At 40.7% G+C, this 144179-nt stretch overlaps 2 protein-coding genes and 1 long non-coding RNA gene across 13 annotated transcripts; 1 reads left to right on the forward strand and 2 right to left on the reverse strand.

Annotated features, from left to right (window-relative positions):
- Positions 1-22395: 22395 nt before the first annotated feature.
- HACD1 (3-hydroxyacyl-CoA dehydratase 1) lies at positions 22396-50240 on the reverse strand. Of its 3 annotated transcripts, XM_013980233.3 has the most exons (7): positions 49918-50240; positions 39359-39476; positions 39155-39173; positions 38990-39078; positions 34837-34958; positions 28340-28518; positions 22396-24223 (listed from the first exon to the last, which is right to left on the reverse strand). In XM_013980233.3, the coding sequence occupies exons 1-7, from the start codon at positions 50172-50174 to the stop codon at positions 24141-24143; spliced, it is 867 nt and encodes a 288-aa protein (XP_013835687.2). In that variant the 5' UTR covers positions 50175-50240; the 3' UTR covers positions 22396-24140. The 3 variants fall into 3 exon arrangements, 2 of the variants coding, with proteins under 2 accessions (XP_013835687.2, XP_084836320.1); XR_014817867.1 differs by lacking the exon at positions 34837-34958; XM_084980194.1 differs by lacking the exons at positions 34837-34958; positions 38990-39078; positions 39155-39173; positions 39359-39476.
- Positions 50241-67440: 17200 nt separating this feature from the next.
- STAM (signal transducing adaptor molecule) lies at positions 67441-136909 on the forward strand. Of its 9 annotated transcripts, none has more exons than XM_084980202.1 (15): positions 67441-67674; positions 68848-68909; positions 87863-87947; positions 105412-105487; positions 105569-105664; positions 107638-107784; positions 112966-113056; positions 115397-115589; positions 117305-117399; positions 121364-121452; positions 123909-123996; positions 125184-125238; positions 125792-125945; positions 128400-128575; positions 135582-136909. In XM_084980202.1, the coding sequence occupies exons 3-15, from the start codon at positions 87880-87882 to the stop codon at positions 135814-135816; spliced, it is 1563 nt and encodes a 520-aa protein (XP_084836328.1). In that variant the 5' UTR covers positions 67441-67674; positions 68848-68909; positions 87863-87879; the 3' UTR covers positions 135817-136909. The 9 variants fall into 9 exon arrangements, 7 of the variants coding, with proteins under 7 accessions (XP_084836328.1, XP_020920472.2, XP_084836326.1 ...); XR_014817868.1 differs by lacking the exons at positions 67441-67674; positions 68848-68909 and adding exons at positions 67875-68078; positions 132838-133058 and having other exon boundaries at positions 128400-128675; XM_084980200.1 differs by lacking the exon at positions 67441-67674 and adding an exon at positions 68024-68206 and having other exon boundaries at positions 68834-68909.
- Positions 102486-110603, reverse strand: LOC146399500 (uncharacterized). Its single transcript, XR_014817870.1, has 2 exons — positions 106928-110603; positions 102486-106246 (listed from the first exon to the last, which is right to left on the reverse strand). It is a non-coding gene; the product is annotated as an uncharacterized LOC146399500 (long non-coding RNA).
- Positions 136910-144179: the final 7270 nt, after the last annotated feature.

The following is a 144179-nucleotide window of genomic DNA, read 5'->3' on the forward strand; positions in this document are numbered from 1 at the left end:
ATCTTCCGAATCCAATCCTCTGTCGATGGAGATTTGGATTGTTTCCATGTCCTGGCTATTGTGAATAGTGCTGCAATGAACATGCGGGTGCATGTGTCTCTTTTAAGTAGAGCTTTGTCCGGATAGATGCCCAAGAGTGGGATTGCAGGGTCATATGGAAGGTCTATGTATAGATTTCTAAGGTATCTCCAAACTGTTCTCCATAGTGGCTGTACCAGTTTACATTCCCACCAACAGTGCAGGAGGGTTCCCTTTTCTCCACAGCCCCTCCAGCACCCCGAGTCATTCTTTGGCGTGAGCGGCACACCATCCCATTTTGACATTATGGTAAGCTGCTGAGACATGTGGATACACTAGTTAGAATAGCAAGTTTTACTCTATCACTCCCAGACTTTTAAATTGAAGATTTCTACTTCACTTTAGCAATCAAGTAGCAGGAAATAAGCTGGAGCTTTGTCACGCAAAAATTCCAAGTCAGAACTCTAGCTCCCACGCACCTAACACTCGCTGACTCTATTCTCCCTCTTTCCATAAGGATGTAAACTAACCTTATTGTGGTGATCATTTTGCAAGAGACTTGATGCAGAATCGTTGTTACACACCTGAAACTAATATAATGTTGTGATGTCAATTATATTTCAATTTTTTTAAAAACTGTTCCTGTTTCTTATATACTATGCCCCTTTTTATTTAGAATTTATTTTTTCATCTAAGCAAAAACTCACAGTTTTGGTATCAAATTATATCAATTAGCCTTTGAAAATACCCTACCGGATCTCATAGGGGAAGCAAGTGGGGAGCGTTATTGGTTGACTACTCAGCCCAGTCACACCAGGTGGGTGATTGGCTAGGTAACCTGTCTAGGTTAAAGTCAAGAGCAAGGAAGAGGACGTCTGAGAGCTTATGGCTTCAAAATGCACTCAGGTGTCAAACTTTAGTCCCCGTGTTTCTCACAGTTCAGCATTTTAAAAGTCAGTCAAAAAATTTCCAGGGTTCCAAGACCTTGGGGAGAAGGCTAAAAAGAGTGGTCTGATTCCCTGTCACTACCAGCAGGTTGAATTGTCAAGGGTATATTTTCCTCAGCAGGGATGGCGATGCTTAAAGACACACTCCAGTGTGGGTGATCTCCTGCCTGTGCTGACATGGCTAATGATCTTAGCACGATTCTGAGTCCTCGGCACAGCACCCCAGCAGCCGCTCACCATCCATCATTTGGTAGAACATGAGAAATTGCTGCCCCTGCTCCAAAGGCTGGGAATTTTCTCTAAAAATCTTGCAGTTGCAGTTCAAGGCTGCTTACCCTCAGACACTGTGGGAGCCTTCTGGAGCTGGCAAATGATTTAAGTGCCTTGAAACAGGAGTAAAGAATCAGAAAGAGGAGCTCTTGAAGAGATGAAAAGGAAAGCTTTAAAATCACAAAGGGTGCCATTAACTTTATCTGATATAAACAGAAGTGAGTAACTTTTTGCCTATAATGAACGTATTAATGAGATTAATCAAAATGTTTCAGAAATAAAGTATTATTCTGTAGGGTTTTTTTTTCTTCTTTTTAGGGCCACACCTGCAGCATATGGAAGTTCCCAGGGTAAAATCGGAGCTGCAGCTGCCAGCAACATGATCTGAGCTGCATCTGGGACCTACCCTACAGCTCAGGGACTGAATCCGCATCCTCATGGATACTAGTCAGGATCCTAACCCACTGAGCCACAACAGGAACACCCCAAAGTATTATTCATTCTTACACTTACCTTAACATACTTGAGAGCTTTTTTTTTTTTAGAAAAACTATTACATAACACTGGGGAGTTCCCTGGTAGCTAAGGGGGTTAAGGATCTGGCAGTGTCACTGCTGTGGCTCACTCAGGTCACCACTATGGTGTAGGTTTGATCCATGGCCCAGAACTTCCAAATGCCATGGCCTAGGCTAATAATAATAATAATAATAACCCTGGAAGTAAATGGAAACTGTAATATGGCAGCATGTGTGCATTGTCTGATCCTCTCCTCCCTACAAGTCTCCTTTCTACCATGATGTGACCTGATCAGAATGAGCATCAGACATTTGTTTGTATCTCCCTCTATTTTGTAATCTAGGCTCTGCCTATACCTTTATCCTCATGTTCATCACTTCCCAAAGATACCTGTGTACCAGCCACACAGAACTGCTTGGAGTTTCCCAAACTCCTCCAGAACTTCGTGCCTCTGCCCAATACACCCTCATCTTTTCCACTTACATGGAAGCTGCACAGAACCCTCCAAGTCTCAGCTCCAGCCTGGCCCATACTGCAGACTCTTTTCTGGGTTAGCCCCCCCCCCACTTCTGTGCACCCCCCACCCCATCACAGCATCCTCACGAAGCACTTGGCATGCATTTTTTTTTGGTCATGTTTCGCTTTTTTTAGGGCCGTACCCACAGCATATTGAAGTTCCCAGGCTAGGGATTAAATCAGAACTGCAGCTGCCAGCCTTTGCCACAGCCACAGCAATGAGGAATCCAAACTATGTCTGTGACCTACACCACAGCTCACAGCAAGGCTGGATTCTTAACCCATTGAGGAAGGCCAGAGATTGAACCCAAATCCTTATGGATACTAGTCAATTTTTTAACCCACTGAGTCATGATGGGAACTCCCAGCACACACATTTGTAGTTGCAGGCTGACTTGACTTTTTGTTGCTGTTGTTGTTTAACAGACTGTAAGTCCCTCGAGGGCAGGAGCAACCTTTCATCTTTGCATGCACAGAGCAGGTGTTGGCATATTGATAGTTGCTTAGTGAATTGGTTATACAACTGGTTGAGAGAATTCTGCACCATTTTGAAAGATGATGTCAAGATCACCTGTTAACCTAACCCCACACCTGAAAGCTTTTTAATTTTCTAGAACTCAGTGAAGCAACATGGTTACTAAGATGATGTAGAGATTAAGTTTGCTGAGACTAGGCTTGTTTTCTTTTTGCCATTCCAATTTATAAGTAGTTTACCAGAAATTCTTAACAAGGTGCTTCTCTTTTACATGTCAGATGCTATGTTATAGGCAAGTGTTAACAATAGAAGCATCTAACCCTTATGTTCACATCACCACAGTAGCCAAGACATAGAAGCAACCTACACATTCACCAACAGAAGAATGGATAAAGAAGACATGGTACAGGAGTTCCCGTCGTGGTGCAGTGGTTAACGAATCCAACTAGGAACCATGAGGTTGCGGGTTCGGTCCCTGCCCTTGCTCAGTGGGTTAACGATCCGGCGTTGCCGTGAGCTGTGGTGTAGGTTGCAGACGCGGCTTGGATCCCGGTTGCTGTGGCTCTGGCGTAGGCCGGTGGCTACAGCTCCGATTCAACCCCTAGCCTGGGAACCTCCATATGCCGCGGGAGCGGCCCAAGAAATAGCAACAACAACAACAAAAAAAAAAAAAAAAAAAAAGACAAAAAAAAAAAAAGAAGACATGGTACAGAAGTTCCCATTGCGGCACAGCAGAAAGGAATCCAACTAGTATCCATGAGGATGCATGCAGGTTCGATCCCTGATCTTGATCAGTGGGTCAGGGATCCAGCATTGCCCTGAGCTTTGGTGTAGATCACAGACGTGGCTCAGATCCCATGCCACCATGGCTGTGGTGTAGGCCGGGAGCTGTAGCTCCAATTCAGCCCCCAGCCTGGGAACTTCCATATGCCCCAGGTGTGGCCCCAAAAAGAAAAAGAAAAAAAAGATGTGGAAAAGATGTTGTACACATATACAATGGAATACTACTCAGCCACAAAGAAGAATGAAATAATGCCATTTGCAGCAACATGGATGGACCTGGAGATTCTCATTTTCAGTGAAGTAAGTCAGAGGAAGACAAATACCATATGATATCACTTATTTGTGGAATCTAAAATATGACACAAATGAACCTATCTATAAAACAGAAACAGATTCACAGACATAGAGAACAGACTTGTGGTTCCCAAGGGGGAGGAGGATGGTTGGAGGAAGGATTGGGAGTTTGGGATCGGCAGCTGCAAACTATTAAATATAGAATGGATAAACAAGGTCCTACCTATAGCACAGGGAACTATAGTCCATATCCAATGATAAACCATAATGAAAAAATATGAAAAGGGATATATATTTGCATACATAATCACCTTGCTGTACACCAGAATTTAACACATTATAAATCAATAACATACATTAAAAAAAGAAAGAAAGATTTAGGGGGAGTATCTAGTATGCACATAGAATTCAGCCTTCTGTTGAATGAATCCATTCATTCAAGAAATTTGCAATGCCTGCTGTATGTCAAGCTGTTGTAAGTGTTGAAAATGCAGTAACGAAAGAAAAGAAAAAGACTAATAATGCCCTAATTGAGTTTACATTCCATATTAGGGATAGATACAAACCTCATAGATATGTGTTTTGTCAAGAACTATGAAAAAAAAAAAAAAAACCCTAAGTATCGTGGATAAAGAATGCAGTAGAGAAAAGAGGATTGCTATGCCATAGAGGAGTCAAGGACAGCTTCTCTGATAGTGACATTTTTCCAGTTGAGCCTGCAGCATGAGGAAGTTCCCAGGCCAAGGACTGAACCCTCACCACAGCAGTGACCCAAAGCCACAGCAGTGACAATGGCAGATCCTTAACTAGCGTTTAGGGAACTTCTAAAGTGCCATTTGGAGCAAAAACTTAAAGGGAAGGGTAACAGCAAGTACAATGACCCTGAGAAAGGAGCCTGGGTGGCATTGGGCAGACACAGCAAGGTGTCACATGTGGCTGCGGCAAAGGAGTAAAGGAAGATGAGGCAGGGCTGGTGGTGGCAGTGGAGCCAAGGTGCCAGGTTACAGAGGGTTGGCAGGCTATTGTAGTTAGAACCTTGGCTTTTACTCCAAGCAAAGTGGAGAATCACTGGAAGATTTTGAGAAGAGAGACCACATGCTCTTTTGTTTTCAAGATAACTGGCTGCTGTGTTAAGACCAGAGTACAAGGAGCCAGGGATGAGTCAGGCAAAGTGGTTGGGAGACCATGATGATGACAGAGGCAAATGGTGGCCAAACCCCAGATGGTATCAGCGGTGGAGATATAAAACGCTGGTATTCTGGATATACTTTGAAAGTCAGAGCCACAAGCTGTGAGTTACGAGAGAAAAACATTATGCTAATGATGACTGCAAGGTGAGAGGAAAAGATTTTGCCATTCACGGATATGTGGGATCCCATTAATGAGTATCTTTGGGGGAAATACAATGTTTTCCATATTTTTCTGTTACATAAGAATGTATTTATAACTTATATGCTTAAAACTTGGAGGACTATTTGAGGATATACTTTTTCCTTTTCCGTATCTCCCCATTCACGAAATGCTGGAGTTTTCATTTGTTTTTAGGGCTTTTTTTGTTTTGTTTTTTGGTGGTTTGTTTGTTGTTGTTTTTGGCCAACCCCACGGCATGCAGAACATCCCAGGCCAGGGATTGAACCCATGCCATAGCCATGACGCCAGATGCTTAACTTGCTGCACCACCAGGGAATGCCCAGGAGCTTCTTTCTTGACGTCTCAAATGTCTCAGCCAACTTTGCTTTCTCTCTCATGTTCCCTCAGTCAAGACTCTCTGCATGTCTTGCTTCAATAGTGCAGCAGCCTCCCAACTGGTCCCCAGCCTTCCATCTTTAATGCCTCCAGTTCCTCCCTGGAGGAACCACCACATTCAAAAATCTCTGATGGCCTTTGCTGAATTGCAGCTGTGCCTCCCCATGGGGAAAAATCCACACAATGAGCGAGCCCTGGGTCCCACTACATAGCTCACCATGTGCCTGCTGATTCTGTTGTATATGCTTCTGGCCCCTTAGTTTTTTTTTTTTTTTTTTTTTTTTTGGTCTTTTTAGGGCCGCACCCACGGCATATGGAGGTTCCCAGGCTAGGGGTCGAATCAGAGCTGTAGCCCCTGGCCTACACCACAGCCACAGAGCAATGCAGGATCGGAGCTGCATCTGCGACCTACACCACAACTCACAGCAACACCGGAACCTCAGCCCACTGAGCGAGGCTAGGGGTCGAACCCACAACCTCATGGTTCCTAGTCAGATTCGTTAACCACTGAGCCATGATGGGAACTCCCTGGCCCCTTAGTTTTATTGCTTTGCACTAACCCCCCCTTTCCAAGCCTGCTCCAGCCCCAAACTCACTTCTAACTGTACATGTGGCTATGTCTCCAGTCCTTAATGTTCATCATACCAATGAAGCCCTTAAGCTTCGCCCAGTATGATTCATCTTTTCCCTGGTATGCAGAAGTGCGGGTAAAGGTTTGCTCTTAGATCCTGAGATGCGGACCCACGAGCTTTCTTCCAGACTGGCGGGCAGCTGGAAGATGGGACCATGCACTCTTTCCTTGCCGTATCTCCAAAACAAGCAAGCAAAGAAGTAGATTCTGATGTTCCCGACACAGCTCAGCGGTAACGAACCCAACTAGCATCCATGAGGACACAGGTTTGATGCCTGACCTTGCTTAGAGGGTAAAAGATCCGGCATTGTCATGAGCTGCAGGGTAGGTCGCAGACGTGGCTCAGATCTTGTGTTGCCTCAGCTGTGGTGTAGACTGGCAGCTGCAGCTCTGCTTTAACCCCTAGCCTGGGAACGTCCATATGCCACGGGTATGGCCCTAAAAAGATTTTTAAAAAGAAGAAGTTGGAGTTCCCATCATGGCACAGTTATTAACGAATCCGACTAGGAACCATGAGGTTGTGGGTTTGATCCCTGGCCTTGCTCAGTGGGTTAAGGATGTGGCATTGCTGTGAGCTGTGGTGTAGGTTGCAGACAGGGCTCGGGTCCTGCATTGCTGTGGCTCTGGCGTAGGCTGGTGGCTACAGCTCCGATTTGACCCCAAGCCTGGGAACCTCCATATGCCGCGGGAGCGGCTCAAGAAAAGGCAAAAAGACAAAAAAAAAAAAAAAAAAAAAAAAAAGAAAGAAAGAAAGAAAAGAAGAAGAAGAAGAAGTAGATTCCATGGTCTCTTCTTCATGGACCAAAATAGCTACAACAGATGGTCACAGCCCTAATTCCCACGGCGATAACTTTAAGGTTGGGCATGTACTCTGAGGGCACATACTTTCCTGAAAGAACAGGCTGAGCTACCTAGGGGAGAAAAGGTCTGGCCTAAGGCACTTCTGGTTTTCCTTTATCATCCAAAAGAAAAGATCTCCACCAGTCATCTCTCTTCTTCTAGAAGAGGATCAGCAAACTACAGCCAAGAGCCAAATTCTACCCTCTGTTTCTGTAAATAAAAATATTGAATACAAAAATAAAAGGGAGGCGTTCCCTGGTGGCTCCGTGGGTTAAGGATCTGGCATTGTCACTGCAGTGGCTCTAGTTACGGCTGTGGCGTGGGCTCCATCCTTGCCCTGGGCAAAAAAAGATATCATTTCTCTCCCCTCTACACACTCACACCTCTTTGGGCCTCTACTTAGCAGTCTGTACTAGCTACTTAAATATATATGTATTTCTGTATTTCCTTTCGGACAGTGGCTTACTGTATGCAAATACAGAATTTTATTAACCACATCTTGACAGTGCCCAGCAGAGCACTGCTCAGAATAGACCCTCAATAAATACTCATGATAGGCTTAAATAGCAAATTGCAGGGAGAAGAGGCTTAATATTGAGGAAGGATCTGCAGGATTTTCGGCTGGTCCCCACCCACACGCCACCAGCACACACAACACTATTTTTTTAAATGCATTTTCTTTTATTGGATCTTATTATCATCATAGTCTGTTGAGAACAAAACCACCAAAACAATGTGTTTTAAAGGTCATATTCAGACACTCTCCATAAATCTAAGCCTCTCTGGAGTCATATTTAGAAAACATTGTAAAGTAAATTAGATGTTTGGTTCCTTTGAGGCCAAGTATGTTTTCATTTCTGTGTGCAAATAAAAAAATATTGATTTTTCTCTTTCTTTTACAAAGAAAAAGTTTTTAAAATACATGTGGCCACCTGCTTGCGTGCCGCAGAAAACCAGATGTCAAAGGGCCGTGAAATAGAAAAATTAGTACTGGGTCTCATAACTTCAGGATACCCGAAGGGAAAACTGATGAATGTTATGAGTTGGAGACTTAAGGCTAGCTAGTTATATTCTGCTTAATATCAGGAAAGCCTCCAGCACCCACTTCACTGCTCTATATTCGTATTATTGGCATAAATGTCTTTTCCTACTAGATTGCTGCCCCGAGAGCCCGACTTCATTCCTACATATCAAAATTATTGGTCCATTTTTCTTCACTAGATTATCAATTCCTTGAGGGTTATATTCCCTAAAGCTATTGGAACTGATAAATGTGATTCTCCTCGCTAGACTTCAAGTTCCTGGAGGGCAGGAACTGGCCTTTGTTTATATTCCACCAGCTCTTACCATAAATCTTTGCACCAAGGGTTCACTCCACAAATGTGAAATTGACCTTGGGCTTGGCTGCTACTCTGTTTGACTTCCAGGCTTTGCTAAAGGACACTGCAACTTATCAGTGATATACAATCTTCTGTTAATTGCAATGGAGGCTCAGAAGCCACAGCAGAGACCCAAAGTGACAGTCGTTTAAATAGTCCAGGTGCCAGCTTTCCAAGACTTAGTCCTCCTGGGTAGCCTCCTTGGGCAGGTGACTCTGGGATACTGGGCATGTTGGGTAGGTTGTTAATTATTTAATTAATTATTTTTTGGCTGCCACACACCGTATGGAGTTCTTGGGGCCAGGGGTTAGATCCGAGCCACAGGTGTGACCTAAACCGCAGCTGGTGGCAATGCCAGATCCTTAAGTGACTGTGCCAGGCCAGGGATCGAACCTGCGTCCCAGCCCTCCCAAAAGGCCGCCAATCCCATTGCACCACAGCGGGAACTCTGCTAGAATGTTAATTTTTCCTGATGCCTGCTGCACCACTCAATGGGGTCTCATTCACATTGTGGGCTCTGGGAAGGATGCCCCCTATGCTAGTCTCATGTCCAACGGCACAGCTGTATCCAGTGGTGGCTCCAGGATGGGAGAGATCCATGCTCCTTTTTCATATTGCTCCCCTACCTCCTATGCAGTTCCCAGACCCATCCCACTTCAAGAGAGACTGCTGCCACCACATCCACACCCCAGGAAGAGCAGGCTAACTGGAAGCTGCACGTGTCACTTCTCACATGCCATCATCTAGAACTTAGTCATACAGGCACGCCCAGCTCCAAGGGACACTGGAAGACATCCTTCTTCTGAGTGGCAAGTTGTAACACAAGGGTTCCAAGACTATAAAAGAGAACATATTCGAGGGACGACTACAAGTCTCATTTACAAACCAGAAGTCACCTTTCATTGTGTCACTTACATTTCTGGTTCTGCAATCTTTTTGTTTGTTTGTTTTGGTCTTTTTAGGGCTGCCCCTGTGGCATATGGAAGTTCCCAGGCTAGGAGTCAAATCGGAACTGTAGCCGCAGACCCACACCACAGCCACAGCCACACAAGATCTGAGCTGTGTCTGCGAGCTACATCACTGCTCACGGCAACGGCGGATCCTTAACCTGTTGATCGTGGCCAGGAATAGAACCTGCGTCCTCATAGATGCTAGTCAGATTCATTTCTGCTGAGCCACGACGGGAACTCCTGGTTCTGCAATCTTGATTCCAGCTACCCCTCTCCTCTATTCCTGGTAACCAGGAATATCTCATGTGTTGCCTGAACTTCTGCAGGATCCTCTGTGGAAAATGACAGTTTTGTTTCTTTCTTTCTCAGTCTTTTACCTTTTCTCCCCTTACTTCACTAACCAGGACCTCCAGAACAAAGCTGATTTGAAAATGTCATAGCATAGAGAAATGCAGATCAAAACTACCATGAGGTATCACCTCACACAAGTCTGAATCGACATCACCAAAGTCTACAAACAACAAATGCTGGAGAGGGTGAGGAGAGAAGGGAACGCTCCTACACTGCTGGCGGGAATGTAAATTGGTACAACCACCACTATGGAAAACAGTGTGGAGGTTCCTCAATACTAAAAATAGAACTACTATCAGCAATCCCACTCCTGGGCATCGATCCAGAAAAAACCATAATTCGAAAACACACGTGCACCCCAATGTTCACTGCAGTACCGTTTACAATAATCAAGACATCGAAGCACTTTTTTTTTGTCTTCTTACGGCCCCACCTGAGGCCTATAGAGGTTCCCGGGCTAGGGGTCGAATCGGAGCTAAAGCCGCTGGCCTATGATGCCACAGCCACAGCCACACCCGACTGGAGCCGCACCTGTGAATTATACCACAGCCCAGGACAACACCAGCTCCTTAACCCACTGATCGAGGTCAGGGATCAAACCCGCATCCTCATGGATACTAGGCAGATTCGTTTCCACTGTGCCTCAAGGGAACTCCCTTTTAATTCTCAATTTAAGGAACTTGGTGGCTTTAACCAAGAGTTTTTGGGAGATGAAGAACCTCTGGGATCTCCAGAAGCATCCCCTCTCTAATTTCTCTGAGATTTCGTTGGTTGCTTAGAGACTCAAGGGTCTCCTGCCCCAGCTTCTCTATTAAACAAATTCTGGCTTTCAGTCATTAGGGTATAAATTTAACATGTTTCATCTCTATCAGCATAACAGTGATTTTGTCATTTTTGTTTTATGTATTCATGTACTATTTTTCAAAAGCTTTCAGAAGATTAATAAAGACCATACATTAAACTGGAAATATAGAAATAGATGGCAATTAACCTCATGGAACATTACAGCTAGTAGAGAAAATCATCACTAAGGTATAGTTAACATATAAATTAATGCAGGTCATAGGCCACAGTATTATCAAAATTGACCTGTTAAGGTTTTTTTCCTTTCTTTTTTTTTTTTTGGTCTTTTTAGGGCCACGCCTGCGGCATATGGAGGTTCCCAGGCTAGAGGTCCAGTCGGAGCTACAGCTGCCAGCCTACACCAGAGCCACAGCAACGCCAGATCCTTAACCCACTGAGTGAGGCCAGGGATCGAACCCACAAGCTCATGGTTCCTAGTCGGATTCCTTTCTGCTGTGCCATGACAGGAACCTCCGACCTGTAAGTTTTTCTGATGTTCTTTATAATTCAGCTTTGGTATTGACTATGCCAAACAACCATATCAGTTCTTCACAGAAAATAAAGATTTCCCAGCACTAGACTTTGGGGGGAAAAAACCTTTAATGCTCTTCACGTAGGTAATGTAGAGCATGTGATTTAAACTCTGAAGGAAATGCAGAAGCAGATTGCCTGGGATGGTTTATTGTTTCTCTCAAGGTAAGCAGAGGGCAGAATTCCAGAGTGAAACTCACTAAACATAATTTTTCAAGCTATCCGAACGTTTTGGGCTAAGTAGCGTGTTAGGCTCCTCCTTGGTCCACAGGAGTAGGGCATTCGCATTTGTTTGGAGTTACGATCTTAAAACTTTAGGAGTTCCCTTGTGGTGAAGCGGGCTAATGATTCGGCATTGTCACTGCAGCGGCTTGAGTCACTGCTCTGGCGTGGGTTCAATTCCTGGCCCGGGAATGACCACACATTGCAGTCATGGCCCCCCCAAAAACCCCACTTTCTTTAAATAGGTCTGTAATTTCCCAGCTAGATTATCTTTTAGTATGAGCTGTGCAGTGGGCATTTTAGTTTTAATTAATTTCTGGCAAAGGCTTACTTCCTGTGACTGAGCAAAGATGGACAGAAATGATTCATCACTCTCCCCATGAGAAAGGGGATTTATGCCCTCTATTCATGACTTTGGGCTGGCTCCATATCTGCCTGAATAGAGTGGGCTGCAAGTGAGGCTGGACCACTTATGAGTCTCCTCTTTATGAGGACCGAGTCCCCTCCTTCTTCTGGGGACGCAGCCCCTCAGAACCCCAGCTACCTGGGAGAAGCCAAGGCCAGACAGAAAGTCCCTGTGGAGGAAAGAGCTGAGTGAGGGCCCTGGCTCTGCTCCCAGGTGCCAACCAAGTGTGTGGCCCATCATGGATGCTATAACTCAATTGAGTCCCCCACTGGCTGCAGCCTCAGCTGACATCACATGGAGCAATGAAACTGCCCAGCTCAGCCCAGTCAATGCAGAAGCCAGTGGGAAAGTACAATGACTGCTTTTTTAAATTTTTTATTATACTTGATTTACAATGTTCTGTCAATTTCTACTGTACGGCAAAGTGACTTAGTGATACATGTACATACACATTCTCTTTCTCACATTATCCTCCATCATATTCCATCACAAATGACTAGATACAGTTCCTTGTGCTGTACGGCAGGACCTCATTGCTTATTCACTCCAAATGCAATAGTTTGCATCTATTAACCCCAGATTCCCAGTCCATCCCACTCCCTCCCCCTCCCCCTTGGCAACAAGTCTGTTCTCCAAGTCCATGAGTTTGTTTCTTTTCTCTAGATAGGTTCATTTGTACCATCCACTAAGTTTTGGTGTGGTTTCTTTTTTTCTGTCTTTTCTAGGGCTACACCTGCGGCATATGGAGGTTCCCAGGCTACGGGTCTAATCGGAGCGGTAACCGCCGGCCTACGCCAGAGCCACAGCAACTCGGGATCCGAGTCGCATCTGTGACCTACACCACAGCTCATGGCAATGCTGGATCCTTAACCCACTGAGCGAGGCCAGGGATTGAACCCAACCTCATGGTTCCTAGTTGGATTTGTTAACCACTGAGCCATGACAGGAATTCCTGGTGTGGTTTGTTAACTCAGTAATATAGAATAAAAAGAACTTCTCATCCACATTTCCATTCACTGCATGCAGTCTTGCTTCAGCCACTAACACTCCCATGAATCTGTACTGGTCCAGTTCGTACTTTAACAAATCATTGGGAAACACAGGGGACATTCCCCACTCTCGCCCTGCTGCCTTGGATTACTGACCACTCCTCGGTTTAAAAAATACCTGAGTTAATATTTTCATGTGGTTCAGAAACCAGAAAGTTTTTTTTAGCCTTTTATTTAATTTTAATTTAATTTTATTTTATTTTATTTTATTTTATTTTTATGGCTGCATCTACAACATAAAGTCTCTGGGCTGATGGTCAAAGTGGAGCGGCAGCTGAGGCCTACACCACAGCCACAGCAACGCTAGATCCCAGTGGCATCTGCAACCCATGTTCCAGCTTACAGCAACGCCGGATCCTTAACCCACGGAGGGAGGCCAGGGATCAAACCTGCATGCTTGTGGACACTATGTTGGACTCCTAGCCCACTGAGCCACAATGGGAACTCCCAGAAACTAGAAAGTTTAAAATCTTCACCAGGAACAAGTCCCCTGTTTTCTTGCCACACCCGGCCAGTTCTATGCCCATACTGGGTAAAAACAATGTATTTCATATCTTTCTAGAGTTTATGTCTACCTCAGTGGGTAAAAACTATATATATCTTTCTAGAGTTTCTGTGTATACATACAAGTGTGTGTGTGTGTAAAATGTTTCTCCTCTTCTCACTTTTTAAACAAGACATGCTTTTAAAAAAAAAATTTTTTTTTAATTTTATGGCTGCACCCACAGCATATGGAAGATTCTGGGCCAGGGATGGAATCTAAGCCACTGAGGCAACACTGGTTCCTTTAACCCACTGCACCAGGCCAGGGATTGAACCCACATCTCCGCAGGACCTCAGCCACTGCAGTCAGATTCTTAATCCACTGTGCCACAGCAGGAACTCCAAAACCTGCATATCATACGCACTAGTCCACCCTCTTGCTTCTCTCCCCACCCCCACCCCCACCCCCACACTGTATAACTGAATCATTTTGCTGTAAACCTAACATAATATCATAGATCATTTTGCTGTAAACCTAACATAGTATCATAAATCAACTGTATTTCAAAAAAAATTTTTTTAATATTATGTGTACCTCATTTGGTTGTTATACTTAAATGAAATGAATAAACACATGGCCCAGAACACAATAATTTCAATACATCTTATAACTTGATATTACTATTATCATCATTACCTTGCTATTTTTGTGTACCAAAAATAACTGTAAATTGTAAACAAAAATGTCCATCAATGGACAAATACATATTAAGAAACACCATGCACATATATTTATGTACACACATGAATCTCCAAGACATGTGAGCCAAATCATATAAAATATATTTAGATTCTTTCCATTTATGTAATGATTTGTGTGTGTGTGTGTAAAGAGGAACAGAAAAAATAAATGTGTCTAAAAAGATAACAAGCTGTTATTGATGCCTAAAAGTACGTGAACGCAGAGGAAAGGTGAAGAGAAACTTACACTTTTTTTTTACCCTGGGTCATTCTGCATTGTTTGAATTTTGATCTTTCTGAACAGCCAATAGAAGCTGCAACGGTCCCCCTGAAATCCTGACTCATCTGAAACCACAACAGCTGGACCATATGACATCAGTCATCTCTAAGCATCTCTCAGATCAGAAATGAGAGAAGATCATGTATAATCTCGAGTTTGCTCACCATTTAGGATGTCAGAGATATATACTTAATTTTTTTTTTTTTTTGATGGGGACTTAGGTTGAGCTTCAGGTTTTTGGAAAATCATCTTAACTTTAACAATGGCAGATTAATGAGGTATTTCTGAGCAAAATGATTTCACCATATTCTGATGAAGGGACTCTTCATTCAAGAAACCTATAGCACTTTTATACTCTCTGATTAATACCATACACACAAATTATTAATAATATGCTGACACAATAGAACTCTTTGAAAAGATCTTCTGTTGTAAGGATAATGGTCACCCAGCCTCTCAGCCCTGGGACTCGTATCAGTGAATCAAAGATGCTCTTCCTGCCTCCCTGTGGGCACTGCCAGGGGGCCAGGCTGGCTGGGAAATATCTCCGGACAGCTGCTGCCTCATATTAACTATGCACTAGCAAAAGACTCTCCCATCAGGGTACCACACATATCCTAAGAGACCAGGAGTTCCCATCGTGGCTCAGCGGTTAAGGAATCTGACTAGTATCCACGAGGCCGCAGGTTCAATCCCTGACCTCACTCAGTGGGTTAAGGATCTGGCATTGCCATGAGCAGTGGTGTAGGTCACAGATACGGCTTGGATCCTGCGTTGCTGTGGCTCTGGTGTAGGCCGGCAGCTACAGCTCCAATTGGACCCCTAGCCTGGGAACCTCCATATGCTGTGGGTACAGCCCTAAAAAGCACCAAAAAAAAAAAAAAAAAGAGAGAGACCAGTGCCCACGCAGTTTCTTTCCACTATGCTACTACTAAATGAAACTAAAGCTTTCTGCTTCTAATTCAAGATCAGAAAACAGTGAACCTTTCCACAAAGAGGGTGCCGAAGGCAAAGAAGGAAGCCCCCACCCCTCCTGAAGTCCAAGCCAAAGCAAAGGCTTTGAAAGCCAAGAAAGCAGTGTTGAGAGGCATCCACAGCCACACTCACAGCCACACACACACACACACACACACACACACACACACACACGCACAGATCTGATCTGGATGTCACCCACCTTCCTATGGCCCCAAACACTGCGGCTCTGGAGGCAACCCAAATATCCTTGGAAGAGCGCCCCTAGAAGAAACAAGCTTGCCCACTGTGCCATCATCAAATTCCCCCTCACTCGGTCAGCCTTGAAGAAGACAGAAGACAACACACCTGTGTTCACCATGGATGTCAAGGCCAACAAGCACCAGATTAAACAGGCTGTGAAGAAGCTCTATGACATTGACTTGGCTAAGGTGAACCCTCTGATCAGCCTGATGGAGAGAAGAGGCATATGTTCGACTGGCTCCTGACTATGATGCTTTGGATGCTGCTAACAAAATTGGGATCATCTAAACCAAGTCCAGCTGGTTATTTCCAAATATAAAAGTCTTCACTAAAAGAAAAAAAAAAAGTTAAATAGAAGCCATCACTCAAATTGATAAAAATGGGGGGGGGGGGAGAAACCTTTTTTTTTTCTTCCTGGCCATGCCCACAGCATGTGGAAGTTCCTGGGCCAGTTGTGACTTACACCTGCTGCACCACACGGGAGCTTCCGGGAAAAGAAATTCTTACCAAAATGATTCTCTGGAAGTGATATTAAATTCTACCCCAGAAATATGTGGGTTTGACAGGACTTCAGAAATGTCACCTGGCACAATATAAGGCGAATTGTCATTAATTCCAACTAACACGGATTGGGCACTTATATTTGCCAAGCTTTGTGCTACATAGTTAATAGATGTTATCTCATTTGCACTAACAATTTCTCACCCCATTTTATGGATGAGGACTCAGAAGCTTAAGAAAATTAAGCACTTTGCCACAAATCTAGCACAGGGCTCACTCCAAGGCCCCCAGTCTTAACCATTACATGCATCACGTTCCACCACGGAAGGTGCTCATGAGAAAATTTAAAAATACCTGTCATCAGAATCTAATAATAACATCTTAATCTACTGTTTATTATTTTGTTAGTAACTGTCAAGAAATAAATCTATGTAGTCTTTATCCCTCAAGAAATATTGAGAGCTTTAAATTAATTCATTTCATCCAGTATAAGACTATAATTAATACTAAAACAACTCAGCCTTAATTCTACAAAAGTTTAAAATAAATGTGGAAATGGTTTCTTCTTTTACTGTTTACCCAACAAATCACATACTCCACCACTATATACTAAATAATTAACCAACGAGGACCTACTGTATGGCATAGGGAACCATACTCAATATTTTGTAATCATCTATTGGGGAAAGAATTTGAAAAAGGATATATATATATATATATATATATATATATATACACACATATATATACACATATATTGTGAATTTGAAAAAGGATATATATTAAAAAGGATATATACACATAAGTATATATATATACTTGTATATGCACATACATATAAATATATATATACTTTATGTATATAAAGTATATATAAAAGTATGCATATATACATAAGTGTATGTGTATATTTGTGTGTATAAGTATGTACATATATAAAACTGAATCACTGTGCTGTACACCTGAAACTAACACAACAGTGTAAATCAACTATACTTCAATTAAAAAATTAAAAATAAAATACAAAATATTTTTAAATTAAAAAATAAATAAATAAAATAGGGGAGTTCCCGTCATGGCTCAGCAGAAACGAATCCGACTAGTATCCATGAGGATGCAGGTTTGATCCCTGGCCTCGCTCAGTGGGTTAAGGATCCAGTGTTGCCGAGAGCTATGGTGTAGGTCACAGACACAGCTTGGATCCCCACAGCTTGGTGTGGCTGTGGTATAAGCCAGCAGCTGCGGCTCCAATTCAACTCCTCGCCTGGGAACCTCCATATGCCGTGGGTACAGCCCTAAAAAGCAAAAGAAAAAAAAAAGAAAATGAAATAATAAATAAATTAATTAATTAAATGAACCAACTCAAGGACTATTTACAAGGCATACATGTATCTAAAGTTAATTCACAGGGAGTTCCTGTTATGGCTCATCGGGTTAAGAACCCCCATAATGTCCATGAGGATGAGTGAGGATTTGATCTCTGGCCTGGCTCAGTGGGTTAAGGATCCAGTGTTGCCACAAGCTATGGTGTAGGGCACAGATGTGGCTTGGATCTCGAGTTGCTGTGGCTGTGGTGTAGGACTGTACCTTCAGCTCCAATTCAACCCCTAGTCCAGGAACTTCATATGCCACAGATGCATCCATAAAAAGAAACAAAATAATAATAAGGTTAATTCACAGAAACTCTTTTTAAATAATTCATCAAAAACTATCTGAATTCTTTTACATAAAGCAGATAATTCCGTAAGTATAATGAGGAATTTTTCAGGGCCAAAAATGCTTCAAAACTATGAGCGTGTACAACCTGTAAAATAACTTCTCACGCAGCTGGTTTTAGAGGCCTTTTCTGCTGGCTATGCTCATACCTAATTTTTTCCACCTATCACACATTGTTTGTTCATTCCAGCTGCTACAGATAACATCAATTATTCTGCAAAAAAAAAAAAAAATCCTGAAGCTTTGAACTTGATGAAATTTTAATTTCATTTTTTAAAATATAATACATTTCTAATGCTACAAAATCAATTTCTACATATATATGTTGATTTTGGAAATGAAACAAAAAAGTAATAGCAGATTTTAGGCCAAATGCTTATGCATACAAGTCACAAGTAAAGCTGTAGCTTTAAAAAGAAATATATGATGCCCAAAAACTGATATTCTCCCAGCAGAAAACTGTTGAATTTTTTTCTTGAGTACATTAATGTAAATTAATCTTTCCATTTCCTCAGTTCTTAAGATTAATTTCTGTTGTAAGAGTTTAATAAAGTTCAGTTAAAAGACATTCAGTAAAACTACCTTCTGAACATACTAATTTAACCACAAAGCTATTTTAGTCAACTGATGATTAAATTGTAAATCACTCAGGCAAATTATAATTACTTTCTGTTGTGCACATTTCTCAAAAACAAAAGCATACATGTTTTTCACAATCTTGTACATATTCCTTTCTAAAATATGTGTGTGTTTGGTTTATTTACAAAAAAACAAAAAACAAAAAAAAACAAACTAGAGGTTCTGCTCAATTAACAATATCACCAGGAGTTCCCACTGTGGTGCAGTGGGTTAATGATCTGGCTTGTCTCTATAGTGTTGCTGGTTTGATCCCTGGCCGGGCAGTGGGTTAAGGATCCAGCATTGCTGCAGCTGTGGCACAGGTTGCAGATGTGGTTCAGATTTGACCCCGGCCCAGGAACTTCCATATGCCATGGATATTGCCAAAAACGGAAAAAACAAAACAAACAGAAAACCCACAATACCACTAAACTAAAATCTTTTAACATAGTTTCTAACAGGAATGATGTCGGTTTATTTTACACCATTAAATTCGGTACAACAAAAAAACCCTGATTATTACTTTGGATTTTACTACTGTTCTGTCTTATGTGCTACACTAAACTGAAGGGACAGATCAATTTGTATGACTATAAAATAATACATGCTTTAAAAACATATACAGGAGTTCCCATTGTAGCTCAGCGGGTTAAGAACCCAACATACTGTCTGCGAGGGTGTGGGTTCGATCCCTGGCCTCGGAGGATCTGGTTTAAGGATCCGGTGCTGCTGTAAGCTCAGTGGATTTAACAATAACTTAAATTTTCAAACTGAACAAATTGCATTTAAAAATACAGGGATAAGGGTAGTTCCCATTGTGCCTCAGCAGATTATGAACCTGACTAGTATCCATGAGGATGTGGGTTTGATCCCGGGCCTTGCTCAGCAGGTTAAGGATTCAGTGTTGCCACGAGCTGTGGTGTAGGTCACAGACGCGGCTCTGATTCAACCCCTAGCCTGGGAATTTATGCTGTGGGTGTGGCCCTAAAAAGCAAAAACAAAACAGGGGTAAGGCACTATCATATGTAAATCAAGAAATACAATGTATTTTTAAAGCCCTCTCAATCTTGCATTATATATCATTTTAATAAAGCAGAATAGCATGGTGAGCATATATAATAATGCAGAACAGAATACCATAGCTAAGAATTTTAAAGCAAAACCAATTAATTAATCATGGAGTTTTGCGGTCTAAGAGTATAGAAGTCAACATAAAGGTTGAGTTAATACTATGCCTGAAAATTGAATGTGTAAAAATCATTTAGGATTTTTTTTCAGCCCTTAAAAAGACAAAGATCTTTATATATCAGAACAAAGCATAGTAATTAGGTTAAAAAAAAAAATGCCCACGTCTCATTTCAAAGCCAAACTCCAATGAATTGGACCCAAAGGCTTTTAAGTCATGCTACAACTAAAATACTTTTTTTAAAAAAAACCATGAAACATCAAAGTTAATATCACCAGTCAATGGAACAAATCAATATTCCTGCGGAGGAGTGCATATATTAAATCTAATCAAGAAGAAACATCAAACAAACCCAAATGGAGAGGCTTACTCCAAAATAACTGCCCCGTAGCGTTGAAAATGTTAAAACCCTGAAGCAAGAAAAACCAAGGAATCACTTCAGACTGAAAGATATGACAGCAAAATAAGTGCCTGAACCTAGATGAGGGCTGGACCCAGAACATACGTGTTCAGACTACACATGTTGATGAGATGTGAACAAGGTCTGGGAGTTTAGACATCCTGCCGATGTTAGTTTCCTGACTTGGGTCATTGCACTGTGGCTAAGTAAGAGAATGTCCTTGTTCTTGGAAATAGATACTGAAGAAATGCCTCAGAAATAGAATGGATGGGAGTTCCCGTTGTGGCGCAGTGGTTAATGAATCCAACTAGGAACCATGAGGTTGTGGGTTCGGTCCCCGCCCTTGCTCAGTGGGTTGACAATCCAGCGTTGCCATGAGCTGTGGTGTAGGTCGCAGACTCGGCTCGGATCCTGCATTGCTGTGGCTCTGGCGCAGGCCGGCGGCTACAGCTCCGATTAGACCTCTAGCCTGGGAACCTCCATATGCCGCAGGAGCGGCCCAAGAAATAGCAAAAAGACAAAAAAAAAAAGGAAATAGAATGGAGAATGCTACAGCAGGGAGTTCCCTGGTAGTCTAGTGGTTAGGACTCAGCACTTTTACTGTTGCAGCCTGGGTTCAACTCCTGGTCTGGAAACTGAGATCCCACATCAAGCAGGGCAGTGCAAAATAATAATAATTTAAAAAAAAATACTATAGCAAATGGGCAAAATGTTAACAAATAAGGAATCCAAGTGAAGACTTTCTAGTATTCTTGCAACTTTCTCATAAGGTTGAAATTCTTTCAAAACCAAAAGTGATCAATGTATTTTTAAAAACTGGAACAGGAAGGAACACCACGGGAAAAAAAAAAAAATCAAACATTTTTAGAATACACTTTTAGGCTTCGAGTCTAGAGGAATGACTAATGTCTACTGAAGATGTTTTGTCAATTTAGACTAAACTGAATTTTCAATTCCATTTCATGCCCTCATACTAGAAATGATGAAACCGTGTTGCTCTTTATTTTTAATTCTATCAATTATAGGTATATTCCAGATCGATGTATGTATTAAGGGACAATCTCTTTACATTTTACGCATTCATTTAAATGTTGCTTCTTATAGCTATTTTCCCTTCAGTGTTGTGCCTTAATGATTGATCAGTTTCATATCTAGAACTGACTTTGTTTGAAAGTAATTTTTTTTCTGCCCACACTCACAGCATGCAGAAGTTCCCAGACCAGGGATCGAACCTATGCCACAGCAGTGAACTGAGCCACAGCAGTGACAACACTGGCTCCTTAAGGGCTAGTCTACCAGGGAGCTCCCGAAAGTAACTTCAAATCATAACGTTAACCCTTGCAGTGGTGCTCTGATACACACACACACCTGCACATATACACAACAGGTACAAATACTCTGTGGGAGGGGGGAGGAGATTACTGCACAGTTTCAGATCCCTTTTGCAATATGTCATGGTCACCATAGGAGAGTGGCATAATAATTAGATGATTAAAAATCTGAAGAGAAAATAATGCTTCTGAGAATCTACAGACATCAAGAAACAAGGGCCTTTGGTGAAAGACGACTTTTTTAATATTTATTTTGGCCTTTTTTTTCATTAAGTTATAACTATCACAGATGTTGCTGCATGAATATCAAATTAAGACCATGAAAAGTTAAAAAAAAAAAAAACCATGAAAAGTAAAAAAAGAGGCATATGGTACCTAACGAATGATAGATCAAGTTAGAAGGCTATGAAAAATTTAAAACGAGAATTGTAAGGAATGTCAAATCCAATTGGAAGTTGCTGGTATCAAGAATTTTCTTGGTATATGTTTTTCAAATCCACAATCTTCAGGACTGAACTCAATGGTCTATTAGATTCAAGCTTGACTCACCCACTAAAAGCAATGTTATGGTGACCTTGGGGGATGTTCCAAAGAAGATGTGGTCACAGGAGACAAGTGCAAAGGATTTTCACTTTCTCTTTTTATTTTTAATAATTTTTTTTCTTTTCATGGCTGCATCTGCAGCATATGGAAGTTCCCAGACTAGGGGTCAAAGTGGAGCTGCAGCTGTGGCCCACACCACAGCCAATGCAACACCAGATCCTTAACCCACTGAGCAAAGCCAAGGATTGAACCCCCATCCTCACAGAGACGGCATCAGGTTCCTAACCCACTGAGCCACAACAGGAACTCTCACTTTCTCTTTTTAATATTAAACTACCATTTAAGCACTTTATTTTCTACACAGAAGACAAGCTTAGAATTCGTTGAAATAAAAGATAACTGAAGATACACTAAATCTAAAGTGCAGGTGTACTCTGAGTGCCTTTTTATTTCTTTGGTTGTGTCCAACCCATGTGGAAATTCCCAGGCTAGGGACTGAACCTGTGCCACAGCTGCAGCCTGTGCCTCGACTATGGCAATACTGGACCTTCAACCTCCTACACAACCAGGGGACTTGCTACCTCGAGTCTATTAATATAGTCACCGAATAGTTTGATGCATCTTCATTTTTATTAAAATTGATCACAATTCCTACTTCCAGATATTCCACAACTTAAGGGGAAAGAGTATTACAGCTGCTGGCAGGGAGTACAAGTTGAATTAACATAGTTTTAGGAAGAGGATTAAACCTATCTTTTGTAAGACAGGCATCTCACAAGATAAATATGTGACCGGCTTATGCTATGTTACCAAAGGGAAAAATTCCCTGAAAGCTTCTTCTGTATAAAAATTCAAGATGAAAACGGATCAAGCCATGTTAGGAACAGAATGAACATCAGCATTTTTGAGACTTGGTAACCTAATGCACATTGCTTGTTAAAATATTCAGCTGCAGGAGGAAAGATTAAAATGTAATGTAATAAAAGAAATAGCACCTTTTAAAATCAAGTTATCTAAAATGTAAGTTTGCCATATCCTGAACTACAAATCTCCGCATAAGACAGTTTGAAGAGGAGGTGGTAACACAAAACAAGCAATTTTGAAAAGTGTAATGGTACATGTTGACTGTGAATGCAAACAATACAGAACACTTAAAGCCAAAATTACACCTATATATCTACAGCAGGCGAAAAGTTCCTTTTCTTTTAAAGTCACATATTTAAGATTCTCTCTGAAACAGGTCAGGAAAGCAGCCTACCTTAATATAATGGGGGGGGGGAGGAATTTTTCAAAGATATACTTAATAATAAGCATTGTGAGAATATCTTCAGTGTTCCTTTCTATTAAACACATAGAAGATTTATTATAAGACTTTTTGCTATTTAATGGAATTCGGAATAAAATGAGTCTATTTCAGAGCATACCCTAAAGCTTTTTGTTACCTAAGTACCATAAAGGGATTATCATAAGATGGTTTTTATTAAATGATGCCTCGGTATAGAGCAGCCTTTTAAAGCCAGAGTTCTGAATGTAACAGACCCAACGTGACCATCAAACCCAATGTAGTGTCTTTTTTTTTTTTTTACAAATCAGGCCAAGTATATACTTACATCCTTTCTAACCCATTAATATCCCTGTAGTTGAGAAGGCTGACCTCGAGTAGTTAATTCAAATCAAAACGCAATCGTTTAGCAGTATAAGTAATTTCTACGGCCTAAACATATTTCTAAAATATATTTTCCAATTGTGACACCTACCTGAATATTTTTGTATATAGCTACCTTATCTATATCAAAGGATTTACCATAGCAAATTAAGGCCATGTTTCCAAAAACTGTTATTAATCAAAAATATGACTTTATAACCAAAAAACTGTTATTAATCAAAAATATGAGACATAGATCTTGAGTTCAAGAAATACCAATACATTATTAATAACTGATTATAATTCTGTGTTGAGTTCCATTGATAAATATCACATAAATATCACTGGCAGGCACCATAATGTTAAATCATTAAACTAATTTCGAAGTATTGATTTAAAAAGCTTTGAACGTACATTGCAAAAAATTGAGTAATTTTTTTTTGAAGTTTTCTTCTTCTAGGTAATACATCCAATTATTTTTTTTAATGATCATCACCTACCTAAGAGTTGATAATAAAGACTTGCATCGTTCTTGTAGAAAATGGACCTAGTCACAACAAGGAGAAAGATACAAGCCAATACCACGTGTTCCAAGGAAGAGTTTAGTAAATAATACAATCCGCAATATTTCATGAAGCTGTTTATTCTTGTTATTAAAACTTGGACTCAATCCTGGTTATTCCAGAAAAAGCACCTTGTTGTAGGGATCATTTAATCATCCTTTTCAACAATCACTTCTCCGTGAAGCACCTTTCTCCTCTGACGTAACATATGGAAGTAGAGTTGTGGAAACACTTGATTGAAAAAAAAGAAAACAAGGAACATAAGCTCCTGCTGGAGATTTTTTACACTGGAGACACTTAAGTATGGTAAGCTTTCAGGGCCAACACTCAATATACTATGGCTCCTCCTCAAATATTTATAGGACTCAGAACAAGAGAACAAATGGGAAGTCTATGTATTACAGGACTAATCTTTTTTTTTTTTTTTTTTTTTTTTTTTTGGGCCATACCCACGGCATATGGAGGTTCCCAGGCTAGGGGATGAATCAGAGCTACAGCTGCCGGCCTACACCACAGCCCACGGCAACACCGGATCCTTAACCCACTCAGTGAGGCCAGGGATTGAACGCACAACCTCGTGGTTCCTAGTTGGATTCATTTCCACTGCGCCGTGACAGGAACTCCCAGAACTACACATTTTAATGCTATTAACTGTCATGGTTTTTTTGTGGGGGGGTTTTTTTTTTTGGTTTTGCTTTTTTGTTTTTTAATTTTACAACTGCACCTGAGGCACGTGGAAAGTCCTGCAGCTGTAGCAACACGGGTCCTTTAACCCACTGTGCACCGAGTGGGAATTCCTGTCAGGGGTGGGGGTTTTTTTTTTTGCAAACAAACATTTTGATAACTATACGTTCATAATGACCTAGAAGGCCATGTCTGAATTTAGAATTCCATTAACTCTTGGGAACACTGTGCCAGAATGTTCCAGCACCAGATGAGCTGCTCCACCTGGCCCCCTTCCCTCTGTTTTATTGGCTGTCCTGGACCACGAGGGGTCTCATGGACATCTGTGCAGATATCTGAGCTCACATGGCCCAGTGTCATCCATCCCCTCCACAAACAGCTGCCCCCTGGCCACCCCTCGATCTCAGGAATGAGTACACTGGTGACACAGCTGATCGGGGCAGAGAGCTATGTAGTCCCCAGCTGTACCCTCAGTGCCAGCTAGGTAGCAAATGTCACAGTCCCAGGTTTCCAGATTTGAAGGCAGGGGGTGGCCCTGTGTGGAGGGGTGGTCAGTGGCAAGACAGAACAGGGCTCTAAAACAAGGCCCAGAGCAGAGTTCCATGGTGGCTCAGCGGCAACAAACCCAACTAGTATCCATTAAGGATGCCGGTTTGATCCCTGGCCTCGCTCAGTGGGTTAAGGATGTGGTGTTGCTGCAAAGCTGTGGTGTGGGTCTCAGATAGGGCTTGGATCCTACGGGGCTGTGGCGTAGGCTGGCAGCTGTAGCTCTGCCTGGGAACTTCCAAATGCTGCACATGCGGCTCTAAAAGGCAAAAAAATTAAAATAATAAAAAATAAATAAAACAAGGCCTACAGCAAAAGTCTTTATGGCTGGGCATAAGGGTAGTCTGTTGTACATGAACACAAATGAATATGTATTAGGTCAGTTTGACAAATGCTCATCTGCCAAGTCAAATTATCTTGAGCCAATTTGAACTAGTATTTTTCTTTTTTGGCCACCTCAGTGGCATATGAAGTTCCTGGGCCAAGGATCGAATCCAAGCTGGAGCTGCGACCTATTCCACAACCTATGAGCCATGCCTGATCATTAATCCACTGCACCACAGCAGGAACTCCTGAATCAGTATTTTAAATTATAGGGTTGGAGCTCTCGTTGTGACTCAGCAGTAACGTACCTGACTAGTATCCATAATGACTTGAGTTCAATCCCTGGCCTCACTCAGTGGGTTAAGGATCCAGTGTTACCGTGAGCTGTGGTGTAGGTCACAGACACGGCTCTGATCCTTCACAGGCCAGCAGCTGCAGCTCCGATTCGACCCCTAGCCTGGGAACCTCCATATACCGAGGGTGCAGCCCTAAAAAGACACACACAAAAAAATTATAGGGTAAATGCTGGTGGATGAACAAATTAACATCAGCTAGAAACAATTTAAGGGTAAAAGTATCTCTGAAAATGATGACCAGAAGAACCAAAACCCAAAGAACTTAAGGAAAAAACAAGCTTTGAATATTTTTGCCTAGGCAACTGTGGATAACTGTTTTTAGAACAGAGCTCAAATGGGGCCAAAATGCATACAGGCTTTTATTTTTTAAGTAGGTACTGTTCATCTTGATAAATGGAACCATCATATTACACCTAAAGGCCTAACTATTTTCAGGCCACAAGTACCTAAAGCTGACTGATGATTTTTCGCAACTATCTCTATGACATACTGAGTAGTTTAGCAGAAGTATGGACTTGACTTCAAACCGTGACCTTATTTACTAGCAGAGTGACTTTTAAGCAATTCACTTAACCTCTCTAATCCGTCATGTGCCCATTAATAAATGAGAACAAAGAGCACTTCTTCTGAGTAAGAAAATAAGTGCTCAACCCACACCTTTATACTTGTAATTAGCAAAGGATTTAATAAGCAAACTAAAATGAGCTGCTATTTCTATAATACTAATAATCAGTTGGAAAACATCCCATTAGCTGACTGATCCTCCAGCAAGTGGGGCCTGATAAACGGAGACGCTGCCACTGGCAAAGGCTGGTCTCCATCTCCCAGGACTCCTGAAAACACACAGTCACAAGTTACTGGTTTGATGGTTTCAAGCCATGATCTGGGGCCCTGGCTTTCCACAGGGATGCCTCAGGGGTTGCGAGGAAGCAGGAGACCCAATACCCAAACGTGTAACAGTGATGTGCCAGACAGTGGAGCAAGGCCTGGCTCTGCTCAAGGTGGGGCTGCCATTCACTAGATGTTGGGAGAAGGAGGAAGAAAATCTAGTGCTCTGGGTACCCCGTCCCCGAGCCCTCCTGAACCAGCCGTGCTGGATGGCAGGATGAGAGACAGGCGAGATGGGGGAAGATGAGGGGAATAAAAACACTATATGACCATCACGTCAAGTTTGACTTTTGGAAAAGATGGAAAGGAGGAGGTCTCAGGAGTTGCCTTGTGGTGCAGGAGACTAAGGCTCTGGCTTTGCCACTGCTGTGTATCGAGTTGCTGCTGTGGCATGGGTTCAATCCCTGGCCTCAAAACTTCTGCATGCCATAGGCATGGCCAGAAAAAAACAAAGGGCGAGGTCCCAATGAATGGCCAAATTTTATACTTATCCTCTTTCGATGAAATATTTTACATTCTGTCAATGTTGATTTTAGATTCTATTTTCTTTAACAGATTTGATTTTCTTTAATAGACTTTAGGTTCTATTTTCTTTTCCATTTTCTTTAATCCCCCATTGAACTCAGAGTCTCTAATTTTATCGAGAAGGCCAAATGACAGCCGTATTTTGTCTTCATGTGCCCTGCTAATGATTATCTACATTTGACCTAAGAATATACCAATGTGGGTATATAAATAGAGTGAAGACAGCCTCACCAATTCATTTCAACTACTGCAAGGTGATGAGAAATTACTGAAGAGGCTGAGTTATTCAAAATATTTTAAGAAAAACAGCTTATTTATTATTTTCTAGTACATAAGATAACACAGATAAGACTGAAGAGTCCTCCTAGGTGATTTTTCCAAGGATGAGCTTAATGAATAGACAGAAATGACCTCAGATTTTCTTGGATAACATGTTTATATTCAGATACATGATTTTAAATGCTTTTAAAGAATTCACTGACACATACTCTATCTTTTCCTTTTTTTTTTTTTTTTTTTTCCGCCCCTTTTATGGCTGTGCCTATGACTTAGGAAAGTTCCCAGGCGAGGGGTGGAATCAGAGTTGGGACTGCAGGCCTATGCCACAGCCACGGCAACACCAAATCCAAGCTGCATCTGCGACCTACACCCCAGCTTGCAGCAATGCCGGATCCTTAATCCACTGAGTGAGGCCAGGGATCGAACCCGCATCCTCATGGAGACAACTTCAGGTTCTTAACCGCTGAGCCACAACTGCAACTCTCTCTTTTCTTTAAAAACATAAATCATACTAAGCTTATTTGTAAATGAATCAAGAAGGTGATCATTTGTGTACTCGTTTACTTACCTATTTTCTCACAACTCGCCCTTCAATTATTTCAAATTATAAATATATGTGGGACTGAACAGCGGTTTGGACGTATTTGTAAGACATTTTTCGTTTATGATTTGAGCGTTGTATGACATCTTTCAAAAAACTTTCACAGTGCGTGCTAAATGGAAGTACTAACAGATACATACTTACATGGTATATAGGAGACCATGGTTATCAGAAGAAAGTAATAGTAGTCAAAAGAGACATTGTATTTATTAGGAAGTCTTATTGAGAACATTCCCGTTTTCTTCACATATGGTAAGGCAGCGTATATCGTTAGAAGTTCACCAGCAACTCCAACAGGATATAAGATGATAAAAAAATTATATCTGGAGAAAGAAAATAAATAATGGATTTTATATCATTGTTCTTTTGCTACCACTGTATTTAAGTTTAAACATTCTCCTTCCTATACATATTTAGAGTAACCTCACATTAAGAAGGTTTTTTCCTTTAATCATTCACTTACTAATTTAATTATCATCATTTTTTTTTCCTCATAGCAGTTTCCAATTTAAATGCAAGATTTTAATAAAGGAGGAAGTAAAAGTGCTTTCCAGGACTGAAACAGCTATACATTTTTAAAATGTATGTGCGGTTTTTTAAGTATGATGAAGGGTACAAGTACTGTAAATATTCTGTTGTATTGTAAATGTAAGTATTATAAGCTACTGTAAAGGTAACTTCTTTGACACCTGGAATCACACTGGCTGATTTTTTTTTTTCCCCTGCCACTAGTCAAATGTTGATCAAATGGTGTGTTTTTAAAGGGGCAGTTAAGGGAGTTCCCATCGTGGCTCAGCGGTTAATGAATCCAACTAGCATCCATGAGAATGCAGGTTCAATCCCTGGCCTTGCTTAGTGGGTTAAGGATCCGGAGTTGCCATGAGCTGTGGTGTAGGTCACAGACATAGCTCGGATCCCGCACTGCTGTGGCTGTGGTGTAGGCGGCTGCAGCTCCGATTCAACCCCTAGCCTGCGAACCTCCATATATGCCATGAGTGAGGCCTTAAAGACAAAACGACAAAAATATGATATAAAAATAAATAAAAGGGCAGTTAAAATCCTAATTGTACAGTTAAATCTTGAGATTGCCAAAGTGGTTCTTTTGAGGCATTTGGAAAACCCTCTGTGATGACTAATTAAAGGAATGCCTATTTTATTTTACTTTTTTATTTTTAGGGCCACACCTGTGGCACATGGAAGTTCCCAGGCTACGGGTCAAATCAGAGCTGCAGCTGCTGGCCTCCACCACAACATGCAGCAACGCCAGACCCTTAACCCACTGAGCGAGGCCAGGGATAGAACCTGCATCCTCAAGGATATTAGCTGAGTTCTTAACCCATTGAACCACAATGGGAATGCCAAAGAATGACTATTTCAAGAAAACTGATAAATCACCTGGAGCATCACTTACTACTAATGAACAAACCATCGAAATCTGCTTTCATGACAAAACAAAGAGGAGTCGTTTCCTGAACCTGCACACAAAAGGAATCTTAGTTTGCTTCAAAGAGAGCTGAGAGAGTTGTCTTTCAAATCCAGATCACGGTCGGTTTGTTCGTGTGGACTGTGGATGGTTCTCTGGCACAGACTGGGCCAGGCACCACTTCCACCTACAGTGAGAGGAATGCTGTGCAAGTGTCCACTGATGTCCAGCAGGACGGCCTTGCCTCAAGCGCCCAAGGCAAAAACATTTCTACATCAAAGAAAAACAGTTTTCTCCAAGTCAGCCCCTATATAACAATTGCCACAGAAAAATAAGGTCAAAATTTTGGTGGAAAAAGAAAGAAATCAGAAGTTCCCACTAAGGCTCTGCGGGTTAAGAACCTGACATAGTGTCCATGAGGATGTGGGTTCGATCCCTGGCCTTGCTCAGTGGGTTAAGGATCCAGCATTGCCATAAGCTGCAGCATAGGTCACAGATACGGCTCAGATGCAGGGTTGTTGTGGCTGTGGTGCAGACCACAACTGCAGCTCCAATTCAGCCCCTGGCCTGGGAACTTCCATATTCCACAGGTATGGCTGTAAAAAGAAAAAAAAGAAAGAAAGAAATCAAATTGAGCTGTATTTTATTTAATCATTTTGTTAGGATGAAGACATAAAGAAAAGCCATATGTGTCAGTGTGGCAGAAATTTGGAGACAACTTAAAAACCACCTTATTCGGGAGTTCCCATTGTGACTCAGCAGTAACAAGCCCAACTAGTATCCATGAGGATGTGGGTTGGATCCTTGGCCTCGCTTAGTGGGTTAAGGATTCAGCATTGCTGTGAGCTGTGGTGTAGGTCGCAGATGCAGCCTGGAGCCCACGTTGCTGTGGCTGTGATGTAGGCCAGCAGCTACAGCTCTGATTTGACACCTAGCCTAGGTAGGAACTTCTATATGCTGCAGGTATGGCCCTCAAAAAAAAAAAAAAAGACCAAAAAAAACCCCACCTTATTTCTAAGTGCCAAGGATAATGCAAGGATAAGAGCCGACAGAGGGGGACAGAATTATTTGCCAAAACAGATTAACTAGTAGAGAAAGAAGAATGATCTTTTTCCTCTTCCTCTGTACCCTTTCCTGCCTTGAGTGTGTTACCTGCTTTCTTACCAGCCTTGGGTAGGTATGTGTACGTCATTTAAGGCAATCTTTCCCAATTTTGATTTCTGACCTCAACTTAAAATCACATAACTGAACACTTTATATTCCCTTGTCAAGTAAAACAACTTATTAAGTGTTTTTTAACCTGATGTAATTCTCAGATGATTTTTTTTTTCTTGGTAGAATGGTTTTTTAACCAAAAAAAAAAAAAAAAAAAAATTGCCCTTAGAATAAACTAAGTTAAAGTCTTTTTTTTTTTTTTTTTTTTTGGTCTTTTTGCTATTTCTGGGCCGCCCCTGCAGCATATGGAGGTTCCCAGGCTAGGGGTCGAATCGGAGCCATAGCCACCAGCCTACGCCAGAGCCACAGCAACTCGGGATCCGAGCCGCATCTGCAACCTACACCACAGCTCACGGCAACGCCGGATCGTTAACCCACTGAGCAAGGGCAGGGACCGAAACCGCAACCTCATGGTTCCTAGTCGGATTCGTTAACCACTGCGCCATGACGGGAACTCCGAAACTAAGTTAAAGTCTTAAAGACAGTGATTATTTTTAATGAAGTGGAAAAAGATTATATAATTTGACTTTATTTGCATTTTAAAAAGGCTATATGTCACCATTTCTCAATGTTCTGATGACAGCATTAAAGAGTCACTACCTATTCTGGAAAAGATACGAATCCTCACAGATTCCTAATGATAAATAACAAAAAAAAAAAAAAAAATGTTTTGGCTTCACCTATAACATGTGGAAGTTCCTGGGCCAGGGATCGAACCCATGCCACAGAAGTGACCTTAGCCACAGCAGTGACAACACTGGATCCTTAACTGCTAGGCCACCAAGGAACTCTCAAAGTTTTTTGAAGGGGGTGCATTTTTTAAATTAAAAGGGAAATCAATATGAAAACATAACAGTTACAATTATCTATTTAGTTGGCTTTTCTAAGAACACTTTTGGCATGTAAATAGAATCAAAGTATATTCAAACCATCACAGTAGGGCAACTATTTATAAATACAGAACCATTTTTTTTTTTTTTTTTATAAATCACAGCTGAAGCTTTATTTATTTTTTTTTCTTTTTTTTTTTTTGTCTTTTGTCTTTTGTTGTTGCTGTTGCTATTTCTTGGGCCGCTCCCGCGGCATATGGAGGTTCCCAGGCTAGGGGTCGAATCAGAGCCATAGCCACCAGCCTACGCCAGAGCCACAGCAACGTGGGATCCGAGCCGCGTCTGCAACCTACACCACAGCTCACAGCAACGCCGGATTGTTAACCCACTGAGCAAGGGCAGGGACCGAACCCGCAACCTCATGGTTCCTAGTCGGATTCGTTAACCACTGCACCACGACGGGAACTCCTACAGAACCATTTTTAAAGAGAATTTTTATTTGAAAATAGCTTCAACATTTGAACATAAACACAAATGTTATTTTAGGTCATTGAATAGGGTTGGTAAATATAAAATGATTGAGATTTTTAAGATTTTTGACATTAAATATAATTATTCATAATTGTGATTAATGATTACAGACATGACGTGATGGGTTATGTTAATCTATGCATTTCAAAGTTGAAACATCTTATAGTAACCTGTTTAACATGAAGGCCATTGACAAAGGATTTCTAACAGCAAATCTAAACATGCAGTGGTAGGGTTGTGAGTTTTCCAGAAATTCAAAACATGCAAATGCATTCTAAAAGGCATTTAGAAAGTATTAAAGACCATTATCCTCCGCAAACAGATTTTATAAATACAGCAAATAAAAAGAGACTATGTCATGAATTAGTATTTTCAAAGGTGCTAGAGGTTAGAAAGACGGAGGTCTTGCAAAATGGCCTTGAGAGGCATTCTAGAATCAGAATCCAGCTACAGTCTAAACACCTGGTCTTGCCAAACACCCAACTGCTAAGAGTGATTAAGTTTCCAAGAAAATTAAAACTAACTACATACTTATAAATGGTAGTGCAACCTTCTTGTGACAGACAGTATATTTAAGCTCAAATTATTATTATTATTATTTTTTTTTTGTCTTTTTGTCATTTCTTGGGCCACTCCCACGGCATATTGGAGGTTCCCAGGCTAGGGGTCGAATCAGAGCCGTAGCCGCCAGCCTACGCCAGAGCCACAGCCACAAGGGATCCGAGCCACGTCTGCGACCTACACCACAGCTCACGGCAACGCCGGATCCTTAACCCACTGAGCAAGGCCAGGGATTGAACCCGCAACCTCATGGTTCCTAGCTGGATTTGTTAACCACTGAGCCACGACGGGAACTCCCTAAGCTCAAATTATTTTAAAGCGTCTTGTTATATACAAAATGGTAAACTGCACATGTCTAAAAAGTAGCTAGAGAATATTTAAAAGTTTAAAAGGATACATAATTAGCATCATTTGCTAATCTAGACAATTTAAAAGGTTTCTTTCTTTTTTTAATTTTCTGGCCACGCCCATGGTGTATGGAAGTTCCCAGGCCAGGGGCCAAACCCGTGCCTCCACAGTGACCTGAGCAACTGCAGATGGATTCTTAACCCACTGTGCCACAGTGGGAACTCCCAAAGGTTTCTTTTTCTTTTTGGTTTTACTTACATATAGAAATTTATTATATTTGCACATGTATAATATAGGAGTTACTAAAAAAGGAGTAGTCACTTAAGAAAAAGTCTTAGGCTTTATTAATTCATGGGGATCAAAACCACCAGTTATGAATTACCTTTACAGGTTAGCTATGTATTCATATAAATATCAGAGTTTTAACAAATAACAGAAATACGGCTCTAGCATTGTTTTTAATATCACAAAGCAGTATATTTATGACATTAGAAAATGTTTGCAAAGAATCTAAAATAAACTAGCAATAGAGAACTTGCTCAATCATACTACAGACTATGAGTTAGCTAGATTTAAAATACCTGAACTGTTTAAAAAAAAAAAAAAAAACTCCAATATGTGAACAAAAATCAAGTATCATGTCATCTTATTTATACCTATAAAAACTCACATCTGTGTATGCACATTGCTGTTAATAAGAAAAAGTCTGGGAGTTCCTGCTGTGGCTCAGCAGGTTAAGAACCCAATATAGTCTCTGTGAGGACGAGGCTTTGATCCCTGCTCTTGCTCAGTGGGTTAAGGATCCGGTGTTGCTGTAAGCTGTGATACAGGTCGCAGATGCGGCTCAATCTGGTATTGCTATTGCTGTGGGCCACATCTTAGGCCAGCAGCTGCAGCTCTGATTCGAACCCTTGCCCAGGAACTTCCATATGCTTCAGGTGTGGCCATAAAAAGAAAGAAAGGAAAAAAATATCTGGATGGGTAAACTCTCAACTTTTCTCTCCAGGGGAAGGGAGCGGGGGGATCAGGTAGGAGCACTGCTACATTCTTCTGTCTTGTATGAGGTTTTTTTCACCATGATAACATATTTCGGTAGCTTAACAAAAAATTTAAAGAATGGAGTTCTTGTTGTGGCTCAGCAGGTTATGAACCCAACTAGTATCTATGAGGAAGCAGGTTCGATCCCTGGCCTCGCTCAGTGTGTTAAGCATCCAGTGTTGCCATGAGCTGTGGTGTAGGCTGCAGATGAGGCTTGGATCCCACATTGCTGTGGCTGTGGTGTGGGCCTGCAGCTGCAGCTCTGATTCAACCCCTAGCCCAGGAGCTTTCATATGCCGTGGGTGCAGCGCTTAAAAGAAAAAAAAAAACTTTGGAAAGAAAATAATTGAGGTCCATCAGACAAAACGCCTTATTTGAGGCCCAGAATTTATTTAATATAATTCCACAAATGTATATCGTTCTTTCGAAGAAACATGAATCACCAATCCAGAGGTTATTTAAGGACACGAATATAAATGATCTGGCATCGATTTCACTTGAGATATATACTAATATGACTCCCCTCTGGTTACTAAATTAAGCCTTTAGAATGCAAGTTATATAACTGCAAGTATCCCACACAGCAGCCTCCTGACAACACGGGGCTAAGACAAAGCCGACTTCTCTGTGTTAGCTCAGCACACAGAACATGCACACGCAGGACCGTGAGCAACTGAACTGCAAGGCATCGCCACCTGGCCCATTTAATGAAGTACGGCAAGTGGTCGAGAAGACTGAATGTGTAGAAGGAATAGCGAGTGATCTCTGTCACCGTCCACGCGACCAGAAAGAGCACCACACTCTCCTCATTCTGGATCTGCAGAATTACAGAGAAAGCCACAGCGTCCTTTAACCTTGAGCTTCTTTCCACGAAGATACTTCCTTTTCATTATTTACCATGTGCCGTGCATGTATGAAGGAGCGTTAGGGCTGGACAGATCCCTGCAGGGCACAGAGAACTCTACCCAATAGTCTGAGATAACCTATGTGGGAGAAGCATCTGAAAGAGAATGGAGGTGTGTCCATGCAGAACTGAATCACTGTGCTGTACAGCAGAATGATCACAACCTTGCAAATCAACTATGCTTCCCTAACGCTTTTGAAAATGAAAAACAAACAAAAAAAACCCATAATGCGGTCATTATGACATACATCTTTATAAACAGGCAATTTAAACACATCCTATGCACAGGAATGGTCAAATTTTTACTGGTTTCTCTCTCTCACCCTTCACTCCAGCCAATAACTCAACCATCTCAGGACAGCATCAGCCCCTCAAAAGCAGCAGGGAAATAGTCTGACCCTTAGACTTTTCTAGCAGTTGTCAAATCACACCCATCCGACTGTGGCACTTACCCCTGACCCACCCCCTCCCCTCCGCTCTGCTACCCCTAAGTGCAGTCAGGATCCTATCATCTCTCATGCAGACTCTTGTCACAGCTCCTACAAGCTCTCCAGCCTTTAGTCTCTCCAGAGATAGAAGTTTTCTCTTAAAAGCAAAACAAAGGAAGCAGGAGTTACCACTGTGGTTTACTGGGTTAAGGACCTGATGTTGTCTCTGAGGATGCAGGTTCAATCCCTGGCCTCACTCAGTGGGTTAAGGATCCATTGTTGCCACAAGCTGTGGTGTAGGTCACAGATGCGGCTTGGATCCAGTATTGCCGTGAAAACAAAACAAAAAGCAAACAAAGAGGAGTTTCTGTTGTGGCTCAGTGGCTTCAGAATCCAACTAGTGTCCGTGAGGATGTCGGTTTGATCCCTGGCTCGGATCTCGAGTTGCCATGGCTGGGGCGGAGACCGCAGCTGCAATTCGACCCCTAATCGGAGAACATCCATATGCTGCAGGTGTGGACCTAAAAAGGAACAAAAGGAAAAAGCAAACAAACAAAAACACAATCAGAAACTGTCAATCCCAGGATTTAAAAGCTCCATTGCGTATCCAGAGAAAGAGGCAAAGCCCTCCCATCTGAGCATCCTCCAGGATCTCTAGAATTTGAGCTCAGAAATCTTCTCGTGCAATGACTCATCCTGACGCTCACCCACCACTTCCTTCTGGTGACACTCAACTTTGTATTATTTCCCAAATATGCTCTGAATGTCTGTGTCTTCACACATGCTGTTCCCTCTCATTTTTTTGTTTGTTTGTTTTTATTTTGTGGGGTCTCTCCCACAGCACGCAGAAGTTCCTGGGCCAGGGATAAAACCCACACCACAGTTGTGACCTGAGCCACAGCAGTGACAACACCAGATCCTTAACCCACTGAGCCACCAGGGAACTCTATTCCCTCAAATTAGAATGCTACTCTCAATACTCCCCACAGAAAACCTGTCCCATCTTCAAAGATCCCACTAAAACATCACACCCTCTGGAAAACTTGTTCCAAATGCCTCCTCTCACTCTAAGTAGTTACTAGCTCACCTTTCTTGTTCTCACAGTACCGTGTTTATATCTGTATTATAACACTAGCTGATTTCTCTTTTTCTCAATTGAAGAATAGTTGATTTACAGCACTTGCCAATTTCTATTACATTGTGTCTGCCTAACTCCTGCCTATCTGCCAGGGCTCATCGAATACATTCCTTCCTTGGGGAAGCCTTCCTTTGCTCCCCAAGTCAGGCCACGGCCCCTGCTTGCTTACTGCAATCCACATGGGTCTCTTGTGGCAAAGCACTAACACTAATGTAATCAAACAATTATTTCTGCAACAACTTATTCAGCAGCTCTCCAGAGTACAGGCTCCACAGGTGGGACCCATATTTATATTACGAACAGCCAGGTTCCCAGCACCGTGTCATGCACAGAATAGGTGCATGATTTGTATGTGTTAAATGATTCAATATCCATACAGAGGCACTCAACAGTCAGTGTCTGTAACAGCTAAGACTGCCTCACTCCTTTCTGTAAACCCTGAAGGCAGGACAGTGCCAGGTGTATGGGATGCACTCAATAAACACTGGCTGGATTAATTAAAAAGGGTGGAAAGGTGCCACTGAGACACCATTGTTGGATTAAACAGTAATATTAAGGCAGAGATCTCCCGCAGCATCAAAAAGAGCAGAAGGACCTTTTTTTTCATGGGGACTAGTCACCCATTAGCTTCCCTTTAAATTTTTTCTTTTTTTCTCTTTTTCTTTTCTGGGCCACACCCACAACATGTGGAAGTTTCCAAGCGAGGAATCTAATCAGAGCTGCAGCTGCAGGCCCACACCATAGTCATAGCAACCTGGGATCTGAGCCATATCTGCAACCTAGGCCGTAGTCTACAGCAACACCAGATCCTTAACCCACTGAGCAAGGCCAGGAATTGAACCCACATCCTCACAGTTCTTAACACGCTGAGCCACAAGGGGAACTCCCCTTTAAGTTCTTTAAACCAGTTAATGTTGTGTATGCTGTCCTATCTTTCTTCTTGCTCGGTCTTCAGACTCTTTGTGGTCCTAGCCTGCCTATTATTCTCATTCACTCTCTGGAACAATGTCCCTCTTGCTCCTTTTTATTCTGGCCCCACCCAGAGCATGTGGGAATTCTTGAGCCAGGGCACCAGAGCAGTGACCATGCTGGCTTCTTAACCCACGAGGCCACCAGGGAACTCCTGGGACTGTGTCTCTTTTATTGTATGTATCTGTTCATGTTGGATTCCTGCTTCTCAACAACCGAGCAGGCTGAATAAAGAGCCTGGCTCTCCGTAGGCCATGTGCTCACTGCTGTTTGTGTGGCATCACTGGTTAGGGACCAGGTGGGTGGAGTAAGGTGAATGAAAGATACTAGTCGGGAGGACTAAACTGTGGAGGAGTAAGAGGGCAGAAGGTCGGCCATCTGTCCCCACACAGACAGGAGGCCCGTGGGTCCAGCAGGCAATGGAAGGGAGATGAGGTATTATCCCAAGCAGAGAGGATAAAAAAGGCATCTGAAAAAATGGGAAGGAGGCCAGAGAGCTGTCCTCAAGTAGACAGGAGACTCCAGAGGCTGTCAAGAAGGTCAGAAGGGCCACGTGGGACATGTTTCTGTCATGAGTTTCCAAGGCCCAATGACTTGACAGAGGAAGCATGGTGTTTGTCTGCCTAAAAGGGTTTAAGCCATTAATTAGACCCAGGTCTGGCTCCTGTCATGCCTCAATAAGTACCAAGCTTATTTTTCTCCAAGTTCCTTAACCCTTCTCACTTTTCGTGTAGCTTTTTCCGTTTGTTCAGATCTGCAGAACCTCCTTAACTTTGTAGGTTTGTGGCTAAAACACTCGATACTAAATGAGGAAAAACTAAACTGTTTATACTGACAACTTCAACTGCATAACCAGAGAGAATACACATAACTTCAACAGAAAAAAAAAGTGTTCGAAGTTTCCCTTGTGGCTCAGCGGGTTAAGAACCTGACTCGTATCCATGACGATGCAGGTTTGATCCCTGGCCTCGCTCAGTCGGTTAAGGATCTGGTGTTGCCTTGAGCTGTGGCATTGGTCGCAGACGCAGCTTGGATCCAGCTGCAGCTCTGATTTGACCCCTAGCCCAGGAATTTCCACATGCCACAAGTACAGCCCTTAAAAAAGAAAAAAAGAAAAGAAAGTGTTTGGTTCACCATCTGATGGAATAGGAACACTGATTTTCAAAACTGGGAAACCCCAGAGGAGAAGATATTATGGCTAGAAAATGCCAATTTTTAGTTCCGCTTGTGTTTCAAAGCCATTCACTACCAATGCACTAAATCAATGGACCACTGCACTGAAATCCAAAGCCCATCCTTCTTTATCCAAGGATTCTGCTCCCTGAAGAGCAGCAAGGTAGTATTTTGGACTCCTGCTGATAAGAAAGCTTTCCTGCAGGCTCAAGGAGAGAAAGGGTCATGTCACTTACTGGTTTTATACTGTGAGTAACGAGCCACACCATAAAGATCCTTGAACTCACTTGGACCCCAACCACAAGCACAGAAGTAGGTACAATTCCTTAAAGAGAAAAACAAGTCAACGGCTGCCCTAGGTGCAATCTATGCCAAAAACAGAAAATGAATCAAAAACTTACCAATAAGACAGTGGACTATCTGTAAGCAAATAAAAAATAAAATCATATGTCAATAGCATGCAATTTAAAATAAACCCCTGTCATCACTGGTTTTAATGAATCCAAGGGGGTAACTAATCAGCAAAATAAGATTAATTTTGCTCAACACATATACTTTCAAATAACTATGACAGTGATAGAAAAACAGCATTAGTGAAAACTTACCTCAAGCAAGGCAAACGTCTGGAAAAATTTAAGTGTCTTCTGAATGCTTTTATATAAACCTACGTGTGTTCCTTTTTCCATATAGAAACGTACCATGGCAATAGCTAGTACCAACCACCTAGGAAAAATAAAAGTATTTTATAAAGTTCTATCCAAATGAAATTCTTTGGATCTTCCTGAAAAGAAATACCTTAATTGTAATAACGCTTTTTTTTTTTTTCTGTCTTTTTGTCTTTTAGGACTGTACCTGCAGCATATGGAGGTTCCCAGGCTAGGGATCTAATCTGAGCTGCAGTTGCCAGCCTGCACCACAGCCACACCCACTCAGGATCCAAGCCACATCTTCGACCTACACCACAACTCACAGCAATGCCGGATCCTTAACCCACTGAGCGAGGCCAGGGATCAAACCCGAAACCCCATGGTTCCTAGTCAGATTCGTTTCCACCGCGCCACAATGGGAACTCCAAAAACATGTACGTCTTATTATGCTCTCAGTTCATTATTCTATTTTAAAAATCCATAGGAAGAAATGAAAAATAATTTTTACATTGACTCTTTCAGGGAATAAACAGAACATATTCAAGACCAAGTGCATATAAATGTCAAACAATGTCCATTGTATTTTTGGTTTCAGCAGATAATCCGACAGACTGAAGAAATAAGTTTCTGTACCAAAGATGAAGTTATGATAAAGCATTTAATTATTACATAAAGATTTCAGGTAAAAAGCTGTGTGTATAAATATGTATTTTATACAAACACATACTATATAATAATACGTAACTATAAGTAAAAAATTACATGTAATTATAAGTAAAAATGTGTATAAATATATATTTTATACAAATACATAGTATGTAATTATATGTCATATAAGTAAAATATCAATTATAATTAATTATTAATTAAAATTTTTATAAATTTTCACTAAATAAAAACAATTGCAGTGCCACAGAAGGGACACATATGGAAAGTCAGACATAAGCCTACTTTTTTTTGTTTGTTTGTTTTGGTTTTTTGGTTTTTTTAGGGCCACAACTGAAGCACATGGCAGTTCCCAGGCTAGGGGTCAAATCGGAGCCACAGCTGCCGGCCTACACCACAGCCACAGCAACACCAAATCTGAGACACATCTGCGGCTTACACCAAGGCTCACGGCAATGCCAGATCCTTAACCCAATGAGCGAGGCCAGGGAGTGAACCTGCGTCCTCATGGGTACCAGTGAGATTTGTCTTCCATGACGGGAACTCTCAAGCCTGCTTTTAGAGTTTGTTTCTTCTGGGGAGAGTTAACGGTATTATCGCCATATTCAGTCTCCCTCCAGGCTCCAGCCTGAGCTGTTTCCTTTGCGGGGTCTGGCCTCCCACCCTGTCAAGGGGCATCCTTCCCTCTTCCACTTTACCTCCTTCATATGGTGGACTCCTTTCCCCTGTTCAGAAAAGGGGGGTCAAGCGGAGTGAGAGACTAGCCTTAGTCCCTAAGCCTCCAGAAAGCCCTCCCAACCCTACCCTTTTACCTGAAAAAATGAGTATCAGCCCCTATGTGCATAAACGGAAAGGCGTGTGCTGCCACCTAAATGTCATTCCCCAGAGAGGGGACAGAACACCACCTTTTGGCAACATCTCATCTCTTAACTTTTGCTATGACATCCCCCCGCCCCTTGGTTTTGTCCTATTCTACACTTTTATTCTGTGTTGAACTTGCTGCTTTTTTTTTTTTTTCCAGAAAAGATGACATTGCCCCAAGAGCCAAAAATAAATCGGAAATGACAGACTCACAGACGTAGAGAACAGACTTGTGGCTGCCAAGGGGGAGGGAGGAGGGAGTGGGATGGAAGGGGAGTTTGGGGCTGGTAGATGCAAACTATGCCATTCAGAATGATAAGCAGTGAGGTCCTACTGTAGAGCCCGGGCAACGATGTCAAGTCTTGCGAGAAGGACTGTGATGGAGAATTGAAAAAAAAGGAATGAATATATGCCTATGACTGAGTCACACTACTGTACAGCAGAAATTGGCACAACACTGTAAATCAACTATACACTGATAAAAAAATTTTTAAATAAAAGTTTGTTTTAAAACTAGTTGCAGCAGGGGAAAAGCAAGCAGGATATAGGATACAGCACAGGGATATACAGCCATTGTTTTGTAATAACTTTAAATGGAGTATATTCTATAAAAATACTGAATCACTTATATTGTACACCTGAAACCAATATAATATTGTAAATCAACTATAGTTTAAGTTTTTTTTTTAAAAAAAAAAAGAGGGAGTTCCCGTCGTGGCGCAGTGGTTAACGAATCCGACTAGGAACCATGAGGTTGCGGGTTCGGTCCCTGCCCTTGCTCAGTGGGTTAACGATCCGGCGTTGCCGTGAGCTGTGGTGTAGGTTGCAGACGCGGCTCGGATCCTGCGTTGCAGTGGCTCTGGCGTAGGCCGGTGGCTACAGCTCCGATTCAACCCCTAGCCTGGGAACCTCCATATGCCGCCGGAGCGGCCCAGGAAATAGCAACAACAACAACAACAAAAGACAAAAAGACAAAAAAAAAAAAAAAAAAAAAGAGTTCATTTTAAGAAAAAGTACACATGCCCTCCCATTTCAACTTAAACTTGTACATTAAATGCAGATGCTGTTCTGTGAATTAATGGTGCTTAAAACACAAGCTACACCTGTGGAGACCAGCCTTCTTACCCTAGTAGTGGATCTCTAAAAGTCTGATGAGAGATAATTTTTTTTCTGGTCTCCACTGCAATTACAAAAGCACTCTGAAGTTCAAAAAAGTTGTATCACCTGTAACTTTTAAATATCTTGAATAATACACCCATGAAATTGAATAGCTACCGCAGGCTTTTAGAATCAGTGGTCTCCAAAGTATCTAGGTTAAGTGGATTTCTGAATTCTACAATTATTATACAGTTTTAACTTTTTAATTAAAGAGCACTCATAAAATAGACCCATGACTTAAAGGTGCCCACAAAGAAACAACTGGTGAAGGGTGAGGAAGATGCAAACTCGATAGAAAAGTAAGAAAATGACAGAATGGCACTTCAACCCTGGAAACCTCTTCCTTAGCACATAAGGAGGTAAAACAACAATGACTTTCTAGCAAGATAGGAAAAGAAATTAGGTAAATGTCTTAAACTATCACAAAGAGCTTTGAAACGCAGAAGTTTTTTGTTTTGGGTTTGGTGGGGTTTTTTTTGTGTGTGTGTGTGTGTCTTTTTAGGGCTGCACCCACGGCATATAGAAGTTCCCAGGCTAGGGGTCGAATCAGATCTGCAGTTGCCGGCGTATGCCACAGCCACAGCAACAGCAACACCAGATCTGAGCTGCCTCTGCAGCCTACACCACAGCTCGCAGAAATGCCAGATCCTTAATCCAATGAGTGAGGCCAGGATCGAAGCCATATCCTCATAGATCCTAGTCAGGTTCCTTACCACTGAACCACAACGGGAACTCCAAAATGCAGAAATCTTAAACGATAATAACAACAATGATAACAAGTAGATTTCCCGACTGCTTTCAATGTTCTGGATACTGTTCCATATGTATATTAAGCATATTAATATTTCATTTTCATAATAACCCAATAAGATGTTGTAATTCACATTTTCCATACACTTGTCTTTTCTTTGAGGCAAATCCAAATCAGATTCTTACAAAAGATCAATTTGAGAGGTGATTATTAACCTACCAAAGAATTCATCAAAATATTCATGTAGATGGCAAGGTTTCTACATTTTTTCAAAAGCATGATATAAAAATCCATGGATTATAACAGTATAACAAATTACAGTGTTGTTCCATAGGTGGCAGTATTGTACCAACTAGTACTGTATTAGGCTAATATCACTACTAACCTGTTGGAAATAAAAGAAATTAACACTCTGGGGTTAGAAAGGACCATGGAGGAGTTCCCCTCATAGCTCAGTGGATATGAATTCAACTAGCATCCATGAAGGCAAAAGTTCGATCCCTGGCCTCGCTCAGTGGGTTAAGGATCAGGTGTTGCTGTGACCTGCAGTATAGATCACACATGTGGCTCAGATCCCACGTTGCTGTGACTGTGGCATAGGCCGGAGGCTACAGCTCCAATTGGACCCCTAGCCTGCAAACCTCCATAAGCCACAGGAGCGGCCCTAAAAAGACAAAAGACAGAAAAAAAGAAAGAAAAAGAAAGGACCATGGAACCATCTATGCTAACCTTTCATGGGCTTTTCAGTAGATACAGACTGTAGCTAATCTGAACTCATCAATGCTCCCTTCATCCTAAACCCTCTAACACAAAGGGTCAAAATTAAAGTCTCTCTTGAGGGCTCTGCATTTGGCTAACTTTGAACTTCCTACATCCATAAGTTTAGAAATTATAATTTTAAAAATTTCCAAAAGCAACTGGAGCTTCTATAATTAGGAATTCTTTTCTGGAAAGTTTTTTTTTTTTTTTTTAATTTTAAACATGCCCGCACTGTTGATTACCCAAATCTGAACCCACATAGACAATTTCAGTCCTTGAGAAAATACTCTCTTTGGAGGAGTTCCAGCTGTGGCATAGCAGAAACAAACCCCACTAGTAGCCATGAGGATGCAGGTTTGATCCCTGGCCTCGCTTAGTGGTTCAGAGATCCAGCACTGCCATGAGCTGTGGTGTAGTTCACACGCCTGGCTCAGATCCTATGTTGTGTTGCTGTGGCTGTGGTGCAGGCCAGCAGCTACAGCTCAGATTGGACCCCTAACCTGGGAACCTCCATATGCCACAGGTAAGGCCCTAAAAAGACCAAAAAAAACCTTTTTTTTATAAACAACTTCCTTTAGGTTTTGTTTTTTGTCTTTTTAGAGCCACACCTGCAGCATACAGAAGTTTCCAGCCTAGGGGTCCAATGGGAGCTGTAGCCGCCGACCTACACCACAGCCACAGCAATGCAGGATCTGAGCCACATCTGTGACCTACACCACAGCACTCGGCAATGCAGGATCCTTAACCCTCTGAGCTAGGCCAGGGATCAAACCCACACCCTCATGGACACTAGCCGGGTTCGTTACCAATGAGCCACAACGGGAACTCTGATGCTCAGTGTTCTTAATCTCTAGAGAAACACAAGTTACAATCACAATGCGAGAACACAGACACCTCTTAGAAAGTATAACATTAGGATGAGTGACCTCACCAATGGTTGGTGAAGCTGTGTGGCAACCGGAAAGCTCATTCACCTCCCGTGGGGATGGGGAATGGTACCAGCACTTTGGAAAACAGTTTGGCAGTTGCATAAGAAATCAAGAACGTAAGAGCTCCCATCGTGACTCAGGGGTTAACGAACTCGACTAGGATCATGAGGATGTAGGTTCAATCCCCGACCTCACTCAGTGGTTAAAGGATCTGGCATTGCCATGAGCTGAGGTATAGGTCGAAGACGAGGCTCAGCTGTAGCATTGCGGTGGCTGTGGTGTAGGCTGGCAGCTGTAGCTCCGATTCGACCCTGAGCCTGGGAACTTCCATACACAGCAGGTATGGCCCTAAAAAGCAAAACAAACAAACAAAGACTGTGACTATTGTATGATCCAGCCTTTCTACTCATAGGTCTTTACACAAGGAAAATGGAAGTACACGTCCATATGAGACTTGCACACGAATGCTCACAGCTTTGTCAGAGCCCCAAACTGCAAAGAACCCAAAGAACCCAAACGTCCCATCAGTAGATGTAGATAAGTGGATAAACAAGCTGTTCTAGATCCATCCATACGTGGATCTCTCCTCCTTGGGAATAAAATACAAGTCTATTGCTTGACATTGAGAAATGTATGTACCTGAACCTTGGGTATGGTGCTCTGATAATTGACACCCTGTATACTATGAGAATATTAGCTTCTCTCTGCAAGAAGCACATCATTAAATTAACCACTAGGAAGAGGAGTTATTTTTAACATGTACTGTATGTCAGGCACCCTGCTGACTACTTCCTATCCACTAATTTTTTTTCTTTTTTTTTTATGTCCACATCTGTGGCATATGGAAGTTCCCAGGCTGGAGATCAAATCAGAGCTGCAGCCGCTGGCCTACCCCACAGCCACAGCGCTACCAGATCCGAGCTGCCAAACGCACACCCTCATAGACACTATGTTGGCTTCTTAATCCACTGAGCTGCAACAGGAACTCCCGTGTCTTTATTCCTTGTAATAATCTAGCAAAGTAGCTGTTTTGTTCCAGTGTAACAGATGAGAAAAGCCAGGGTCAGAGAGGTAATGGAACTTACCTGAGGTTACCTGGCTGAAAAGCAGTGAAACATGACCTTCCATCAATACCTTCCCCGAATGTTTGCAGGTTAGCACCCAAACATGTGAGCAAGCAAGCCAAGCCTTTGCCATACACCAGGTAATTCATCTGTCTGCCTTCCCCACCTTACACTTCAGGCCCGTTTGTTCTCACCCAACAGCATGTCAAGCAGTGTCACATCTCTGGGGCCCCAACTCATGGTTTCCTCATGCCTGCCTCGTAAATCCTACTCATCCTTCAAAGCCCAGCTGGAACCTGATGGTCTCCCCCACGAAGCTTTCTCCCCACCTGTCTGACCTGACATCGCTGCGAAATCCTTATTCCAGTCTGTCTTTTTTGGCAATCTATAAGTGCCCCGGGGAAGGCTCTGCCAAGGACAGCGCCTGAAAGATTTATCTTCTGTCTCTCACTTGCCCTAGGACAAGGTACTTAGCACATGCGGGCTTCAAATGTGTTTGTTGCCTACAAAACAGAAACAGACTGGCAGCCTCAGAGAACAGACTAGTGGTTGCCAAGGGGGAGGGAGGAGGGAGTGGGATGGACGGGGAGTTTGGGGTTAGCAGGTGCAAACTATTCCATTTAGAATGCATAAGCAATGAGGTCCTGCTGTACAGCCCAGGGAACTACAGCCAATCTCTTGGGATAGACCATGATGAAAAATAATATGAGAAAGGGAATACACATGACTGGGTCGCTTTGCTCTACAGCAGAAATTGGCCCAACATTGTAAATCAACTATACTTGAATAAAAAAATTTGCCTTCGTTGAGAAACAAGAGAGAGAAATGCTCCCTTTCCTAGTCAAGCATCTCCTATGAACAAGCACCATAAAAGCCTCACATCCTTGAAATTACATTATTACTTAATTAAATTAATTACATGCTGTAGCTCTACTGTGGGAATTCACTCTAAACAACTAATTCCAGAGAAACAAATACAAGCAAAATGTCAATAGAGGCAGGAGTCATGCCATTACTGCACCTTCACCCTAAATAGTCTTATGTAACCATGAAAGAGTGTAATTATTATATCTGTGCAGAAATATTTGGTGGAATAGGGAGTGAAAACAGAATATGCAATAGAGAAGATACTCTAACGACAATATGAAACAATGTACTATAATGTGCATTCACTCACCCAAGAAATATTTGAGTGCTTCATGGAGCTGACACCGTAAATGGGGACGCAGATGACAAGCAACAAGATGAATTAGTCAAATCCATTGTATGGTTACACAGGAATCAGCGCGATGGAGAAAATAAAGCAAGCGAGGGGGATAAAGAGTGTGTGGGTGCAGTTGCTACTGGAATGAAGATAGGCACGGAAGATCGGAGATATGAGTAAAAATCTGAAGGAAGTTTTACTCACATGAACAAGGTAAATCCAGGAAAAATGAAAGATCATGCTAAGCTTACAGAATGAAAGGTCATGCCAAGCTTACATGCTAAGCAAGATCTTTTTTACACTTAGGTCAAAATGTTTTTTGGGGGTTTTTTTGGGGGTTTTTTTGTTTTTGTTTTTGTTTTTGGTTTTTTTTGCTTTTTAGGGCCGAAGGGGCAGCACATGGAAGTTCCCAGGCTAGGGGTCCAATCAGAGCCACAGCCGCTGGCCTACGCCACAGCCACGGCAATGCGGAATCCAAGCCATGTCTTCGACCCAGACCATAGCTCACGGCCACCCAGTGAGGCCAGGGATCGAACCTACATCCTCATGGTTACTAGTCAGGTTCGTGTCCGCTGAACCACAACAGGAACTCCCAAAGTATTATTTCTTAAATATCATCTTATGGTTTTCAAAACGATCACAAAAAAAATCAATAAACCCTCCAAAGTTCTGCCAAAAGAGAAAAATGAAGCAAGCAAGTCAAATGGACAGAAAGAACCTCTGCTCCCCAAACCAAACATATGCTAAATGCACATGGCGTGGTGGCTGTGTCCCACTCTCAACGCCGCAACTTCGCCAGCCTCATCTGCCACCGCTCCCCAGCCCTCTGATTAAATTGGGAGGCTTTCTTGCATCTCATGCCTACCATCAGAATTCGTCTCACTTGAAATGTCTACCCTCTACATCGGCAAATCCTATTCCTTCTTCCAATCTCAAGGCCTTGAGAAAGCCTCCCAAGAGGCTCAGTTATATGGCTTATTCCATTTCCCTTACCTTTGCCTTTAAACAGAGATGAAAATGGCATGGGACCTTCTCGACACAAGAGGGAGACAAGTTTCGCGGGAGCAGTGGTTTGTGAGCCAGGGAGGGAAGGTTAGGGATGAAGTGAGGGAACATTTAAGTCCATTCCAGGTGGGGTAAGAGACCCAGAAAACTTCAAAGAGGTGGCTTGGTTAGAAGTCACCAGAGGACGACAGGGAATATTACCCAGAATGATTATCAGCCTGAGCAAAGATGGAGAGAGCCACGAAAACAAAATTGCATGGTGTTTTGAGGGCAGGGTGAGATATTGGAGATTTCAAAAGCAATAAAACTGGAAAGGGGAATCGGGGAGATAATGCAAAGAGCCTTGAAGGACAGACAGCCAAAAATCCCTTCCATTACAGCGGAGGTTAATGGGGTGTCACCCAAAGCTTTAAACCAGAGTTATGCATCGAGTCTCATTTTTTCAAAGGTAACCTGGCCTTCAAAAGGGAGAGTGTTCTGGAAAGGAAAGGGACAGCAGACCATTAATAAATGGCAGGTGTCCCCAAGTGTTTATTAATTGGATGAGATTAGCAGAGAGGAGAGGGAATTTTTCAGCCTCCAGGTTATCGAAAGGCTGCAGCACACAGTGTGTCTTCAACGGTTCTCCAGTAGCTCTGAATATATTAGTTTTCTCTTTCAAGATCTGTTGTACAGCACAGGGCTCTCTAATCAATATTCTGTGATAATCTTTATTGGAAAAGAATCTGAAAGAGAATGGATATAATACAACTGAATCCCTTTGCTCTACAGCAGTAATTAACACATTATAAATCAACTATACTTCAATAAAACTTCTTAAAAATCGCGAAATTTAATAGTGTAAAAAAGTAGTAGTATGGCTCCAGAGTCAGTCTGTCTGCGCTGAAATCCAAGTCTCACTCTTGCGGTTGTGTGAACTTGAGCAAGCTACTTAGCGTGTTTGTGCCTCAGTTTCCCATTCTACTAACTGTAATATCCTGCAGCCCTCAGAGGTTTGGAGAGGGTCAAAAATGTCCCTTACGTTTCAAGTAACAGACCCTGTGCCTGGCACACAGAATTTCCAATAAATGTTAATATTTTTAACCAACTATAATTAATATGAAGCACAAAATAGGTATTCAGTGCTGTGTCAAATCATTTACTAAATCTTTGTCAATCACCTTTTTCTACAAGCCCTAGAGAAGTTTAACTTCCCCCACATTTATACAAGTTAATAATAATTTCATGAGACAACAGGAAAATAACTTTTTTAAACGGCAATGCCATTTAGACACCGGAAAGCATTTTCCCAAGCAGGTTTTGAAAAGCGGTGGACCCAAGCCACTGTGAGAGCTCTTTGCAGTGATAGTCATTGTGTAACCTTAACTTGTAAGTCACACTCAAAGCCAGAAATAAAAGTACAGCCTATCTGTCATGGAGCCCTCAAGATGCTGGACACAAGTGCCATGCTCCGATAAGGTAGGGTTTTTGAAAATCGACCCAAGTAAGAAGCTGTCGGGCTCACTATTACTTAAAAAAAAAAAAAATGCGATGATATGAACCTTTAGGAACACTCTGCCCAGAGATCGGGAGCACAAGGAAATGCACTCCAGAGGCCAGGGGCCGAGGAAGCGGGTTTGGGCCACCGGCCGGGCAGCTTTGGGCTCCGGGGTGGCGGGACCCGGCGTTTGTGCACCAGGAGCTGCAGCAGCGGCGGCGCCCGGTGTGGCCGGGCCCGAGCCGCCTCCCCCGCGAGTCGGCCCCGCATTCCTGCCCGGGTCTATACTTAACCTCCGGCCCGCGCCCCGCGGCCGCCGCGCCACACCGTGCACCGTATTAGGCAATGCCCGGGAAGCAGGGCCCCGGCCCCCCCCGCCGCCCCCCCGCGCGCCCCGCTCCGCTCCATTCAAGCCCGGCGACGGTGGCGGCGTAGGCGACAGCGCCCCTCCCCCACGGCCGCCACCCGCTCCCCGTTCCTACACCGCGACCACCCGGCCGCCCTGGACGCACGCGCACAGGCGCCCCCGGCCCGCTAGGCGACCCCTCCAGGGAGCCCAGCGCCCCACGCCGCCCCGCCGGCGGCCGGAGCGCGGAATGTCGGGGGGCAGCGGCGCGGGGAGGGCCCTTCGGGGCGCACGTACCCCGCGGTCATAGCGATGTTGTAGAAGGTGAGCCAGGTGGTGGCCAACAAGCCCAGGCGCCTCCTCTTGCCCGCGGCCTCCCTCTCCTCGCCGGCCTCGGAGGAGCCGCCGTTGGCGCCGTCCTCCTCGCTGGACGCCATGGTGGCCGCGCACCCGGGGGAGGTGGACGACAGGGGCAGGGGAGTGGGAGGGGGCCCGGCCGAGCGCGCCTCTGAAGCGCCGCCGCCCGCTGCCGCCGCCTCTGTCAGGCGCCCCATGTGCCGCGCGCAGGGGGCTCAGTGCCGCCAGCCCGGCCGCCCGCAGTGGGAGGGGCGGGCGCCCCCCGGCCACCGCCCCGCCCCTCCCGACCCCCCCGTCCCGGGTCCTGCCCACTCCGCCCCCGGTCCTGCCCACGGCCTGCGGGAGCGCGCGTCGCGTGGGGACCGGGCCGCCGGGCCTGGGCGCGGGGGCGCGAGCCCTTAGGTATGATCTGGAGGCTGCAGTGCCGTTTCCGCTTTCGGGAAAACCTCCGCCTTGCTAGCCTGCGGAACCCACTGTTAGACACATCGGGGCTTCTCGACACTGGCGACGGGGGCCCTGCTAGTGCATTTAGTGGAAATACACCTGGACTTGACCGGGCCCCGCCCAGGCTTTGCAGAGATTGTTTGTGGAGAGGGACGGTGGTAGCTTCCCGCCAAAGACTCTTTCTTAAGAGGTTCTGGGGAAGAAGCGCCCACTTCACCATTTTCCCTGCCTGTAGGGCATGTATGGGGACGAGGGGCCCGCAATCAAATTGTCCCACCTGCGTGGATTGCACTGGAGCCAGTGTTCTAAGGGCATTGAGTGCTAGGCAGCGCGGGATTGGGGGGGTGGGCGGATAAGAGGGAAGCTGGAGGAAACAGGACATGACGAGACACCGAAGGAGGAAAGTTTGAACAGGTAAAGACAATCGACAGATATAAGGCTAAGAAGACGCTTTCTTGCAGGAAACGTGATATCCCACTGTTATCCATTCTCTCGCTCTCTCTCTTTTTTTTTTTTTTTCCTACAATCTTCCTCCAAACATACATGCCTTTTCCTAAGAGCTCTTTTCTCTTTCCCCTTAAAGCACACAGTTAAGAAGGCAGGCTCTGGAGTCAGATTACTGAAATTCAAACCCTAAATTCCAAGCTCCACCAGTCTTAGTAGCTGCCTGAGCTCGGGCAACTAAATCGCTCTTATGCCTCAATTTCCTCTACCGGGATCATTTAAAAACCGGCCTCATGGGGTTGTGAGATTTAAGCACTTCCAGGCCTGGAACCGTTTGAGTCACCTGCAAATCAGTGTGTTAGCACGATTGTGGCAACTCGGATCTCCGTTGATTCAGTGAAGGAAAGTCTGCACCAGGCCAGGGAAGCGATCAGCTTCTTGGGTTGTCCTGGAACCTGAGCCTGGCCTGGGGCCAGGGACCACAACCAAAGACCACAGGGACCTGAGTCCAGGAAGCTCCTCTGTGTGGAGAGTCATCTCCAGGTGAATGAGAGGGTCCAGAGCACAGCAAAAGGAAGAAAGTTGTACTTGGTGCACCTGGCTCTGGGCACCTCCCCTAGGCTGCACTACCAGCCCCATCCGGGGATCTTAGATAATTTTGAGGAAGACCGGAAGACATTCCAATAGGGGAGGGGAAGTCTGAGATGTGGCTGGGAAAAAATACTGGCTGCAAATTGTTCAAATTTGATGAAAACTATGACCTGTTTTTAAAGGCATTCACGCTGGGAAATCAGTAAAACTATTTGCAAGTGACAACGTTGTATTCTTAGAGAAGCCTAAGGAATCCATAGAAAAGCTGCTGGAACTCGTTGCAGGATACAAGATCAGTGTAACAAAAATCAATCCTTTTATATGCTGTAGAAAAGGTAGGAATTTAATGTAAAACTATCTAATGCTTATCGGGATCCCAAAACATGAAATATAGAGGGATAAATTTAACAAAACATGTGCAAGACTTGTGCGCTAAACACTATAAATCACCATCAAGGGAAAGTAAAGACCTAAATAAATAGCTATTCCATGTTCATGAACTGGAAGTCCCAAATTATTAAACTAAATTTTCCTCAAATCCCAGCAGAATATTTTTTAATTTGACAAGATAACTCTTAAATATTTACAGAAATGTATAGGAAGAACAAAGTTGGAATACATACATACATACCTGTTTTCAAGACTTTGTATAAAACTGCAGTTTACAAGACAATGTGGTAGGCGCAAGGACAGACATACGGACCAATGAAGAGAGTCCAGATCTCCGTACGTATGGTCAACGGATGGTCAACAAAGATGCAGAGGTAAGCCTTTTTAATAAGGTGCTGAAACAACTGGATGTCCACATTAGAAGAAAAAAAAGACCTTGACCCTTGCCTCACAGACGAGTGTTGAATTGATATGGATCATAAACCTAAACATAAATGCTAAAACTTGAAAACTTGTAGAAGAAAACAGAATCTTTGTGATCTTGGGGAAGGCAAAGATTTCTTAGATACAATGAGGGGGAAAAAAAGCATTAATCATAAAAGACAGATGGGACTTCATCAAAATGTTCTATTATCCCAAAGACACCATTAAAAAAGGGAAATAGGAATTCCCACTGTGACACAACAGGATTGGTGGCATCTCTGCAGAGCCAAGACGCAGGTTCAATCCCCAGCTTAGCACAGTGGTTTAAAGAATCCTGCATAGGTCGAAACTGAGACTCAGATTTAATTCCTGGCCTTGGAACTCCATCTGCCAAGTGGTGGCCAAAAAATATTACACAGTGAAGTATGTGGAATGACTGGCCAACAGGGACCTGTTGGAGAGCATGGGGAAGTCCACCTAATATTTTGTGATAATCTTTGTGAGAAAAGAAGCTGAAAGAGAATGGATGTGTGTCCATGTATGACTGAATCACTTCGTTGTACAGCAGAAATTATCAGAACATTGTAAATCAACTCTACTTCAATAAAACTTTTTTTTTTTTTTTGTCTCTTTGCTATTTCTTGGGCCGCTCCCACGGCATATGGAGATTCCCAGGCTAGGGGTCTAATCGGAGCTGTAGCCACCAGCCTACACCAGAGCCACAGCAACGCGGGATCCAAGCCTCGTCTGCGACCTACACCACGGCTCACGGCAACGCCGGATCGTTAATCCACTGAGCAAGGGCAGGGACCGAACCCGCAACCTCATGGTTCCTAGTCGGATTTGTTAACCACTGCGCCACGACGGGAACTCCAATAAAACTTTAAAAAATGAAAAAAAGTGAAAATATTTGCAATACATGGACCTGACAAGGATTCTACATATCCGGAATATATAGAGAATACTTGAAACTGTCCTGAAAGCGAACAAGGATTAGAAGGGCATTTTATATATAATCCTGTTTCTTTTCTCAAAATATCTTACTTTTATCAGTCTACACATTAGCTCTTTTCTTTAGGATAAGAATGGATTACTCAGTTTGCTGTCAGAGCTCTCTACTGTAACCTGAAGCCCTAGGAGCCAATCAAAAGTGTTCTCTTACTAAGTGCCTGTCACCAAAATACTCTGATCCAGCCAGTCAGTTTTGTTCATTGTCCATAAACGGATCTGGATAAATTTTCGTTCAAACCTCCATTCTTTTCTCCCTACCCAGACTGCTATTTTCATTTCTTTCTTGTGTCTCATTCACTTTTCAAGCCTTACCTTCAATACCAATCCTTTCAAGCGCCTGCTTCAACTCACATGGGATCCTTACTCTTCCCCAGCCAAAATGGTTTGTACTGTTCATTTTAGCAGTTAATTATATATTGTCTTGTCTTTTACCTAACTCATGCTTGTGAGCATTTCATCTCTGGTGAAAGAATTACATGTGAACTTAGTTTTTAGAATCTTTAGAGATCAGGAACTCTATTTTTAAAAATTCCTTCTCGGAGTTCCCATTGTGGCTCAGCAGAAACGAATCCGACTAAGAAGCATGAGGTTGTGGGTTGGATCCCTGGCCTCGCTCAGTGGTTTAAGGATCTGGCGTTGCTGTGAGCTGTGGTGTAGGTGGCAGACGAGGCTTGGATCCCGAGTTGCTGTGGCTGTGGATGTGGCATAGGCTGGCAGCTATAGCTCCCATTCAGCCCCTAGCCTGGGAACCTCCATATGCCGTGGGCACAGCCCTAAAAAAAAAAAAAAAATTCCTTCTCAAAGGCCAATTAATGTTTTGCTGCTTTCATAGCTTTATTGAGGTATAACTGACATATAGTAAAGTGCAAGTATTTAAAGTGTACAGTTTCCTAAATATAGAACTACCATATGATCCAGCAATCCCGCTCCTTGCCATCTATCCAGACAAAACTATAATTTGAAAAGATACATGCACCCCAGTGTTCATTGCAGCACTGTTTACAATAATCAAGATACAGACGTAACCTAAATTTTCAGAAGAATGAATAAAGAAGATGTGGTACATATTTATGATGAAATATTACTCGGCCATAAAAAAGAATGAAATAAAACCATTTGCAGCAACTTGGGTGCAACTGGAGAGTCTCATACTAAGGGAACCAAGAGAAAGACCGGTATCATATGTTATCACTTAAATGTGGAATCTAATAAAAAATGATACAAAAGAACTTCTTTATAAAACAGAAATAGACTCAAATTTCAAAATCAAACTCACGGTTACCAAAGGGGATACATGGAGGGGAGGAATAAATTAGAAGTTTGGGATTAACATATACACACTACTATATATAAAATAGATAATTAACAAAGACCTACTTTATAGCATAGGGAACTCTACTCAATATTCTGTGATAACCTATATGAGAAAAGAATCTGAAAAAGAATGAACATATGTATACATATAACTGATTAATTTTGCCATGCACCTGAAACTAACATAACATTGTAAATCAGTTATACAATAAAATTTAAAAATATGGAGTTCGGAGTTCCCGTCGTGGTGCAGTGGTTAACAAATCCGACTAGGAACCATGAGGTTGCGGGTTCGGTCCCTGCCCTTGCTCAGTGGGTTAACGATCTGGCGTTGCCGTGAGCTGCGGTGTAGGTTGCAGACGCGGCTCGGATCCCGCGTTGCTGTGGCTCTGGCGTAGGCCGGTGGCTACAGCTCCGATTCGACCCCTAGCCTGGGAACCTCCATATGCCACGAGAGCGGCCCAAAGAAATAGCAAAAAGACAAAAAAAAAAATATGGAGTTCACATCATGGCGCCACAGAAACGAATCCGACTAGGAACCATGAGGTGGCAGGTTCGATCCCTGGCCTCACTCAGTGGGTTAAGGATCCAGCATTGCTGTGAGCTGTAGTGTAGGTTGCAGATGTGGCTCGGATCTGATGTTGCTGTGGCTCTGGTGTAGGCCGGCGGCTACAGCTCCTATTAGACCCCTCACCTGGGAACCTCCATGTGCCACAGATGCAGCCCTAAAAAGCAAAAAAACAAAAAACAAAAAACAAAACAAACAAACAAAAAAACTGGGAGCTCCTGTCGTGGCGCACTGGAAACGAATCTGACTAGGAACCATGAGGTTGTGGGTTCGATCCCTGGCCTTGCTCAGTGGATTAAGGATTCAGTGTTGCCATCTGTGAGCTGTGGTGTAGGTCGAAGACACAGCTGGGATCCTGTGTTGCTGTGGCTGTGGTATAGGCCAGCAGCTATAGCTCTGACTAGACCCCTAGCCTAGGAACCTCCATATGCCTCAGGTGTGAGGCCCTAAAAAAACAAAGAGACAAAAATAAAATCAAGTGTGCAGTTTAATAAGTTTTGACATGTATGCTTATACATTATCTGTGAAAGCTTTACCACAATCTTTTCTGGCAACACTTGTGGCATGTAGAAGTTCCCAGGCCAGGGGTCACATCCGAGCCACAGTTGCCACCTAGACCACAGCTGAGGTAACTCGAGATCCTTAACCCACTGCATCACAGAGGGAACTCCCTTCTGTGCTCCTTTTTAATCCCTCCTCCTACTTTGCTGCACCCCACGTGGTCCCCAGGCAACCACTGACCAGCTTTTTATCACTGGAGATGAGTTTATATTTTCAACAACTTTATATAAATGAAATCATATATTATGTACTCTTTTAGTCTGGTTTATTTCACTCAGGATAATTATTTTGAGCTGGTCCAACTTCACAGGTATGTGATTGGTGTAGTCCCACAGAATTTTGTGCTTGAAAGCACCGTTTTGAAATTCTTAACAATATATGTACAAAGGAACCCATATTTTCATTTTCCTCTGTGTTGCAGGAATTATATAGCTGGTCCTGAATTATAGATTCATCCATGTTGTGATCTGTATCAATAATTTACTTTCTTGGACTTCCATTGTGGTGCAGCAGGTTAAGGGTCTGGCATTGTCACTGTAGCAGCTAGGGTTGCTACGGTGGCATGGGTTCGCCTAGGATCTTTTATATGCTGTGGGTGCAGTCAAAAAGTAGTAATAATAATATTTCACTCTCTTTTATTGCTGAGAAGTATTCTATGGTATGAATATACCACATTTTGTTTATCCATTCACTACCTACTCATGTTAAGATATTTTACTTTTTTTCTAGTTACAATTAAAAGTATCTATGGGAGTTCCCGTCGTGGCACAGTGGTTAACGAATCCGACTAGGAACCATGAGGTTGCGGGTTCGGTCCCTGCCCTTGCTCAGTGGGTTACCGATCCGGCGTTGCCGTGAGCTGTGGTGTAGGTCGCAGACGCGGCTCGGATCCGGCGTTGCTGTGGCTCTGGCGTAGGCTGGCGGCTACAGCTCCGATTCAACCCCTAGCCTGGGAACCTCCATATGCCGCGGGAGCGGCCCAAGAAATGGCAAAAAGACAAAAAAAAAAAAAAAAAAAAAAAAAAAAAAGTATCTGTGGACATTTGTTGACAAGTTTTTGTATGGAGATATACTTTCATTTATCTTAAGTAAACAGGAGTGAAGGACTGAGTCACATGGTTGGTATATGTCTAACTTTTTAAGAAATGGCCAGAGTGTTTTCCAAAGGGATTGTACCATTTTACATTCCCATCAGCAGGGTAAGAGACTTTCAGTTGCTCTGCATCCTGGCTAACACTTGGCATGATCAATCTGAAATTTTACTTTTTTTTTTTTTTTTGGTCTTTTTGTCTTTTCTAGGGCCACACCCACGGCATATGGAGGTTCCCAGGCTAGGGGTCAAATCAGAGCTGTAGCCGCTGGCCTACGCCAGAGCCACGGCAACTGGGGATCTGAACTGGATCTGAACTGGGTCTGCGACCTACACCACAGCTCTCAGCAACGCTAGATCCTTAACCCACTGAGCGAGGCCAGGGATCAAACCTGCAACCTCATGGATACTAGTTGGATTCGTTAACCACTATGACACGTCGGGAACTCCATGAAATTTTACATGTTCTGTTTGATGTGTTGTGCTATCTCATGGGGTATTTTATTTTATTTTTTATTTTCAGGGCTGTACTTAGGACATATGGAATTTCCCAGACTAAGGGTCAAATTGGAGCTGTGGCAGCCGATCTACACCACAGCCACACAACACCGGATCCAAGTCACACTTGTGATCTACATTGCACTGCTTGTGGCAACACTAGATCCTTAACCAACTTAGTGAAGCCAGGGATTGAACCTTCATCCTCACATCCTCATGGACACTATGTTGGGTTCTTAATCTCTTGAACCTCAACTGGAACTCCTATCTCATTGTGATCTTAATTTTCATTTCCCTAATGACTAATGATACTGAGCTTCCTTTCATATGCTTATTGGCTAATTGTATATTTTCTTTGCTTTAGAGACTACTCAGATCTATTGTCCATTTTCTCTAGTGGTCCAGTTATGTTCTTGGAAAGTACTTTATACATTCTGGATACAATTCCTTTATTGGATCCATGGTTGGAAAATATTTTTCCCCAGTTTGTAAGTTGCTTCTGTTGTTTTTTTCTTGGCTTCACCCTGTGACATGTGGAAGTTCCCAGGTCAGGGAGTGAACCCATGCCACAGCAGTGTTAATGCTGGATCCTTAACCACTAGGCAACCTGGGAACTCTGAGTTGCTTTTATTCTGATGAAGTCCTATTAACCAATTTTTTTTGGGGGGGGGATAGATTGTATTTTTGGTATCATATCTAAGACACTTTACCTAATGCCATGTCAGAAAAGATTTTTTCCCAGTGATCTTGTGGAAGATTAAAAGTTTGAAGTTCTACATTTAGGCCTGTAATCCATTTTGAGTTAATTTCTGGATATGGTGTGAAATATAAATTGACATTCATATTTCGCTTATATGTTCCCTTCCCATTTGTTGAAAAGCTATCCTTTCTCTACTGAACTGCCTTTGTTTGCCAAAATGTTTGTCAAAAAGCAGTTGTCCATACGTGTAGTGGGTGTATTTCTGAAATGTCAGTTTTGTTTCATTGATCTCTTTGTCCTTACAACCAGTACCATATTATCTTGATTATCATAGTTTTTTTTTTCTTTTTATGGCCTACCTGTGGCATATGGAAGTTCCCAGGCTAGGGGTCAAATCAGAGCTGCAGGTGTAGTCTAAGCCACAGCCATGGCAATACCAGATCTGAGCTGCATCTGTGACCTACACCACAGCTCAAGGCAACACTGGAAACAACCCACTAAACCGCAATGGAAACCCTAATTATCATGGTTTTATAATACCTTAAATTCAGAGTTAGTGATTTGTGTTAGAGATAGTAATGTCACTTTTCTATAATGCATGTGTTTAGCATATAGTGATAAAACCTGACTAGGCTCAGGATGGTTATTTCAAGTGGATAAGAACAATGATATCATTAATGGGAGGTGACATCATTAATCTAATAGAAAAACAATTTAACATTTTAACCAGTTTTTCTATTTGTAGATAGCACAGCAGGAATAAATATGAGAAAGAAGAAAGCTGGTAGATTCAAGAAGAGAATATTTTTGAAATGCCAAAGTGAATAATGGAAGTAAAATTAAAAAGCAAATACAAAGAAAGAATGAGAACTGAAGTGTTAAGACTGAGAAACTTCTAAACATAGAAGTACTAATCCTGAAAATAAATTGAGCACTTATTTTGGAAGGAATGTTGAAACTAATTTAATTTTCCATTGATACGAAAGCTGAGGCACAGTGATGTCATTACCTAGAACTTACTAGAATCGCCTCTGAAATAGAATCAATCATACCCATTTGGTTCTAGGCAGAAAGTTGAAAGCCAAACCTTTGTAAGTAAAATCCTTCTGTTCTATAGTCATATTATTATAGGTAAGAAATTCATTCTGGAAGAATCACTTTATACCTTACAAAATGGATATAGAAAAAGAAATGAAACATTCGCATATGCTATTTAAGCATTAATCATGTTAAACTAAACTCAATATAAAAAGTAGTATTTCACGGAGTTCCTGTTGTGGCTCGGCAGGTGAAGAACTTGACACAATGTCTGTGAGGACGTGGGTTCGCTCCCTGGCCTTGCTCAGTGGGTTAAGGATCCAGCATTGCTTGCAAGCCCTGACATAGGTCACAGATGCAGCTTTTATCCAGCGTTGCTATGGCTGTGGTGTAGCCCAGCAAGTGCAGCTCCGATTTGACTCTTAGCCCAGGAACTTCCATGTTTAGGGCCACAAATGTGACCCTAAAAAGAAAAAGAAAAAGAAAAAAAAAAAGGTAGTATTTTAAACACTTCTTTGGGGACATAGGCACAGATGTATCAAGTGAATTTAGAATGAAGCTTTTCCTTCTTGTAAATTTCCTTACAGTAAGCATATGCATTTTTCTCTGTGCCAGAAATTCTGTGCTACCATCATAATTGGAGTCATCTGTTTTGAAATATCTGTGGCTTAAAACACACGAAAACCTCTGATAAATCTTTGAATGGTAAATGCTCAGGAGGAGCAGATTCCTTGGTGAGGTCTTCATTTTCAAAGAGCCGTCTGGATACACCAGCTGCCAACTGAGTCAGCGAAATCAGAAATCACTTAAAGCCTAACCAGCTGGTAAATGTTGCTTATCCAGTTACCCAGTCTTTAGCCGTTATTAGGTTAAAGAAAAGATATAATCTCTATGATAGGAAAGGGGTCAAAAGTGGAAGTCAGGAGTTGAGCTATAATAAACCATGGGAGTTTATATTTATTTATAAAAATGCCTTTGTTGTGAAGAGACTGTTTACAGACTTTGGCATTTTACAGATTGGTTCAACCTGCTCAAAACAGAAAAGCTGTTAAACCATGTTAGAAGAATTGTTGTTTTAGAATTATCTATTAGCAGAGGCTGGGAGGTGTGGCATGCTTCTTGGGGAATGGCCTGAGACTGGTTTTCAAACATTTTTACATTCACTCGCATTTTTAAGTGATTGTCTAAAAATGTTTCCTCAAAATGATACATTGTTGAAAAGGATATTCTTTAAGGTGATTTTAAAACAGCTTTATTGAGGTATAATTGATATGTAGTAATCTACACATATTTAAAATACACAATTTGCTAAGTCTATCTATCTATCTATATATCTTGAAACTATGATCACCATTATCAAAATAATGAAAATATGCCATTAACCTTTGCCTTCCCAATTTCCTCACACTCCTTGGTTGTCTTCAATGAATCTATCTAGGCTTTAATTTTGTTAAAGCCTTTCAACAAGAAATTATGTTTCTTTAATAGAAATAGAGATATTCAAGTTAACTGTTTCTGTCCTGAGCTTTAGTACTTTGTGCCTTTGAAGGAATTTGCCATTTAAGTATCTAATTTATAGGGTGGTCGTAATACTCGCCTATTATTATCCTTTCTAACATTTGTAGCATCTGTAGTGGTGCTACTTCTCCTGAAATTGGTAGTTTATATCTCCTCTTCTTTTTTTCCCCTTGGCAGTCTGACTCAAGTTTTATCAATTTTGTTTCTTTTTAACCCAGTTTTGTTCACTTCTCTTGTTTTTTGTTTCTTTTTTCAGTCTTTCTTCTCTGATGTTTACTACTTCCTTTCTTCTGCTTTCTTTAGGTTTTATTTGCAGTATTTTCTAGATTCTTAAAATGAAAGCTGAGATAATGATTTGAGGCCTTTTTCTGGGATCCATTCTCCTTGGTCATGATGTATTTATTATTCACTCTATGTTGCTGTAAATTTTTTTAATTTTTTATTTATTTATTTATTTATTATTTTTATTTTTTTTTTTTTATTTTCCCACTCTACAGCAAGGGGATCAAGTTATCCTTACATGTATACATTACAATTACATTTTTCCCCCCACCCTTTGTTCTGTTGCAACATGAGTATCTAGACGAAGTTCTCAATGCTACTCAGCAGGATCTCCTTGTAAATCTATTCTAAGTTGTGTCTGATAAATTTATTTTTTTTAAAGGGTTGTTGGAGTTCTCATAGTGGCTCAGCGGTTAACGAACCCAACTAGCATCCATGATGAAGCTGGTTGGATCCCTAGCTTTGCTCAGTGGGTTAAGGATCTGGCATTGCCATGAGCCGTGAGCTGTGGTGTAGGTTGCAGATGCACTCGCTCGGATCTGGTGTTGCTGTGCCTGTGGCTGTAGCGTAGGCCTACAGCTGTAGCTCCAATTTGTTTTTGTTTTTTTTTTTTTTTTCTTTTCTTTATTTTTTTTAAATTAAAAAAAATTTTTTTCTACTGTACAGCATGGGTACCAAGTTACACATACAGGTATACATTCTTTTTCCTCCCATTGTTCGGTTGTGATGTAAGTATCTAGACATAGTTCTCAATGCTACACAGCAGGATTGTAAATTGTAATTTGTAAATCCATTCCAAGAGCAATAGTTTGCATCTGATAACCCCAAGCTCCTGATCCCTCCCTCTCCCTGCCTCTGTAGCTCCAATTTGATCCCTAGCCTGGAAACCTCCATATGCCACGACCCTAAAGAGACAAAAAAGACAAAACTAACTAAATAAATAAAGGATCGTTATATTTATATCAATGAGGGATATTGTTTAATGTTTTGTTGTAATGTCTTTCCTTTCGGCATCAAGGTAATGTTGGTCTCATAAAATTATTAGGGAATTCTTCTCTCCTGGTGTATTTTCCAAAAGATTTTGTAGATGTCTGATATTATTTTCTCCTTACTGGTTTCATAGAATTAACTACTGAATTCGCAAGCCTAGAGATTTCTGTGGAGTGTAACTAAGAATTTAATTTCTGTTATCGATAGATGTATCTTTGCAGGTTTTGTTTCTTTTTAACTCAGTTTTGATCATTTACATTTCTCAAGGTTTTTTTTTCCCCCATTTTGCCCATGTTGTCAAATTTTTTGGTATAAAGTTTTTAAAAAGAACATTTCTTTAGGAATGTTTTGGTTTAATACTATTTAATTTCTGTAATGTTTTAATTACAGGATCTACAGTCATGTTCCTTCTTTAATTCCTGATATTGGTTATTTGTGAATTCCCTCTTTATCTTTTGATCTAGGTAGACAGTTGTCAGTCATATTGATGTTTTTTAAGAAGACCGAATTTTGGTATTTTTGATTTTATCTTTTATTTCATTGATTTCTAGTTTTATCTTTATTATTTTCTACTCATTTGAGTTATTTTCCTATCTTCTTCAGGTAGAAGCTTAGCTCATTGGTGTTGGAGTTTTCTAATATCTAATGCTCAGTGTATTCCTCTAAGCATAACAATTATTTAATTGAATATCACAAGTTTTGATTGGTTGTTTTCACTTTCTGACTTTAACATATTTCTTCGACATACTTATTTACTTATTTATTTATTTAATGGTCTCACCTGTGGCATGTGGAAGTTCCCAGGTTAGGGACTGAATCCAAACCACAGATGCAACCTATCCCATAGCGGTGGTGATCCTGGATCCTTTCACCAGCTGCCCTGGGCTGGGGCTGGACCTCATGCCTCCACAGCAACCTGAGTCGCTGCAGTGCGATTCTTAACCCACTGTGCCACACCAGGAACTCTGACATATTGATTAGTTAGTATTGTTTAATCATTATATAGGTTGAAAAATTTCAGATATCTCTGTTATCTGTCTAAATTAACTATTTTAGTCAAGGAAAAAAATCTATTTAATTTTATCCTTTATTATTTTGAGTCATTATAAGGCCCAGAATATTGTCTTTGTTACTGTTCATTGTCTGCCTGGCAAGAATGTTTATCCTGCAACGTTTCGGTGGGCCATCATAAATGTCACGTTTGTCGAGAGAATTCTCCTAGTCTTCTATGTACTTATTGATTTTGTACTTGCTCTATCTTTACCTGAGAGAGCAGTATTAAAATAGCTAGCAAGAGTAGGGATGTAGCAATTTCTTCAAGTTCTTTAGGTTAATACATATTTGATTATTATTATTTTTTAGGTTAATACACATTTGGCATTATTATGTCTTCTTGGTGAATTTATTGCTTTATCATTGTGCCGTGTCCTTCACTATCCCTTTCGGTACTTGGGAGGTTTCCTCCCCTGCAGCACAGTCCAGAAACTCTGACAGAAAGCCGTGGCAATCATAGGACTCATTGCTTGTTTCCTTTCTCCTTGGGATCACAGTCTGTTGTTTCAGGTCTGAAATCAATTGTTTCAAGTATTTTGTCCAGTGTTCTCCTTGGTTACGGTGAAAAGGTAGGTCCAGATCCAGTTCCATGGCTGAGAATTGAAGTGTGCCAATTTAATCATGACATATTTACTTCATTTAACAAATATTTATAGAACACTTACTGCGCAAAGCCTTGAAATACAGAGGTAAGAGAGACAGACCCAATGCTATATAAACAAGTGAAAAGTGACAATAGTGTGGCATCTTTCAAATATGGCCCCCAAAGTCTTTAATACTTCTTCCATTGAGAGGTGGTTTTTATTTCCTTTCCCCTTAAGTGTAGATGCTACAATTGCTTCTCCGGTAGAATATGAAATGCTGCTGTGCCCACTTCCTAGCTCGGGTCTTAAGAAACTGGAAGTTTCCTTTCCCTGCCTCTTGCAATACTCAGTCCAATGTGTTGACACATATGAGGTCCTGTGTAGGCGTGCTGGCTGACAGCCCCAATAACCCAGCCAACTGCCAGCATCAGTTGCCAGACGTGTAAGAAGTGTGCAAGCTTTCAGGTGATTGGAGCCTCAAGTGTCAAGCCATCCCAGCCTTGGAGCTACTCCTGCTGACACTGTGTGGAAGAGAGGCAAGTTGTGCCTGCAGAGCTCTGTCTAAACATTTAATTTGCAAGCAAGAGAAATGATTATTGTTGCCTTCAGTCACTAAGCCTGGGGTGGTTTTTATGGAGTTAAAGGTGCCTGGAACAAATATGATGCCCTTAAGTGCTATGATAGAAATGGCCAATAATCAACTAATTAGCAAATACTTATTATGGTGCCTATTACAGGTCAGGTGCTGACTTAGGAGAGGCTTTTGGGAAGTGAAAATTTGAGTGAAGATTTAGAGAAGGTATAGAATCAGAGCCAGAAAGGCAGAAAGAATTGCTTGCTTGAGGACATGAAAACTTATGGGGGCATCAGAACAACTAAAGTAGAGGGTCTGAAAAAAGTGAAAAAATGAGGTTCCTTAATGCTAAGGAATTAGGATTTGCTTATTTACCTAATGACTGCTTTCTCTATAAGCTATACTCCATAAAAGATTATCCACATAGAGCTTCTTTCCCTGTATTTCCAGCATCTAGAAAGGTACTTGGTACACATAAGGAGTTAATATTTATTGAATGACTGAGTGACTGAAGAACCATATGAGAATTTGAGAGGAATAACATTACCAGATGTGTGTTTTCAAAAAGTCATTCCAGTGGGGGTGTGAAGAATGGTTTGGAGACAGGTGTATTAACTCAGCTGCCATAAGAAAGTATTATAGACTGGGTGGCTTAAACAATAGATACTTACTCTTACTTTGGAGGCTGCAAGTCTGAGATCAGGGTGCCAGCATGTTCAGGTAATGGGGAATACACTCTTCCTGGCTTGCAGACACTGTCCTCACATGGCAGAGAGAAGAGAGAGCAAACTCTCTGGTGTCTGTTCTTGTGATGCCACTAATCCCACGCTGAGCGCTGCATCCTCATGTCCTCATCTACACTTAGTCACCCGGTTATCGACCTGAGGCTCCATCTCTAAATGGCATCACATTGGGGGTTAGGACGTCAACATGTGAATTTTGTGGGGACACAATTTAGTCTGTAGCAGTAGGAGAGGAGAAAAACCTAGTAGCAGATGAACCTAATAATTCATCTAAAAGATGCTATGAGTATGAACTGAAGTGTTAGTAACGTTCCTAGGATATTTCTTTTCCTAAACCTTAAAATTGTAGATTTTTCCTGGAGTAACTCCATCTGTATGTTGCTATCTTTATTTTTTTAAGGTAGAAGAATTTTCAAAATAGAACCAAAAAAAAGGAGAGAGAGAGTAAACATCTAAAAACAAATTTTTTTTTTCCCAAGCCGGAGGAACAAACCCACCCCGCCACAGTGACCTAAGCCACTGCAGTGACAACACTGGATCCTTAAATCACACCACAAGAGAACTCCAACATTTAAAAATTAATCATAGAATTTAGTAAACACACATTATAGAAACACTTGAATGTGTATTTCTACAATGTTTTAAAAACTATGGTAAAACTACAAGTGAAACTCAATGTAGTTTCAGTATTTTAAGGGATAATAATGGAAAGCTAATCTCAAAATACCAAATACTTGCACTTTTTATATTTGGCTTTATGTTAAACAATATTAAAAGTGTTTATTATTTATATCATATTAATAAAAAAAGGACTGGAATAGCTAAAACCAGGCTTATAGGTCAGAATACATGGATAATGCTATCAAGATGAATAGGTGTGTTATTACTTCACTATTTCCAATGCTTACATCTTGATGATTAAAGCTTAAACGATTTGATTGCTAGCTTATTGCTGCAAAAGTATTATTCAGTGAAACACAATATTCAGATACATTTTTATAAATATCTAGCTCTGAAACAGGGTGATTATGATATGTTTCCCAGACACTAATGCCCAGGAACTTGAGGTAGACAAGTTGTTACCTGCTTCTGTCAGCCCAGTAGTCAAGAACCGGTTTTTAAAACAGAATGCTCTGCTTCACATATCAACAGTGATGTTTTGGAAGAATTCTATACTTGTCATAATGAAACACAAGCAAGCATTGATACTGGCTCCTTAAAATGTTAACAACCAATGGTATTAACATAGCATATTTTTATATTGTGTTAATTTTTCTGCTTTTGAAAGAAATACGGACTCGTTAAAAACTTCGGAAAAACAAAATGAACAAAGAACATAATTACCATTCGGAGATGATTACGTCATTGGTCATTGTAGTCTCACCTATTTCCTTTCAGACTTTAAAAAATCTGGGGTATTTTGTAATCATATGGTTGTTTAAGCTGTTTTTAAAAACAGATATATTTAGATGTCTTTCTATGTAAATATATTATCACCTTTATTAGCTGGGAATTTTTACATTGTTTGTGCTATAATTTACTTGACCAATACTAGTTAAAGCAATTACACTTTTTAGTGTTTACTCTATGTTAGGCACCTAATTTTGTATTTTAATTTGTGTTCATCCATTGGATCATTACAACCCAATTTTTAATTCCTGTTTTGTACAGATGAGGAAACTGAGGCACCAAGAGGTGAAGTAATTTGTTCACTCCCTTGATGTTGGACATTTTAGTGTTTAACCATGCTTTGACATTATAAACAATGTTTCACAAACATCTTTGATCATGTTCTTAACGAATGCTTTTAGGATAAATCCCAGAAAGTAGAATTGTTGGGTCCACAGCTATTCACATTTTTAAAAGCTTGTGTTACGTACTTTCAAATATTTCTCTTAGGGACACTAATAATTTCATCAACCAAAGTGTACAGTTCTCCACATCCATGATCCTTTTTCATTTTGAATGACAAAAACGTACCTAAATGCTACTTTAATCTGCGTTTTTCACTCTTAGAAATGAGATTTCATTCTTAATAAATTTTTGTAAGCACTCTTTTCGTATACCACAATACTAATCCCTGTTACTGACATGTTGTAAGCGTTTATATGCTACATTTGGAAGTGCTCTAATTTTGATACATTAACATAATTCCAATTTACATGCAAGATGCATGTAAGATGTTCCAAGTGGGATGTAAAGATCTCTAGAAGATACTCCTTAAAATTCGTACATGATATATCCTTAAGGTAAACGTACAATACAATCATTGAATATTTTAAGTTATTAAGAATCACCTATCAATCGCTATCTCCATTTTTTTTTTGTTTTCTTTCTTTCTTTGCTCGGTTTTGGGGGTTATCATAGACCACCGTGGGTTGTGCAACTGGTTTTCCAATCATCGTAAACACACAGTGACTGCACAGTTAGTCAGTAGGTGCCAACGCCCAACTGGAAGTGCTTTCGGCAGAGCTTCTGAAGCGGACGTCTGGGGACTCTCGGGAAGGTGCCAGGGTTACCTCGGCCTCCGCGAGGGAGCTGCGCGCCCTGACACTCCCCTCTTAGGGATTCGGGCCAATCCCTCCCGCTCACATGACTTCAACCTGAGCCAGTTTCTGGTCACTGCAGACAGCGAACTGAACTCACAGCCTTTTTACTTAGATGCGCCCGAGAGAAGGCACTTCCATCCTCCTCCACAAGGATCACAAAATTATGATAACCAACAGAGAGAGGGGAAAAGGGGCTCTCCCTGTACTCAAACACGACCCTTTTCTATCTGCTCACTCTCTGATTCACTCCTGGGCTCACTAGTGGGCTTCTGCGCGCCTGGAGGACCCCGCCCTCCGGAGGCTCCCGGCCAAAGCTAAAGCAGAAAACGCAGGTGTCACTGCCCCTCTCTCGCGTGGCTAATCAAGAGGGGGGCCGGATGGAAGGGGCGCTGGGATGGGGCCTGTTTTGGTGGGGCAGATTCCGGGCAGGTTCTGGGCAGGCAGCGCCGAGGGCGCCTAGATTCCCGACAGGCTCCGCGCGCGCAGGGGGCCTTCGCGGCTTCTCAGCTCTTGCCGCGCCGCCGCCGCCGCCGCCGCCGCGGTAATTGGGGGTCGGGGAGAGGAGGAGCTGCCGAGGTCCCCGTGGACTCCGTCTGCGTCGCTGTTTTTGCCTGAGTAGTCTCCTTTCCCACGTCCCAGCCTGACTCCCGTGCTGTCGAGGGGGAGTCCCTGCGGACACCTCTGCACGCAGTGGAGATGCCTCTCTTTGCCACCAACCCCTTTGATCAGGATGTGGGTGAGTGCTTTGGTCGCTCCCAGCCCCACCCCCTCGGCGGACCGCGAGCCCACGCTGCCGGCTCTCCGCGGACCTTCTGGGCCCCCCGGGCCGGGGCCGAGTTCTTCCCCTTTACAGAGGCTCTTTCTGTACGAGTTTGGAGGAGGTTGAGGGCTTGGCGCATCCTCTTTGAAAGAAATGAGACTGAGGGAGCCTGCAAAATGGGCCTTGAGCTGGGGCTGTGGACTTGGAAAAAGCTGCTTGAAAGGTGGATGTGGGAGGCCGCGGAGGAACAGCTGGTACAGCATTTGGTGCCGGGACCGTGTTTCTGGGTGAACGCACTTGAAAGCAAGGGAGTCTCAGCCAGCGTGGGATGATAAGCCCTGTAAAAAAGTGTTTCCCGGGACGTATGTCAAAGGTTTTAGGTTAGCTTCCTTAGAGGATTTTTAAAAATCCGTTTTAGGACTGTAACGGAAGGAGAGAGCTTCTGTTTAAGGATAGACTCTCAAAGGTATTGGGGGAAAGAGAGAGGAAAATGGAATACTTGGCAGCAACAGAAACCGAATTGAGGACCTGAGCCACTGGGCTGCTTTCCTCTCAGTGCTTTAAGAATTGTGGAAGAGGACCTGGAACTTTGACAATCCTAATTTGTTGTGAATTTGAAGTGCTCTTTTGGGGGGGGGCGGGGCTTTCTGAATCATTGGTTTTAAATACTGATCATACCGATTCAACAGGTTAGCTTTGTATTTATTTTATTTTATTTTTTCTGATCTGAGGGTGATCATTACAGGAGTTTTGAGTTTTCAGGGAGAGAAGTTTGGAATGCTTTGAATCCCCTTGGGACCTACTTTGGTACGTACACACGTGTGGAATGAAAGCAAGTTAAGAACCAAGTCTGGTTACTCTAGTAAAGAAGAATAAGGGCAACCTTAGGGAGGTTTTTTTTTTTTTTAATGTCTTTGTTTATTTTAATTAAGAAGGAATTGAATTTTGCTTTTTTAACTCCAGCTTACTGCATGCCACTGAAACTTGAAGGTTTGGGTTAAGATGAGAAAAGGGTTCAGCCCTAGCTCTGACACTGCCCAGCTCAAAGTGAGATCCCAACGTTCTCAAACTAAAGAGAGGGAAGACATATTGATTCACTGTTTGTGGTTCAGTGAATTAATATGTAATAGTTAATAAATAATTGGGAAGTTACATTTAATTTAAAAAGGACTTAGCACACACTCTTGACAGGACACTGCTACGTGGCATAAGAGTGATGAAGAAGTTGTGGTTGCTGCTCTCAGGCAGTTTTGTAACTTACTACATTAATTTCCAGGGCAAATGCTTAAGATAAAACATTTTCTTGATACTTGCTCCTTTTATTTCCAGCAGCTTGATCTGATTGATTTTCATGGTTGTGTATAATCTAGCTTCCAAACTACCCAGTCACTTTTATATCTTATTGCTTTTTGAACCCACATTTCCATTGGGTTCAGATACATTTCTTTTTTTTTTTTTTGGTCTTTTTGCTATTTCTTGGGCCGCTCCCGCAGCATATGGAGGTTCCCAGGCTAGGGGTCCAGTCGGAGCTGTAGCCTCCGGCCTATGCCAGAGCCACAGCAACAAGGGATCCGAGCCGCGTCTGCAACCTACACCACAGCTCACAGCAACGCCGGATCATTAACCCACTGAGCAAGGGCAGGGAACGAACCCGCAACCTCATGGTTCCTAGTCGGATTCGTTAACCACTGCGCCACGACGGGAACTCCTTTTTTTTTAAAACATTTTAAAAATTATAATTTTTTTTTTTTCCTTTTTTGGTTGTCCCCCACTATATGGAGTTCCTGGGCCAGGGATCAAATCCGAGCTGCAGTTTCAATGTATGCTGCAGCCCTGGATCCTTAATGAGGAATCAGACCTTCTTCCCAGTGCTCCAAAGATGCTGCCAATCCTGTTGCACCACAGCAGGACTCCCAGATAAATCTCTTAATGCCAAACCCTTTCTCAACACTTACGCCACCCAGTTCAAACGCAGAGCTCCTTCTTGCTTTTATGCTTTTTGCTTGATTATTTCTTCTACCTTTCTATACGTCCTCATGATTAAGGGCCAACTCAGAAGACAACTTATCTCTGAATCATTTCCTGATTACTCTAACCTAGGGTTTCTCCTTAGTGACACTATGGACAGTTTGGACCAATTAACTGCCTCTTTTGGGAGAGTCTGTCCTCTTCATGTGGGGTGTTCAGCAGCATCCCTGACCTCGTCCTGCTGGATGCCAGTGGCACTTCTCCCCACCCAAACCCTGGTTGGACTTAAAAACTTTTCCAGACATAGTTCAGTGTCCCCTGGGGGCACAAAGTAGCTTCTACTTAAGAAGCACTGCTCTAGCCCATTGCAGTCTTCACCGTTTTCAAAACTACTGTAGTACCTTTTGTCTTTACCAAATTTTTACCGTTAAAGATAGTTTTATCCTATATTATGCTTTTTATTTTTAGTAGTTGCTACAGAGTAGGTGCTTAATAAAAATGTGTTGAATTGAGAATGTGTCGATAGACTGTAAGCTTCTTGAGTGTAAGAACCTTGTTTGCTCCAGAAGAGCTTACTTTTTAAAGTTTCGGTATTTGAATCAGTTCTCTTATGATCTGTGTGTTCAACTATCCTGAAAGTTTATCTAAGAAGACCTGCCAGAGACTCCCAGTAAATCATCCTTGGACAGAGCCCAACAGACTCCTATTCAAAATTTTTTACTAGGATAGCATGTAGAATAAGTATGTAGCTTTGTCCATTGGTGAGTATGTCAGTGATATTAAAGTATTCCCACTAACTCACTTGATATGTTTATCACTTATCATTAGCATATATTTATTCCTCCTCAAAGTTAATTGCCTTTAGCTTTCATCACTAAACTGACAGAGTGAAATGGTGAATCAGAAACTGATTGATGCCATGTAACATTTCATATAAAGAGGTGAAGTACTCAGGATAGCTTTTCTTTTGAGGAAACACCTAAGTGTGTTACTAGAATGTGAGCTCGGTGAAGACAGAGATTTTTGTCTGGTTTGTTCATTACTGTCTGTGTCCCCAACACATAGACCAGTGTCTGGCAGTAATAAGCATTTGGTAAACGTTTACTGAGTACATGAATCTCATTTTGGATGTTATATTTCTTGCTAAGTTCAACTCTTGAATTACAAAGATAACTCATTCCATCAAGCTTTTATTTCAGAGTCCCTGTTGACTTCCATCTTGCCAAGTCCATTGGTCAGTTCCTAGTCTATTTCTTTGTTGATTTCCTAGCACTCCTCTTTGATGTACTTTATTCATTTGGTTTCCAGGACACCCGACTTTTTCTCATCTTCTACTTAGCTCTTTTTTAGTCTTTTTGGCTTCTCCTTTTTGTGACTTCCAAATGTTGAACTGAGCCTCAGGCTCATTTCTACTTCTTTTCTGATGTTTTTTTCCCCCTTGGTGTCTTTGGAGGCAATTTAACTTAGCACTGAGAGTTCAGACTCTAGAGCTACACTGCCTGAGTTCACTTCCCAGGTCTGCTGCTTACCAGCAGTGTGACTTTGGGTTAGTTGCTTAAATACTCTGTGCCTCAGTTTCCTTATCTTTAATATGGGGTATAGAAGTAATAATCAGTTTTGTTTTCTTCCCCACACCTGTGCATTCCTTCATCCTTGTTTGTTTTGGTAGCTGGCACCATTGATATTTACTGTCTAGGAGTCATCATTGATTCCTCTTTTTCCTTCACACTCCACATCCATACAATCAGCAGGATCTTTTGGCTCTACTTTAAAAATGTAAAGGTATTTATCAAGTACTGAGTTACTGATAATTTGCTATGTCTCCAGTCTTGCATTTCTATTTGGTATTCTGATATCACCTAAAAAAATCAGTCTATCAGAAAACTGAACTCATCTTTCTAGTCTGGTTCTTCCTTCATTATGTGATGATTTTATAATGTTCTAATTATCTTGATTTGAAACCCAGGAGGCCTCTCTGAATCATTTCCCTGCCTCTGCTAAATCATCAGGTCTTGGATAAATACTACGCTTGCATGCCTAGTCACACTCCTTTGGACCAGTTCATATCCTCTAGACATGGACATGTGGACATGTTTTTACTCTGTTTTACCAGCCCAGTCCGTATCAAACCACAAACAGTTTAATCCTCATCTGTGTTAATGCTACGTTCTTCTTTTGCAGTTTAATGTAATGGAAAGACCTTGCCTGGGCTTTGGGTTTAACTTGCAGGTGCAGCATTTGCTCTTAGTAAGTGGGTGAAATATGGACATGGGCAAGTATAGAACCTCTTGGAGTTTACTTACCACTTTTGTGAATAGAGATAAAAATATCTACCTCGTGGAGTTGCTCTGAAGAATACTTAGAAAAACACATGACTTTCTAACTCTTTCCTGGAGCTGATGGTTTAAATTCAGCAGGTTCAAAGTCATATTCAAACTTGTCTTCTCAAGTATGCTTTTCCTCTTTTCTGACGACTGGCACTTCAATTTACATAGTCATACGTGTCTGGAACCTGGAAGTCATTCTTAAATTCTGTAGTTGTAATTCTCAACATTTCCACAGCAGGTATATACTGTCTTCTGTCTGCCAGGCACACTGGACTTGCCCTGAACGATTCTGGTGTTGCCATGGTCTTTATGCTTATCTTTCTGTTAGCTCTTCTTTTTTTTTTTAACTTGTTGTAGCTTAGTATTAACAATTTTTAATTTTTTTATTTATAAATTTTTATTATGATTTTTTTTAGTTTGTCGATGTTATATTTATTTATTTATTTTTTTTTGTGTGTGTGTGTGTTTTGTCTTTTTAGGGCCGCACCTGTGGCATATGGAAGTTCCCAGGCTAGATATCCAGTTGGAGCTGTAGCTGCCAGCCTATGTCACAGCCACAACAACGCCAGATCTGAGTGGCATCTGCGATCTACACCACAGCTCATGGCAACACTGGATCATTAACCCACTGAGCGAGGCCAGGGATCGAACCAGCAACCTCGTGGTTCCTAGTCAGGTTCATTTCCGCTGTGTCACGATGGGAACTCCCAATAATTTTTAATTTTTTGGCCACATTTGAGGCATGTGCAAGTTCCCCAGGTCAGGGATCAAACCGGTGCTGCAGCCACGGCAATGACAGTGCCTGACCCTTAACTCACTTTGCCCCCAGGGATCCTCCCTCATAGCTCTTGGGTCCATTCATATGTCCCTCTATTCATGCCTCCCAGCCTTCCTGTTCTCATTGCCACTGCCAGGCAGGTTTAGCTCTGTATCAGATTAGTACAGTAGCCTCTAACCATTATCCTGCCTCCAGTCTGTCCCTAGTCATTTTCCAGGCAGCAGTGATATTTCTAGAATGTAAATGAAACCGTATGGCTCCTCTGATTAAAATATTTTAGTGAATCTGAAGCTTATCACAGAAATTTGAAGTTTGCACCATGGTGTTTAAGAACTTTGAGTATTTGGCTGCTTTTTACCTCTTCAGCCTCTCCTTCCACTCTTCCTCAAGGGGTATTTCCTTGTTGGCTTTACACCACTGCTTTTTCAGTTAAGGATCCTCTGACCTGACATACTTTTTCCCTCATCAGTTCCTATTAAGGGTGTTGTAAGGAGATGATGCACTCAGAGGACTTAGCTCAGGACCTGCTGTGCAGTGCTCAGCAGACTCATTTTAACTCCTCTTGTCATAAAGATGGGCATGGATGTGGAGCCTTTGGCGAGCACCACTCAGATTCTCTGGGTAGAAGCAGTTACTGTGAAAACATACTCAGGAGAAAGATGTGAAAAGCCGGAATACAGGTCTCTTAAAGCTCTGGGTTAAGGAATTGTACTCCTTGTTTCTTCTGTTCCTAATTTACTTCTCCTATAAGGTCTTCTTTCTAATGCTTCTAGGTTTTCATTTCTATTTTGTGTTCTTTTCCGAGATTCCTTCATGCTGTTTCTTTGATGCCTCCTTCCCTTTCTGGATAGAAGAGCTTCATGTTGCTCATCTAGTGTGATTTCCAGTGGTCAGGAGGGACAGGGATGTTAGATGAAAACATTTTTGAAAAGTTGATTCTGATAATCTTGAAAAAGAGGGTAATTTCTTTAGGGTTTGCTTTCTCCTTGGGCCATTTTTGAGGAACTGTTCCATTTAGGCTGACTCAATGACAGTCTTTTTCCTATAGCCATCATATGATGGCAGTCATCTTGTCAGTATTTCTTACCTCCCCAAATCTTTGGCAGTTGTAAATTTTGAGAAAATCAAAAGCAGCTGCTCTTCAGAAAGCAGTTCTTCAATCCATTGCGAAAATTACTGAAATTCAAATGAGGCTCAGCGTATGATTTTTCTGGGTACTGCTAGGCAAATTTCTCAATCTCCTCTTTTTGAGTAAAAAAGTAAGGATAATCTGAAGATAAAATGAGATCATTATGAAGCTTTGAGTTCTTTAGAAACAAGTCTGTTATTTCTGCTCGTCACTTTCCCCTTTCCCATCCTCCATGTTTTTGTCTTGGAAAATAAATAGTTTTGACTTCATTTCCTGTGCACAAAACCATGTTGAACTGGGTGATTTACATTTTTCTGAATTAAATCAGTATTTTAAACTGAGAGGAACTGTGCTACTGCTGATCTGGACGCATCATCAATAAATAATGTGAATGGTTTTCGCATTCTGGAATGGATTGCATTTCCGATCTGTGTACATAAGTTTGAGTCAGATACTGGTCCTGTTTATATATAGGAGAGTGTTTAGCATAGTATCTGCTAATGACTATACTGGACACTCCTGTTTATGCCTTAATTCAGATCGTCCTTAGTCATGTAATAGGTAATTTATGTTTGATAAGACATAAACCTATTGTTTCTCATTCACTATTAACTTTTAAATAAATTGTTTTAAGATGCTTAGCTATTATTTATTTGTGCTGTACTTGCAGCGGATGGAAGTTCCCAGGTTAGGGGTCGAATCAGAGCTACAGCTGCCAGCCTATGCCACAGCCACAGGAACATGGGATCTGAGCTGTGTCTGCAACCTACACCACAACTCATGGCAACGCCAGATCCTTAACCCACTGAGCAAGGCCAGGGATCAAACCTGCATCCTCATGGATGCTAGTCAGATTCATTAACTGCTGAGCCATGATGGGAACTCCAGCTACCATATATATATATATATATATATTTTTTTTTTTTTTTTTTTTTTTTCTTCTTCTTCTTAGGGCCGCACTCGCGGCATATGGAGGTTTCCAGGCTAGGGATCTAATCAGAACTACAGCTGCCAGCCTACACCATAGTCACAGCAACTCAGGATCCAAGCTTCATCTGCGACCTACACCAAAGCTCAGAGCAACGCCAGATCCTCACCCCACTGAGCAAGGTCAGAGATCGGACTCACAACTTCATGGTTCCTAGTCGGATTCGTTTCTGCTGTGCCACAACAGGAACTACTATATTTTTAAATAAAGCGACAGGTTTTAACATTTAAGCGTGTTTTTTAAAAAAACCGGTAAACCTTCAAAAGTAAGTTTTCAAAAGACTGGCTAACCATCAGTGAGGATGATGAATTAATTATTTAAGGGCACTGCCAGATCAAAGTGATAACTTACTTTTCTGCGATGAAATACTGTTGTCCCTCACTATCTTCAAGGGAATGCAATGTTGCAGGACCCCAGTGGCCACCAAAACTGTAGACACTGGGAGTTTCCATTGTGGCTCAGCAGTAACAAACTCAGCTAGTATCCATGTGGACATGAGTTCAATCTCTGGCCTTGCTCTGAGAGTTAAGGGTCTGGTGTGGCGGTGAGCAGTGGTGTAGGTCTCAGACAAGGCTTGGATCCTGAGTGCTGTGGCTGTGGCATAGGCCAACCTCTGCAGCTCTGATTCGACCCCTAGCCTGGGAACCTCCATTTGCCATGACTGTGGCTCTAAAAAGACAAAAATAAAGCAACAAAAGTCTGCAGATGTTCAAATCCCGTATATAAAATGGCATGATGTTATAACCTATGCACATCCCTCTCATATACTTGAAATTATCTTTAGATTACTTGTAATACCTAGTAAAGTGTAAATACTATGTAAGTAGTTGTAAATACAATGTAAATGTTATGTGAATAGTTGCCCAGGCAGGGCAGATTCAAGTTTTGCTTTTTGGAGCTTTTGGGGATTTTTTTTCTGACTGTTTTGACCTTTGCATTTGGAATCCACAGACTCTAAATGTTAGACTGAGGGACATTGTTCAGCATGACTCACTCAGTCTTCTTGGACATCAGAGGGGCCTGTGGGGCAAGACTCTGGAACTCTCCAGAACAGTTCCACTTGAATTTGCTTTCCATATTGCATTTCTTTTAAGATAAGTTTTTCTTATGAAAGAGATGTTGAATAATAAAAAATTTACTAGTCTTTGTCCTTGTTTTCTGGAAGGGAACCTCTAAATCCATGGAGTCTCCTGAGTGATAGGAACATCTTTCGTTTTTATGGTGGGCTCCTGGAACAGGACCTTGGTTTATGTGAGAGAGGTGACTTAGCTGGTCCCTCCAAAAAAACCCACCTTGTGAGTGAATTGTTGGGACTTAGAGTCCCAGGATGTCAGCTGGACCTCCAGAAAGGGGGAGTGGGCCTGGAGATGGAGTTCCACGAGGTGGCCAGTTGTTCAATCATACCTTTATAATGAAACCCCCCAAAAACATCTGGACACTGATCTCCAATGCAGTTCCTGGTTGGTGATGCACATTGATGTACCGGGAGGAGGATAAATCCTGAAGGCACAGAAGCTTTGCCTTTGCGATCCGCCCAGACCTAGCCCTCGGCCTGTCTTGTCACTGGCTGGTTGCTATTTGTATCTTATGTAACGAAACTGTAAATATAAGTGTTTTCTTGAGTTCTGTGAGATGTTATAGTGCGTTATCAAACCCAAAGGGATAGTGGAAACCCGGGATTTGTAGCCAGTTGGTTAGAAGTGCTTGTGGCCTGGGAACCCCAGAGCTTGTTTCATGTGTCTGAAGTGAGGGGAGATTTGTGGAGGTTTGTGCCCTCAGCCTGTGAGGTCTGATGTGTTAACATCCAAATTACTTTGGGGAGGGTTTCTGCATGGAAAAGGTAGATTTGAAAACCACGGAAGTAGATGCTGTTAAAGGTCTTTATGTTTCTATGACTTTTATGGGTTCATATTACATTTACCTGATTAGATTTAGTATTTATTGAGCATTTAGGCTGAGAGCATGAATATTGGAAGAGTTATCCAAAGTAGAAATTGTAATTTTCAAGGGATTTACAATTGTAGAAGCTTGAGAAGCTAAATTTGACTGTTAGCCTCTTGGCATACCTGCCAGTGAGAACAAATTAAATAGCATATGAGTTCCTGTTATAGCTTAGAAGGTTAAGGACCTGATGAAGTGTCTGTGAGGATGCAGGCTCGACCCCTGGCCTTGCTCAGTGGTTTAAGGATCCGGTGTTGCTGCAAGCTGTGGCATAGCATAGGTCGCAGATGCAGCTCAGACCTGGCATTGCTGCGGCGTAGGCCGGACCCTTAACTTGGGAACTTCTATATGCTGCTGGTATGGCCATAAAAAGAAAAAAAACAAATAGCATTTCAGTATTTGCTTTCAGAGTAACCCATTTTGTTTCCAGAGTAATGTTAAGTTTCTCATTATATTTTCTTATCTCTCTTCCAAACCATTTTTACGTATTGGCAATAAATTCTTCTTCTCCTTCTTTTTTTTTGGTAAAAATCCAGCTCTGATCAGATTATTTTCTTGCTCACAACTTTCTTGGGTCTCTGATATTTCTTGCAAAACACATATACCTCATTTTGTATTTTAGGTCTTGGAGTGCTTCCTGCCTTTCACAGAGTAGTATCTATTTCAGCCAGCTTACATTCCTCTTTATACTTCTGTTTTCATAATTTTATCGTATTTGCTTAAATAGAAACAAATGTTTGTTATTGATCCTGTTCTCTTCTTAACTTCTAAATATATCAGTAAGCCTTTCTTGCTACTCCCTTTCTGTCTTCCCAAGTCTTTACCTTTATGCAACTTGCTTTAGGCTTTGCATTTTTTTTCTGTGACTCTTTCAATCTTATATTGAGGTCTCTATCTGATGGTTTCTTTCTTTTCTTTTCCTTTTTTTTTTTTTTAAGCATCTAGGCTACTTCAGGTAGGACCTGGCGTAGCTAGAAACTTACTTCATTTTGTTGAATATATGTCCACATTTCACCATGTCTTGAGCAAATAACTAACCCAGATCTCAAGTGCTTTAGATATTTGTGTTCTTACACAGGGAATTTACGTATGAATAACCTCCTTTCTTATCTTCCATTTTAGAAAACAGTGGGGTGGTTAGACATACGTACATACACTGCCAACCACTACCCATCGGTTATCAACTCACTGCTGCCTTATTATTTATTCTAGTTCTCCAGTGGCAGTGACTAACTGGTAGGTGTTGCTTATTCCTTGGGGCTTTGCTGTGAATCAGATAGTGTAAGCCTATAGAGAATTTGGACAGAGTTGGCTGCTTTATATGTTTTGATTTTTAAGCTGAGTAGGAAGTCAGAGTGACTGACCTCCAGCTCTGACTGACCTCCAGCTCTAAGTAGGAAGTCAGAGTGGGAAATGAGTGCTGCCTGTTGAACCAGGCAGCAGGGCCTTGAGGGGAGGGGGGCGGGGGGAGGGCAGGAATTTCATTATCATCACCAGCATCAGTCATCATCGGTAAGAATCTTGGTATGGATCAAGCTTCCCACCCCCAAATGATCTCAGGTTAAAAAAATGGGAATATTAGTGAACATCTTCATGATGCTGCCTTTCAACATAATCTGTTCTTGAAGTTGCAGGGCTCCGGTCAAGACAGGTTGCTTTCTACGTTGGTATAGTTTTTGTTTCCGAATATAACAGTTATTTCTTTTGGAAGTTGTTTTTTTGTTCCTCTCACATTGGCTCTTGATTCTTCTAAGTTGGTTTCTTCTGTGCTGCATTTGCTAATATTTTGTTGGGGATTTGTGCATTTATTTTCATGAGCGATATTGGACTGTAGTTTTCTACTAATGTCTTTGTCTAGTTTTGGTAGTAGGATAATACTGTCCTCATAAAATGAGTTAGAAAGTATTCCCTCAGCTATCTTCTAGATGAGATGGTAGAGAATTGGTATAATTTCCTCCTTAAATGTTTGGTAGAATTCATCATTAACCTATCTGTGCCTCCTGCTTTTTGTTTTTGAAGGTTGTTGGTTACTTGTTCAATTTCCTTTTTTGGGGGGGAGGTATTTTTGTCTTTTTAGGGCTGTACCCATGGCCTATGGATGTTCCCAGGCTAGGGGTCGAATTGGAGCTGTAGCTGCTACCACAACCACAGCAACTTGGCATCTGAGCCATGTCTGTGACCTACACCACACAGCTCATGGCAATGCTAGATCCTTAATCCACCGAGTGAGGCCAGGGATCAAACCCGTGTCCTCATGGATTTTTGTTAACCACTGAGCCATGACAAGAACTCCTCAGTTTTCTTTAATAGATACAGGCCCATTCAGATTGTCTATTTTTTTCTTGTTTGTGTTTTGGTAGATGGGTCTTCTGATGACTTGGTTCATCTTATCTAGGTTATCAAATTCGTAGGCGTAGAGTTGTTCATAATGATGATGTGTTTTTTTTCCTCCAACACCACCAAGCAATTCTCCAATTTTCAGATGTCCTACATATTTAGCTCAAGTCTGACACTGTCTACGTAAAGTTAGTGTCAGACCCCTTAGGTTAAGGGCTAGGTCCCACAAGTCGGCCCTCATTCCATACTTCAGATGCCATCCCAGGTGCTCCCTGTGCTTCTGATGACTGGCTATAAACTGGAGGCTCGCATGACCCTAGCAATAGTATTAACCCAGAGTAATACTCATTTCATATCCTTTGTATGTGTATAGAAATGAAAGCTCCCCTCTTTCATTTCTGATATTAATAATTTGTGTTCTTTCTCTTTTTTTCCAGTTAGCCTATCAGCTTTATTGATCTTTCCAAAGAACCAGCTTTTGGTTGTACTGCATTTTCTCCACTTTCTATTTTCTTTCTTTTTTTTCTTTTTTTGAAATGATAGTAAATCTTTATTTGGAATGGAATTATTTTCTGTTTTCAATTTCGTTCATTTCTGCTCTCTTTTTTTTTCTTCTGCTTACTTTGAATTTAATTTCCTCTTGTAGTTTCCTAGGTGGGAAGTTTATGTTAGTGATTTTAGATCTTCTTTTCTAATGTGCGCATTCAAATTTCCCGGTAAATGCTGATATTAAATGTCTCCTACAAATTTTGATAGGTTATACTTTCATTTTTGTTTGGTTCATAATACTTTAAATTTTCTCCTTTTTCTGCTTGTGTATTCTTTAGAAGTGTGTTATTTAATTGCCACGTATTTTGGCATTCTCAGCTATCTTTTTATTAATGATTTCTCGTTTAATTTCATTGTAGCCGATGAGCAGACATTGTATAATTTCTAGTTTTTAAAATTTGTTATGGTGTGCTCTAGGGCCCAGAAGGTGGTCTGTTAGGCACGTACGTAGGTGACTTCTTGGAGAATTGACCCCTTTACTATTATGTAATGCCTCTCTATCCTTGATAATTTTCCGTGCTCCAAGATATGGCTCTGTCTCCAATTAATATAGCTATTCCCACTTCCTTTTAGTTAGTGTTAGCATGGTATATCTTTCTCCATCCCTTTACTTTTTTTTTTTGTAAGTAAATTGTATTTATTTATTTATTTTTTTTTAGGATTTTTTCTTTTTTTTTATTACTCAAATGAATTTATCACATCTGTAGTTGTATAATGATCATAACAATCTGATTTCACAGGATTTCCATCCCACAGCCCAAGCACATCCCCCTACCCCCCAAACTGTCTCCTCTGGAGACCATAAGTTTTTCAATGTCCGTGAGTCAGCATCTGTTCTGCAAAGCAGTTCAGTCTGATCTTTTTTCAGATTCCACATGCTAGTGAAGTCATTGTATGGCTGACTTCACTTAGCATGATAGTTTCTTTTTCTTTTTCTTTTTCTTTTCTTTTTTTTTTTTTTGTCTTTTTGTCTTTTTGCTATTTCTTGGGCCGCTCTTGTGGCATATGGAGGTTCCGAGGCTAGGGGTCGAATCAGAGCTGTAGCCACTAGCCTACGCCAGAGCCACAGCAACGCAGGATCCAAGCCGCATCTGCAACCTACACCACAGCTCACGGCAACGCCGGATCGTTAACCCACCGAGCAAGGGCAGGGACCAAACCCGCAACCTCATGGTTCCTAGTCGGATTTGTTAACCACTGCACCACGATGGGAACTCCTAGCATGATAGTTTCTAAGTCCATCCATGTTGCAAAAAATGCTAGTATTTCGTTCTTTTTAATGGCTAAGTAATATTCCATTGTGTATATGTACCACATCTTCTTGATCCACTCCTCTGTTGATGGACATTTAGGTTGTTTCCATGTCTTGGCTATTGCAAATAGTGCTGCAGTGAACATTGGAGTACATGTGTCTTTGCGAGTTGTGGTTTTCTCTGGGTAGATGCCCAGGAGTGGGATTGCTGGATCAAATGGTAGTTCTATGTTTAGTTTTCTGAGGAATCTCCATACTTTCCACAGTGGTTGCACCAATTTACAATCCCACCAGCAGTGTACTAGTGTTCCTTTTTCTCCACACCCTCTCCAGCACTTATTGTATGTAGTCTTTTTGATGATGGCCATTCTGGCTGGTGTAAGCTTGTACCCCATAGTGGTTTTGATTTGCATCTCTCTAATAATGAGTGATGTTGAACATCCTTTCATGTGTTTCTCGGCCATCTGTGTATCTTCTTTGGAGAACTGTCTCTTTAGATCTTCTGCCCATTTTTTGATGGGCTTGTTTGTTTTTTTGGTATGGAGCTGCAGAAGTTGTTTATAAATTTTGGAGATTAATCCCTTGTCAGTTGATTCACTTGCAAAGATTTTCTCCCATTCTGTGGTTTGTCTTTTTGTGTTGTTTAAGGTTTCCTTTGCTGTGCAGAAACTTTGAAGTTTGATTAGGTCCCGTTTGTTTATTTTTGTTTTTGTTGTAAATACTCTGAGAGGTGGATCTGAGAAGATATTCCTGTTGTTTATATCAGAGAGTGTTTGGCCTATGTTTTCCTCTAAGAATTTGATAGTGTCTGGTCTTATATCTAGGTCTTTAATCTATTTTGAGTTTATTTCTGTGTATTGTGTTAGGCAATGTTCTAATTTCATTCTTTTCCATGTGGCTCCATCCCTTTACTTTTAACCTATATGTGACTTTATATTTAAAGTGTTACTTGTAGAACACATATAATTGGATCTCATTTTTTGGTCACTCTGACAATCTGTGTATGTATGTATGTATGTATGTATTTTTGCTTTTTAGGGCTGCACCTGTGGCAAATGGAGGTTCCCAGGCTAGGGGTCCAATTGGAGCTGTAGCTGCTGGTCTGTGCCACAGCCATAGCAACTCCAGATCCGAGCCGGGTCTTCGACCTACACCACAGTGCATGGCAACGCCAGATCCTTAACCCACTGAGCGAGGCCAGGAATCAAACCTGCAGCCTCATGGTTCCTAGTTGGATTGGTTTCCGCTGCACCATGACTGGGAACTCCAAACTCTGTATTTAGGCTGGTTGATATTTAAAGAGATTATAATATTATTAGATAAATATCTACCATATCTGTTACAATTTTCTAGTAGTAGCCCTTGTTCTTTGTTCCTATTTTTTTCTTAATCTTTTTCCCCTGCCTTTTGATTTTAATTGAACATGTTGTATGATTCCATTGTCTCTCTTTTTTTAGCACATCAATTATACTTCTTCCTTTTTTTTTTTTTTTTTTTTGCTACTTTCCATAGTTGCACTAGAGTTTACAGTATATATTTACAGCTAGTCCAAGTCCACTTAACATTATACCACTTCACTGGAAGTACAAATCACCTTCTAGTAACAAAGTATTCCTAATTTGTCTCTTGTTCTTTCATTTGTACACATACCTGCACACACACACACACACACACACACATGCACACATGCTTGTACACACACACACACATAACTGTCTTCTCTCTGGAGAACTTTTTAAAACATTTCTTGCAAGGCCAAGCTACTGGCAACAGACGAGCTCAGCATTTCTTTTTTCTTCTTTGTCTTTTTGGGGCTGCACCTGCGGCATATGGAGGTTTTGTAGGTTCCCAGGCTAGGGGTGGTGGAATCAGAGTTGCAGCTGCTGGCCTATACCACAACCATAGCAATGAGGGATCCAAGGCACACTTGTGACCCACACCCTCACGGCAATGCTAGATCCTTAACCCACTGAATAAGGCCAGGGATTAAACCCGTGTTCTCATGGATACTAGTTGAGTTCTTTAACTGCTGAGCCATGACAGGAACTCCTCAATTTGAGGAAGTCTTTATATCTCCTTCCTTGTGAATAATTTCACAGGATATATAATCCTAAATTGGTTATTTTCTCTCAACACTGTTTCATTCCATTCTCTCCTTATTTGCGTGGTTTCTGAGATGTCATTTGTAATTGTTGTGTGTATTTCTGAATAGATAAGATTTTCTTTCTGCTGGCTTTTTAATTTTTTTCTTTATCTTTGATTTTCTGCAGTTTAAATACAATATGCCTAGATGTAGAGGTTTGCTTTGTTGTTGTTGTTGTTGTTGTTTTTGTCTTTTTAGGGCTGCATTCACAGCATATGGAGGTTTCCAGGCTAGGGCTTGAATTCGAGCTACAGCTGCTGGCCTGTGCCACAGCAACGCCAGATCTATGCCGGGTCTGCTACCTATACCACAGCTCATAGCAATGCTGGATCCTTAACCCACTGAGTGAGGCCAGGGGTCAAACCTTCATCCTCGTGGATGCTAGTCAGATTCACTTCCACTGAGCCACGACCAGAACTCCATTATTGTTGTTTTGACATTTATTGTGCCTGGTGCTCCTGGAGCTCCCTGGACCTGTAACCACTGGTGTCTGATATTAATTTGGGGAAATTCTGAGTCATATTTGCTTCAAATATTTCTTCTCTTTCTTTCTCTCTTTTTTTCTTTGGTGTTCATTTATGCCTCTGTTACAGCTTTTGTAGTTTTCCACAGTTCTTGGAAAATCTGTTCCAATTTCTCCCCCCCCACCCCAAGTCATTTTTATTCTATTTTTCAGTTTTGCAAGTTCTTATTGACATATCTTCAGGCTCAGAGATTCTTGCCTCAGCTGTGTCCAGACTGCTGATCATAGGCATTCATTTCTGTTATATTATTTTTTTTAATGTTTCATTGTTTTATTTTTTTACAATTAAATTTTTTAAATTACAACATAGTTGATTTACAATGTGGTGCCAGTTTCTGCTGTATGGCATAGTAACTCAGTCATACATATTATTATCCATCATGGTCTATCTCAGATTGGATATAGTTCCCTTTGCTGTACAGGAGGACCTCATTGCTTACCCATTTTGCATCTACTATCCCAAACTCCCAATCCCTCCCCCTCCACCTTGGCAGCCACATGTCTGTTCTCCTTGTACATGAGCCTGTTTCACTTTTGTAGATAGGTTCCTTTGTGCCATGTTTTAGATTCTACGTATAAGTGACAATCATATGGTATTTGTCTTTCTCTTTATGACTTTCACTTAGTATGATTATCTCTAGTTGCATCCGTGTTTCTGTGAATGGCATTATTTTGTGCTTTTTTATGGCTGAGTAGTATTCCAGTGTGTATATGCACTACATCTTAATGCATTTGTCTGTCAATGGACATTTAAGTTGTTTCCATGTCTTGGCTATTGTGAAGAGTGCTGCTGTGAACATAGGGGTGCATGTATCTCTTTGAATGAATGTTTTGGATAGCTGCCCAGGAATGGGATTGCTGGATCATATGGTAGTTCTATATTTAGTTCTATATTGAGGAACCTTCATACTATTTTCCATAGTGGTTGTACCAATTTACATTCCCATCAGCATTTCTCCACACCATCTCCAGCATTTGTTATTTATAGACTTACTAACGATGGCCATTCTGACCATCTGTTAGTACTTTTTTTTTTTTTTTTGGTCTTTTCTAGGGCCGCACCCACGGTGTATGGAGGTTCCCAGGCTAGGGGTCTAATCAGAGCTGTAGCCGCCAGCCGACACCAGAGCCACAGATGTTATTACTATTTTTGATCTCTAGTCTCTTTGATTCTTTTTTAGAGTTTCCATCTCTCTACTTATATTATCCATCTGTTCTTGCATGTTATCTACTTTTTCCATTAGAGCTCTTAGGATATTAATCGTAGTCTTTAAAGTTTCTGGTCTGATAATCCCAGCACCCCTGTTGTATCCGATGCTCATTCTGATGCTAGCTCTTGTCTCTTCCAGCTGTGGTCTTTGTCTTCTAGTGTGGCCTGCTGGAAGCTGGGTGTGATGTATTTGATAAAGGGAACACCTTCAGTGGTGTCATGTTAAGGTAACCATAGTCACGGGATTTAGTCTTAGTCTTTCAATGAGCCTCTGCCCCGGGAGTGAATTTTTCACTAGCGTCTCAGCATTCCTCCAAGCTCCCCCTTAAGAGGGACAGGATGACTTGCGTGGGCTGGAGCTGACTATCCCCCTTCTCCCCCCTTGAGGCCTTGAGCAGCTGGAGTTGGGAATTCCGCCTCCCCCAGGTGGATTAATCTCTGGTGAAACCCTACTTGGTTGGGTGCTGGTGGAGTAATTGCTCCTGAGAGTAAGCCTTGTTAGAAGGAGAACACTCTGGTGTGTATCAAAATGTTTTCCTTCCTGTGCTGGAGAAATAGGGGGAATTTGCTAAGATGTTCACCTTGAGAACCTGGGAGAAGCCATGGAAATAAAACTCACAAAAGTGTTGGGAAGCCCCTAAGTCTAGGTTTCTCTGGGGTTTTAACTTTCAGGTTGGTGTACTCATCCTCCAGCAGTTTGTGTTTCAGTTTAGATTTTTGTGTCCTGGTACTGGTTCCTGCTGGTGTTTCTGCTTTGTTGTGATTCAGTGAATCCATCTGTCTGTGTGTCTTATTTGGGGGGCAGCAGTTTGCTCAGTGACCTCACTTCTGGGGGATCTAAGAAGAGTTGCTGATTTTTCACTTCGTTTGGGTTTTTGTTGGTCATGGCCTTAGCATGCATAAAGTTCCCGGGCCAGGGATCGAACCCTTACCACAACCGTGACCAGAGCCACTGCAGTGACAACATCAGGTCCTTAACCTTCTGAGCCACCAGGGAACTCCTGTTTAGCATCTTACTTGTTAGAATGAAAGGATAACTTCCAAATTGCTTATCATGCCAGACTGGAAAACAGAAATAATTCCTTATTTTTGGTGCCTAAGTGTCAACTCTACCTGGTGTCTCCTTGGCTATAAAACATTTGCTTTACCTAAGGAGAGTGAGCCATCACTCATTTGCTTGGAGGGGAGAGGTGGTTGCTGGAGTGCTTGGGTAAGGAGACAAAGTCAGGACTACGTGCATTTCAAACAGCATTAACCCATTTTGCTACATGAAGCCCTCTTTTTCTTCTTCGTCCTCCATCGAAGATGTTCTTTGTGCTGTCAGTACTTGAATTTTCTGAGGATTCAATAGGCTGATTCTTAAGCCTTTTTTTTACCTCCAATACATGATTTGCCTTCCTTGAGTCTTAAGCAGTTTACCAAGAATCAGTGTTGTCCTATAGCTGTTGAGATACTGTTGCTATTATTGCTTTTCATGCTTTCCTTATCCTTGTGTGTTTGTCTTTTAAAAAAATCCCTTGATAGTAATTAAGAAAGGGAGATAAATTACATGATTGGTTCAGTCTGTCATACCTCTGTTTTTAAGTGTTTTGTTGTTGTTGTTGTCTTTTTAGGGCTGCACCCATGGTATATGGGGGTGCCTAGGGTAGGGGTCAAATCAGAGCTGTAGCTGCTGGCCTACCCCACAGCCACAGCAACTTGGGATCTGAGCCGCATCTGCGACCCACACCACAGCTCACGGCAACACTAGCCCCTTAAACCACTGAGTGTGTCCTCATGGATGCTAGTCAGATTTTCATTTCTGCTGAGTCACAGTGGGAACTCCTAACTTGTTTAAGAGAAGACATTCACTTAAGATTTGGTTTTCTTTTGTTCATTTCTCTCTCCTTCTTCTCAGAAACCAAAAGTAACAAAATAAAATAATTAAATTACCTGAAACATTTTGGTTGAGATCTGTGCCTAGTCGTGTTCTTTTGCTGGCTAGTAAAGCTGAGAGTTATATGATAATGAAGATATTTCTTATTTTAGTCTTTCTGTGTGCTAAAAGGATAGAACTGTGTGCATGCGTGTGTGTGTGTGTGTGTATTCTTAGAACAAATCAGAGACCTATTTTTTCTTATGTTAAGTAGCAAGCAAATGAGGTATAAATGGGGAAAATAATTGCAATAGGTAATAAAGGTGCCCCACCTCCTTTTAAAGATGGACTTAACTATTTCATTAATTTGGAAGTCAGTGAGTTCCTGTTGTGGCTCAGCAGGTTAAGAACCTGACTAATATCCATGAGGATGTGTGTTCGATCCCTGGCCTTGCTCAGTGGTTTATGGATCCAGTGTTGCCGTGTGCTGTGGTGTAGGCTGCAGACATGGCTCGGGTCTGGCGTGACTGTGGCTGTGGTGTAGGCTGGCAGCTGCAGCTCGAATTTGATCCCTAGCCCTGGAACTTCCATATCCACAGGTGTGCCCCCACCCCCCAAAAAAAATCATTAAGCAGATGCTGACGACTATTATGATCTGTGGATACTTAATTATACTAGATTTGGTAATTTGAATGTGATCATTTACCGCTTAAAGATTTTTAAAAATAATATTTCTGTGATTTCTTTTTCTATTATACAGAGAAAGCAACCAGTGAGATGAATACTGCTGAAGATTGGGGCCTTATTTTGGACATTTGTGATAAAGTTGGTCAGTCTCGCACTGGGTGAGTGTTGCAAAGTTTCAAAGGATTTTTACTTACTCTTCCTCTTTATTACCATGAATAAAACAAGAGTTAGAAGGTAAAGCATATTACAGTCACAGTTGGTTTAGAGAGAGGACATTTTCACTAGCGAGACTGGGGGAATCATGCCATTTAGATTACTCCTTGTAACTAGTCAGGGGCTACCAAGACTGGTGACAGTGTTGCTACTTCAGTTCTTCACCCTTGTCCATATTTGCCTCCTGAAATCTAGCTTTTCCCACGGATTTTGATTTTTAAAGTCATCAGTGACTTCTCAGTTACCAAGTTTTGGGATTATTTCTTTGTTCTTTTCTTCTTCGGTGCATCTGCCCATTCTACCCAACTCATCAGTGACTTTTGGGCCAGAGATCGAACCTGCACCATAGCAGTGACAATTCTGGATCCTTAACCCACTGAGCCACCAGGGAACTCCCTAATCAGTGACTTTTGAAAGAGAGGCAGTTTTAGGGAAATAGCATTGTAAACTTTTTGGCATACAGAATTTTTTCGGTGACACAGGGCCTTCTTAACAGCGTACCTAGAGGATTAACTGATAGACTGATGAAGGTTTCCTTAATTCCTGCACTGATGATGTCTTAGTCATCAGTAACTACATTTACTCCTTTGTGCCATAGAGATAGTGTCTTCTTTCCGTACTTCCCTGTAAAGACCTCAGGAAGCGCTGCTGTATGACCCTGGACTCCGCTGGCGGTACTCCTAACCCTCTGAGGGTCTCTTTACTGGCTCTTCTTCCTTCCCTTCTCAATATAGATAGTTACTTAAACTTTCTATGATCTGTTTGTCCCCCAGTACTTTTTCTTTTGAAATCTCAAGCTTCCGGGTGTCCTTATGTGACGTCTGTATTTGCAGCTCTGATCCTCTGCCCAAGCACTGGTCCCGGGATGCTGCCTTGTTTCTGATCACATACTGTATAAGCCTCCATCTCACCATCTAGAAACCTGAACTCATGACTCTTTGGGCTTTAAGCCCACCTTCCCTTCTTTGTTCCCTACCCCTTTTAATAACAAGTTGATTGTTTCATTCACATTTGGAACTTTAAGCTCACCTCCCATTTAGTTTTTTATAAATTCTGTCTGTTTGCCTCTGTGACAGCTCTCATAATGTTGATTGGCATAGAGGCTCCTTAGTTAAGTTATTGAACATGGTCAAACCAGGCAGGGTGCCTTGCCTTTCTGGCCTTTCTACCCCTTCACTCTCACCCTTTCTAGGCCGTTAATGTGCTCCTCTGGCAGGTTGCCAAAAATGTGGTCTCTAAATGTGGCCTCATCCAACTCCCTTGTCGTTAACTTGTATTATACTCAGTCTTGTTCTGTCCAGCCTGGTTAGTTCTTTAACTTAAGTTAGAGTAGCTGCTGTGTGCATGTATCTATTCCTTTTTCTCTCTGATTCTTTTGTTCCCACTTGTAACATCCTTCACCATGCTTGGACCCGGTGAATTACACTTCTGGGATTTCCTTCTATTTCCATCTCTTGTCTGTCCAGTCCTTTTTTTTTTTTTTTTTTTTTTTTTTCTGGCTGTGCCCACAGCATGTGGAAGTTCCCAGGTCAGGGATCAAAGTATGCTACAGCAGCTGCTGCAGTGACACCACCAGATCCTTAATCCACTGCGCCACAAAGGAACTCCTTCTGTCCAGTTCTCAGAGCCAGTTGCCATGTAACAACTCTGACCATGTTACTCCCTTAGCTTCCATGCTGAGTTAGGTCTAATAACCTCCTTAGGCCTCTGAATTGTGTATTTCATTTACTACTTTTGTATATACCATTCTTTTAAATTCAAATATTTGAGTTGTCATTGCTTTTCTGCCTTATTTTAATGCTTTTGGTCATTTCGTTCTTTCATTGTGGGATATTCTCTTCCTCCATTTCCTATCTCTGTGTCTTATGTCTTCCAGACCCACTATGGATATTATTTCTTCTGCTAAGCCTTTTCTTAATCCCCTTTACTGAAAATCATTACTAAAAATCTGAATCCTCAGAGCATTCTATCAAAACTATTCTTATTTGTGTTTTGTCTTGCATAATAGTAACTTATATACCTGGTAGACTTAGATTTGTAGGATGAAAGGTCTGTGATTCCTGTTGCGCAGAGGAAAGCAAATAGCTTAGTGGTTGAGAGCACGAACTCTGCAGTGAGACTGGTCAGATCCTAGCTCTGACCATATTGTAGCTGCCTCACCTTGGGGAAATACTAAGTCACTTCCCTAGTTTGTTGCATAAGAACAAAAATAGTATCTTCTTTGTAGATGGCTTGTTGTGAGTATGAGATTAGTTAATATATGTAAGGTGTTTATAATAGTATCTGGTGAAATGGGTGTACCTCTGCTTCTTTTTGATTAAAGTGATATCTTGTGACCGTTTGTCTGTTGAGGAATCAACGTAGCTCCATCCCCATGTATTCTGGAGATAAACCTTTTATCTAGCATTCCAGTTGCCAAGTCCCTCCTCTCTCTCTTCACTCCACCAGTTTTCTTTTTATCTTTAGTGTGGTATTCTTCATTTTCTAGATACTTTTTTTTGTAATAATTTGGTTAGTTGCTTGAAATAAAAGACGAACTCCCTTTCGTTGCAATAAATACTCTAAAGTTTTCTAGTTAAAAAACAAATTTTGTAACCCACTAAAAATCCTATAGGAAGTATTATGAAGATAAAGAGGTTGATTTGTTTTTCTTCATGTTAACATTATGCTAGAAATAATAATGGTTTTTTTTTCCTGTTTTTTTCTTGTGGTGAGAACTCTTAAGATCTATTCTCTTAGCAACTTTCAGACAGTAAAGTATTGTAACTCTACTCTCCATGCTGTTCATTACACCCGTAGAACTTACTTATATTTGGAAGTTTGTGCCTTTTGATCCTTTTTATTCATTTTGCCGCCATCCTCCTCCCCTGCCGCCCCCTTGGCAACTACCAGTCTGCTCTATGTTTCTATGAGTTTGATTTTAGATTCCACGTATCACTGAGATCATACAGCATTTGTGTTTCTCTGACTTACTTCACCTAGCATAATACTCTCAAGGGTCTATCCATGTATATATTTAAAATAGGCTAGTCTGTAGCTCTAAACAATTATTTCCTATTTGTTTTTTTTTATTATCTAGTATAAATAGGTTTAGATAGATGCTTGTTTAAAATTTTTTTTCAAGTTTACTTTAGGCGACATTCTCTTCCTCAGCATTTCCCTTAATTTTTTGTCATCCTTTGGAGAGTTTAACTGACATTGTGCTAAATCTGAATTTATTTAGGAAGCGTGTTCAGCTTTGCTGATTTATATAATGAGAGGTGATTCTATTTGTTTTTAATTAATATTTTTTCTTTCCCTCTTTCCTTCTTTTCCTTTTCTTTCATTTGTTTTTTCTTTCTTAATACCTCTTGCTCTCTAGTTCCTTTGTATTCTCATTAATGTCCAAGCATTTATTTGTTTATCTTTGTAAATGTGATGTCTCTCTATAGCTCTTGTCAATAAAGAATTGCTTGAAAAGAATTGTGTAATAATTGAGATACCTTATTTTTTTTTTTTTTTCTTTTTTTGGCTGCATGCATGGCATGTGGACATTCCTTGGCCAGGAATCAAACCCACACCATAGCAGCAACCCAAACCCCTGCAGTGACAGCGCTGGATCCTTAACCTGAGAGCTCTTGAGATACAAGTCTAGTATTACTGGAGTTTAAAAAAAATTCAAACCCACACAATATGCTCATGTGTATGGTTGCTCTTTAACAATAACGTTTTACATACATATCCAGTTGTATTTTCACTTTCTTACTGTGCTTTGATAATTTCCCAGTAGGGAGTGATAGGCTTCAGGGCCAGATTTTGACATTCCTGGGCCCTTAGCACTTTTCTCTTCCTGGGTCCCTTTCTCCATAGAAAAATAATACAAATATTTTATGACTGCATTTTTATAAATACAACTGTATTATCATGCAGGGAAAACATTTTCTTTGATCTAAAAGTCCATCTTTTTCTTATTTTAAAAGAAATATAAACATTTTTGTGGGCCCCTAAAATTGTGAGCCCTGTAAGCATTGTGCCTCCATGCCTAAGGATGAGTATTACAGAATTGGGTTATAGATTTGCAGACCAATTTAGTAATAAAAAGTTATTAATGTTCTTCTCAGGTGAACATTAAAGTAAGGGCTACTTATAATGGGGTTCTTAATAGGTAGTTTATTTATATTGTGGCAAAGTAAATAAGGCATAAAATTTACCTCTTTATCTGATTTTAAGTGTACAGTTTGTGGCCTGCACTACCTTCACATTGTTTTGGGAGCTTTACCACACTCCATCTCCCGATCTTTTCGTCATCCCCAACTGAACTCAGCCTATTAAACAACTGACCACCTCACCCCCTGCCTTCACCAGAATGGGTAGCCACTTAGAGTTTGTTGTTAATCTTTTAAATCACTTTATAATTAGTTATATGGAAAACTTATGGAGATCTGGCTTATGCTGTCTAAGAATACATACGTTTGCATATGGGTTGTTGATGGTAGCATAAGAATATTCAACAGTGTTGTAGGTTGTCAGTGCGGTGTTGAAAGATTGAGATGTGATTGATGTGAGAGGGAAAAGGGGAGATGAATATTCCTGAGACAAATGTAGATAGGACGCGTTGAGGTAGGAATTTATGGTTTGCATGTAATTGGTGAGGTTGTTTGTATGCTAGGCAACTGTCTGGATTTTTTAAAAAGCATTGGCACGTGGTGTTAATCTATAATTTTATAAAACGTACAGGTCTGTTTAAGAGGATGGATTCAGGCATGGTGGAGGAAACTAGGAAAAGCGTTTCTGTTTGAGTAAGATTTGTTGTTTTTTAATCAAAATGATTTGTAACCAGCAACATTATAGAATTTACTGCATAAATTAAATAAATAACTTACATTAAAGTCTTTCTTCCTTAAGAAAATAATATTTAAAAATCTGTTTGGCCCTTAAAATATTTTTTTTTTTTTGAGTTACCTGTTTTAGAGCCGTGGTTGGAAAATATTCTCAAGTTTTAAGGAGGAAATAAAGAGCCAATTATTGCGAAATTTCATTTAGTCAGAGAACTGTGACCCAGAAACATGGTTCCAGTGATATTTCAAAAAACCCTGCTTAATTCTTCCTCTTTGAGAAAATCTTACTGATGTGTTCTTTGAACCACACATATGTGTGTGTTTGTTCATTGTTTTAAAGAAATACTTACGGTTATATGAAATACGTACTTTCTTCAAAAATAAATGCATACTTAACATGCCTCAAACATTAAAACAGTTTAAAGGATGGACGTTGACAAGTGTAACTCCAATCCCTGTTTCCTTCCCCATCCTCTATAGATAACCACTGTTGTTTCTTTCCATTGTTTCTCAACACAAACACAAGTGTATTTTCCCCGCATTAATAGACAATAAGTATGTCACATATGCTCTTCTACATTTGTAGTTACTTTATTCTTTAGTATGTCCTAACAGCCTGAAATGTTTAAATATGCTGGACCTAAAACTTTCAAAAACACTCTCAAATTTTTTTTCTAACTTCCTAAGATATTCACATGATCTTTAGTGTGCCGTTCCAGTGTCTGAGTAAGTACTGAAAAATGCTTAGCCAGTGAGGTCATGTGATGGACTGAAAACGTCTGTTTGTTCAGAATCAAGAGAACTTTCAGAATAATAGTAGCAGTTTTCTTTAACTTGTTGTCACATATAAATAGCTTTTGTCTATTAGTTTTGATTGATTTGTTTGTAGAAGATAGATGTGAGGGTAGGTGTTGATTATTCACAATAAAAAGTTAAAATTCTGTATTTGACATCCAGATTAATTTGTGCTATTTATAGCTTAACTTTCTTTGCTTAGCTTTTGACAAAAATATAGTTGACTGAGCGTGTAAAACATGATGAACTTTTTTCTTTACGTGGCTGAGGGGTCTATTAAGTCTTTTATTTAGATAGACTTAGAAGGATAAAATGATAGTCATTACTGACGTTTTGTGAAAAATATAAATAGAAGCTTTTGGGAAAGAATTTGTTAAAATTCGTTTTCATTGGCTTTATATTGTCTTATCCTGGACCTGGGCTTTGACTGTTTCTGATCTTCACCTGGAGGTTGATAGAATATTTCCTGATTTCTTTTAAGGGAAAAGTAGTCTGGGGCTTAGATGTCTTCAGGTTGGAAGGGCAGCATCAGGTTGAGAAACAGATTTCTTCCCTATATTTTGTAATAATCAGTCCTCAATTTACTGGCCTTAGGTTTTAAAATCTTTAGTGTTTTTTTATGAATAATAGCCAACATTTATTGACAGCTTATTATCTGCCGGTTCTTGTTTAAATGCCTTATTTTATTTAATCATCACAACAGCTCTAGGTACCCTTGAGTTTTTCTAGTTTACAAATGAGAATCTGATTCATTTTTAGGGTTTTAAGTGTAATTTATACGAGGGGAGGATTACCAGCAGGAATAACATTAAAAGCTTTTTTTGGTAAAGCGTGGTCTTGTTTTCAAGGTATCTTTCACTTTCTTAATATCACAGAATTACTTCCATTGATTTCATACTTTCTGTATCCATCGTTTTTTCTTTCCTTTGACAAACAGTAAGTACTGCCTGGGTGTCATGCTTTAGCTTTACAGTGGTGAATAAAGCAAGCACAGCCTTTGTCCTCAGCTATGGTAACAATTTACCGAGTAGAAGATAGAAGTAAGTAAATAATGGACCAAGAAGACAGTGAGCAGAGTGCTTAGTGGAGAATAAAAGGGGAGACCCACTTAGATTGTTCAGGGAGGGACTGGTATGAGGGGGTAATAACATCTATACTATGATTTTAAAGTTGAGAAGAAGCAAAGAGTTGAAAGCAGAGGTCATTAATGTGGTGTATGTTATAAATAACAAATCAATATTGATACATTATTATTAAATAGTCTGTGGTTTACATTATAACTAAGGCTCACTGGGTGCTGTAAAGTTTTATTGATTTTTGACAAGTCCATAATGACATGTATCTGTTATTACAGTATCACACAGACTAGTTTCACTGTCTTTAAAATGTCCTGTTGTTCTACTGTTCATTCCTCTCCTTCCTCTTTCTGAGCCTTTGATAACCACTCTTTTTTTTTTTTTTTTAAACTATTTCTAAAATTTTGCCTTTTCAAAACGTTATTCAGTATGTGGTATGTAGCACTTTCACACTGGCTTCTTTTACTTAGCAAAATGCATTTAAGTGTCATCTATGTCTTTTCATGGCTTGATAGCTCATTTCTTTTTATTTCTGAATATTTCATGGTATGGATGTACTATAGCTTGTTTATACATTCACCAATTGAAGGATGTCTTCATTGCTTCTAGTTGTTGATGATTGTGAATAAAGCCGCTGTCAAACATGTTTGTGTGTGTGTGTGTGTGTGTGTGTGCATGGACATAAGTTTTTAACGCATTTGGGTAAAAACATAGGAGTGTGGTTGCTGGATCGTGTGATAAAACTATGTTGAGCTTTGTAAGAAACCACCAGTCTTCCAAAGTCCCTTGCGATTTCATTTTTTTACATTTAGGTCTTTGATCTGTTAGGAATTTATCCTGTTGCGTAGTGTGAGGTATGGCTCTAACTTTGTACTGTTCTGTTTGGCTCCCTCAAAATTCTGACAGCATTTACTGAATAGTCTTTCTTTGTCCTTTCGGATTTGAAATTCTACCTTTATATACTACATTACCAAATGTATTTGGACCTCTTTTTTGAATTTTCCTTTTTGTCCCATTGCTGTATATCTATTCATGTGCTCTACCATGTGGTTTTAATTATTAAAGCCTTATAATACATTATAGTATGTGGCAGGGTTGGTTTTCTTTTTTTTTCTCCCGCAGTTTTTCTAGATACTCTTATTCTTCCCTGCTGTCAGCAGATAAACTTTGAAATTGGCTCTATTAGTTTAAAAACAAAATGATTTCTTTTTAAATGGGCCTATTTTTAAATTACTACATTACCTTTTTTTTTTTTGTCTCTTGTCTTTTCAGGGCCGCACCCACGGCATATGGAGGCTCCCAGGCTAAGGGTCTAATCGGAGCTACAGCTGCAGGTCTACACCACAGCCACAGCAACACCAGATCCGAGCTATGTCTGTGACCTACACCACAGCTTATGGCAATGCCGGATCCTTAACCCACTGATTGAGGCCAGGGATCGCACCCACAACCTCATGGTTCCTAGTCGAATTTGTTTCCGCTGCGCCACGACGGGAACTCCTACATTATGTTTTTGATATAAAAATTTTTCTACCAAGTATGTAGCCAGTCTTTCTGTTTATATCCTTTAGTACATTTTTAAAGTTTTCCTCTTATAAACCTCGTACATTTTTGATGAAGTTTTTTATAAAGTGTCTTGTTTTAGTCACTATTTAAGTGAAGTCTTGCTTTAACTGGTTGTTTGATGGGGGTTTTCTCTTTTCCAAGGTAGAATCGGAGCTGCAGCTGTATCCGGGAGAGAGTGATCCATTCTAAGGAGGAAATCGAGATGATGATTCAGGAGAAAGTAGGGATAGGATAGTCATAGGCGCTAAGTCCTTGACTAGACAGTAGAGTTTGGGATCTGATTAGGTGTGATTTTTCCATCTTTACTTGCCCTAGACAATGATTTTACTTTGGCATTTTGTTATGGTTTACATTTTTTTTTCCCCTGTGTCCACAGCTTGCAGGAGTTTCTGGGCCAGGGATGGAACCTGTGTCATAGCAGTGACCCAAGTCACAGCAGTGACAATACCAGATCCTTAACCCACTGAGCCACCAGGGAACTCCCTGTTTTTTACTATGATTTTTATTTTTTTTATTTAATAATTTTTCTTTTTTCCACTATAGTGGTTTATAGTATTCTGTCAGTTTTCTTCTGTACAGCAAAGTGACCCAGTCTCTCTCTCTCTCTCTCTCACACACACACACACACACACACACACACACACACATATACACATATTCTTTTTCTTACATTATCCTCTATCATGTTCCATTTATAAGTGACTGGATATAGTTCCCTGTGCTATACAGAAGGATCTCATTGCTTATCTACTCCAAATGCAATAGTTTTACTATGATTTTTAAAACTGTATTTTATAGAACAGGACCTATAGAATCCTAGTGATCTAGAGGTTGTTTCATAGATGAGGAAACTAAAACCCTGAGATTTTTTTTTTTTAGGGCTGTTCCCATGGCATATGGAAGTTTTCAGGCTAGGGGTCGGATCAGAGCTGCAGCTGCCCGCCTACACCAGAGCCACAGCAACACTGTGGGATCTGAGCCGTGTCTGTGACCTACACCACAGCTCATGGGAACCCTGGATTCTTAACCCACTGAGCAAGGCCAGGGATCAAGCCCGCATCCTCATGGATACTAGTTGGGTTCACTACTGCTGAACCACGACAGGAACTTCTAAAGCCCTGAGATTTTAATGTGACTTGTCCAAAAGTAGTAGAGGTGAACTTGGAAGTCTGGTTTTCTTTACTTCTAGTTTTATATATATTTTTCCACTTTTCTGTGCTGAGTGCTTAACTGTGTATAAAAGCAGCATTGTTTGAAAGTTGAAATCGACATGCTATTTTCACTAATTTTTTAGTGATTTTTGTCTTCCATACATTATGTTACATAATTGTTTTATTTAACTGAACTACACTCCAGTATTACATGATCTGTGGAACTCAAATATCATCATACTGAGGGGGAGTTCCTGTCGTGGCTCAGTGAAAATGAATCTGACTAGTATCCATGAGGACTCAGGTTTGATCAAAAAGAGTAAAAAAAAAAAATCCCCATACTGAATTAAAGCATTCGGTGACTACTGTCTGCACTTTCATTAATCCTCAGTATTTTGTATGTAGAAGTTTATTTACCTCCTTTTCTGATGAGGTCCTTTGGGGACATGAATTTTTTCTTCACAGAGCCAGATAGCAGTTTGTATACTATATTCTCGTTCCAATGATCATCTCATGAGAAATATCTACCTAACAAGTTCAAAATTGCAAATTTGATATTTGTATTCACTGTTTTGCCCATCCCCCTCCTTGCATTGTGTGGACTGTACGTTATGTAATGTATATTACCAATCGAATATGCATTTTTTTTTTCTTTTTTAGAGCCACACCCATGGAATATGGAAGTTCCCAGGCTAGGGTTCCAATCGGAGCTGCAGCTGCCGGCCTGCACCACAGCCACAGCAACGTGGGATCCAAGCCGTGTCTGTGACCTACACCACAGCTCACAGCAATGCCAGATCCTTAACCTACTGAGCGAGGCCAGGGATCGAACCTGCATCCTCATGGATCCTAGTCGGGTTCGTTAACTACTGAGTCCCTAAGGGAACTCCCAAATATGTGTTTTGAACATACCATTGAGTATATAGTTATTACTCATTTCAATTCTGATTTATTTCCTATTTTATGTTAAAGTTCTTTTTACAGTTAATGTTGTGCCTTTATACTTTTGAAAGCCTTCTTCTAAATTAGACTCACCTTGGTATGCAAGAAGGGTTTATATTATCTGTTAATTAAAATTTTTTTTAACTTTGTTCAGCAAAGATTTGCATTCCCATGTCTTTTAGAGTGTGCCTGCTAGGTACTCAGACTTCTGGAAGTTATGCGCCCCCGCAACGATATAGTTATACCCATGACCTTGACTTATAAGTTGTTGCAAAGCACTTTTTATTATGGCATGTAGAATGAAAATGTAAATGTAAAGTTTAAACCCCTTTAATATAATAGTTTTGAAAGCCAAAGTTGTAAAAGCAACTCAGTAGAGAATAGGATGTGTTTGTGCTTTCTAGAACTAACATTGTTGAGTGTCTCTATGTCCCTGGCACGATTCTGGGAGTATTGTAGTAACAGCGTGAATGGGAAGCATGAGAGTCCCCTTTCAGAGATGAGGTCTGTCAAGGCTCAGATCTTTTTCTACCAAATCACAGTGCTGCTTTTGTCTAGCAGTGATTCTCAGCCCCGTGGTGTTGCTCTGTTAGGGATGGTTTTGGTTGTCACAATGACAGCGAGTTACTACCAACCTTGATTAGGCAGGGACCAGAGATATAATACACCAGGTAGACTTACCCTGCAAGGCTTTTTCTGCCCCCGCTTAGAAAAATACCGCTAGTATCTTTGTACCTTTTCAGTCCCGCCTCTTAGGTGACGAGAGGTTTATTATGCAAGAACATTTCATTAACTGTGCTATGTATTATTACTGTTACTTTAAAAAAAACTGTTTTTCCTTTATATTTGTGATACTCTAAGGAAAATGTCCTATTGTTCTGTCAGGCCCCATGAGGGGGATAATGAAGAGATGCTGTCTTCATTTTGAAAAGTTGATTGATCTAAGATCATTGATATAGTCATAGAGGCAATAATTAGAATATAAATTCACTGCCTTTTCCGTGGTCATAATTTCCTCAAGCATATAAACTCTCCTTATCACAGTTTTACCTATTATTTTATTTTTTTATTTTTTATTTTTTTTGTCTTTTGTCTTTTATCTTTTTGGTTGTTGTTGTTGTTGTTGTTGTTGTTGTTGTTGTTGTTGTTGCTATTTCTTGGGCCGCTCCCGCGGCATATGGAGGTTCCCAGGCTAGGGGTTGAATCGGAGCTGTAGCCACCGGCCTACGCCAGAGCCACAGCAACGCGGGATCCGAGCCGCGTCTGCGACCTACACCACAGCTCACGGCAACGCCGGATCGTTAACCCACTGAGCAAGGGCAGGGACCGAACCCGCAACCTCATGGTTCCTAGTCGGATTCGTTAACCACTGCGCCACGACGGGAACTCCACCTATTATTTTTATAGAATGGAGTACTTTTCAAATTCGATATCAAGGTGAGACATATTTGAAATAAGTGACTTTAAAAAAGTTTAATAAAGCATAAAATCTCCCAAATCTTGACTCCTTTAGTCCAACAAAATTATTAAATAGTTTTGGCTTTCTCCTTATGTGTTAAGGCTTTCTCACTAAGCAGTGACTAGAGACCAATGTTGGGCTATTTACCTGTCCTAAATTTACCACAACAGTAAGTAGATAGTAAATAGTGGTGACAGTTTGGGAAATGTACTCAAGGCTATTCAGAGAGATTTGAAATTTCACTATTTTCTTAAAAGAGAATTACAGAATTAGCTTTAATTTTCCTCCATCCTCTTACTATAGATCTGAGCTGCATTGTATGCATGTTTAACTCATTGCGGCCCCCTCAATTTTCTTTTTTCTTTTTCTTCAAAACTTGTTCTACTGTCCATTCAGTGAGCTCCATGTGGGGTCTCACAGCCACAGCTCCCATTTCTCTTACAGAGGATGAGTATCTCACTGCCCTGAGTGCAGCTCTTGCTCAGAGTATACATGTCATCTGTATACAGGCCCTCTTCTTCAGCTGGTGCTCCAGGGAGCAGTTTTGCTTACTAGTTGAGACAAACTTGCCCATGTTGCACATGTTTAACAGATGTCAGAGTCTGTTCTCCAACTGAAACTCCCTAATCAGGGAAGATTGATTACTTGCCATTTTTGCCATACACCCTGACTTTGGAAACAAACCCCAGGAAACAGACCTGTTCCAGGGTATTTTACAGTGGTGAGATTTGTGCTGTGGTCGTTGATCATGTGGTGAGTTCAGAGAAAGAGTTCTGGGGTGGGAAAACTGGGAAAGGTGGGAGTTCTCCTTCCCCTGTTCTGGTCCATATCCTTGACCTCCCTCCATCTTTTTTTTTTTTTTTTTCTCCAGTCTGTACCCACAGCACATGGATGTTCCCAGGCTAGGGGTCAGATTGGAGCTGCAGCTGCTGGCCTACACCGCAGCCACTGCAACACCAGATTGGAGTTGTATCTGTGACCTACACCACAGCTCACAGCAACGCCGATCCTTGACCTGCTGAGCAAGGCCAGGGATCAAACCCGTGTCCTCATGGATCTAGTTGGGTTCCTTAACCACTGAGCCGTGAAGAGAACTCCCGAGGATTTGACTGCTCTTTACAAAAGATGGAAACCATTGGGAGACCCTCTCCTCTCAACGCACATGCACATTTTTTAATCTTAGGTATTTTTACAAAATACTTTGTGAGTTCCATTGGTCTCTTACCTCACATCCTGTGCTCCTGTCAGCACTACTTACTGTGCATTTTCCCCCTTATCATGTCATTTTCAGAAATAAATCTTTTGAAAGCACAAGTGTTTTCCACATAGAAAGCAAAAACTCCGTGGAAGATGCAGAAGTTGGTAACAAATAGAGCTTCGTCATGAAGATCAGTTATTCTAAATACTCATTGTTGTACAGCAGCAAAGAGTAGTGAGTGATTTCCACATTTAGCTCAGTGACGTTGTTGAGCTTTGGCTGTGTTGAAGGCATAGAGGCTGCCTGCCGAGGGTAGTGTGAGGGCTGAGGAGCTGCAGTAGGGGGGGTCCGGCAGGGCACGGCCCCTCCTAAAGCTCTGTTTCCTTGAAGCCCACAGTGCAGTGCACTGGGTGGGTGGCAGTAATGCTTGTGAATAATGAAATCGACTTTAACACTCTAGTTCATCAGAGCGGACCTGTGCCAAGGCAGCTGTGTCCGTTCCTGAAAAGTGTGTTTTCTTGTCTGGTCTAGGATTTGAGGAAGATGTCAGAAGCCACAAATAGATGAAAGTGCCAACTTTTTTTTTTTTCTTCGTACTGGAGTATGAACTCTGTGTTCAAGATCCATGCATACAAAGATCATTTTTGGATGAGCATGGTTTTAGCTGGGGTGGCCAGACTCCAGCTGGCCTTCGCTAATTTCACTGTGTGCCTGCTATTCCTGGATTGCGTCCAGTGAGCACCCCTCTCACCCTCAACAGGGTAGGGATGAGAAATGATACAGACACTTGTGTTTGTGGTCAGCTTTCATTTGTCATTGAGAGCATGGTGGCCATAGCACACCTACTTTATATTCACTTACAACTTTTAAATCTTTCTAAAGCATTTCTTTTGTTGAATTACAAAATTTAATAATAAAACAGATATATGTATAAATATATATTTCAGTTTCACTTCTGTATTTTACTTACTCTCCTGTGGAAATACTGAAAAACTGAATTAAAAAAATAACATGAAACAGAATGAGATAGTTAATGCTAGATTTTTGTGGGTTACTTCTCTTGTTTAATACCACCAGTTTTGTATACAATTCTGAAGGGATTTCTTTTAGCTTATATCTAAACAGTTACGGCTGTGTTGGCATACATAAAGTGTTCATCAGGGCTTAGTAGCATTCTAGTTTTTTGTTTGTTTGTTTGGTATTATCCTTTTTATGACTGCAGTAAGCCAACTTTTAGTGCCAGACAGGTCTTTGCCTTGGTTTTTAAAATTGATTGTGGTAAAACATTTAAACAGTATAGAAATGAGTGAAATAAAAAATGAAAGTTGCATTTCAAAGCCCTGTTCTCCACTCCCCCTTTCCAAAAGTCACAGTTTAGATTTCTTTCTTAAAAAAGAAAAAAAAAAAAGAGTCCCTGCTGTGGCTCAGTGGAAATGAATCTGACTAGTATCCATGAGGACACAGGTTCGATCCCTGGCCTTGCTCAGTGGGTTAAGAGGCTGGCGTTGCCGTGAGCTGTGGTGTAGGTCATAGACACAGCTCAGATCTGGCATTGTGGCTGTGGTGTAGGCCGTTGGCTACAGCTCCGATTCGACCGACCCCTAGCCCGGGAGCCTCCATATGCCGCAGATGTGGTCCTAAAAAGACAAAAAAAAAAAAAAAAGGAAAAGCAAAGAAAATGGCAATACATTAGACATACATTAGACAATACATTAGAAATTGTATTTAAAATTTGGTGGTGAAGCAAGTACTGCGGGTTATTTTTTAAAATATCATATTCATGGTGCTGAATCGTCTTTGGATCAGTATTTTTTAATGTAGTATTCAGGTAATCCTTTTTATATTTGGCCTCTGCCATTGCTTTGAAATGATAATTTTGTATTTGTCAACATAGTTTTTCACAACCGCAGCAGTTAGCACGAAATCACAGATTCAGGCTCCTGAAATGAGTCCAGTTACAAACAAGACCACATCTAAATAATAATGTTATGGTGTATTATTTCTGCAGTGTAATGATGCTGCTGTTAGATACTTTTAATATGAAATTAATAAAATAAGAACCGCAGAAACACAGGTTCAATGTATGACATGTAACAGGTATTCAATAAATACGGTTTTTTATTTTTTTCTCTTTTCTCCATGCTCTTTAGGTGGAAGCTTCCCAACAGGCAGTGAAACATCCTTAGAAACAGAAATTCTATTTTTTGTTATAATTTTTCTCTATTGAAAAAGGATTTTTTTCTATTTATCGCAGTGCTTAGTAATTATATTTTCAATTCTTAAAGAAAAATTTTAGAATGATTATTCTTCCTGGTCGATTTTTCCAGGGCTTCTTGTAGTTCAGATCACTCGATAATGTTTTTTCTTTTGTATGTGTGTGTCCAGCTGTCCATTTCCTAAACTTCATGATCCTGAGTGGAAACTCTTCATACATGAAATAATCACTGTCCACTTCCCCCTCCTCTTAGTCCCTGGTGACTTCTATTCCATGAACTTGTCTGTTTTAAGTACCTCATATAGGTGTAGTCATATAATATTTATTATCCTTTTGTGTCTGGCTTCTTTCCCCAAGTATGTTTTCAAGGTCCACTGATGTCATAGCATGTGTCAGAATTTTATTCCTTTAGGCTGAATAATATTCCTCTGTATTTTGCTTATCTCTTCATCTATTGATAGCGATATGGCTATTGTGAATAATGCTACTCTGAGCATGGTGTACAAATGTCTGCTTGAATCCCTGCTTTCAGTTCTTGAGGGTGTATACATCAGAGTGGAATTACTGGGTCATATGGTAACTTTTTGTCTAAAATTCTGAGGAACTCTTAAACTTTTGCTAGGTGGTTACCCCATTTTACATCACCACCAGCAACAAAATGCCTCAGGATGTCAGTTTCCCCTCATCCCCAGGGCTTGGTATTTTCCTTTTTTCTATTTTCTTTCTTTCTAAAAATAATAACCATCCTAATGTGTAGTGGTATCTCATTATGATTTATTTTGCGTTTCCCTAATGATGTTGAGCATTTTTTCATGTGTTTTGGGGTCATTTTTACATCCGTTTTGGAGAAATGCCTGTTTGAGTCCTCTGCCCATTTTTCAGTTAGCTTGCTCTTTTTTCTTGTTGTTAAGATGTAGGACTTTTTTTTTTTTTTAATATTCTGGATATTAACCCCTTATTAGATATGTCCTTCCATTTCCAGCAGATTAATTTCATCTAGTTAGGTAATTAGTTCATTTATATGTTTTTCTTTTCTGGAAGTTTTGAGTTCTATATATACCACTTCTTTCTTTGTTATGTTGATGGTTTCATGAACATCTTGAGCGTACTTAGAATAGCTTATGTAATTTGTACATTTCCATTTGACTGACTTTTCTCTTAGTTATGTTTCACTCTTTGCTGCTTCATGTCATAGCCAGTAGTTTTCGATTGAATGCTTACTATTAAGACTCTTACATTGCTGACGGCCAGGTTTTGTTGTATTCCTGTTAATGAATATTGGACTTTATTCTGTCAGAAGTTAACTTACACTTGGATGAACTTTATCCTTCTATGGCTTGTTTTTTAAGCTGTTGTGGAATGGATTTAGAATAGCCTTTTGGACTAGCATAGCCCCATTCCCAAGGTCTGAATGCCCTGCTGCAGGGGCTCTGCACTTTGGTGTGAGCATGGGGAAGCCTTCAATGGAAAGCTCTCTCTCGGTCACTTTCTGCCCAGCCTTGTGCTGTTTTCCATACCAAACCTAAGTGGACCCTTAGGCAGGTATCCAGCGCTCTTTTTTCCTAGAGCTCCTTCTGTGGCCTGCAAATTCTAGCTCGTATAGCCTGTGAGGATTCTGATTCTGTCCTCTCAACCCAGTGAGGGCTCTTCTCTCTTCTTGGGATCACCTTCTCTACCCTGAGATCCAGAAACTGCCCTTAGGCGGAAGGCCTATTCCATTATCTAGAAAGTGCCTCTGGATAGAAAGTTGAGGCAAATATCTGGTTTATCTAATTTGTTTTCCTTCTTAAACATCATCATTCAGCACCACCTGCAGCCTAATGTCCCAAACATGTTTTAAATATATTTTTCCAGTTTTCTAATAGCTTACAACAGGAGTTTAAATCTGGTTCCACTTATTCCATCATGACTGGAAGTAGAAATCTTGGTCTGTCGTTTTGTTTTCAAAACTTTCCACCCAGAATTAGCCCAGAATGCCTAATCTGTGATTACTAAGGAAGAGAGCCTGTTAATTTTGTTTGAAAAGTGTAAAGGAACTTTTGAATGTACAGTTTTTAAATTGCGTCATTAGTAAAAAAGTAAACTTCTTTCCCATATTCTCCTTTTTGTGTAACAGTCTTTTGCTTTTTATAGTTAAGGGGGGAAAAAGGTGGAATGTACTACTAATTGTTACATTTCTTGTTTTTTTAGACCTAAAGATTGTCTTCGCTCTGTTATGAGGAGGGTGAACCACAAAGACCCTCACGTTGCTATGCAGGCTCTGACTGTGAGTGAAACATTTTTCAGATCTACTGCAAAATTGTCTGCCGAAATTGAGCCCTCTTAACTTCTGATTTTATGCTTTTAGCTTCTAGGAGCATGTGTATCAAACTGTGGCAAAATTTTTCACTTAGAAGTATGTTCAAGAGATTTTGCTAGTGAAGTAAGCAACGTATTAAACAAGGTAAGGCACGTTCTTTCCAGAAGTGAACTAAGACTGCCTTCTTTCTCCATGTATGTTTTTGTTGTTTAGTTTTTCACATTATAAATCACAAAGGGTTAGTCCGTGCTTTTTTTTTTTTTTTTTTTTTTTTTTTAATATCTCTTTCTAGGCTATGTCTATCCCATGTGTAAGTACATGTTAGGTTTTGCTGAAGAGACTCCAGATTGACATAACTTAGAGAGTTGGTTTTTGTCAAGCCAAATTAGAATATCCGTAACTGCTTTTCTTCATCATTCCTTTCTGCTGATAAAAAATATGTGTAGTTCTTTATCTGATTAAGAGAAAGCAGTTTACTTTAGGCATAGTTTCTGTAATCATTTCTTTTAGTCACAGAGGTACTTTCCCAATAAAGAGCTGTTCAGAAATGTTGAGTTTTTACCTTGACACGAGTAAGACTAGCACCTAACTATCACAAGATTGTGATTTTATACTGTTTAACCATATGTAAAAAATTAAAGTCCAGCAATTTAAGGAATTTAAAAAATTTAATTTAACCTGTGCGTTTTTCCAGTACAAATTCATGCATTCTTAAGGTAATTCTTTCTGCCTCCGCTTTTTTGGGGGAGGGGGAGGTAATTACATATCAAGAAAAATTTAAGTGTTAAAAGGGAAAATGCTTTATGTTTTTGAGCGGGGGATGATTCTCAGATTTTAGTAGGAAATGGTACAAAAATGAGTTAATTTAAAATTCTGTACTTCTTTTAAAACATGGTTACGTGATAATTTTTTCCTTTTCTGCTTTATTCAGTTATGTTTAGGCATTTTCTACTAATTATTAACCATTCTTTTGGTGTCCTGACTATGCATCAAAATGTACACCTATTTATGAAGAGATTCTAAAATAATGTTTAAGTGAGAATGTGTACTCAGTATTTAGTAACATGAAAAACTATTTTGAAAAGCAAACAGTTGCATATAGGAGAAAGAACTCTATTGTCCACATGTCTTACTGTGAACATATTGATTTTATACTCAAGGGGAGATACTATTTTGAAGAATTGAAGTTTCTAGGAATATTGACATGCAGTGGACATCCAGCCAGCCCTCAGATAATGAAGTAACTTGGGAAGAACATAGTCATGCACATTAAAAGTCAGGAATTAGGGGAGTTCCCTGGTGGCTCAGCTGGTCAAGGCTCCAACATTGTCACTGCTGTCGCTCGGGTCAGTGCTGTGGAGCAGGTTTGATCCTTGGCCTAGGAACATGTAAATGCTGCAAGCACACCCTTCCCCTCCTCCCCCAAAAAACAGTCAGGAATTAGAAGTAAAAGAACTGTACTATTTATTCCTTCTTTCCAACTTATTTTTTATTGATCTGCAAAAAACAAAATAACTTTTTTTTTGGTCTTTTTAGGGCTGCACCCGTGGAACATGGAGGTTCCTAGGCTAGGGGTCCAGTTGGAACTGTAGTCGCTGGCCTAAGCCAGAGCCACAGCAATGAGGGATCAGAGCCGCACCTTCTACCCACACCACAGCTCATGGCAATGCTGGATGCCCAACCCACTGAGCAAGGCCAGGGATTGAACCCGCATCCTCATGGATGCTGGTTGGGTTCGCTAACTGCTGAGCCTTGACGGGAACTCCAAGCAAAACAACTTTTCTTTGTCATCCTCAAGTATAATGTTTGCTTAGTTGCAAAATACAATGAAAAGTCCTGTCTTTCTGACCTCCAAAATGTTATTATATATTTAATGTTTTAATTTAATGTGAGATATGTGACGGTATCTCTTTTTTTTTGTAGTGTGAAAATAAAATTAGTTTATTTTTAGTAGCCATCTGTATTTTCTTATAGATCATCTATAGCTAAGGATAATTTATGATTAAAAAGAGATCTGTAACACTATATAATACAACTTTTATATTTATGTTATCTGTATTAAATCATTAGCCAGGATATTAGTGCTTTCTTATTAAATGTTTTCCTTTATTTTTAAGGGTCATCCTAAAGTGTGTGAAAAATTAAAAGCTCTTATGGTTGAGTGGACAGATGAATTTAAAAATGATCCACAGCTCAGTCTAATATCAGCAATGATTAAGAACCTGAAGGAACAAGGAGTTACATTTCCAGCTATTGGCTCTCAGGTATTTTATAAAATTTGTGTGTATGTGCGCTACAGTTTATTTCTCTAAAGTAAACATGTTTATTTGCATTTTTCTTTTTTTCCTCCAAAAACACATAGTTTTTACAACTCCAGAGGAATTTTTGATAATAGTAATGATAATAATTTGTTGTTGTTTTGGTTAATGCCACACCTGCATGTGGAAGTTCCCCAGCCAGGGACTGAATCCAAGCCACAGCTGCGACCTTATGCTACAACTGCAGCAAGGCCAGATCCTTTAACCCACTGCTGGGCAGGGGATCCTAAACCTGTGCCTCAGCAGTGACCTGAGCCAGTGCAGTCAGATTCGTAACCCACTTTGCCACAGCAGGAACTCCAAATGATAAGAATCATGTGTATAAAGGTGTTAGAAAAACATAATGGAATGTTAATGTGTTCTCAATTCCGTTTCCTCACTGTTTCTCTTTCTCTCAAAATGAATTCATTTAACATTTGCAATTTAAACATTTTTTAATATACTTAATTTTTTTTCCTTTTTTTCGCTTTTTTGTCTTTTAGGGCCACACTCGCGGCACATGGAATTTCCTGGGCTAGGAGTCAAATCGGTGCTGTAGCCGCTGGCCTATGCCACAGCAACAGCAACACTAGGTCCGAGCAGCGCCTGCCACTTATCCCGCAGCTCATGACAACGCTGGATCTTTAACCCACTGAGTGAGGCCAGGATCGAACCTGTGTCCTCATGGATCCTAGTCAGATTTGTTTCCGTTGAGCCATGATGGGAACTCCTTACTATGCTGTTAATGATGACAGATCAGAATGCTTTATTAGGTAATACCGACACTCTTGTTAAATGTTCTTAATGCTGTAATTTTATCTACAAAGAATGACAGCTCAAAAATCAGGATTTCTTATAATTTAAGGATGTGTTTAGAGGTTCTTTTGATCATGAAATTTATGAGTACCTGTGTTAAAAATGGAAGAGAGAGATAAGGGGGTCATTGGGAAGAGAAGCACATTGCTGATGTATCTTTTCCCTTAAGAGCTGACCTGTGCATAATTCATAAGTTCTTTCTCCGAGTGAATAGGATTGACTGAAAGACTTAACTTGCCTTTAAAAAAATTACATAAGGAAATCAACCTCTAATTTATTTCATAGAGGGAAAAAATAAAAGGTTATATGTTTTTTCTTTCTCTGTTCCGCATAACCATCCCTTTAGGATGTCCACCTAACTCAGTAAGCCGAAACGTGTGGTAGTTTACCATACTGTCTTTCCCCACTGGTTCGGAGTAGGAAATAGGAGTGAGGTGGAAGCGTGAGTAGAAAACTCCTAGTTGTGGACGGCTCAGTTTCAGGATTTTGACTGCTTCAAGGGAATATAAAGTGAGTCATCCAGTCTCTCCTAGACTTTCTTCCCAAGGCATGACCAAGAGAATCTAAGTACTCTTGAGAGGTGAAGACCCAGAAATACATTTTGGAGATGAAGAAAGGAAAGGATATTTTCTTCTTACTTGAAAAAAATTTGGCTTATGACTTGTTTTACGATGATAAATTATGTCTTTGGGAAGTATCTGTTCATAATTGAAAGCTGGTTTATATTACCCTCAGAATAATTTCTAAATCTGTATAATTAAGGAATAATTTCATGCACAATAATCTGAGATACCTTGTAATAAGATATCCTTTATAGTGGAATCAATGTTTAATCACCAAAGGATAGATTCACTATGGAGAACCAAAGAGCGTAGTCGCTCAGTGGAATTGCACTTTCTGTGCCCTGAGAACCTCTTCTAGAGCTAATTACTTAAAATATGGTTCATTGGCCATCATCATTCCATCACCAGGAAGCTTGTTAGGCATGTAACATCTCGTTCACATGTGGAATCGTGGCGCTCCGACTAATGGATTCATTATCTCCATTTTAATAAGCTCTCTTGATGATTCTGAAGCGCATTAAGCTTTGAGCAGCACTGGTCTGGAGCACAGCTTTCAGTGCAAGTGAAAACTGAATTTTAGTCCAGAGAGAGGCTTGTTCCGATAAAAGGAAGAAGAACTAATGATCTGTTTGATACGTAGTTTCATTTGGTTAACCTAGGATCTCAGATAGTCTTGGGGACAACTTTAGGGATCCTCTAATCAAATCCCCTCATTTTACAGATGAGGATACTGACACCCAGAATGGTTAAGTGACTTGCCCAGGGCCACAGCTAGTAGTTGACAGAGCTGGATCTAGGACACAGGCCTCCTGACTCTGAGTCCAGTGTTCCTTCCACTACACCATCCTGCCTTCCGTTTGATGTAGAGGTTAGTGGATATGTGTCTGTCCCAACTAGTCTTCAGAGGACAAGTGGAGTGAACACTGGCGAGAGCTTTACTTACTGATTGGCGTAGAAGTTAGATTACTCTCCTCTTCTAAAGATTCAGGACATAGATCAGCAGTAGTAAAGTGAACAGTTAATTTTCTTTTTTTAATCTAGATACTATATGGGAAAGCTCATTTTGTTATTGTTGCTGTTTTTCAGCCACAAGAAGTATATGAAATGCATAGAAACTGTGATGAAGTAGAATGGTGATTTTTTTAATAGTAGTTTCCGAAAAGCTTATCATTGAAAATCATGTTTGTAAAGAGCTTTGTGTTTAATGAAGAAAATCTGTCATCTGGTATCAATTGCTGAAGTCCCTCCAAATTTTGAAGTCACTTAGTAGCTTAAGTCATTACTGCCTTTTAATCAGACTAGAGCTTTGTTAATGTATTTAACAAAAGCCTCTGAAAATAGGAGTTTTTCAAGTATATTTTTTCATCCAAGTTCAGAAGAAAGTAATAGAAAAATATCAAGAAAAGTCATGTTTGAGTCACCTAACTCTGGCTGCTATGGTTCTCTTAGCACCGACTTTTGTCACAGAGGTAAACGTCAGGCTGGCACTGCTACCATATTTGACTAGTTAATAAGACAAGTATCATTGCTATACTTGGAACCTGATGATAGAAAGGAACTTTGAAAAGAGTGCAGTTCAGGAATGCAGGGCTTAATATAGCTTCGTTTCTGCACTTCCTTCTTGACCAGTAGAGCTCCCTTCATAGACCACAAAAGATGAGTACGTCTACTTTGTGAAATTCACCAAATTGTGGGGGAAAAAAATTCTATATAATGAAAAAGGTTGCTTCTGACGAAGCATACCTTCAATTTTCAGAGATGTATGATGATGAAAACACTTTTTAAGGAAGATTTCAGCTAGAGATGGGTCAGATTGAGTGCTATGAAAGTTACATTCAGTGGACTTTCTAAACAGCTTTTCTAAAAATAAATGCCTCATGCAATTGTTTGACACTATAACATTTATTAAGTGAGGAATATGGAACTATATTTTACTATACTGTTAAATATTTTGCCTTTCGTTTAGTCAGCAAGCATTTATGACTGCTTATAATATTTAGGCATGTATATGGAGCCTACAGCCTGGTTATGGAGACAGGCTTGTATGCAGAGAATTATAACAGAAGCTGAGATGTATGGCCTGTAACTATGTACCAGGCAGTGTTCTAAATGCTGTACATGTGGTAATGTGATTATTTTTTAGAATTTAATTTTTGTTATTGATTGCTCTGCAAATTACAGTATACATTTGTAACTTTTCACCCTGTATTTTGAGTTAGTAGTATATCATTTCACATAAAATGTAGAAACCTCACAACAGTATTGGGTTTATTTATTGCCTACTGCCGCATCCTTTATGCTGTAGTTATCATATGTATGACATATATTACCTCTCTATACATTATAAATCCCAGGAGGCGGTGTTATACTACTTTTTGTTTTAAACCCCGAGTGGCCCTCATTGCAGCTGATTTTGGAAGCTACCCGTGTTAATTTAATCTTCTTGACCGCCTGCGATGTGGAGACGCCAGTGTGATCCTCATTTTGTGGGTGAAGAACTTGAGGCATAGAGAGGCTAATGTATCCAAGGTTGATGCATTAAGAAGTGGTGGATATGGGGAGTTCCCGTCGTAGCTCAGTGGTTAACGAATCCGACTAGGAACCATGAGGTTGCGGGTTCAGTCCCTGCCCTTGCTCAGTGGGTTAACGATCCGGCGTTGCCGTGAGCTGTGGTGTAGGTCGCAGACGCGGCTCGGATCCCGCATTTCTGTGGCTCTGGCGTAGGCCGGTGGCCACAGCTCCGATTGGACCCCTAGCCTGGGAACCTCCACGTGCTGCGGGAGCGGCCCAAGAAATAGCAAAAAGACAAAAAAAAAAAAGAAGTGGTGGATATGGGATTTGAACCACAGTCGCCTGACTCCACAGCTCGCATTCTTAATCCCCTGTGTCATCATACCTTGTTTAAAAGGGTTATCAGAGAAATGCTTAATTACAGGGTTTCGAAATGTTTCATTGAGAAAGTGATGTTATAGCTGTTCACTGACTACTGAGTTCCACATCGGGAAAAATGTGGATGGAGTAAAAGGAGCGGGAGGGGAGAGCACGTTGTGAGTAGAAGGAAAGGTGTGTCAGAGGTGTCTGTGTGTGTGTGTGTGTGTGTGTGTGTCCAGCAGTTTTTGGTAACTGGTGGAACAGTTACCAAAAATGAGGCTGGAGTCTGATTTGCCTTGATGGCCACGCAAAAACTGAGCTTTAGAAGCTTGTAATTCCATATTTATTTACTTGTAGACTATTTTATTTACAAAATACATTTAAGATGGACAATAATCTGTTGTCAGAATTAACTACTAGCATTTTGGTTTACAAAATAGTATAATTACATCAGCATCTATATTACATACGCATCTGGGTTCTTAAAGGTAACATCTGACTGTTGATCCAGAAAGGAACAGTATAATATAATTCTTGAATAGATGTTTAAAAGAATTTAAAACTATGTGTTTTTAAAGTAGTCATTTCTTTCCCATTCTTAACCCTTTTTTTCTGGTTTAAAATATTTCTAAAAATGTTTAAATCTCCTCTGGTTTGCATACTGCCTGCTTGTAGTTTAAGCTCTTCACACAAGTCTGGGAGGGAGAGAGTGATGTGGCTGTCAGCCCCCATTGCCCTTATCTTCTTCCTGTGCTGGCTGCTCCAGTTCGGGTTTCTTTCCTGTTCAGAAGTCTGTGGTAGTTTGATGAGAAGGGTCTTGCAAGCTCTTATTAGATTAGTCGGGGGTAGGAAAATTTGAGAACAAGTTTCAAATATCTTCTTCCTTTCTGTATGTTAGGCTGCAGAACAAGCGAAAGCAAGCCCAGCTCTGGTAGCCAAGGATCCTGGGACTGTGGCTAACAAGAAAGAAGAAGAAGATTTAGCAAAAGGTACAGTTTTTTGACCTGCCTAATTGTGGAAGAAGTAGGTCTCTTATTTGATATTTTTTTCCCCTGAGGTATTTAAAAATAAAAGAACCTCACAGCTGAAGCTGGAATCTGCTTTGTTCTCCATCTCTCCTCTTTAGCATCTCCTCTTTCCTCTCCTGTTCCCAGGCAGCTATCGTCATGTGTTCCTTCCAGTCTCTGTGTCTATATTATTTTGACTGTGCTGTGTGTTCATAAACACTACTAAATACTTTGTGGTGTCCAACAAATATTTTTTTATATAAATAGTGTACTGTAGGTGTTGTCTACAACTTTTTTTTCATGCAACAATATGTTTGAGATCTGTTTATAATGAGACATGTCAATCAAGTTCATTTATTTTAACTGCTCTGTCATAGTCCATGTACTAGTAAGTATATGCTGTAATTTATATGTACTCCTACTAATGGACATCTGGGTTTTCTAATTTTCTTTTTAATTGTTACTTTAACAAGCATGCTGCATTAAGTGTCCTTGTCCACATTCTCCTGTGTGTGTGAGAGAGAGAGAGGGATTGTTTTGTGGTATTGTTGGCTGATGGAGTTAGGTACATCTTCAGCTTTGCTAAATAGTTGTATTATTTCCTTTTTCATCAGCAGTATATGAAAGCTCTTAATATTTTAATCTCCTGACAACATTTGGCATTGTCAGAGTTTAATTTTTGTGAATCTGATAGGTTTGAAATGATCTCTAATTATTTAAATTTTTATTTTCTTGATTACTAGTGAGCTTTAGTCCCCTTTTATATGTTTATTAGCTGTTCTGATTGTATTTTTCTATTTTTTAAAAAGATAATGATGTGGAGTTCTCCTTGTGGCTCAGCAATTAATGAATCTGACTAGCATTCATAAGGCTGCGGGTTCAGTCCCTGGCCTTGCTCAGTGGCTCTGGTGTTGCCGTGAGTTGTGGCATAGATAGCAGATGCGGCTTGAATCCTGTGTGGATATGGCTGTGGCTAGCAGCTACAGCTCCGATTCAGCCCCTAGCCTGGAAACTTCCATATGCTGCATGTGTGGCACTAAAAAGCAAAGTAGTTTGGATTTTAATCTTTTGCCTATTATATGTCTTGTAGATATCTACTCTTGTTTTGGCTTACACTTTAACTTTGATAAAGACATACTTTATTAAGCAAGTTTAAAATTTTTTTTGAAATCTTTGTCTTTTTAGGGCCCCGCCTGTGGCATATGGAGATTCCCAGGCCTAGGGGTTGAATTGGAGCTGTAGCTGCTGGCCTACCCCACAACTACAGCAACGCAAGATTAAATTTTGACGTAGTCAGAATTTTTGCTTTTCTGGAGTTCCCATTGTGGCACAGCAGAAACGAATCCAACTAGGAACCATGAGGTTGTTGCTTCCATCCCTGGCCTGGCTCAGTGGGTTAAGGATCCAGTGTTGCCATGAGCTGCAGATGTGGCTTGAATCCCGTGTTCCTGTGGCTGTGTTGCTGTGCTTTTCTTTTACGATTTTTGCTTTTTTTTTTGTCTTAAGATATTTTCCTCTACCCCAGGATCCCGAACTATATTTTCCTGAATTTTCTTGATAGTTTTAAAGTTGTGTTTTTCCCATTTGGTCTTTCATTGATCTGGAATAGAGGTAGAAAAAAAGAAGGGGTTAAGGGTTGAGTTGAAAGCAGGGTGATCAGTTTGTTCACATTACATGACAGAGCCTGAGTGACATGTGGTGATGGCCTGTACTGGGGGAGGAGAAAGAGCAGGCAGAAGTCTATTTTAGGGCATTTATTAGGTGAGACTTCACTGTCATTATTGCCAAATTCTGTTTCTTAGACTGACTACCTAAGAACTGCCTTTGGAACAATCATGTACAGGTTCTCAGACATTATCGTTGAGACTTGGATTTATTAAGTTCTCTGTGAAGAACTCAAGCTGAGGACTTTTGACCTCCCAAGTGATTTTGATAATTATTTGGTGAACTGAAGCTACCAAAATGCATTGAACAGATGAAAGAAAATATAAAGTATCTGCAGCTACATTTAAAAACTGGATTTAATAGTTTGTTCCTTTCTGTTACTCAGTATAATTTAAGTTGTACCAACCTGTTCAGTAAAAATAGTTGTCATGCTGTTCAGTTTTTTTTGTTAGTTTATTTTTTAAACTTTCAGTTGTGAATGAATGAAATACAATTGATGGCATTATTTTTGTTCAGTATGTCACATCAGGATATGTCCCAGTTTCCCGCTACATTATTGAAAGAAGAACGCCTTTTACCTTCAGGTATCTTTTTGTACTTCTTAGGATTGTTGGATATATTAACATTTGGGGTCTTTTTAAACCCATTATTTTCCAGCCATCGAGTTGTCCCTGAAGGAACAGAGGCAGCAGTCAACCACCCTTTCCACTTTGTATCCCAGCACATCCAGCCTCTTAACTAACCACCAACACGAAGGCCGAAAAGTTCGTGCTATATACGACTTTGAAGCTGCTGAAGATAATGAACTTACTTTTAAAGCTGGAGAAATTATTACAGTTCTTGATGACAGGTGATGGTTAATGTTAAGTTGAACAATTCATTTGAAAATACATAGTGTGTTTTGTATTACTCCTGCTGAACACCTTATCAAAAGTAATAAAATACTGATGCAGATAGTTTCTCTGTATAACAGTTAGCTGCTTTGCTTGTGTCATACTTCCTGAATTCGTATTTTGTAGTTTTAATTTTTTCTCATCTGTCATTTAAATGGTTTTTTTTTTTTGCCATTTCTTAGGCCGCTCCTGCGGCATATGGAGGTTCCCAGGCTAGGGGTCGAATCGGAGCTGTAGCTGCCAGCCTACGCTAGAGCCACAGCAACTTGGGATCCGAGCCTCGTCTGCAACCTACACCACAGCTCACGGCAACGCCGGATCGTTAACCCACTGAGCAAGGCCAGGGACCGAACCCGCAACCTCATGGTTCCTAGTCGGATTCGTTAACCACTGTGCCACTACGGGAGGTCCTTAAATGGTTTTTATTTGTTTTGGAGGCCTAGTTTGATCTTTTTTTTTTGCCATTTCTAGGGTCACTCCCGGGGCATATGGAGTTTCCCAGGCTAGGGGTCGAATTGGAGCCATAGCCACTGGCCTACTCCAGAGCCACAGCAACGCGGGATCCGAGCCATATCTGAAACCTACACCACAGCTCACGGCAATGCTGGATCCTTAACCCACTGAACAAGGGCAGGGATTCAACCCGCAACCTCATGGTTCCTAGTCAGATTCACCAACCACTGAGCCACTGTGGGAATTCCAACCAGTGGTTTTTAAAGATAAATCGATTTAAGGTTATTCCTATATTATCACAGTTACCTTCTAATATGTTTTTTTGAATGGAAGAAAATAGAGTTGGATCTCATTAGCTGGACTTTGCACAAAACCTTGGTCATTCATTCATTTCCAAAATACTTCTTGAGAGCTTGCTAGCTTCCCTTATCCCGAGCGCTGGGGACCCAGTGCTGAGCATGGCTGTGGGCCCAGGAGTGTGTTTCTCGTGAACATTTTGTGCTTTGAATAGTGTTGTCTGTCATGTGTGTTCTCCTGTTGGGGGAAAATTTGCTTGTGTGTGCTAGAAAGAGCACTGATTTAGGAATGGAGATTTGGCTGGAGAGCCTGCCATCCATCTTATTGCAGAGGATTCTTAGGCTGGAGGCTGTGAACCTCCTGAAGTTGACAGTTTTTATCTGTGGGAACCTCTCTTTGGGGATAAGAGTTCAAAGCCTTATATTAGATCCTCAAAGCATTCATCAGCCTCCCACAATATGAAGCAGTGTGTGTTCAGTAGTGTCTTATCTTCTCTGAGGCCTCATCTCTTATTTGAAATAATGACCCATTCATTGCCTCCTTCATTGCATTATCAAGAGATTCAAATCTGGTAATAAATTAAACACTATAAGATGTAAAGATAAATAGAGGCATTCCTGTTGTGGCTCAGCGGTGATGAACCTGACTAATAATCCATGAGGTCGTGAGTTTCATCCCTGGCCTCTTTCAATGGGTTAAGAATCCGGTGTTGCTTTGAGCTATGGTGTAGGTCGAAGATGTGGCTCGGATTCCGCATTGCTGTGGCTGTGGTGTAGGCTGGCAGATGTAGCTCTGATTTGACTCCTAGCCTGAGAACTTCCACATGCCACAGGTACAGCCCTAAAAAGCAAAACAAACAAAAAAGATAAATAGAAATAAAAATGCTTTGTTATAGTAAAGCATTCTTTTTTGTTCCTCTTAGTGACCCCAACTGGTGGAAAGGTGAAACCCATCAGGGAATGGGCTTGTTTCCCTCTAATTTTGTGACTGCAGATCTCACTGCTGAACCAGAAATGAGTAAGTATTTTCCAGTCTGTCAGTGGATGATCATGCATAATTCAGCTTTCTGAGGCAGAGGCTTTCTCTGTGGTGTTAGTTCAAAGATTATTATTATTATTATTATTATTTTTTTTTTTTTTTTGTCTTTTTGCTATTTCTTTGGGCCACTTCCGCGGCATATGGAGGTTCCCAGGCTAGGGGTCAAATTGGAGCTGTAGCCACTGGCCTACACCAGAGCCACAGCAACGTGGGATCTGAGCCGCGTCTGCAACCTACACCACAGCTCACGGCAACGCCGGATCGTTAACCCACTGAGCAAGGCCAGGGATCGAACCCGCAACCTCATGGTTCCTAGTCGGATTCGTTAACCACTGCGCCACGACGGGAACTCCAGTTCAAAGATTATTTATGAGGCTGCCTAATCATCTAAGAGTTGAAATCTTCTGTCTATTAAAAGTATCTTTAGACAGACTATGGATTTCTCTTTAGAAAAAAAAAAAAGAGTATGTATATATGTGTGTGTGTGTGTGTGTGTGTGTATATATATTATGTCATTGTAAAAATGCAGATTAAGAAGCGCTATAGACTATACATTCTGTATTTGGTTAATTGATAAAGGTGTGACAGAGGCAGTATAACCCAAGGGAGAAGTCTCCCTATTCAGAGGTTAGACCAGTTTTCTAGTGTCTAGCCCTAGACAGGGGAGCAGTGGCCTCCAAGCAGCATAGTGACTTTCCTAAGCCTCCATGTCACATATTCAGAAGGGGCCATAAGTCATCATGTAAGTAATTTTTTGATTTCCATACGTTGGCTGACTCAGAGAATCAAACTAGAAATGGGGCCAAGGAGGAAAAGTGATGTTGCCGGCAGGCATAGTCATTGCAGGAGATGTAACTGCCAGTAATGGAAGTGTTAGTACGCGGTTCACTGTATTTCTGACTCTCTGCTTAGTACTTTGATTGGTCCTCATAATGACAAGTATGAATCATCAAGATTGAGGCATAATCTTCCTCTGTTTAAGGAGACAGAAATATGTTCTTATCTAGAAAGACTGCTGTTAGTGACTGAATGTTTAGAATTTTAAATCTTGTTTGTACATAAAGTGGTCATCTACAGTTATGTGGTTGACTATTTCATCTCTTCCCATCTTTCCATAATTTCAGGTAGAAGAGATCAAAGAAGGTTGTAAATCACGCTCTGCTTTGGTCATGTTTTGTTTACAAGAGTTTTAAGAAAGGATCTCTATCTTGGTCATCTTTTTATTTCCAACAGTACGTGGTACTGAATCCTATCCACCATACAGACTATATAATATTTATACAATAAATGATACACAACTGTCTGTGTATTAATTATAAAAATAGACTTTTATAACGCTTTTATGTATTTTTTTTTTTATGGCCATATCTGCAGCATATGGAAGTTCCCTGGCTAGGGGTGGAATTGGAGCTGCAGCTTCAGGCCTATGCTGCAGCCACAGCAACACCGGATCCAAGCCACATCTGTGACCTACACCACAGCTTGTGGCAATGCCAGATCCCTAATGCACTGAGCAAGGCCAGTGGATCGAGCTTGCATCCCCATGGAGATTACATCAGGTCCTTAACCCACTGAGTCACAATGGGAACTTCCTGCTTTTCTTTGAAAACATAAGCACACATGTCTTTCAAGAGATTAAGCTTTACTAACAGACCAGACATTACAGATCTTTGATAAAACAAAGCTCTCTCCTAGTTATTAACAGGATGTCTGTGTCTTTTTTTTTTTTTTTTTTTTTTTAATTTTGTTTTTTGCCTTACCTGCAGCATGTGGAAGTTCCTGGGCTAGAGATCGAACCTGTGCCACAGCAGTGACAATGCCAGACCCTTAACCTGCTGTGCCACCAGGGAACTCTTTCTATCACTTTCATAGAAACAGAATCTGATACCTACTTCTTTGATAAGGTTCTTTTTTGTTAAACTCAAAAACATGTTGTAAAACCTTGTTTAAATGGCAGCACATAATGTGCCAACTTTTTAACCTGGACTGATGGTGGTAGGATTTGTTTGTTTTTTAGGTTTGGATTTTTCTTGTTAGCTGATGGAAATGGTGGAATTGTCTTTGACTGCCATTCAAGATGAGATCCAAGATCTCATGTAGATACAGTAGGCAAGTCATTTTTTTCCCGTCACATAGCAGTGTAGTCTTAAAATGAATAATCTAGCTATTCTTATGTGTTTCACCCTCATGCAAAAGAGAAATAGAGCCTCAGAGCTGATGTAATAGCCTTACAGTTCTCAAGCTTAGAAAATGAGTGTTAGCAAGACTCTTGTGGCTTTGTTCTTTATGAGGACACAGAAGCCCACTTTGCTTAATGTGTCAATTAGAAAGTGACCTACTGAGCTTGTTTTTGTTTAGGAAATGCAATCAGATTTCCTGTGTATATGTATATATATATGTATATTTACACACACATTACATACATACATGTGTGTATATGTACAAATATAGTATTATTTATATATACACACATAGTAATAGCATCAGTCCCTAAGAGAAAAGTGAACTCGTGCGTAGTCACCTGTTAGAATGTGAAGTCCACCACGTGTTCTCTAAGGGGTGGCAGCAAGTGCAGTGCTGTCCCAGCTTTCACTAGTTAATAGCTCAAGATATAAAAAGCAAAAATATCCATAGCAGAATGCCCCTTTTTTTCTCATGGAAGAATGAAATCAGCTGAAACTTTGTTTTTGTATGCAGAATTTTTGTTTATGGTGACTCGTGTGGGACGAATCTATTCCTTATGTGGGAAATTGAACTATTTCTACTTCACATGGAAGCACACAGTGTAGAATACAGAAGGGTTGTGGCTTATTGTTCTTAGGGTAAGATCACAGGCCAGATCCCAGTAGTGTAGGCTAGTAGAGCTAGTCTGATTGGCATTCACATCCAGGCTTTGACAATTTTTAGCTTTCTCCTTTGCGAGAGTTTTTAATCTTTCCAAGCCACTGTTAAACTTGTTTATAAAATGGGCCTATCTCCTAGGATCATATTGGAGATTCATTGGGGAAAATGCAGTATACCATTAAGCACATTTAATAGCTTAATAAATATTATTTCCTTTCCTTAATTCTGCCCCTTTCTCAACCACCTCTTTCTATCTTGATTGTTAATATTTTTATAAATAGTGATTGACCACGTTGATAAAAGGATGAAAAAAGATCCAAAAAGGATATTCATTCCTTTAAAGCTATGTGTGCCTCTCAGTGTTATTTTGGAGAAAATTAATTGCTGTGTTAATCATAACCTTATATTAGTGATTCAGGTTGTATTGAATTTTTTTTTTTAAGATTGCTTTGCAGAGCACGAGAATTACGTGCTTCTGGTTTGCAGCCCCCTTAATGATCACCTTTTCATTGTGAAAAATAATGTTTCTAAAATATATAGACCAATTTAGTGAAAAATTCAGATCCCTGCCAAGGCCACAAGGTCTCCACTGGCCTGGATGTCATTCCCTTATTAAAAAGAAAATTCTGAGAGGTGCGTGGGGAATATGTAGCTAGTTTTCCGGTTCATTACATTGAAATAGTGTAGCCTGTGGAAAACAGAGGTTTTTCTTTGAAAGGACTGGTAATTTGAAAACAGAATATATTTTAAATAGAATTTGTTTATGCCATTGTAAAACTTTGTCTTTGGTTCACCAGTTTACTGAACTCTGATGTGTAATGGTGATTAATCTTTGTTCCAGAAATCTCTCTCTTATTTGCAATGAAGTATCTATCATGGAAAAAATAAAATCTTTAGAAGAGGAAATCTGTGTAGAATTTCATCAAGTCCTGTTCTGTCATTAATGCGTAAATCTGTAACCTAATCATCCCTTAACTTGAGCCTCTCAGATTGAAGGAACTATAAGAAAAGCCCAAGTTCTTTCCTGGAACCTAAAGTGCTTTAAAATAAAATTTTAATTTTGTGATAAGAAAAAGATAAATGTTAACCTGTTTTACAGTCAAAACGGAGAAGAAGACGGTACAGTTTAGTGACGATGTTCAGGTAGAAACAATAGAACCAGAGCCAGAACAAGCCTATATTGATGAGGTAAGTGATTGCCCGTAGGAGAGCGTCATACTCGGCATTGAAGTTGAAATGGGTTTCTTCTCTCCTTTAATAAAATTCAGTGCTTGATTAATGCATGTATTTTGCTTCTATAAAAATTCAAACAATATTGACAAAGCAGAAATTCTCCTCGAAAGTTCCTTTCTAGTCCCATTCTGACCATCTCAGTACATGTGGTTGTAACTTGTTATTTTTAATTCCTGTTTAACATCCCATAGAATGGATTTTTTATGTAATGATTTTTTTTTTCCCATTATAGCTGGTTTACAGTGTTCTGTTAATTTTCTACTGTACAGCATGGTGACCCCCTCACACATACATATATACGTTCTTTTTTCTCGCATTATTAGGCTCCATCATAAATGACTAGATATAGTTCCCAGTTTTACACAGCCGGATCTCATTGCTCACCCCCATAGAATGGATTTATCGCTTCGTCATTCTGTTGTTAGCTCTTTTTTTTTTTTCTGTGGCTCTTTTTTTTTTTTTTTTTTTTTTTACCATTACAAACACAGTCGTAATGAGATTTTGGGGGGGGAATGTATTCAAAAGAACATGAGACTTTTATTTTTTTAATATCCGTATTCTCTGAAAATTCTATTCTTTGTCACTTTTTATTTTTTAATAATATTTATGTGTTTGTTATTTTTATTTACTTGTTTATTCTTTTTTGGCCGCCCTGAGGCATGTGGAGTTCCTGGGCTAAGGATCAGATCCGAGCCACAGTTCAACCTGTGCTGCAGCTATGGCAATACCAGATCCTTACCCCGCTGTGCCGGGTGGGGAATGAAGCTGTGTCCTGGCACTACAGAGACAGCGCTGATCTTGCTGCACCACAGTGGGAACTTCTTTGTAACATTTTAAACTACTGGTGAAAAATGAGATGTCGTCTTTAAAACACGTGAAGGGATTTGTAAGCCTTTTAGCCTTTTTTTAGGGGAACCAGAAGCAGAAAGGTTGAAGAGTGCTCTTTTAGAGAAACAGAATGCTCTTCTGCTTTTATAGAAAACTGTGCTGAGAGCCAAGGAATATGTGGGGTTTGGCCAATATCATTACATCGGAAAACGCATGTAGGCTCAGACTGTTGCTCTATCTAGAAACCTTATTTCTGTGAGAGTAGGTAATTTCAAATACAGTGTAGTATTCTGTAAACAGAACAAAAGCTACCCATGTGTTAGTTGATTCTCACTCCCATTTTATCCCCACCTCCTTTTTGTTTGTTTGTTTGTTTGCAGGCAAACCTTTCTGATATGTGCCTCCCCCCCCCACCCCCCGCCTTTCTTTGGCTGTAATTGCAGCATGCAGAAGTTCTCTGGCCGGGGACTGAACCAACACCGCAACTGTGCTGGATCCTTATTAACCCACTGAGCCAGCAGGGAACTTCTGACATGTACCTTTTTTTTTCAGACCACTTAAAGTGAAAATTATGAGTCTTTTATGTTGAAAAATGAATGCCTATTTCAAACTACAAAATTCTTTTGACTTGAGAAGAGTTTTTTTTTTAATATACCTGTGTCACGTTCACTCTAGTGATTAACTTATTTCTCAAACTGTTCCCCTGTGCAGACTGTAGAGTTTTGTTTTGGTTTAAATAACTATTTTGCTTCGAATTGGTAGTCTTGAAATTATTAACCTTATGTAGCTATGCTTAGTAGCATAAATAAGTAAAAACCACAAATGGAGAAAAGTTTGTAATTATTATGTTAGTATTCGTTAGTACATGAGAGCTGTACCTACAGATATATCTATACTAATATAATGTATGTCTTTCTGTAATGATGGCTGCATAAGTTCTGTTGGTCTTAGAACCAAAGATTCTGAGATACATGTGAATCACTGCTTTAAGATGCCTTCTGCCCTTTCACATAGGAGGATAGAGAAACTACAAATCTTCCTCCTTTTTTTTGGTGACAAACTGATACTTTGGTGGATAGAGAATGTAGACTCACTGCTTCTGGTGCCACTTAAAAGGAGAACAGCTGTAATATAGCTGAGCTGAGCTTCGCTGAAACAGCTGCTGTGTTCTCCGTGGTGGAGTCATAACGGACTTGTTAGTCATAAGCCGTGCCTTCTTGAGAGAGCAGTTACGGCTGTCAGCTTGGCCAGGCTACAGCTGCTCCAAAGCAGTGACAGAAATCCACTAGCATGACCTAAGAGACTAAAGAACTCACATGTTGTAAGTTGAGGTGTTCCTCTGTTTCTTCTCTTTTGGGAGAATTTCTCTTAGCAGTTTCCAAAATAAGTAGGAATAGCTTTCAAGGCTCTGACTTCACATGATTCTAAAGTGAATACATGGATAGTACTTACCTAGAAGAAAAGTGAATTCTTTGTATGTATGAATTATAAGCCTTCTCTACCCATTATCTAATTAATGAGGTGAGAAGGTTTTTTCCCATAGAGATTTGTTGTTTTTTATATTAACTGTTTAATTCCTATAGGATAAAATGGACCAATTGCTGCAGATGTTGCAAAGCACAGATCCCAGTGATGACCAGCCGGATCTTCCAGAGTTACTTCATCTTGAAGGTGAGCCTTATTTTCCATTTGCCTTGCAAATAAGGAGTAATAAGAGGTTGTATCTAGTGTTCTCTTACAGGTAGTTTTGTATTTAAATAAAATTGAGAATGATATAAAGAATATCAACATTTCTCACTGTTTTGTGAACAGTTTCCCATCCATATGCAATTTAAACCTTTGGTAGAATTCAGATTATTACACTTTTCTACCCAAATTAAAGATCTTGGAGTTCCCGTCATGGTTCAGTGGTTAACGAATCTGACTAGGAACCATGAGGTTGCGGGTTCGATCCCTGGCCTTGCTCAGTGGGTTAACGATCCGGCGTTGCCGTGAGCTGTGGTGTAGGTTGCAGACGCGGCTCGGATCCCGTGTTGCTGTGGCTCTGGCGTAGGCCGGTGGCTACAGCTCCGATTAGACTCCTAGCCTGGGAACCTCCATATGCTGTGGGAGCGTCCCAAGAAATAGCAAAAAGACAAAAAAAAGATCTTATTCAGCATTTTTTTAATGTTGTGAAATAGAAATTGGTGTTAAAAATTTTCTGAGATCTGTATGATCAATCTAAAATATTGATGTTAGGAGTTCCCATTGTGGCTCAATAGTAGTGAACCCAACTCGTATCATGAGCATGTGGGTTCGATCCCTGGCCTCGCTCAGTGGGTTAAGGATCTGGGGTTGCCGTGAGCTGTAGTGTAGGTAAAAAATGAGGTTCAGATCCTGCGGTGCTATGGCTGTGGTTGTAGGCTAGCAGCTACAGCTCCAGTTTGACACCTATCCTGGGAACTTCCATATGCCTCAGGCGTGGCCCTAAAAAGACAAAAAGAAAAAAAGTATTGACATTATAAATACCCAGGAAAATCAATCTTGGATTTGCTGGGCTAAGGTTAATTGAATTGGAGCTGCAGCTGCCAGCTTACACCACAGCCACAGCAACACAGGATCCGAGCCACATCTTCGACCTACACTGCAGCTCACGGCAATGTTGGATCCTTTACCCAATGAGTGAGGCCAGGGATCGGACCGTGTCCTCGTGAGTACTAGGTGGGTTCATCACCACTGAGCCACTATGGGAACTCCCATTATAATAGAATTTTTATTATTTCAAATTAGATCTTTTATGTCTTTAAATTATACAAATATCCATAACTCACTTTCTTTTGCTACATTTTCTTATATTTCTTCGAATTTTGTCATCTTAGCCATGTGTCACCAGATGGGACCTCTCATTGATGAAAAGCTGGAAGATATTGACAGGTAAAAGCAGATGCTGTATCTGTACTGTGTACCTTCTTCCCTACATGTCTTGCTAGGCTGTGCATTGAAATAGAGCTCCCTTGTATTTTATTTTATTTTTTTAAAGATACGCCAGTTCTCATTCACTTGTTTTCTATTAGATGTGGGAATTAGATGTTTGTCCCCTGTTTTTTGTAGGTGAGGATTTATTTAACTTTGACTATGTTAGTCTTTTTTTAAAATAAGAGGTAACTGTTGTTAATCATATTTGCTGTAAGTGGCATTATCAGAGCCCACAAATGACCCATCTGTTAATTAGTAGAGAAACTGGATATTTTGAGGTAAAGTCAAGAACAAAAAGCTGGAGTTCTTCCAGCACAGTACCTAAATCTTAAACAATTTTAGTTGCCTTGGAGCTAAACTATAGGGTATTTTTTGTCATGAGGTTACATTTTTTAATAATGTCTACCTATACCACTTCTTACAAATTTTGCTATTTTGATGCATCTTATTATCTAGAACATTGTGTCATTTAGATAGCAGTTGTGTTTCATGTTACCGTATAATATTTCAGGAAGCATTCAGAACTCTCTGAACTCAATGGGAAAGTGATGGAGGCACTTTCCTTGTACACCAAGTTGATGAATGAAGACCCAATGTATTCCATGTATGCAAAACTACAGAATCAACAGTATTACATTCAGTCATCTGGTGTTTCTGGTTCTCAGGTAGGCTTTTAAAAACTCAAGTATTTCAGTTTGAATTCTCAAATACATTTGAGATTATTTGGAATAGCTTTGTTTTTGTAAAATGTGAAACTTTCGAAAATTAACGTTTAGAGAAAAAAATAAAAGTTTTTTTGCTTGACAGATAACAGTGTATAGTATACTGACTACACCATTAGTTCTTTTTATGAAAATTTATTTTTCTGCAGGGGTGAGCATTAGTCACTGTCAAGCTTTAAAAAAAGAATACAGATGCTTTGGCTCCACTTCAGACGTATCAAATCCAGGCGTGACGCCCAAACATCTGTGTATATGTGTGCGTGTGTGGGTTTTTTTTTTTTTTTTTTGGTCTTTTTGCCTTTTCTAGGGCTGCTCCTGTGGCATATGGAGGCTGCCAGGCTAGGAGTCCACTCGGAGCTGCAGCTGCTGGCCTACGCCAGAGCCACAGCAACGTGGGGTCCAGGCTAGGTCTGTGAGATCTACACCACAGCTCATGGGAACACCGGATCCCCAGCCCACCGAGTGAGGCCCAGGTTCGAACCCACAACCTCATGGTTCCTAGTCGGATTCATTAACCATTGAGCCACGACAGGAACTCCTGTATTTTTTTTAAAGAGATGGATAGATCACTACAAGATATTGAGTATAATTTCCTGTGCCAAATGGTAGGTCTGTGTTAGTTATCTGTTTGATAGATGGTAGTGTGTATGTGTTAATCCCCATCTCCTAAATCATTCCTTCCCTCATTTCTGTATTTTTAAAGCTTCACATCTAATTATCTGGTTAAGAACTACAGTTTTTGTCTGAGTAAAATTTCTAATTACCGCTAAATTCTTCTGAGTATCTACAATTTTTGGTTTTATAGTGAGCCACTTTAATCTGGATTTTTTTTCCCCCCTTCCTTTACGTGAGAATGTATGTAAGGCAGTTTAGAGCCCTTTTTTCCTCTGGTCACCCCTAGCAACTACTTTAAAAGTCCATTTCCCACAAACTCATTAAGTTCAGGGTATAGGGAATAATTAGCCAGACATCGCTTTTTATCCTTATAGAGCAGCATAAACTTTGTGCGGATGAATTTTTTTTGGCGTGGCCCACTTCTCCTGAGGGAGGGGCTGGAGCCCTGGAGGAGAGCAGCCAGGCCTGGGAAGCGTGGGATTACTTGACACCGGCCCCCGAGACTCGATACCAACGTGAGCCAGCCGGCAGAACCCTTCCTGTGCCATTTGCGAAGTACAGAAACATTGCATTTGTGAGGACTGGCCTAGCTGTCTTGTAATGCAGACTATTTGGGTTCTGTCTGTAGTGGGTTGAACATGCTTTAACCAAAGTGCTAAGATGATTGTTGTTTCATCTCCTGATGATGGTGTTACTATCTTAGAGCTGCTGAGAGTCTTACTACCTGGACAGTGCATTTCTCCTTTCAGACGTGAAATAGAAGAAGCTAGTGAACACCACTCAAAGTTAGAATGTTATGTGTATTTAAGATTTTGGAGGCATTTAAGACTTCAGTGTCTTTACCTTAAAAGGAGTATAATTTTTAGATGCAGGAATAGGCAGATAGTGGCCCAAGGGTAAAATCCAGCCTCCCACCTGTTTTCTTGTTTTCTTTTTACAGCCCCACCTGCAGCATATGGAAGTTCCCAGGCTAGGGCATGAATGCCAGTCTACACCACAGCTACAGCAATACCAGATCCAAGCTGCATCTGTGATCTACACCGCAGCTTGCAGCAACACTGAGGCCAGGGATTGAGCCGACATCCTCACAGATACTATGTTGGGTTCTTAATCCACTGAGCTACAATGGGAACTCCCCACCTGTTTTTTTAAATAAACTTTTACTGGAACATAACCATTCTGATTTTGTTTTTACATTGTTTGTGGTGACTTTCTCATGGGCAGAGCTCAGTAGTTTTGACAGAGACCATGTGGTCCACAGAGCCTGACACGTTTACCATCTGGGACCTTAACAAAAAAGACTGCAGACCCTACTTCAGAAGCTTAGCTTGCTCTGTGTTCAATAAACTGTAATATAGGAAGTACATCTACACCTCTGTGTAGGTATCTATAAACAAATGCAGGTTTATTGCTATAAAACAATGAATTCAAACACACTTTTTAAGCATTTTGGGGCGTTCCTTTTAGGGAGATACTTACAATATCAACATGGAAAGAGATTATATTAGTATAAATTTTCAAGATAAGTTTCACTTCTGCTTCTCTATGGAGATAAACATGAGTTTAGCTGCTGTTTACCTAAGAACAAAAATCATCAGAAGCCCAGTTCACTGAAAGATACTTTTTAAAATGCCTATCAGGAGAAGTAACTTAAAAAAAAAAAAAAAAAAAGATCTTGGAGATGTATTTGTTCTTTTGGAATTGAATGCCTTGACAAAGAAAGTTTGGCCTGCCTGTGAGATTTTCAGAGCATCTAATGTGTCTCATCATGGACTGTTCTAGGTATATCCGGGCCCTCCTCAAAGCGGTGCTTACCTGGTTGCGGGGACCGCACAGATGAGCCACCTCCAGACCTACAGCCTCCCCCCAGAGCAGCTGTCTTCCCTCAGCCCAGGAGGCGTCCCACCGCCCGCAAGCCCAGCCCTTCCTAGTCAGCCGACTCCGGCCTCTTACACTAAGTAATTCCATTGTTGACTGTTCTTTGCGGTTAGCACTCTTAAAACTCTTGCGTGCCCCCGATCATCGGTAATCATAAAACATGGATAAGAAACATCCAGGGTAGGTGTCATCACCGGTACCAGGGGGTCAGCCCTGTCTGTAGCCACAAGCGGGTTCTCTAGGGACCCCTGGAGGACAGCAGTGCCAGCCAGCAAAATACTCTCTGTCATACTGATTCCTTGAGCCGCTGTATTCCTAGTTTAGCTAGGTTTTTTTTTAAGAGTCCTATCAGAATTTCTTTTTGTGTTTGTTTTTTGCTTTTTAGGGCTGCACCCGTGTCATATGGAGGTTCCCAGGCTAGGGGTTGAATTGGAGCTGTAGCTGCTGGCCTACACCACAGCCACAGCAATGCCAGATCTGAGCTGTGTCTGTGACCTATACCCATGGAAATGCCAGAGCCTTAACCCACTGAGCAAGGTCAGGGATCAAACCTGCATCTTCATGGATGCTAATCAGATTCGTTTCTGTTGAGCCACGGTGAGAACACCTTATTTGTTTTTATTTGCATCTCTGATGATATTTCCTAATGACTCGGCTGAAACATAAATTTGTTTTGGTAACTAACGTTTTGCATCAGTTTCATATAAAATCTAAGCGTTCCTGTAATTAGTGGTTTATTTTATTTTATTTTATTTTCGTCTTTTTGTCTTTTCCAAGGCTGCACCCAAGACACATGGAGGTTCCCAGGCTAGGGGTCTAATTGGAGCTGTAGCTGCCGGCGTACACCACAGCCATAGCAACGCCAGATCCAAGCCGCGTCTTTGACCTACACCACAGCTCACGGCAATGCTGCATCCTTAACCCACTGAGTGAGGCCAGGGATCGAACCCACAACCTCACGGTTCCTAATCAACTTCGTTAACCACTGCACCATGACGGGAACTCCTGTAATTAGTAATTTAGAGTTGGTGGTTCTGAGCGGTCTCTTAGAGACAAACACTTCCATCTTTATACCCTGTGCCGGTAGTCAGTATATATCCCAACAAGATAAACCATTCGAAGAGAGACAACATGAGAAGCCATGTGCCCCTGCGACCCCTGGGGTGTGTGGCTGAACACAACAGGCCCATGTGTGGGTCATTTACTTATAATGCTCCTGTCATGTCCATGACTGCATTTATGCATTACATTATTCATAATTATATAAATGCTTTTTCTCCTTCAAGTCATGGGCGTCTAAGCTGAAGTCATTCCTTTGAATCAAATAGACAGGTTTAAGAGTTCACCCATGTGTGTGAAGTCATGGGGTTGACTCCTAGCAGAAATTTCTTGGTGGCACAGTTTCCAGGAATCCTTCTGTCAGTGTTGGAGTTGCCCAGAATGCTCCTTCCCTGCCCTCACTGTTGTATTGTGCATCCTCAAAAGAGTCACACACTAGGGATGCTTGGGGATTTTCAAACATGATTTTCTGGGTGCATCTAACTATCCTGGGGGGATCATGACAAGGAGGGTTATGGGAAAGCCTGTTACAGGTGTCACGCGGCAGCAGAAACACTCCTTACTGGGTTTTATAGCTTAGGAAAAAATGTGAGGTGTAGCTCTTTCTGTCTCTCCCAGGACTTTTTTTTTTTTCCCTTTAAGTCGTAATTTGGTAAAAACAAATACCCTTGCATAGAAATTGGTAAGGAGCAGCTATTAGCAGAGTAACATGCTGCTTTAAAAGAAGATCAAAGTGAGTAGAGGTTGGTTTTGTTGAGAAGTTGACCTCTCTGCCTGAGAAATGTAGGAAGCTCTTGGATATCTTAGCATTAGCCAAAAATGCCACCCCTTTCCCAACTCGTTCCCTGCCGCTGGATCCGTCCAGCTGGCTTGTTATTGGAGATTACTTGGGAACTGTTCTTAGAGCCTTGAGCAGTTACCCTTGTAAGTGAGATGCTTTGTGGGTGGGTGCTTAGGCCGTGACATGCTGTTGGGCTGAGTCGTTGTTGCTCTTTGCTGGGGACTCTCCTGTCCTGTCCACTTGTGCGGTCTGGACGTGAACCCCGGTGCAGGGCCTGTGCTGTGTTCCAGGGCCTGATGGCCAATGGACTGTGGCTGGAAATGTCGCCTCTCAGGAAACATGGGTGCTTTTTGTAGAGCAGTTCCCTGAAATATTTAGCCCTCTTCGCCTGGCTAATGCCTGCATATTCTTTGTTAGCTTCATCTTTACTGGAACGCCTGTCCTGCCGTCCTGCCTACCCGCCTCTCCATCACTGTGCCTCCTCTGATGCTGTCACAGGACCCCTGCAACCTCATGTGGCCTCACATTCTCTGTGTCCCCACTCAGCTGTCGTATATTGAGAGCTGGGCTTGATCTTTCACCTTTAGGGCCTCACTGTGTAGCAGAGTTTTACACCTGGTAGGAACTCAGTATATATTTGATAAATATGTTTGATGGAAATTTCAAGAGCTGTGTTAGGCCAGTGAGTTAGGTATTTCAGTTCCTTGTAAACGTTTCGAGGCAGTTTTTAAAAAGATACATAAATGTATTAGGAACAGTTGTGTGTGTATGTGTGCGTGTTTGAATGAGAAAATCGATGGCCAAACACACGTGGGCCAACAAAATTGGAAGGAGTGAGAACTGGGGGTGGAAGTCGGCTTGATTGAGGTGTACAACGACGTATTTGACTCAGGCTTTTGAATTGCAGATCAAGGTCAATGAGGAAATTTTTTCCTCTCTTTTCTTGGCAGGTTTTTTCGTGTCCCTCTCTTCATATCTAGGAGGCAGTTTATTATTCTTTTACATAGAATTTTGGTTCTAGGGTTGTCACCTTAGAAATGATGTTACTGATAACTAGGGAAAGTGGTACTGATAGAATTTTCTAAAGCTACCTGAGTGATGATGACAGTATTAATACTAACGTGACCAGATCTGGGTACTTATTTTTCAATTAACTCATTTCACTCCTGTTAAACAGATGTTTATTTTCTCTTTGTCTGAGTTTGACATTTTAGCTCCAAGTGAGATCATAAAGTTTTTTATTTGTCTTTCTCTGTCACGAGGAAAAGGTGTCCTTTCTTGTGGCTGAACAATATGCATGTGTGTATCTATTTCTGTCTCACATTTTCTTTATCCATTTATCTCTTGATGGTTACTTAGGTTTTTCTGTATCTGGGCTGTTGTGAGTAATGCTGTTGTGAGTGAGCATAGGAGAACAGATTTCTCATTGAGATTCTGATCTCAATTCCTTTAGATAAATACCCAGAAGCAGGATTCTGGATCATATGGTAGCTCTTTTTTTCATTATTTTGAGGAACGTCCATGCTGGCCTCCATAGAGGCTGCACCAGTTTATAGTCCACCAACACTGCACAAGTGTTCTCTTTTCTCTCCATCCCTGCCACCACTTGTTACTTTTGGTGTTTTTGACCATAAACATTCCAGCAGGCGTAAAGTGATATCTTGTGTTTTGATTTGCTTTTTCTGGGTGATTACAGATGCTGAGCACCTTTTCATGTACCTGTTGGCCATTTGTCTGTCTTTGGGAAAATGTTTATTCAGGTCTTCTGCCCACTTTTTTTTTTTTTTTCCCCTTTTTAGGGCTGTACCCATGACATATGTAAATTCCCAGGCCAGGGGTCAAATCGGAGCCGCATCTGCCAACTACACCACAGCTCATGGCAACGCCAGATCCTCAACCCACTGAGCAAGGCCAGGGATCGGACCTGCATCCTCATGGATACTAGTCAGATTCTTAATCCAGGGGCCCACAATGGGCATTCCAAAGATAGGAGCTAAATCATACAGAGTTTTTTTCTTTTTTTTTTTTCTTTTTTGGCCAACCTGTGGCACACAGAGTTCCTAGGCCAGGGATCAAATCCAAACTGCAATTGCCACCTATGCTGCAGCTGTGGCAACGTCTGATCCTTAACCCACTGTGCCAGGCCAGGGACGAAACCTGTGTCCCAGAACTGCAGAGGTGCCACTGATGCCATTCGCCACAGCAGGCCTCTGCCCTTTTATTAATCAGGTTGTTAGTTTTTGTGCCATTGACTTGTATGTGTTCTTTATGTGTTTGGGATATTTACTCTTTGTCAGATAATATGACTTGCAGATATTTCCCTCCCATTTCGTAGATCACTTTTTCATTTTGTTGATGGTTTTCTTCGCTGTGGATAAACGTTTTTGTTAGAGTCCCACTTACTGGTATTTGTTTTTGTTGCATGTGTTTTCACTATCCTATCCAGGAAGCTGCAGCTGAGACCAGTGTCAACAACCTTCTTTCTTCTGTGTTTTCTTCTAGGAGTTTTACAGTTTCAGGTCTTAAATTTAAGTCTTTGATCCATTTCAAGTTCATTTTTGTGGATGGTGTAAGCCAGGGTCCTTTTTCATTCTTGTGCATGAGTCGGTTTTCCCACCTCTATTTGTTGAGGAGACCATCCTTTTCCTGCTGCGTATACTTGGTTCCCTGGTCAAATCCTTGATGACCATTGATGTAGTTTCTTATCCTCAAGGTGCTTACTGGTAAGTAGAGGGAAACGTGCACAGTACATGTAATTACCCCATAGATTATAGGTCTGTGCAGGGTGCTTTAGCAGCTTCAGGGTTCAGGGAAATTTCAAGAAAATACATTCAGGCTGAGCTTTTCTTAGCCCAGAGGGGAAAAGTAAAAAAGACTTTCTGTTATGAACAAAGACATGGTTCTCATGTATGTTTTTGTTGAAATGGCATGGTACCCACAGCATGAGTGAAATGAGGAGTGGTGACAACACACACAGGTGTTGAGTGGTGACAACGCACACAGGTGTTGGGCGTTACCAGCAGTGCAGTGTGTGTTTTTTTTTTTTTTTTTTTTAATTTGCTCTTTTTTTGTCTTTTATTTTAGGGCTGCACCCGCGGCATATGGAGGTTCCCTGGCTAGGGTCCAGTGGGAGCTGTAGCTGCTGGCTTACACTACAGCCGCAGCAATGCCAGAACCAAGCTGCATCGGTGACCTACACTACAGCTCACAGCAATGCCAGATCTTCAACTCACTGAGCGAGGCCAGGGATCGAACCTGCGTCCTCATGGATGTTAGATTAGTTTCCTGTGAGTGACGGGAACTCTAGTGCAGTGTTACTGCAGGAGTGAAGTCTGTCCTGTGCGGGGAGTGGTGGGAGAGACTCCTGGCTTTATGGACAGAAGGATAATGCATGGTCCTTGATACCCCATTAAGGAACTTGGGTCTGGTCTGGGAAGGCTGTCCAGAGCTTCAGATGGAAGCAGTAGACATGGATTTACGGGAACGGGGTTGGGAGCCAGGACTCAAGTGTATCAGGCAGGAAATGATGTGTGTGTAACTACAAGATAGGGATGAGGAAAGAGTTGTTTCAGAGATTAGCAAACGATTGCCTATAGGTGACAAGGTGGGGAGATAATGCAGAGCAGAGATAAGAGAGAAAAGTCAGTTGTGGGGTTTTACCCATGCATAGCTGGGTAGACGGTAGAACTGTCATTTGGGCTCAGGAAATGTAGTACAAAGTGGGAGTGATTACAGTGATAGCTAAGCATCAGATATTGTGCTGTATGCTTTGCTTGTATTAAGTCATTTACTCTAATAACCTATGAAGTAGGCACATTAGCATCCCCATTTTACAGATGAGGAAACTGAGGCAGGACAGGAGGACTAAGGTGCCATTTAGCTAAGATACAAAACATTTTGGTACCAGAGCTTAGCTCCTAGTCTCACCGTTACATAATAGCATCGTTGTGCCCCTTAGTGACATGAACAACAGCATGAAATCTGAGTTCTTTCTTTTTTTTTTTTTTTTTTTTAGGTCTGTACCCAGAGCATATGGAGGTTCCCAGGCTAGGGGTCCAATCGGAGCCTGTAGTCGCCAACCTACACTACAGCAACATGGGATCTGAGCTGGGTCTGCAACCTATACCACAGCTCATGGCAATGCTGGATCCTTAACCCACTGTGCAAGGCCAGGGATCAAACCTGTGTCCACATGGTTACTAGTCAGATTCCATTCCGCTGAGCCACAACGGGAACTCTGCTGTTAAGACTTTCTGTCTCACAGAGAGGCACATGTGGGATGATAATGGGCGATGTTTCAAGCATTACTTGCAGGGTTACATTAGTTGGTGGAAACTAGCAGTAAGTGACTCTCTATTATAATAGTGAACTGGTTTAATTTGTACAAAGTACAAGTGCATTGACTTGACCAACATTGACTTATAAACAATCTAGCAATTAAAGAAAAGTTTAAAAATAGGCAGTATTTTGAAAATTGTAGGCATTTGCCCACTGTGTAGCTTGTTTCACACTTGTCATAGAAATGTGGGGGGATCTCCACGTTAACTCCTTGTATGTCTCTTGATTCAGCTAACCCAGTGTCTCACACATAGTAGAAACTTGCCCACCAGGCTGGGAAGGGGAAGGGAGGAGGCTGAGATGGGAATAAAGGCAGCTCTGAAGGCACAGGGCCATTGAGCAAGTGGAGGGCACGCTGGCAGAGCTGGTCAGTGACAGCAGGAAGGGAGACAGAATAGGTCAGGGCGTACAGGTACAGATAGTAGATACATGTGTTAGTGGGAGTAGGTAGAGGGGTTCTCTCTCTCTCTCTTTTTTTTCTTTTTAGGGCCGTACCCGAGGCATGTGGAAGTTCCCTGGCTAAGGGTCAGATCAGAGCTGCAGCTGCCAGTGTACACCACAGCCACAGCAATGCTGGATCCGAGTCACGTCTGCAACCTGCAGCACAGCTCCCAGGAACGCTGGATCCTTAACCCAGTGAATGAGGTCAGGGATTGAACACACATCCTCAGGGACACTATATCTCATCGTGTTCTTAACCCTCTGAGCCACAATGGGAACTCCTCCCTCTTCTTTCTTTATGATGTTCCAGTGCCTAAAATAACAGCGTTTGGCACATTGTAGCTATTTAATAAGTGTTTATTGAATGGATTGCATGTGTGAGTAACTGTTGAATGAATAGCTGTCCTGTTTATCGCTCAGTGGCCCTGTAAGTCAGTATTGATCTGAGTGTTTTCTCCCCTCTGCAGCACAATGGTCAGCTCTGTTCAGGGAAGTACGTATCCCACGCAGGCTTCGGTGTACAGTCCTCCTGCTGCCGCCGCGGCTGCTGCCACCACCACGGATGTCACTATATACCAGAACGCAGGAACTAGCCTGTCCCAGGTGCCAAACTATAACCTAACGTCAGCGCTGCCCCAACCGAGCGGCGGCCAGCAGCCACCTCCGCCCCAGCAGCCGTATTCTCAGAAGGCCCTGCTATAGAACTTGGGATTCCTCCTTGTGGCAGATACCTGCTCCGTGCCGATGACTGCGTTAGGAGATCCTTTAATATCTTAAGATGTGTCCATCCTCAGCTTATAGGAATCGTCCCTTGGTCAGCAGGTTCCACGACTCAAGAAGGTAGAACGTTCTTCAATTTGCACTGACTTTTCAGAGGTTCTGCCCTCTCCCCCTCCCCCAGAGAAATGAAACTGCTCACAGCATTTAATTCCTTTCATCATACGAAAGCATCGATGCAAGATTATTTGTCTCATAAAATTACCTGGTCTGCAAAAGGTCGAACTTAACAAACACTGTTGTGGCAAATGTTATGTACATATCTTGCTGTGTAACTTCACTAGTGGCCATTTTGAATCACAGTGGTGATCATGTGAATATATTTAACACTGTTAAATTAATGGACGTTGCAATTTTATTTTAATCATGAACAGCTACCGTGTTTCATAATGCTTGTGTAAATTTAACTTAATCACACTCTCCTTTTAAAGGGCAAGAGAACCAAGCTGTAGCATATTTACCTGCGGGCATTACGCCCTCCACGTTTCAGTTTCCCATTAAACTGAACCTTCCTTTGACTAATTGTGAGCTAAACATGTATATTACGTTGTCCTGTAGCCTCTGCATACTACTCACTGTCATCACACCAGCGTACAGTAGCTAAATTTGGGGTGCAATTCTAGCAAATGATGATGTTCCCTTTCAAACTTTCACATTTTGGCATGATATTTCAGAACATTGTGGGGCCGTGAGACAAAATTAAGTAGGACCGCATCCTTCCTATCTTTACTTTTAAAGAAATAATGTTGATTTGCCTTTTCCTAGTTGAAAGTAGTAATTAGGTTTCGAAGCTGTATCCTGTGTTCATCGGTGGCAGTGACACCAAAGATAGAGGCAGTGAATAGACGTTTTTAAACTGGAAAGAAAACATGAATTACACTACATTTTCAAAGTCTCTTGTAACTATTTAGGCTATAAACAAAATTTGAGTCCTCTGTCTTGTTCCACTACTAGCGTTTTACATATGTCTTTAACACATTGTATCCTTTAACTCTTCATTAAAATGGATGTAAGTAGATGTTTCCAAGTCATCTCTATTCCTGGTTTAACAGTTTGTGTATTTATTCTTAGCTTTCAAACTGGATTTTTGGGCTTCTCTCTCTCTCTTTTAAAGTTCTAATGGGATTATTTTGACTTCATATCCAGGAGTTATTTTTGAATGAATGCTTTTCTTTTAATCCGTATGAAATATGTTTTCTGCTGATATTTTAATCCTCTTAAATATTTATAATTTCCCTAGTTGTACTATATTATTACTTAACACTATTATTTAAACAACCGAAGAATTGAGTTGAGCATCATATCAAGTGAATTGATTTGTTAACAGGTTTCACACCAGAAATGAAGATTTAACTTGTATTTTCTAGGATTATTGTGACCAGGTAGTTTCTTTCCTTTTTGACAAATGATTCTGTCTTGGGCAAGGTAGGTACAAATTTAAAACACTGTTTTCAACTTATGTGTTTCACCCTGGTGTTGTTTTCTCCTGAGTTTAGAGTACATTGCCCTCAAATAGTAATTTTAAAATTTTAATTCAAACTTCACATTAAAGTTTTTTTATACATTGTTTTTTGATAAACCTTTTCAGAAGATTGTAATCTTTTTCATTCCAGTTTGAATATTCTGGTTTAAGTGATATACTTTTTTTCAAGTCAAACCATACTTTTCTTTTTGCTTTTGATACATGGTGTTTACCAATGGCAAATGTATCATTTTCCCATTTTATTTTGATTTGTTTCATGCTGTAAAATGAACATATTCTCTAGTATGTGTTTTGCCCTATAAAAGGTAAGGAATGGTGAAATGAAAAAGGCCCTTATTACAATGCATATGCAGTTTTAGTTACCATTTTATTTACATTACCAGGCTTTTATAGAGATTTAAACGATGAATCCTTAAAACCGATACTATAGTAGTTTGCAGTTTTCATTTATTAGGTATAAAAATACCAAGTAGAAAAATCCCACTGAAAAGGAACCCCTGGATTTTCCATCTTTCAGATGACATGGCAAGGACAGAAATAGAAAAGGGCCAGTTAGGAGCACAATGGTTTTGTTCTGCAGCTGCACTTTCATAAAATCTTTCCTTAAAAGACAGCTGCCCCATTTTAAAGGGAATAGATTTATTTACAAAACTAGCTAACTATAATATGAATTTCTGTGAAGCACATTTTCCTTTTCGGTGTATTTCCTTTATAAAGTGTGTGTATCCATCAGCCAGCCAGTGACATCTACCTGGAGAAATGCAGCCCAGTTACGCTCTAGCACAGTAACCCACAAACCTCATGGTCAGGGTCTGATAGGGTATCAGTGCTGAAACCTGCCTGCTGGGAGTGGTAGGCAGCATGTGCTTACCATGACTCTAGTCTTGGCTCACTGTCTGTGCTCCTCCTTCCCTGTTAGTCTCTCCTCCTCAGTGAGGAATGATTTTATGTGCCCAGAGAGTCCCTTCTTTTGATTAAAAAAATTCAGGAACTTTGTTTCTGTACCTCTTAATTTTTGTTTTTAAAATGCTTAATAGACCACTAGCGTTCTTTACCGATAGATTCAGTTTTCGTATATGACATATGTATGGTTCAGCACGAAGCTGTCTTTAGTCCAAGCCTTCAAGTTTATAAAAATAAATTAGTGTCCTCTATGATAAACTGTGCAACTACAAAAACTATGTAAATGCTTTCCTTTTTTTCTTTTCTTTTTTTTTTTTTTTTTTTTTGGCTTTTTAGGCTGTACCTGCAACATATGGAAGTTTGCAGGCTGGGGATCAAACTCAGAGCTTAACCCACTGAGTGAGGGACTGAACCTTTGTCCTCGTGGATACTTGTCAGGTTTGTTACCACTGAGCCACAATGGAAACTCCACTTTTGTTTTTTTCTGCTTCCCTTCCTTCCTCGTTTTTTCGTTCTCTTTCTTTCTCTCTCTCTGCCTTCCTCCCTCCTTCTTTCCTTCCTTCCTTCTTTTCTTTCCCTTTCATTCTCTCTTTCTCTCCCTCCCTCCCTTTTTCCTCCCTTTCTTTCTCGTTCCCTCTCTCTTTCTTTTTCTCTTTCTCTCCCTCCCTCCTTCCTTCCTCTCTTTCTCTCGTTTCCTCTTTCTTTCTCTTTTTTTTTGTCACAGCATGCAGCAGCTTAATGTGAGATCTCTGTTCCCAGACCAAGGATTGAACCTGTGCCACAGCAGAGAAAGTGCCAAGTCCTAACCACTATATCATCAGGAAACTCCCTATATACTGTTTTCTAAAATGAGGTTCGTTGGTATAATTGGTCAATTTTTCATTTCTTTAATGTATTAAAAATCACTGTTTTTCTCATCTTACTTATTGTACTAATAATTATAGCTTCCAATTATATCACTCTTTAAATATTTAACAGCAAATATCATTAAGAATTTTTCACTCATATCATTTTCCAATTAAAATTTTTGTTGTTTTTGTTGGTACCCCTTAGAATAAATACATAGAAGGAACCTATCTAAATATTTTCTCAAAGACCTTATATTTAGTTATCTTTCATTTTAGAATCATGGTTCAAACAAATGTTCTTATCAGAAATCTAGATTATTTTCTATGCTATTTATAATAATATGCCTCTCTGGTCTTTAAGCAAAGCTGCTTTGAATCTTATGCATTCTTTTTTATTATGGCCTTTCTTAGAAATTGTAGTAGTATTTTTTTTCTCTGAAATTTTTCTAGTTTCAACAATATTTTTTCTTAAACTGTTCTATAGCATTCTATTCTAAATCTTATTATTTAAAATATTTGATGGCCTTGTTGAACAAAATTTAACGTTTTATTGGTAATAACGTAGTCATACGTACATGGCTGATTTTTTGACTCCTTAGCTTTTTTTTTTTTTTTTTTTTTTTTGTCTTTTTGTATTTTCTAGGAGGTTCCCAGGCTAGGGGTCTCTTTGGAGCCATAGTTGCTGGCCTACGCCAGAGCCATAGCAACTCAGGATCCAAGCCACATCTGCAACCTACACCACAGCTCATGGCAATGCCAGATCCTGAACCCACTGAGAGGCCAGAGATTGAACTCTCAATCTCATGGTTCCCAGTTGGATTCGTTAACCACTGAGCCACGACGGGAACTCCCTTGACTCCTTAGCTTTATATTAATAATTCCCACTATCATTATTATCTGTTTGCTGCTGCTTTTGGACTCAGAGAGTTTCTGATAAGGATTGCATGTTAAATTATTAAATGTCATTAAGCCTCTGTATAAAAGGACTGATCTTTTGGTGTTTGGAGACTTGAAAAAAATAGTTATGTCTATTCTATTTTATATTTTATTACTCAATGAATTTATTACATTTATACTTGTACAATGATACAGCATTTCTATCCCAACCCACCAGCATCCCCCTACCCGCAACCGCTCTCCTTTGGAAACCATAAGTTTTTCAAAGTCTGTGAGTTAGTATCTGTTCTGTAAAGAAGTTCTTTGTGTCCTTTTTTCACATTCCACATGTCAGTGAAAGCATTTGATGTTGGTGTCTGACTGTCTGACTGACTTCACTTAGCATGATAATTTCTAGGTCCATCCATGTTGCTAAAAATGCTGGTAATTCGTTCATTTTAATGGCTGAGTAATATTCCATTTCGTATATGTACCACATCTTATTGATCTGCTCCTCTGTCAATGGACATTTAGCTTGTTTCCGTGTCTTGGCTATTGTATATAGTGCTGCAGTGAACATTGAAGTACATGTGCCTTTTCTCTCCACACCTTCTTCAGCACTTATTGTTTGTAGACTTTTTGATGATGGCCATTCTGGCTGGTGTAAGGTGGTACCCCATAGTGGTTTTGATGTGCATTTCTCTCATAATGAGTGATGTTGAACATCTTTTCATGTGTTTTTTGGCCATCTGTATTCTTCTTTGGAGAATTGTCTGTTTAGATCTTCTGCCCATTCTTTGATGGGGTTATTTTTTGATATTGAGGTGTTTATAAATTTTGGAGATGAATCCCTCATCAGTTGATTCATTTGCAAAGATTTTTCTCCCATTCTGTGGGTTGTCTTTTTGTTTTGTTTAGGGTTTCCTTTGCTGTGCAGCAACTTTTAAGTTTAATTAGATCCCTTTTTTTTAATTTTTGTTTTTATTGTCATTCCTCTAAGAGGTGGGTCTGAGAAGATGTTGTGGTTTAGGTTGGCGAGTGTTTGGCCTATGTTTTCCTCTAAGAGTTTTATAGTATCTGGTCTTATATCTAGGTCTTTAATCCATTTGGAATTTATTTTTGTGTATGGTGTTAGGAAGTGTTCTATATCATTCTTTTCCATGTGACTGTCCAGTTTTCCCAGCACCATTTATTGAACAGGCTGTCTTTTCTACATTGTATATTCTTGTCTCCTTTGTCATAGATTAGTTGGCTGTAGGTGCGTGGGTTTAATTCTGGGCTTGCTGTCCTGTTCTACTGATCTGTATTTCTGTCTTTGCACCAGTACCATATGGTTTTGATGACTGTTGCTTTGTAGTATAGTCTCATGTCAGGGAGCCTGATTCCTCCAGCTCCATTTTTCTTTTTCAGGATGTCTGTGGCTATTCTGGGTCTTTTGCACTTCCAAACAAACTTTGAAATATTTTGTTCGAGTTCTTTGAAAAATGTCCTTGGTGCCTTGGTAGGGATTGCATTGAATCTGTAGATTGCCTTGGGTAGTAGAGTCATTTTGATAATATGGACTCTTCCAATCCAAGAGCATGGTATGTCTTTCCATCTATTTGTGTCATCTTTGATTTCTTTCATCAGTGTCTTCTAGTTTTCAGAGTACAGGTCTTTTGTCTCTTTAGGTAGGTTTACTCCTAGGTATTTTATTCTTTTGGATGTGATGGTAAATGGGATTGCTTCCTTAATTTCTCTTTCTGCTCTTTCATTGTTAGTGTATAGAAATGCTGCTGATTTTTGTGTATTAATTTTGTATCCTGCGACTTTGCCAAATTCATGGATGAGCTCTAACAGTTTTCTGGTAGAGTGTTTAGGATTCTCTAGATAGAGTATCATGTCGTCTGCAAATAGTATAGTTCTACTTCTTCCTTTCCAGTTTGGATTCCTTTTATTTCTTTTTCTTCTCTGATTGCAGTGGCAGGGACTTCCAAAACCATGTTGAAGGGTAGTGGCGAGACATCCTTGTCTTATTCCTGATCTCAGCAAGAATTCTTTCAGCTTTTCACCATTGAGAATGATGTTAGCTGTGGGTTTGTCATATATGGCTTTTATTATGTTGAGGTAGGTTCCCTCTGTGCCCACTTTCTGAAGGGTTTTTATCAGAAACGGGTGTTGGACTTTGTCAAAGGCTTTTTCTGCGTTTATTGAGAGGATCGTATGTTTTTTATTCTTAAGTGTGTTAATGTGGTGTACCACACTGATTGATTTGTGGATATTGAAGAACCCTTGCATCCCTGGGATAAATCCCACTTGATCATGATGTACAATCCTTTTAATGTTTTGTTGGATGTGATTTGTTAGTATTTTGTTTAGGATTTTTGCATCGCTGTTCATCAGTGAAATTGGCCTATAGCTTTCTTTTTTTGTGGTATCTTTGTCTGGTTTTGGTATCAGGGTGATGGTGGCCTCATAGAATGAGTTTGGGAGTGTCTCTTCCTCTGTAATTTTTTGGAATAGTTTCAGAAGGATAGGTTTTAGCTCTTCCGTAAATGTTTGGTAGAATTTGCCTGTGAAGCCATCTCGTCTTAGACTTTTGTTTGTTGGAATTTTTTTAATCCCAGTTTCAATTTCAGTACTTGTGATTGCTCTATTCTTTTCTATTTCATCCTGGTTTAGTCTTAAAAGATTGTACTTTTCTAAGAATTTGTCCATTTCTTCTGGGTTTTCTGTTTTATTGGTGTATAGTTGAATGCAATAGTCTCTTAGGATCCTTTGTATTTCTGTGATTTCCGTTGTTACTTCTTTTTCATTTCTAATTTTATTGGTTTGAGTCTTCTCTCTTTTTCTTGATAAATCTGCCTAAGTGTTATCAATTTTGTTGATCTTTTCAAAGAACCAGATTTTCGTTTCATTGATCTTTTCTGTGGTTCTCTTTGTTTCTATTTCATTGATTTCTGCTCTGATCTTTATGATTTCTTTTCTTCTACTAACTTTAGGTCTTGTCTGGTCTGTCTGATTTCTTTAGCTGTAAAGTCAGGTTGTTTATTTGAGCTTTTTCTTATTTCCTGAAGTAGGCTTGTGTTGCTATGAACTTTTAGAGGGCATTTGCTGCATCCCATAGGTTTTGGAATGTCGTATCTTTGTTGTCATTTGCTTCTAGGTATTTTTTAATTCCCTCTTTGATCTCTTCAGTGATCCATTGGTTGTTTAGTAGCATGTTGTTTAGTCTCCACATGTTTGTGTTTTTTGCAGATTTTTTCTTGTAGTTGATTTCCAGTTGTATAGCATTGTGGCTGGAGAAGATGCCTGATAGGATTTCAATTTTCTTAAAGTTACCAAGGCTTGTGTTGTAGCGCAGGATGTGATCAATTTTAGAGAGTGTTCCATGTGCACTTGAGAAGAATGCGTATTCTGTTGCTTTTGGATGGGTTGTCCTATTTATTTAGTCCATCTGGTTTAATGCTTCATTCAGGGCCTGTGTTTCCTTATTGATTTTCTATCTGGATGATCTGTCCGTTGCTGTAAGTGGAGTGTTAGAGTCCCCCACTATTATTGTGGTATTGTTGATTTGTCCTTTTAAGGTTGTTAGCAGTTGCTTTATATATTGTGGTGATCCTATGTTATGTATGTATATTTAAAATTGTTATATCTTCTTCATGGATTGATCCTTTGATCTTTATATAGTGACCGTTCTTGTCTCTTAAAACGTTCTTCAATTTAAGTTCTGTTTTGTCTGATACGAGTTTTGCTATTCCAGCTTTCTTTTGATCCCCGTTTGCATGGAATATTTTCTTCCATCTTCTCATTTTCAATTTGTATGTGTCCCTAGAAGTGAAGTGGGCCTCTTGAAGACAGCGTATATATGTATCTTGTTTTTGTATCCATTCAGCCATTTTATGTCTTTTGGTTGGGGTGTTTAGTCCATTAATAGTTAAAGTAATTATTGATATAATAATTATTATTGCCATTTTATTAATTGTTTTTGTTGCTTTTTTTTCCTTTCGTTCTTCTCTTATTCTCTCTTCTTGTGTTTTTTTGTTTCTTTGTTTGTTTGTTTTTGTCTTTTTGCCATTTCTAGGGCTGCTCCCACAGCATTTGCAGGTTCCCAGGCTAGGGGTTGAATCAGAGCTGTAGCCACCGGCCTACACCAGAGCCACAGCAACGCGGGATCCGAGCCGTGTCTGCAACCTACA

Source organism: Sus scrofa, chromosome 10 (genome assembly GCF_054392235.1).
Source record: "Sus scrofa isolate SSC_HxYL_T2T_F1_AM1 chromosome 10, Sscrofa_HxYL_maternal_Yorkshire_Landrace_v2.0, whole genome shotgun sequence".
Lineage (NCBI taxonomy): Eukaryota > Metazoa > Chordata > Mammalia > Artiodactyla > Suidae > Sus > Sus scrofa.

What these genes read in the sequence shown, in the direction of transcription:
- HACD1 (XM_013980233.3), bottom strand. Translation starts at nt 50,174, where the DNA reads ATGGGGCGCCTGACAGAGGCGGCGGCAGCGGGCGGCGGCGCTTCAGAG. An exon ending in AACATCGCTATGACCGCGGG is followed by an intron (nt 39,477 to 49,917) that starts GTACGTGCGCCC and finishes TATTTTTCCTAG; the next exon opens with GTGGTTGGTACTAGCTATTG. An exon ending in TTACTCACAGTATAAAACCA is followed by an intron (nt 34,959 to 38,989) that starts GTAAGTGACATG and finishes GTAATTCTGCAG; the next exon opens with ATCCAGAATGAGGAGAGTGT.
- STAM (XM_084980200.1), top strand. Translation starts at nt 68,039, where the DNA reads ATGCCTCTCTTTGCCACCAACCCCTTTGATCAGGATGTGGGTGAGTGC. An exon ending in TTCCAGCTATTGGCTCTCAG is followed by an intron (nt 107,785 to 112,965) that starts GTATTTTATAAA and finishes TCTGTATGTTAG; the next exon opens with GCTGCAGAACAAGCGAAAGC. An exon ending in CACTGCTGAACCAGAAATGA is followed by an intron (nt 117,400 to 121,363) that starts GTAAGTATTTTC and finishes CCTGTTTTACAG; the next exon opens with TCAAAACGGAGAAGAAGACG.